Source organism: Bos grunniens, chromosome 29 (assembly GCF_055505025.1).
Source record: "Bos grunniens cultivar Pamir isolate PY7600 chromosome 29, Bosgru_T2T1.0, whole genome shotgun sequence".
Taxonomy (NCBI): domain Eukaryota; kingdom Metazoa; phylum Chordata; class Mammalia; order Artiodactyla; family Bovidae; genus Bos; species Bos grunniens.
Window position 1 is genome coordinate 50,624,359 of NC_141193.1, and position 144,179 is coordinate 50,768,537.

The 144,179-nt window shown below is 43.7% G+C and overlaps 2 protein-coding genes and 1 long non-coding RNA gene across 8 annotated transcripts; 1 reads left to right on the forward strand and 2 right to left on the reverse strand.

The window, feature by feature from the left end:
* Positions 1–3,910: 3,910 nt before the first annotated feature.
* MED17 (mediator complex subunit 17) lies at positions 3,911–37,311 on the forward strand. 5 transcript variants are annotated; one of them, XR_015157673.1, is made up of 12 exons: positions 3,911–4,320; positions 7,734–7,900; positions 8,613–8,832; positions 11,050–11,186; positions 11,277–11,361; positions 11,994–12,146; positions 13,640–13,770; positions 14,854–15,038; positions 26,065–26,202; positions 29,037–29,172; positions 30,820–30,979; positions 32,450–33,016. XR_015157673.1 is itself a non-coding variant. In XM_086384019.1 (12 exons), the coding sequence occupies exons 1-12, from the start codon at positions 4,071–4,073 to the stop codon at positions 32,659–32,661; spliced, it is 1,956 nt and encodes a 651-aa protein (XP_086240145.1). In that variant the 5' UTR covers positions 3,911–4,070; the 3' UTR covers positions 32,662–33,016. The 5 variants fall into 5 exon arrangements, 3 of the variants coding, with proteins under 3 accessions (XP_086240145.1, XP_086240146.1, XP_086240147.1); XM_086384019.1 differs by having other exon boundaries at positions 29,055–29,172; XR_015157672.1 differs by lacking the exon at positions 29,037–29,172.
* Positions 35,775–39,251, reverse strand: LOC147342658 (uncharacterized). Its single transcript, XR_015157674.1, has 3 exons — positions 39,118–39,251; positions 37,873–38,053; positions 35,775–36,545 (listed from the first exon to the last, which is right to left on the reverse strand). It is a non-coding gene; the product is annotated as an uncharacterized LOC147342658 (long non-coding RNA).
* Positions 39,252–41,621: 2,370 nt separating this feature from the next.
* VSTM5 (V-set and transmembrane domain containing 5) lies at positions 41,622–72,678 on the reverse strand. Of its 2 annotated transcripts, XM_086384022.1 has the most exons (4): positions 72,447–72,675; positions 44,325–44,651; positions 44,068–44,208; positions 41,622–43,958 (listed from the first exon to the last, which is right to left on the reverse strand). In XM_086384022.1, the coding sequence occupies exons 1-4, from the start codon at positions 72,535–72,537 to the stop codon at positions 43,915–43,917; spliced, it is 603 nt and encodes a 200-aa protein (XP_086240148.1). In that variant the 5' UTR covers positions 72,538–72,675; the 3' UTR covers positions 41,622–43,914. The 2 variants fall into 2 exon arrangements, with proteins under 2 accessions (XP_086240148.1, XP_086240149.1); XM_086384023.1 differs by lacking the exon at positions 44,068–44,208 and having other exon boundaries at positions 72,447–72,678.
* Positions 72,679–144,179: the final 71,501 nt, after the last annotated feature.

A 144,179-nucleotide genomic window follows, 5' to 3' on the forward strand; every position in this document is an offset into this window, starting at 1 on the left:
GCAAAACTAAGAAAAACTGGTATTTGTGGCAAGAAGCAGGAAAAGGGGTGCTATTCACAATATTCCCTTTATTAGCTTTTTTTTTTTTTACATTAGCCTTTTAATGTCTGTAAGAATTTTGAAAGTGTATCCCAAGTTATCTTACAATCCGTTCTGTTCTATGTTTTGGGTTTTTTCATTGACCAAACTATGAGTTCACTAATCTTGTTCTGTGCTATGTCAGATCTCCTAGTAAACTTATCTTGTGCTAAGTCACTTCAGTCGTGTCCAATTCTTTGCAACCCCATGGATGCATCACCAAGCTCTTCTGTCCATGGGATTCTCCAGGCAAGAATACTGGAGTGGGTTGCCATGCCCTCCTCCAGGGGATTTCATGACCCAGGGATCGAATTCAAGTCTTTTTGCTGCTGCTGCTGCTGCTGCTAAGTCGCTTCAGTCATGTTCGACTCTGTGTGACCCCATAGACGGCAGCCCACCAGGCTCCCCCGTCCCTGGGATTCTCCAGGCAAGAACACTGGAGTGGGTTGCCGTTTCCTTCTCCAGTGCAGTAAAGTGAAAAGTGAAAGTGAAGTCGCTCAGTCGTGTCTGACTCCCAGGGACCCCATGGACTGCAACGCACCAGGCTCCTCTGTCCATGGGATTTTCCAGGCAAGGGTACTGGAGTGGGGTGCCATTGCCCTCTCCCCAAGTCTTTTTAGGTCTCCGGTATTTGGCAGGTGGGTTCTTTACCAAAGTGCCACCTTATAAACCATTAATTTCGGTTACTTTGGGGATGTCCCTCGTGGTCCAATGGTTGAGTCTTCACCTTCCAGTGCAGAGGCGTGTGGGTTCAGCCCCAAGTTGGGGAGCTAAAATCTCACATGCCTCATGACCAAAAAACCAGAACGTAATCTTGGCCAAAAAATCAGAAGATAAAAACAGAAGCAATATTGTAACAAAATCAATAAAGACTTTTAAAATGATCCATAGCAAAAAAAAAAAAAAAATTAAAAAACAAAACATTACTTTTAGTCTAGAATGTATATTTTGATTCTCTTTTTAATAGACAAATTTTTCTATTGAAACCCCATCTTTTCATTCATTTTGTCCATTTTCCTCTATTTTCTTTAACATACTAATCTGTTAAAGTCCTTGCCTCCCATCTCCAATGTTTTGATCATCCATGAATATGTTCCTGACTATGGGTTTTTGTTTTTGGTTTCAGCCACTATTTCACGACTTAATACTACTACTACTAAATTAATCTTCCAGCAGTGAGGATTTCCACTTTTGTTAGGCAGAGGAAAGACTGATTGTAATCAGAGATCCAGCTGGGGTGGGGCCGGGTTTCCTTTTAAATAAAATTCAGGCCACATCTGAATGCAAGCTCTCCCTCTTAGGTCCTAAAAGATGGTAGGGGGTGCAGTTCTTCCCTTTGGGAGATCTGAGTTCCATGAACCCTCAAAATCTGACAAATATACTTCCCTCTAAGCAGATCTTAGTTTCATATGTATCCAAATGTGCAGAACACGTCACTGTTTTTGTGTGTGTGTGTTTAACTTAATTATAATTTTGTTTGCACTAGGTCTTCCTTGCTGCTATTGGGCTTCCCTGCTTCAGAGACTGGGGGCTACTCTCTAGCTGTGGTGTGTGGGCTTCTCATTGTTGTGGCTTCTCTTTTTGCAGAGCACAGGCTCTAGGGCGTGGGCTTCAGCAATTGCAATTTGGGGGTTCAGTAGTTGTGGCTCTCGGGCTCTAGAGCATAGGCTCAGTAGTTGTGAAGCATGGACTTAGTTGCTCCGTGGCATGTAGAATCTTCCTGAACCAGGGATCAAACTCATGACCCCTGCATTGGCAGGAGGATTCTTAAGCATTGCATCACCAGGGAAGTTCCAAGACTTCACCGTTTTTCACACTTAGCTCATTAATCCATTTGGAATTTATTTTTATTTAGGATTTGACATAAGGGTGCAACTGTATTATTTTCCATATGTGATAGGTTGTTGGCCCTGTTCCTCCCATTATCCACACCCTTTTCTTTGCAAGTCTTCAGCTTCTGCAACTAAAAAGGCTGAATATAAGTCCTCTTCCATCTTTGACTTTTGGGTTTGGCCATAGTACTTGTGGATTTTGGATATATAATGGAAGCAAGGCTTAGGTCTTGTATCTCTACTGTTTCCATGGAAAGAACATATCCTGACCAGCTTGCTAGTACAATGAGCGATATGGCACAAAGCCTTCCGAATAATCTGTAGATCTATAACTGGAATTAGAACTGTTGCAGGAATGGGGATCCCTTCCAGGGCCCGAAACTGGGCTCTTGTCTAACACTCAGAAATGAATTGTCCAAGGAGACACACTTGCTGACAAAGCAAGAGATTTTATTGGGAAAGGGCACCCAGGTGGAGAGCAGTAGGGTATGGGAACCTAGGAGAACAGCTCTGCCGCATGGCTTGCAGTCTCGGGTTTTATGGTGATGGGATTAATTTCTGGGTTGTCCTTAGCCAATCATTCTGACTCAGAGTCCTTCCTGGTGGTGCACGCCTTGTTCTGCCAAGATGGATGCCAGAGAGGATTCTGGGAGGTGGTTGGACATGTGGTATCTCCTTTTGAACTTTTCCAAACTTTTCCTGTGGGTGGTGGCTTATTAGTTCCCTGTTCCTTAGCAGGACCTCCTGTCCTAAAATAACATATGCAATTGTTACTATGGTGCCTGGCCAGGGTGGGCGGTTTCAATGAGTGTGTTTCCCCTAACAGAATCAACCAGCTGAGCCCAGCCTAGACCAAGGGACCCTCAGGTCCAGTCCAGCTGAGACAGCAGTTGCCCCAGCCAAACTGCAGAAGTATGAGCACCTTATAAAGATTAAATGAAAAATGTTTAACTCACTTAGCAGTTACTGGCACAAATAGACTCCATGATAAATATTAATCAAATTTTGAAACAAGGTATTAAAACCTTTTACAAACTTATGTATAAAGAGTAAGCACAGTAATTCTCAAACATGATTGTCCAGCAATATCAGTTGAGCTTGCAAAAATAGGTTCCTCCCTTGAAAATTCACAGAACCCCCCAACACACACATGTATTACTTAAGCAGACTGATACCATGGCAACCATATTTTCCTAAGTACCTTAGAAAAAGTTTAAAACTTAAACACTTAAACTTAGCACAAAACTTGGAAAGGCCCGTGATAAATGATATACATAATTCCTTCAGTTAAATAGTTTTGTAACGAAAGAATTCCTTGTCCCCCTTCATAATTCCCAGTGGAAATACTACTGATGAGACACTTTCTTAGGAAACTTAAGTTTCCTAAGAAACTTAAGTGATGTAAACTTAAGTTACATCACTGCTCTTTAACCGTACATATATTACTTTCAGTCAGGCATAAAATTAATATTATGCGCATATTACATGCCTGAGATTGTTGCCATCCTAGAGTTTACTACTACGGGAGTTTAGATAATAAACTAATTATGCAGTGTAATTTTATAAATTTTATAACTGTGCTTTAAACACAATTCAGTTTTCCTCAAACTACACCCTTATTTTATAACTCTTTAGACTTGTCTGATGAGATTTTACAAGTCTTCAGATCCGTCGTTTCTCCTCACATCTCCGCACTCTCGGAGGGCCTCTCGTTGCTAAGATGCAGGGACCCATTCATCTCCTTTTCCCTATTCGTTTTCGGCCGACTTCTTCCTGCCTTCCTCCATCACTTTCCAACAAGCAACAGTTAAAACGGAGGAAGACCGCAGGGATCCCGCCTTCCCGCGGCCGGCCACGCCTTTCACAGACCGAGAAGCTCTTCCGCGCGCCGCAGCGGGATTCAACCCAGGCGCGCGGCCGGAAGTCTGGGCCCCGCGGCGGCCGCTTTCCTCCCGCGAGACTGCGAGCCGGGACGGGGTGAGGGCTGGGGCCTGCGGTGCATTGTGGGAAAGCGTCCGGTGTGGGCTTTGTTTCCAGACCTGGAGCCGCGCTCGGTCTCCTCGCGCGCTTCCCCTGCGCCGCGGTCCTGGGTGCCCTGAGGCGCTCCAACTCCCTCCTTCGGTTGTCGCCTGGTGCGGGCGCCGAGCCGACGCCGCCAGCATGTCTGGGGTGCGCGCTGTGCGGATCAGCATCGAGTCGGCCTGCGAGAAGCAGGTCCAGGAGGTGGGCCTGGACGGCACCGAGACGTACCTGCAGCCTCTGTCCATGTCTCAGAACCTGGCGCGCCTGGCTCAGCGGATCGACTTCAGCCAGGGCTCCGGCTCCGAGGAGGAGGAGGCGGCCGGCGCCGAGGGCGACGCGCAGGATTGGGCGGGCGCGGGGTCCAGCGCTGACCAGGACGACGAGGAAGGTGAGGCCGCGGGCGCGCCCGGTGAGGTGCTGTGGACATGGCCGCGTGGGGCGGCGGCGTCCGGACACTTTGGGGCACTGCTCGCCTCTCAGTCCTCGTGTCTGTGCAGGTTTCCTTGAGAGACAGCGTTGAGACGCTGTCGCTGGGGGAGTGTTTGGGTTTTCCGTTCAGTTCATTTGCTCAGTCGTGTCCCATGAACCGCAGCACGCCAGGCCTCCCTGTCCATCACCAACTCCCGGAATCCACCCAAACCCATGTCCGTCGAGTCCGTGATGCCATCCAACCATCTCATCCTCTGTCGTCCCCTTCTCCTCCTGCCCTCAATCTTTCCCAGCATCAGGGTCTTTTCAAATGAGTCAGCTCTTCGCGTGAGGTGGCCAAAGTATTGGAGTTTCAGCTTTTAACATCAGTCCTTCCAATGAACACCCAGGACTGATATCCTTTAGGATGGACTGGTTGGATCTCCTTGCAGTCCAAGGGACTCTCAAGAGTCTTCTCCAGCACCACAGTTCAAAAGCATCAGTTCTTCAGCACTCAGCTTTCTTTATAGTCCAACTCTCACATCCATACATGACTACTGGAAAAACCATAGCCTTGACTAGACCGACCTTTGTTGGCAAAGTAATGTGATGTCTCTGCTTTTTAATATGCTGTCTAAGTTGGTCATAACTTTCCTTCCAAGGAGTAAGCGTCTTTTAATTTCATGGCTGTAGTCACCATCTGCAGTGATTTTGGAGCCCAGAAAAATTAAGTCAGCCATTGTTTCCACTGTTTTCCCATCTATTTGCCATGAAGTGATGGGCCTAGATGCCATGATCTTCGTTTTCTGAATGTTGAGCTTTAAGCCAACTTTTTCACTCCTCTTTCACTTTCATCAAGAGGAGCTTTAGTTCCTCTTCACTTTCTGCCATAAGGGTGGTGTCATCTGCATATCTGAGGTTATTGATATTTCTCCTGGCAATCTTGATTCCAGCTTGTGCTTCTTCCAGCCCAGCGTTTCTCTGCATATAAGTTAAATAAGCAGGGTGACAATATACAACCTTGACGTACTCCTTTTCCTATTTGGAACCAGTCTGTTGTTCCATGTCCAGTTCTAACTTTTGCTTCCTGACCTGCAAACAGGTAGCATCCCTAATGTGGCACCCTGGTTAGGAGCCCTCGAGTTCGCGTCTCTGTTCTGCCGTGTATTAGCTATGTGACTTTGAACTAATCACTGTGTTTCCATGTGCAATATGCATGATGTTACTAACTCTTACTGAGAGGAGATTATATTGACAGGAGTATGTGATAAGGTCTAGGAGGTAGGCAGAGGCCAAATCACGTAGATCCAGTCAGCCACTGTATGCGTTTGGCTTTTATTAGAAGGACAGCTGAAAGCTTTTGAAAGATTTCAAGTAGACAGATGATTTTGTTTACAGAAGATTACGCTGGATGCTATATATATAGTAAATGGATTATATAAATGGATTATAGTAAATGGGAAAATAAAACTAGTTATAGAAAAAGTATGAATGGTTTTGGATTCTTATTGTCAAAAATAAAAAAATCTAGCAGTTCTTGATTTAGTTATGTGAACAGACTCTGTGTAAATCAGAATTTAAAGATAGCATTTCAAGCCAGCTGTATTAGGACAATTAGGGATCCATTTGGTAAATAATGCCTCAAACCTCACACAGAAATATTTCCATAAGGATTGAAATAAAGATGAAGAAAATAAGGTAAATTATTGAAAAGAAGTTATAATCATGTAGCTTTGGCTCTAGGAAAGACCTTCCCGCCCCCCCCCCCCCCCCGCCCCCCGCCGTTTATTTACTTTTTTAGCTGGGCTGGATCTTAGTTGTATGTGGGATTTAGTTCCCTGACTAGGGATCAAACCCGAGCCCCCTGCATTGGAAATGCAGAGTCTTAGCTATTGGCCCATCAGGGAAATCCCAGGAGAGACCTTCTTAAGCAAGATAGGAAACAGATGCTATGAAAGAAAAGATAGGTGTATTAATTGCATAAAATTTAACAATAGTAATGGAAAAAGATGCCACAAAGTAAAAAGAAAAATAACAGGCTGGGGAAAGTATATACAACACATATGACACACAAACGGTTAATATCCCTGACATTCAGCGTCCCTTCAAACTGAAAGGAAGACAGTTCATTGAAAAAATAGGCCAAAACTGGCATTGTTGGAACCAGTCTATGTGCCCATCACACAGAAATGGTTAAATTCACTGTACATTGTTCAATTATTATTATTATTTTTGGCCACATTGCACAGCTTGCAGGGATCTTAGTTCCCCTGCTGCTGCTGCTGCTAAGTTACTTCAGTCGTGTCCAACTCTGCGACCCCATAGATGGCAGCCCACGAGGCTCCCCCATCCCTGGGATTTTCCAGGCAAGAACACTGGAATCGGTTGCCATTTCCTTCTTCAAGGCATGAAAGTGAAAAGTGAAAGTGAAGTCGCTCAGTTGTGTCTGACTTTTCGCAACCCCATGGACTGTAGCCTACCAGGCTCCTCCGTGCATGGGATTTTCCAGGCAAGACTACTGGAGTGGGGTCCATTGCCTTCTAGTTCCCCTACCAGGGATCAAAGCCAGGCCCCCTGCAGAGGAACAGCAGAGTCCTAACCACTGGACTGCCAGAGAATTCTTGAATTTACTGTATATCTATGCTTCAGACATGACTGAGTGACTGAGAACACAGTGCATGCTCCAGAATATTTTAGTGTTAAAAGAATGAAGTAGCTCTATATTCTGATGTGAAGGTGTCTTTAGGACATATTGAGGGGCAGGGGAAGCAAGTAATGGAAAATTGGGAGTATATGTATATAAATACATAAAAAAAATTTGGATGGGGATACCCCAACAGTTATTAGTGATTGCCTCTCAGGACGAGAGAGAATTAGGGGTGGGGAATAAAGGAAAACTTTCACTTTTTACTCTGTATTTCTGTTGTTTGAACTCTCTATGGTGAGAATCTATACATGAAATTTAATTCCTAAAAGTGATTAAGAGGTTGGAAGATAATAGTGTTTACTATCAGAATGCTGCCGTTATAGGTCATTTGTAGTTTTGTACTTTTCTATGTATTGAAAATTCAACAATTCTTCAGGTTTTAAAAGCTGGAAGAAAAAAAAGATTATTAAAAAGGCTTGCTTAGATTTTAAAAGATTTGAATGCCTACTACTATTAGATTTAACTTAGGAAATTAGAATTAGTTTTGCCATTGTAGGAATGCCAACTTAAATGTTAACAAAGATTATAGAAAGGGTGGAGTGAATGGGATAAAAGAGGGAACAATTTGAAATAGAATTCATTATTTCTTCTTTTAGTACTTTTTTTCTTGTTTTTTTAGTACTTTTGAATCTCTAAGTGAGTTTTCTATAACTAATATCTGGGTATTTTTTTCTTTCACTTTTTAGGATTGGTGAAATTTCAACCCTCCCTTTGGCCTTGGGATTCAGTGAGGAACAATTTGAGAAGTGCCCTGACAGAGATGTGTGTTCTCTATGATGTTCTTAGTATTGTTAGGGATAAAAAATTTATGACTCTTGATCCTGTCTCTCAGGATGCACTTCCTCCAAAACAGGTATTTGTGGGCTTTGATTGAATAATGGTGCCATTTTATTAAGTCTCAATACCATCTTTTAGGCTGTGTGTCTATTGTTTCCTTTTCCTTAGATGCAAAATTAAGTCCATATGAACTTTTAAAGACTGTTTTAAGCTCTCCAAAAACTCAAAATTAGGTTATGTAATGTGATAAAAAATTGTGACATTTTTTATGAACCTTTATTATTTTGATTCTTATGCAGCCAGAAAACTTCTACTAAACTTGGCTTTTTGGAATTGATAGTGCATGGATTGATAGTGACTATGGATATTTATGTATGTATATATAATACATAGGTTTTGATTTCTCATCAGTTTCCCAGTTACAGACTTTTCTCTGAAGTATAAATGAGTGCCTTGAAAGGGTGTTCTTGTGGGTGATGTGGAGAGTGCCGTACATAAAGAGAGGAATGGCAGTGCAGAGAGGGGAACCTAACCTAGGCTGGGCCAGGTTTATGCAGTGTTAAGTTCTGATGGTGTAGTGTTTTAGTTTAGCATAAGTCTCTTATCAAGTGACCAAAGAAGTGGGTTAAGGTTATTATTCTTTTAAACATTATGTGCTTTTCTCCCTTCTCCTTGCTTTTCTTTTTTAATTTTCCCTTGAGTAGGTATTTTATTTTTGAGGAAATGTATCATTTTAAAAAAGCGTTTAAAAATAATACAGCCCTACACTTCTGGATTGTTTCTGATAGAATCCTCAGACGTTGCAGTTAATATCTAAAAAGAAGTCACTTGCTGGAGCAGCACAGATCCTACTGAAGGGGGCAGAGAGACTGACAAAATCAGTCACTGAAAACCAGGAAAACAAGCTACAAAGAGACTTCAACTCTGAGCTTTTGAGATTGAGGCAACACTGGAAGCTTAGAAAAGTTGGAGATAAAATTCTTGGAGATCTGAGCTACAGAAGTGCAGGTATAGATAACTGTTAAAAACTCTGCTTTTTAACAATAGTTTGTTAAAAACTATAAATGTTGATTCTTTTATAATAATACTCTCAATTACATGTTATATTTTGAAGTTTTAATTTCTGTACACATAAGCCTGAAAAAACTCAAATTATTCTCATCATAGCCTTATATGTGTGTGTAGGTTCAGTCGTGTCTCTTTGCAACCCCAAGGACTATATAGCCCACCAGGCTCCTCTGTCCATGAAATTTTCCAGGGAAAAATATTGGAATGGGTTGCCATTTCTTACTCCAGGGGATCTTCCTGACCCAGGGATTGAATCTGCATTTCCTGCGTCTCCTGCATTGGCAGACAGGTTCTTTACCACTGGTGCCACCTGGGAAGTCAGCCATATATAAAGATATATAGTTAATTTGAAAAAATTTTAGGTTCAGTTAACAGAAAGTTCAGAGATAGAGTTTATGTGCTAACACACCCTGAACCATATTTGACGTTTTAGTCAGAAATAGGAGGCGGGACTGGACTCCTCAGCTGGGGAGTTTGATCAGTACCTTAAACACTGAGCATAAAAGAAAAAAAGAAACATTTCTTTTCTTTCTTATTCTGTTTTTCTTCCTTAAGTCTGGTAAGCTGTTTTTAACTCCTGGGTAAGAAAGCAGTGGCACCCCACTCCAGTACTCTTGCCTGGAAAATCCCATGGACGGAGGAGCCTGGTAGGCTGCAGTCCATGGGGTTGCAAAGAGTCAGACACGACTGAGCGACTTCACTCTCACTTTTCACTTTCATGCATTGGAGGAGGAAATGGCAACCCACTCCAGTGTTCTTGCCTGGAGAATCCCAGGGATGGGGGATCCTGGTGGGCTGCCGTCTATGGGGTCGCACAGAGTCGGACACGACTGAAGCGGCTTAGCAGCAGCGGCAGCAAAGAGATATAATGGTGAAAACACTTCACCTTTTTTTCCATTTAGCCAGGGCTGCAACCCTAACTTAAGGAATATATTTTGTTGGAGTGTATAACAAAGTTGGATGTCTTGACTTCACATCTTCTGGTATAAATTCTTTGCTGTTGAACTATAATATGTAATAGCAGGTTTCTCAAAGCAATTGTGGCAATGTCTTTAAGCTGCTGAAGTGTATTCAGAGGAGCTGTACAGTAAAAGTTTGTAAGATTCACAGCTCAATGGGGTAAAAGCTCTTGAGTGTCAAGGGATTAAAAAAAGCAAGGAGCACTGGCTGTAATCACTGAGATAACAGTAGTGGAGTGATATTTGAAAAGGATTCATTTTCCAGAGCAAGCCATGAGTATCTTCAGATTAAAGGAATATAATTTGAAGTGGTTAACTCAAGGACCTGTATGCCTTAGTATTGATGTGAATTGGGACATTTTGAGTTCTAATGGTAAAGTTCCATCAGAAGATGAATTAAGATGACAAAGACATTTTTACATTTTAATAGATGTTTATAGAAGCAGTACTTTTCTGGCTCTGGACATTGTAAGCTCTTCTCAACAAATAATTATGCATAAGAACTTTACCTGAAACGGTTACTTGTGTTGTAAGAGGATTTGATTAAATTCTGTTTTTAATTGCAAGAAAATCTTGAGCATCTTTTTGTATTATAATATAGCAGTTACATTTATCTACACCTTCCTTAGGTAATTCAGCAGCCCAGGGCAGCTATCTCAAACTTATGCACTACATACAAAGACATCACATAAAGTCTAGGAGTTGGTTGACAAAAAGTGGTGTATATGCTATCTTTTTGTCCTTCTCTTGTTGAATTCAGAACCCTTCAGTCGCAACCTTATTACAGAGGCTGAGCTCCAGAAGTGTTTAGTCTCCAAGGTTTAAATCTGTGTAAGTAGATTATATTACTTATATTACTGTGAATATATATATGTATATATAGTCTAGAATTATATTCATTTTATCAAAACTCCATTGGAATAAAACAGTTTGGATAGCCTGTGGAGTTCTTATAATGATACCATTAGACTAAGACATGTTATTTTTTTCTTAAGGTAAATAGCTGTTTTCTCCTGCTTCCTTTCTTCTTTTTGCTTACCATGCCTCTTCCTCCCCACCCCCCTGAAACACACATTTTTGGTGGGAACTTAATGTATACTTCACTGATATGTAGGTGAGATATTATTATATACTCAGTAATTTCTGTTGAATAAACATGTTAACTGTTTTGATTTTCCTGTTTTTAATATCCCATTAGGGTCTCTGTTTCCCCATCATGGTACATTTGAAGTAATAAAGAATACAGATATTGATCTAGACAAGAAGATACCTGAAGATTACTGTCCCCTTGATGTCCAGATTCCTAGTGATTTAGAAGGGTCTGCATATATCAGGGTATTTGTCTAAGTATTTTTCAAGTAATTTCCTATTAATAGCCCAGAAGCTAATTAGCTAACATATTTTTGTGTTATTATTTTCACATAGGTTTCAATTCAAAAACAGGCTCCAGACATAGGTGACCTTGGCACAGTTAACCTCTTCAAACGACCTTTGCCTAAATCCAAACCAGGTATAGTTCTGTTCTCTAACTTCTGGTCTTGTCTGCCCTGACTAAAAGTAAATATAGTTAGGAAAAATAGGTACTTTAAATAAGAGCAATTGGAAATATGACTTTATAATTTGTTAATCAATTATTAGTGAATAGCTGTGCAGTCCTTTTGTTTTTTCGCCACACCATGCACCTTGTAAAATTTTAGTTCTCTGACCAGGAATTGAACACAGGCCCTCAGCAGCGAGAGTGCAGAATCCTCATGACAGGATCATGAAGGAATTCCTGTGCAGTCTTTTTTGAAAGGTTGAACTTATTTACCATTTTTCTCTGTGTAGAAGAAGTAAAAAATTCTATATTTTGGAAAGGGTATGCTGTAATACATAGTTTTCTGAACTTTTGTTGTGCGTATTTAGATCATCATTTAAGCTAGTTAATGCCTTAGATAGTTAGGTAATTAAGGGACTTCCCTGCTGGTTCAGTGGTTGGGAGTAGGGGGTACACAGATTTGATCCCTGGTCAGGGAACTAGGATCCCACGTGCTGGAGGGTAGCTAGGCCCAAGACCTGCAATGAAGACCTACTTCAACACAAATCTTAAAAAAGTAATAACAATTGGGTAATGACTATGTACGCATGTTCCCTGTTTTTCAGGTTCCCCACATTGGCAGACAAAATTAGAAGCAGCACAAAATGTTCTCTTATGTAAAGAAATTTTTGCACAGCTCTCCCGGGAAGCTGTTCAAATTAAATCACAGATCCCTCACATTGTGGTGAAAAATCAGATTATCTCTCAGCCCTTCCCAAGTAAGTGCAGCCTACCCTTTTGAGTGATAATTAAAACTTTGTGATTTGGGGGCCAGGACAAAGAGGGTAGCAGTTTGGGTATGTTGAAGGAATAGTAACAGCTGACTGTTCTGTGTAGTGGTGTCACTCCTGGCTTTAAACAATATCTGTTAAAAGTTTGCCCTAGCAAACCTGTTATTAGGTAGCAGTTGCTTTGAGGTGTCTATGCCAACACTATTTGTAGAAGATTTCCTAAGGTCCTCATATTATCTAGATGAGATGTCAATTAGAAAATGCTTAATTTTAAAATATTTTTAAATTTTGTATTGAGGTATAGTTGATGTATAAGTTTCAGGTGTACAACATAGCAATTTACAATCTTTAAATGTTGTATTCCATTTATAGTTATAGAATATAGATCCTTGTAACTTATTTTATACATAGTTTTTACTTTTTTAAAAAAAGTTTTAAAAATAACATTCATTTCATAAAAGTTAAGATGTGCATAATAGGAAACAAAAAAAAAAACACAAGAAGCAAAAAACTCATTCATAATCACAAGTAGTTTTACCGTTTGATGTATTCTTCAAGGTCTTTTGTGTATTCTTGATCCTCTGCCCCTATGTTGCCCCTCCCTGCTTCCCTCTTCCCACTAGTAACCAGTAGTTTGTTCTCTGTGTGTCTGTTTCTTTTTTGTTATATTCACTAGTTTGTTTTATTTTTTAGAATCCATTTGTAAGTGATACCATGCAACATTTGTCTTCCTCTAATTTCATTTAGCAAAATACTCTCTAAGTCTATCCATGTTGCTGCATATGACAAAATGTCAATTTTTATGACTGAGTAGTACTCCATTGTATTTATATGTACCACATCTTTTTTATCCACTCATCTGTTGCTTCCATACCTTGGCAATTGTGTATAATACTTCTATGAACATTGGGGTGCATGTATCTTTTTCAGTTAGTGTTTCTATTTAGAAGATGCTTAATTAAATATCCATAATATCCTAAATTTATGGAAATTGGATTTAAAATATTTTTCAGAAACAGATTTAACAAGAGATCAATTTTTAATTAACTCCACTTGTTTTTTTACATAAATTCTGAGTATCTTCTTAGATCTTGTTAAGAGAATGGGTTTCTGGAGGGAAAAATTTCATCCTGATTCTCATGGGAACAGGGAAGGTCTTCTAGTCAGTAATACCAGATATTAACTCTGTTTTATTTTTTAATTTAAAATCTAGAAGTAACAAATTACAGTTTCTGTTCACCTGTCTTTAGCCATAACTGAAGGTCAGCAGCCACATTATAAGTCAGTAGAAATTGAATACATGGTAGTTTATGGTATTCATGGTTAGTCATTTTGGTGTAAAAATGTTAATCACAAAAGCCTCCTCTTTAAGTTCAGAATGTATCTTTTGAAAATGGGCTGTGATAATACTTTATGAAAATAGTTTGTGCTTTTCCATATTATAGGTTATTTATGTCTGTCCTACTTATTTTTATAAATAGGCTTGCAGTTATCTATTTCTTTGTGCCATTCTTCAAATGATAAGAAATCCCCAAAATCTGCTACTGAGAAGCAAAGTCCAGAGGACCATCTTTATGTTCTAGAGCATAATTTGCATCTACTGATTAGAGAGGTAATGAAGTAAATGTTTTCTTTGCATTGTGCTAAGTGTACGTACAGCAGTGAAAGTACACAACCTTCTCACTGCTGAGTCCTCGTTATTCATAAAGCAATGACATTCACTAGTTGTGCTGTGAAAGATCTTGTTATGGGCTCAGGGAACACAGAGAATATGAATATGGTCTCTGTGGCCAAGCATAGCTTCTATTCTACCACAGGTTTTATAGAGAGGTGTAAGAAATGCATGCTAAAGGTTGATTCAGATTGGGTAATCGGAAAATGTCTTGCCAGTGCCTATGAACAGGATTACTTGAATTATTTCAGGATACATTCTACTTACAGGTTATTTAGAACTGTCCTGAGAATCTTCTAATAAGAATATATATTCCATCCGCCCATGCCTCACCCCAAGATCTGGTCTAGTTAGTTGTGATGGTGCAAGGATCAGTACTTTTTTTATATTCCTAAGGTGGTTCTGTTGTACCTAGGTTTTACAACCTCTAATCCAGGATATAGTAGAATAACTATCTACTGATTGCATGTGTTCTGTCAATGGGACTTACTGAAGAATATTTATTTTTGTTTTTTATAAAAGTTTTAACATAAAAACTAACGACAGCTGGAGAGAGACCCTTTTCTTTAGCAACACATTTAGCATAGCCTAATAGATGTTGGGAGAAGGCAATGGCAGCCCACTCCAGTACTCTTGCCTGGAAAATCCCATGGGTGGAGGAGCCTGGTAGGCTGCAGTCCATGGGGTCGCTAAGAGTTGGACACGACTGAGCGACTTCACTTTCACTTTTCACTTTCATGCATTGGAGAAGGCAATGGCAACCCACTCCAGTGTTCTTGCCTGGAGAATCCCAGGGATGGGGGAGCCTGGTAGGCTGCAGTCTATGGCGTCGCACAGAGTCGGACATGACTGAAATGACTTAGCAGCAGTAGATGTTAACATGTTATCTGTGTGCCTAGACTACCTTTATATGTGCTTCCAATACATTGCTTTCGTGTTTCTAAACTTTGAGCCATGATTGATCGAACATTGTGTAGTTAATATGTGGGTATTGGCTGTTGAAAATGGCTGTTCTTGTTACAGTTTCATAAACAGACCTTGAGTTCCATTATGATGCCACATCCAGCAAGTGCACCTTTCGGCCACAAGAGAATGCGACTTTCTGGTCCTCAAGCTTTTGATAAAAATGAAATTAATTCAATCCAGTCAAGTGAAGGGCTTCTGGAAAAAATAATTAAACAAGCAAAGCATATATTTCTGAGGAGTAGGTAAGGACAAAGTTACTATCTTTCTTTGAAACTGCAGTCCTTTTTTCTTTATGTTACCTTATGTACATTATTTTTGGCATACTTTAATCTTTTTTCCCAGGGAGAGGGAGGTGACTGCAGTATAAGAGTTTATGGTTGTCGATGGCCCTGTCAAGTTTGGGGAAGCCTTAGATCTATTGCCCATGTAACTTTTTTGTTTCCAACACTTGGCATTAAAGTTTTGAAAGACAGCTGAGTAGGAACCTGCCTTGGAACACCAAACTTTCTATGATAACCCGTCCATGAGCTACTTTTCCTGAACTGGTTGAAACCTTTTTTGAAGCTTTCCGTATATTTTTCGGTTGTCCCGCATTTTAGGATTTTGGAAGGCACTCTCCTATATGTTTCCTATATGTTGACTTATTTGATGCTTAGCTGTGGGTCAGGTTGTGTTAGCACATTTTTTACGATGGTAAAACTGGGATTCAGAGAAGTTGTTCCACTTGCTCAAGGTTATACAACTAAAAGATAAGCAAAGTCAGGATTTAGGCCTAACTTCAAAGCTCATTTTTGTTCTTTTTTAAAAATTTTATTTATTTTAATTGGAGGCTAATTACTTTACAACATTGTAGTGGTTTTGCCATACATTGACATGAATCAGTCATGGGTGTACATGTGTCCCCCATGCTGAACCCCCCTCCCGCCTCCCTCCCCATCCTAACCCTCAGGGTTGTTCCCAGTGCACTGGCTTTGAGTGCCCTGTTTCATGCATCTCAATTGGACTGGTGATCTGTCTCACATACGGTAATAATACATGTTTCAGTGCTATTCTCTCAAATCATCCCACCCTCACTTTCTGCCACAGAGTCCAAAAGACTGTTCTATACATCTGTGTCTCTTTTGCTGTCTTGCATATAGGGTCATCATTACCATCTTTCTAAATTACATATATATGCATTAATATACTGTTTTGGTCTTCTTCTTTCTGACTGACTTCACTCTGTATAATAGGCTCCAGTTTCATCCACATCATTAGAACTGATACAAATACATTCTTTTTAATAGCTGACTAATATTCCATTGTGTATGTGTACCACGACTTTCTTTCCATTCATCTGCTGATGGACATCTAGGTTGCTTCCATGTCCTGGCTATTATAAACAATGCTGCGATGAACATTGGGGTACATGTGTCGCTTTCAATTCTGGTTTCCTCGGTATGTACACCCAGCAGTGGAATTGTTGGGTCGTATGGCAGTTCTATTTCCAGTTTTTTAAGGAATCTCCACACTGTTCTCTATAGTGGCTGTACTAGTTTGCATTCTCACCAACAGTGTAAGAGGGTTCCCTTTTCTCCACACCCTCTCCAGTATTTATTGTTTGTACACTTTTGGATAGCAGCCATTCTGACTGACTTGAAATGGTACCTCATTGTGGTTTTGATTTGCATTTCTCTGATGATGAGTGATATTGAGCATCTTTTCATGTGTTTGTTAGCCATCTGTATGTCATCTTTGGAGAAATATCTGTTTAGTTCTTTGGCCCAATTTTTGATTGGGTCATTTATTTTTCTAGTATTGAGCTGCATGATCAGCTTGTATATTTTTGACATTAATTCTCTGTCAGTTGCTTCATTTGCTATTATTTTCTCCCACTCTGAAGGCTGTCTTTTCACCTTGTTTAGAGTTTCCTTCATTGTGCAAAAGGTTTTAAGTCTAATTAGGTCCCATTTGTTTATTTTTGCTTTTATTCCCATTACTCTGGGAGGTGGGTCATAGAGGATCCTGCTGTGATTTATGTCAGAGTGTTTTGCCTATGTTTTCCTCTAAGAGTTTTATAGTTTACATTTAGATCTTTAATCCATTTTGAGTTTAATTTTGTGTATAGTGTTAGAAAGTGTTCTAGTTTCATTCTTTTACAAATGGTTAACCAGTTTTCCCAGTACCACTTGTTAAAGAGATTGTCTTTTCTCCATTGTATATTCTACCTTCTTTCTCAAAGATAAGGTGTCCATAGGTGCGTGGATTTATCTCTGGGCTTTCTATTTTGTTCCACTGATCTATAGTTCTGTCTTTGTGCCAGTACCATACTGTCTTGATAACTATAGCTTTATAGTATAGTCTGAAGTCAGGCAGGTTGATTCCTCCAGTTCCATTCTTCTTTCTCAAGATTGCTTTGATTATTTGAGGTTTTTTGTATTTCCATACAAATGTTGAAATTATTTGTTCTAGTTCTGTGAAAAATACCCTTGGTAGCTTGATAGGGATTGCATTGAATCTGTAGATTGCTTTGGGTAGTATACTCATTTACATTGATTCTTCTGATCCATGAACTTGGTATATTTCTCCATCTATTTGTGTCATCTTTTATTTTCTTTCATCAGTATTTTATAGTTTTCTGTATATAGGTCTTTTGTTTCTTTAAGTAGATTTAGTCCTAAGTATTTTATTCTTTTTGTTGCAATGGTGAATGGAATTGTTTCTTTAATTTCTCTGTTTTTCATTGTTAGTGTATAGGAATGCAGGGGATTTCTGTGTATTAATTTTATATCCTGCAGCTTTACTATAGTCATTGATTAGCTCTAGTAATTTTCTGGTGGAGTCTTTAGGGTTTTCTATGTGGAGAATCATGCCATCTGCAAACAGTGAGAGTTTTACTTCTTCTTTTCCAATCTGGATTCCTTTTCTTTTTTTCTCTGATTGTTGTGGCTAAAACTTCCAAAACTATGTTGAATAGTAGTGGTGAGAGTGGGCACTCTTGTCTTGTTCCTGACTTTAGGGAAAATGCTTTCAGTTTTTCACCATTGAGGATAATGTTCGCTGTGGGTTTATTATATATGGCATTTAATATGTTGACGTATGTCCTTTTATGCCTGCTTTTGGAGGGTTTTTATCACAAATGGATGTTGAATTTTGTCAAAGGCTTTCTCTGCACCTTTGAGATAATCATGTAGTTTTTATCTTTCAATTTGTTAATGTCAAGTATGTTGATTGATTTGTGAATATGTTGATTGATTTGTGAATACTGAAGAATCTTTGCATCCCTGGGATAAAGCCCACTTGATCATGATGTATGATCTTTTTAGTACGTTGTTGGATTCTGTTTGCTAGAATTTTGTTAAGGATTTTTGCATCTGTGTTCATCAGTGATATTGGCCTGTAGTTTTCTGTTTTTGTGGCATCTTTGTCTGGCTTTGGTATTAGGGTGATGGTGGCCTCGTAGAATGAGTTTGGCAGTTTACCTTCCTCTGCAATTTTCTGGAAGAGTTTGAGTAGGATAGGTGTTAGCTCTTCTCTAAATTTTTGGTAGAATTCAGCTGTGAAGCCATCTGGTCCTGGGCTTTTGTTTGTTGGAAGATGTTTGAGTACAGTTTCTATTTCTGTGCTTGTGATAGGTCTGTTAAGATTTTCTATTTCTTCCTGGTTCAGTTTTGGAAAGTTATACTTTTCTAAGAATTTGTCCATTTCTTCCAAGTTGTCCATTTTATTGTCATATAGTTGCTGATAGTAGTTTCTTATGATCCTTTGTATATCTGTGTTGTCTGTTGTGATTTCTCCATTTTCATTTCAAATTTGGTTGATTTGATTCTTGTTGCTTTTTTGTTTGATGAGTCTGGCTAATAGTTTGTCTATTTTATCTTCTCAAAAAACCAGCTTTTAGTTTTGTTGATTTTTGCTGTAGTCTCCTTTATTTCTTTTTCTTTTATTTCTGCCCTGATTTTTATGATTTCTTTCCTTCTACTAACCCTGGGGTTCTTCATTTCTTCTTTTTCAAGTTGCTTCAGGTGTGAAGTTAGGTTATTTATTTTTCTCTTGTTTCTTGAGGTAAGCTTGTGTTGCTATGAACCTCCTCAGAGCACTGCTTTTACTGAATCCCATAAGTTTTGGTTTGTCGTGTTTTCATTTGTTTCTATGCATATTTTGATTTCTTCTGTGATTTGTTGTTTATTCAGCAGCATGTTGTTCAGCCTCCATATGTTGGGGTTTTTAATAGTTTTTCTTCTGTAATTGACATCTGATCTTCCTGCATTGTGGTCAGAAAATATGCTTGGAATGATTTCAGTTTTTTTGAATTTACCAAGGCTAGATTTATGGCCAGGATGTGATCTAACCTGGAGAATGTTCGTGTGCCTTGAGAAAAAGGTGAAATTCATTGTTTTGAGGTGAAATGTCCTATAGATATCAATTATGTCTAACTGTATCCATTGTATCATTTAAAGTTTGTATTTCCTTGCTAATTTTCTGTTTGGTTGATCTATCCATAGGTGTGAGTGGGGTATTAGAATCTCCCACTATTATTGTTAATTTCCCCTTTCATACTTGTTAACATTTGCCTTACCTATTCTGGTGCTCCTATGTTGGGTGCATATATATTTATAATTGTTTTAAACCTCTTCTTGGATTGATCCTTTGATCACTATGTACTGTTCTTCTTTGTCTCTTTTCACGGCCTTTATTTCCAAGTCTATTTTATCTGATATGGGTATTGCTACTGCTTTCTTTTGGTCTCCATTTGCGTGAAATATCTTTTTCCAGTCCTTCACTTTCATTCTGTATGTGTCCCTTTGTTAGAGGTGGGTCTCTTGTAGACAGCATTATGGGGGTCTTGTTTTTGTATCCATTCAGCCAGTCTTTGTCTTTTGGTTGGGATATTCAACCCATTTACATTTAAGGTAAGTATTGAAAAGTGTGATCCTGCTCTCATTTACTTTGTTGTTTTGGGTTTGAGTTTATACACCTTTTCTGTGTTTCCTGTCTAGAGAAGATCCTTTAGCATTTGTTAAAGAGCTGGTTTGGTGGTGTTGAATTCTCTCAGCTTTTGCTTGTCTGTAAAGCTTTTGATTTCTTCTTCATATTTGAATGAGATCCTGGCTGGGTATAGTAATCTGGGTTGTAGGTTTTTCTGTTTCATCACTTTAAGTATGTCCTGCTAGTCCCTTCTGGCCTGAAGAGTTTCTATTGAAAGATGAGTTGTTACCCTTATGGGGATCTCCTTGTGTATTACTTGTTGCTTTTATCTTACTGCTTTTAGTATTTGTTCTTTGTGTTTGATCTTCGTTAATATGATTAATATGTGTCTTGCGGTGTTTCGCCTTGGGTTCATCCTGTTTGGGACTCTCTGGGTTTCTTGGACTTGGGTGGCTATTTCCTGCCCAATTTTAGGTAAGTTTTCAACTATTATGTCCTCAAGTATTTTCTCATAGCCTTTCTTTTGTCTTCTTGTTTTGGGACTCCTATGATTCGAATGTTGGGGCATTTAACATTGTCCCAGAGGTCTCTGAGCTTGTCCTCATTTCTTTTAATTCTTTTTTCCTTTTTTCCTCTCTGCTTCATTTTATTTCCACCATTCTATCTTCCATCTTACTTGTACTATCTTCTGCCTTAGTTATTCTACTGTTGGTTACCTCCAGATTGCTTTTGATCTCAGTTATTGTGTTATTCATTATTGACTGACTCTTTTTTATTTCTTCTAGGTCCTTGTTAAACATTCCCTGCATCTTCTCAATCCTTGCCTCTAGTTTGTTTATCTGTAACTCCATTTTGTTTTCAAGATTTTGGATCATCTTTACTATCATTATTCTGAATTCTTTTTCAGGTAGACTCCTATCTCCTCCTCTGGTTTGGTTTGGTGTGCATTTATCGTGTTCCTTTACCTGCTGAATATTTCTCTCCCTTTTCATTTTGTTTGGATTGCTGTGTTTGGGGTACCCTTTCTGGAAGTTTGTGGTTCCTCTTTATTGTGGAGGTTCCTCCCTGTGGGTGGGGTTGGACAAGTGGCTTGTCAAGGTTTCCTGGTTAGGGAAGCTTGCATCTGTGTTCTCGTGGGTGGAGCTGGATCTCTTCTCTCTGAAGTGCAATGAAGTGTCCAGTAGTGAGTTTTAGGGCATCGATGGGTTTGGCATGGCTTTGGGCAGCCTGTCTTTTAATGCTCAGGATTGTGTTCCTGCTTTGCTGGAGAATTAGCTTGGTGTGTCTTGCTCTGGTATTTGTTGGCTCTTGGGTGGAGCTTGGTTTCCGTGTCAGTATGGACGCTTTTGGAGGAGCTCTAGTCTATTAATATTCCCTGGGATCAGGAGTTCTCAAGTTTTGGATTTAAGCCTCCTGCCTCTGGCTTTCAGTCTTATTCTTACAGTAGCCTCAAGACTTATCCATCCATACAGTGCAGATGATAAAACATCTCGGTTAATGGTGAAAAAATTCTCCACAGTGAGGGACACCCAGAGAGGTTCACAGAATTACATGGAGAAGAGAAGAGGGAGGAGGGAGATAGAGGTGACCAGGAAGAGAAGAGGGGGAATCAAAAGGGGAGAGAGCAGTCTAGCCAGTAATCAATTCCCTATGTGTTCTCCACAGTCTGGAACACTCAGAGAAGTTCACGGAGTTACATGGAGAAGAGAGGGGGGAAGGAGGAGATAGAGGTGACCAGGAGAAAAGGGAGAATCAAAAGGAGAGAGAGTAATCAAGCTAGTAATCACATCCGTAAGTGAAAATGGATACTGGAGATTAGATTCTTAAAGGTAAAAAATTGATAACAAATACCAGAAAGCCAAGATTAAAAATCTAGAGTAGAGAATAGAGTCTCAAAAATACAATATTAAAAATAGAAAACAAAATCAATCACAAAAATTATAAAAAATATATGTATGAAATTTGCTTTAAAAATAGGGTCTTTTTTTTTGCAAGGTAATAATAGGTTATAAAAATGAAAATTAAAGGAGCAATAAAGAACTTAAAAATTTTTAAAGGGATAATAGTAAAAATATATCTAGGAATTTCTCTGAAGCTGTTGCGGGCAGTGTGGGGTCAGTTCAGTTTCGGATAGTTCCTTGTACAGAGGCCCCCTCCAGTTCTCAGTTAACTACAGGGTTTTAATCAGTTGCACCTGTCAGTTCCAGAGCGGTTCCCTCTTGTTTGCTTCATTTGGCTTCCTCTGTTTCTCATTTCTGCCCTGAAACAAGGGAGTGAAGGTGGTTACTTATTTAGGCTCACTTGTTCAATTGTGCTGTGGGGAGGGAGGAACACTGCAAACAAATATCACTGGCGTATGTGGGGAGTGCTCGCAGTATGTGGACCACACTGAGTCTGCCCCCACTCATGGCGTTTGCTTTACGGGTCTACACTGCTCAGGCTCCAGGGTGCTCTGCAGGGCACTGTCCAAAGCGGGCCCTGCATTTTGTGCACTTCCCAGCTCTAAGCTGCTCAGATTCTTAGGTACTCCACAAGGGCACAGACTTGGCTGGGCCTGCATTTTGTGCCCTTCCCAGGTCCGAGCAGCTCCGGCAACCAGGTGCTTGGCAAGCACACTGTACCCAGGTGGGCCGTGTGTCTTAATCACCTCCCCAGTCCTGGACGCTCAGTTTCCTGGGTGTACTGTGTGTGTCCTCTGGTGAGCTAATCTCAGGCTGCAACCCTCCTGGCAGGTGTCAGCCATCCAGGACACCAGGAGGACATGGTTAGCAACTAGGAGCCCGCTCACAATTTGGTTGAGGTTGCCCTGCCCTGGGGCCAAGATTGCCCCTTGCCTTCTGGCTCTGACTGTCGCTCACCTGCCTCTTTGCCTCTGGCAGGGGGAGGGGCCGGTCCGCAGCCGGCCAGCTCTCCTTTGGTGATCGCTCAGTCCTTTGTTCTGTGTGCGGGCCAGGCTGCACCTTAGGTTAGAGCCTGCGCCTCCCTGTCCATCCCCTGCTCGCTGGTGGCGGAGGCAAGCATCCGGGCTGCTTCTCCCCTGGGAGTTGCGGTTAGGCGTGTATTTTGTGGGTTTTTTTTTTTTTCTCTCTCTTGGTTATGTTGCCCTCTGACACTCAAAAACTACCCACAGACCCGCTGGTGAGAGGGTTTCCTGCTGTTTGGAAACTTCTCCTCCTTCATGACTCCCTCCCCAAGACAGGTCTCTGTCCCTAACTCTTTTGTCTCTTTGTCTTTTATATTTTGTCCTGCCTCCTTTTGAAGTGAGTAGGCTGCCTTTCTGGGTGCCTGGTGTCTTCTGCCAGTGTTCAGAAATTGTTTTGTGGAAGTTGCTCAGCATTCAGATGATTTTTTGATGAATTTATGGGGGAGAAAGTGGTTTCCCCATCCTATTCCTCGACCATCTTGGGACCGCCCTCTGATTTTCTTTCTTCCGTACATCATTTACTAAAGAACTTGGCATGATTGGCCCTAAACAAAGTCTTTTCCAAATGCCACAGGGTGCTCTTCTGTTTCCTTATTGGCACTTAGTGAAGAGGTCTGTTTTTACTTCTTTCAGTGATGGTGCCTTGATGGTACTCAGCAGGCGAGGGCACACTGTTTTTGTGGATGACATTTTACTTTGAATTTTATTTTTCCTGTTAATACAGTCATAGCTTTATTTGTCATGGTTTTATATTAGTCTCAGGATGGAAACTTTCAGTAAAATGAATTTGGAAGACATGTTGAGACAACAGCATGATGCATTGAAAGGAGTACGGAATTCAGGATGAAAGATACACTTCAGCCAGGGCTCAGCCACTTGCTGAGTAATTTGGGGCAAGTTAAGGCAGTGGCTTCCCTGGTGGCTTAGAGGTTAAAGCATCTGCCTGGAATGTGGGAAACCCGGATTCGATCCCTGGGTCAGGAAGGTCCCCTGGAGAAAGAAATGGCAACCCACTCCAGTAGTCTTGCCTGGAGAATCCCATGGAGGGAGGAGCCTGGTAGGGATCGCAAAGAGTCGGACACGACTGAGTGACTTCACTTCACTTCACTTCAAGGCAGTGGCAGCCCACTCCAGTACTCTTGCCTGGGAAATGCCATGGATGGAGGAGCCTGGTAGGCTACAGTCCATGGGGTCGCAAAGAGTCAGACACGACTGAGCAACTTCACTTTCACTTTTCACTTTCATGTACTGGAGAAGGAAATGGCAACCCACTCCACTATGCTTGCCTGGAGAATCCCAGGGACGGGAACCTGGTGGGCCGCCGTCTATGGGGTCGCACAGAGTTGGACATGACTGACGTGACTTAGCAGCAGCAGCACTTAATATCTAATCCTCTCTCAATTGGGGTTAAAGGACTCTGGTCAAATTGAATAGTGGATACACAGGTTCCTTATAAACAGTAGGAGTACTATGTTAGATGACTGTTACTTTCCATTTGTACATTTCAAGTATAAAAGCTATTGAGTATGTTAATGTTGAAAATTTCTGATTAACCATAAAGTTAAATATTCCCTGAAATAAATGAGGGGCATGGGAAAAGTTATCTTTAGAACCATTTTGTTTCAGAATTGGGCTTCCCTGGTGGCTCAGGCAATAAAGAATCTGCCTGCCTGCAATGCAGGAGACCTGGGTTAGATTCCTGGTCGGGAAAATCCCCTGGAGAAGGGAATGGCTACCTACTCCAGTATTCTTGCCTGGAGAATTTCATGGACAGAGGATCCTGGCGGGCTATAGTCCATGCAACCATGGGGTTACAGAGAGTCAGATACAAGTGAGCAGCTAATGCATTTCAGAATAGTAGTTGTAATCTTGGAAGCAGCAAAACTTTAAAAAATGTTCCCTTTTCTCCCCTTAGGTATAGAAATAATGTTCTAAATGTATTGCCCCATCTGTGTAATTCCATACAGTTAACATTCATATATTTTTACATACATTTGACCATTGAACAACACAAGAGTTAGGGGTACCGACCCTCTGTATTGAAAATCCAGATATAAGTTATGCTTGGGCACCAAACAGGCAGTTCCTCCGTTTCCCAGATCTGCCATTCCTGGATTTAAGCAACCATGAATTGTGCAGTGTTGTAGTAATTATTTTGTGAAAAAGATTCTCTTGTAAGTGTACAGGTGCAGTTCAGACCCATTGTTCATGGGTCAACAGTATATGTGTCAGGGCATTTTTTTTTTAAGTAAATATGGTATCATAAAATTTTATACCCTACCTTCAAAGATATTTTAATAGCTATGTGATAGCCCATTGTGTAAATATTCCACGATTTCTTTTACCAATTCTCAATTGTTATATATCTTTTTATTTCCAATTTGTTGATATATATTAACACTGAGATGAAAACTCTCACATATTTATCTGCTGTAAAAATTCTTGAAGCACTGCCAGGGAAACAAATCACAGAAGAAGAAGGGAAAGTTAAAAATGGACTGAAAGAAATTAGTACTAGAGCAGGAACAGGATACAAGAGCATATAAAAATTGATATAAAAATCACTTGTCCTCAGTAGCTAGTCTCATTTCTTCCATTTCCTCATTCCTTTTCCTTCTCTAGCTGATAAAGTGCTAATATCAGATTTGAGACACTGAGGATCTTGTAGTTTGGTTGATTTACGTAATTTATGCTTTGTTTCTAGACAGTGGCTATTCATTAGTGTGTATAAAATGTAAAGGAAAGATTATTGGCTCTGGAGTTAGACTTCCAGGTTTTCTGCCCCAAACAGCTTCAAACTTTGGGCAAGTCACTAAACTTCGCTAAACTGCTTTTGTTCCTTCTGAAAAATGGAGGTAATAGTAGTAGTGTCTACTTTTGTTGTTCATAAGGTTAAAATAATTCATGAAAGCACTTATTACAGTATTTGGTACATAATCACTTAATAAATCTTATTTCTCACTTATACATATCTTTCTTGGGGTATAGGTTTTAATTGTGCAGTAAATCTTTCTAGCTTTTCTTGAAAATACTAATTCCATGACAGTAATAGTTCTCAAGTGTGGATATATCCCAAGTTATTTGTTACCAGGGATCAAATACTGATATTTATGAATAATTTATATTCTTTTTAGAGATTAGATTAGTACCCTACAAGTATGCCTTTCACTTGTGTTCTGGTAAGATTTTCTGAGTGGCAGAAAACAAATGGAGTTAAAAGGAAATCAGTGTGGCCTGAGAATGTGTTGTGATGTGAAGTTGAAAACCAGTACATCAGAGCTACATCTGACTTTTCTGTTAAATCTTTGCTTTTCAAATAGTGGTATTTTCAGAAAGTCACCATCTGTTTTCAAATAGCCATAAAACTGATAAGCAGTTTATCACCTTATTATTTTATATGGTGACTATAAAAATTTTTAACTTCTTTTCTTTAAAAGGACTGCTGCAACCATTGACAGCTTAGCAAGTCGCATTGAAGATCCTCAGATACAGGCTCATTGGTCAAATATTAATGATGTTTATGAATCTAGTGTGAAAGTCTTAATCACATCGCAAGGCTATGAACAGATATGCAAGTAAGTATTGAAAAGAAGTTGTTTAATACATTAAGTTGCTTATTATGTATTGATGTTTGCAGAGTGATTACATCAAGATTTTGGGTTTTATTTGATAGGGAAGCATAACATTCCAGTAAATTATTTGAGCTGTAGAGTGTTTTTAAAAGTAAGAGATAAGGACTTCCGTGGCAGTCCAGGGGTTAAGACTCCATGCTTCCTCGGCACGGGTTGTGGGTTCTATCCTTGGTTGGAGAACTAAGATCCCACATGCCACGTGGTGAGGCCAAAATATACAGGGAAGAAAAAAAAAATGACAGGCAAGAATGTCCAAAATAGTCTCTATTTAATAGTCTCTGGAGAAGGCAATGGCACCCCACTCCAGTACTCTTGCCTGGAAAATCCCATGGATGGGGGAGCCTGGAAGGCTGCAGTCCATGGGGTCGCTGAGGGTCGGACATGACTGAGCGACTTCACTTTCACTTTAATGCATTGGAGAAGGAAATGGCAACCCACTCCAGTGTTCTTGCCTGGAGAATCCCAGGGACGGGGGAGCCTGGTGGGCTGCCATCTGTGGGGTCACACAGAGTTGGACACGACTGAAGTGACTTAGCAGTGACTTAGCAGTCACAGAGACTATTTACGTAGTCTCTATGTAAATGCCGCATGTTTGAGCTATGATCAGAAGTGAACCCCAGCACTGAGTGGAAAGCCCGCCATGCTTCCTCAGACTCTGATCCGCTTCAGTTCTTGCCTGGAGGCCATGGCCAGTCTCTGGTATTTGAAGTAAAGAGGGTCGTTTATGTTAGAGCCCATACTTTCCATAACGTTTAGCCTAAAACAACCCCTGTGTCTATTCCAGTTCATGATTGTGCCCTTAATGACTTCTGTCCCCAGCATTCCTGGAGAAGCTGTCTACTTGATGTATGTTCATAAATCACAAGTTAATACACAGATAGTAGATTGGTTGTTTTCAGTAGTGCGATGTTGGTGAAGGTGGTCAAAAGGTACAAACCTACAGCACTAAGGAAAGGAAAAGAAAAAATTGATCAACTTGGAATTGTTTGCATCTACAGCTAATATGAAACAACTGTGGGATTATGGGCATTGAATCCAGCATATACCTTTTAAACTTCTGTGAAGAGAAGTCAGTGTCAGGACAGGAGAGAAAGTGGAAGGCAGTATAGAATGTCCTTACCTACCTTCTGTAGCTGGTAGGGTCATCTTACACTTTAAAATTGAAAGTAGTTCTCTTTCTTAGAACCCCCTCCCCCCCAAATTCCTGTCATTGAACATTTTATTTTAGTTGGATGCCAGAACAGTGATTTGTACGTGTGCAACCATGTCTATAGGATAAAGTCCTCCAAGTGTAATTGCTGTGTCAAAAGATAAGGACATTTAAGATTTTCATTGTTGTTACCGATTTGCTTTTTTTTCTGCTTCCTTTTTAAAAATTCTTTCTTTCTTTGGCTGTATTGGGTCTTAGTGTGGCACTTAGGGCCTTTGTGCGGCATGTAGGATCCTTCTATGGTGGTGCTGGTGGTTTGCAAGGTTCTCTCCAGTCGTGGTGTGTGGGCTCAGTTGCCCCACAGCATGTGGGATTTTAGTTCCATGACCAAGGATTGAACCCTAGTTCCCTACATTGGAGGACGGATTCTTCACCACTGGACCACCAGGAAAGTCCCCTGATTTGCTTTCAGAGTGATTGCCATGTGTGCGCCCACCAGTAGTGATACAGCTTTCTTTTCCTTATACCTGGGTTAGAAAGAAGAGTCAGAAATGTGGTCAGATTTATAAGTCTTTTTCTTCTTTAAGCCTTGTAAATTTTGTTTTGTTTTTTCCCCCTTCAAAAGAAATGTATAAACTTTTATTCATCAAAATTACAGTTTTATATAGTTACCAAAATGTTTTTTATTCTTAAATATTGGTTGTAAAAGCAAAGTTAGGAAAAAAGAGGTACTATCAGATGTGGAAAGCTATAATGCTGTTTTTTCCTGCATTTGTTCACCTGTATTATTTGAGGAGTTTTGTGTTTCTTGTACATGTCATATGCTAAAAATTTGTGAACTGACTTGGAAGAGATTTGTGACCTGTATATATATATTCGTTGGCTATTTTATGAGTTTGTTTGACCTAAGCTGAGTTAGTAGAGCATACATATTTTGACTTGTTAGCTGATTATTTGAGAAGAGAGTGAAAAGTTAACCGTTTTTCCTTTCTGTATGAGAATTTGACCTTTGGCTAACTCTCTCACTCTAGTTACCTCGTAACTTGATAAGGAAAGATGCCATTTGTGTTACTAGGCAACAGTGCTTATGGCAAAAATGATCCCCAGTTGGTAAAATGGTTCTGGACTGGGAGAAATTACAAGCCCTTGCTGGGGGTGGCTTTGGATGTCCCAGGGTGGGGTGAGTGATATCAGTGGGCCGAGTCTCCTGTGGGGACCCTGGAATCCGGGCTTGTGAAGCTGTTGCAAGAGTGCATGGCTCCTGTGAGGACCCAGGTTTTTGGGTCAGGGCAGGCCCCACACGCTGTCAGTGCACATCTCTTCTTATTTAACACAGGTGTGTAGCTGCTGTGTTGACAGCCTCAGGGCCCTCAGGAGAAGAGGAGCAGGGGCTGTTGGCAGGGTGACAAGCTGTGCTTCCTGCCCCGCATCCTTCTGAGTAGACTGGTGGTCCGTGGCCTGTGGTGTCAGTAGTTTAGTGAGAGTCTGATAGTTTTCACTGAACCTGAGGAAACTCTTACCCACCATGGGTCTTGGTGTAGATTATCAAAGCTGTTGTATTGTTTTTCTTTGCTCTAAAGGTTCTTGACATTTGTATAAGGTAATTTTGGACATTTCTGATTTTTAGTGTGTGTTGTCTATAAAGGTCCATTCAGCTGCAGTTGAATATTGGAGTTGAGCAGATCCGGGTCGTGCACAGAGATGGGAGGGTGATCACACTGTCTCATGAGGGCCAGGAGCTTCAGGACTTCCTTCTGTCTCAGGTAACACAGCTCCTGAGCCCGTTCCATTCTACCCGTTGAAAGAACAAAGCCGATAAGAAGTAACATTATTTTTTAAAAGCTGTTTCTTCTTGCCAACTAATTTCTAGTGCAGAGCTTCCTGGGTAGCTCAGTGGTAACGAACCCATCTGCCAGTGCAGGAGACACAAAGAGATGCGGGTTTGATCCTGGATCAGGAAGATCTGCTGGAGCAGGGCATGGCAACTCTTCTTGCCTGGAGGGTCCCCATGGACAGAGGAGCTTAGAGGGCAACAGTCCAGGGGGTCACAGAGAGTCAGAAACAGCTGAGTGACTAAACAGCGATTTCTAGTGCACACTTTACCACCTTTTGGCTAATTGAAAATGTTGATAAACTGTCCTAGATTTGTTTCAACTGTTAGTTTGTATTTAAGATGCATGACCAGTTCTGAGACTACCAAACTTTTTTAATTTCTCCTGTTAGCTGAGATTTACAACACCTCCAGGACCACATGAAAGTGAAGTATTAATCCAAGAAAACCAGAGAAAGGACGATCAAATACAAAACTATAGTATCCATTCTCCATAATGATGAATGGAACATTTTATGTGTAAGCCCTAGGACAGCGTTCCTCATAGTAAGGGACAGTATGGAAAGTGTTGAGTTCTAGTACCAACTATACCACAGACTTGCTTTGTGACATTGGACAAATTTTTTGACCTTTTTTTCTTTCATCTATAAAGTAAGAACAGTATTTTTCCTACCTTCTTCATGGAGTTGTGATGATCCATTGAAATACTGAGTTATGGGATAAAGGGTCAGTTTTTGAACTGCTAATATATCTTTCACATGAAACACATATTTATATTTCACAGAAATTTTTACAAAAATACTGACCCTCTCCATAATAGAAGCAGTAATCTATTATACTGATTTGCCTCTATGGTGCCTTTACAGGGCATTTGTGACGTATGGCAGCTCTTGGTTGATTGTACCTAAAATAGCTTTGGATAGCTTAAGCACACATGCAGAAGTATAATGAAAGCCTTTTAAAGAACTTCAGAATTTCTAAGAAGTCTAGAGAATAAGGCTTGAGAATGGCTCAGGATCAAAGGAGGCTGTTTGTGAGAACCACGGGCAGGCGGGGCCCCTGCTGCTGCATCCCAGTACCACCACCTTCCTCACCGGTGGCAGATGCACTCTTAATTGCCCTGTGCATCAGTCAGGGTCTCTCAGGGTGGTTTCAGGGTTGTCTCTTTACTAAGGATCAATACAAAAGCTATTAGTGTGACAGCCTCCCAGAACAAAGTAGGTTGGAGAGTGGACTTGATGGGATCAGTGGAAGATACTCAGCTACACTGCTGTTTGAACATTCCTCCAAACTCAGTGATCCAGGTGGGAGGCTCCAGCTGGCCAAGTTCAGCTTGTGGGCTGTGTTCCTGCTGCCAGTGTACAGGAAAACAAGTATCAGGCTGTTTTAGCTTCTACAGTGGAAGGTGGGATCTTGTTCCCTTGCTCCACACAGAGGAGAATTCCTGAAACATAAGATAGGGTTCCTTTGCTAGGCAGTGAAAACCCCAATGAAAGTTCACTTTACAGCCATGATGTCAAGTCACTGCCAAGTAAATACCCATTCTGATTGTCAATGAAGTTTCCTTTTTCATTTACAGATGTCACAGCATCAGGTGCACGCAGTTCAGCAGCTAGCCAAGGTTATGGGCTGGCAGGTCCTGAGCTTCAGTAATCACGTGGGACTGGGGCCTGTAGAGAGCATTGGCAATGCCTCTGCTATAACTGTGGCCTCCCCGAACGGTGACTATGCTATCTCAGGTACTTTCTACTTCTCTGAATGTGAAGAGACCTTTGGGAGTTTGGCCTTTTCACTTAGCTTTAGTAGTTACCATACATAAGAGTAACTTACCTCTGTAGTAGGTGAGTTCCTTTATTAATTATGTTGAGTGTTTATCTCATCATAGCTATTATTCAGAGCAACAGGTTATTATGTCTTTTTATAGTAGTTATAAAAGATGTTTTGCTTGGCAGCACATTTTCCTAGGAGATTATCTGAAAAATGCCATCAGCATTATTACTCCTGCAGTAATTAGGACTCACTTTCATTGCTATGGACCCAGGTTCAGTCCCTGGTCAGGGAACTAAGATCCCACATGCTGCATGATGGGGCCAAAGAATTTTTTTTAAGTTTATAAATATACTGGTGCAAATGTGCAAGAAGAATAGTATCTGATCCTAAAGATGGTCAAGGGATAGAACAGAGAGGTGTTTTGTGAAGCACCTACCATGAATGGGGCACTTTGATAGGCATGTATACATTTTGTCTTGTTGAAAATTTATATCATTTCAGTGTGATCTTCTTTAATACTTGCTCTAAATATCTGAAAGAGTAGGTAGTTAGACATTCTTCCCCACAGGATCACAGCTTGTGAATCTGTAGGCTTGATCATTGCAAGACCATTATTGATAAGAATTTCTAAATACCCTTTCTTCTTGCCTGAGTTATAAAACCTCATTAAAACCTGAAGTTCATATTCAGAATAATCTTTCATCCATTCCTTCCAGTTCTGATTTTGAACGTTTGACTTTCATCACATTGTGGGTGTATATTAACCAAGTTGTTAAATGATTAGGTTATCAAGTATTTTAGGAAAAAAAAATGATGTTCTGAAAATATATAGAACATGTGATTTTCCTAAACCAACACTCATCTTTGCCACATTTTTTTTTACTTTTTTATTTTTTTTTCAATTTTATTTAAAATTTAAACTTTACATAATTGTATTAGTTTTGCCAAATATCAAAATGAATCCGCCACAGGTATATTGCCACATTTTTGTATTACAAATGTTAATTCATAAATATTTTTACCGGCCTGGTATCTATAAGGGGCTTTCCACGTGCACAGTGGTAAAGACCCCGCCTGCCAGTGCAGGAGATGCAGGAGACTTGAGTTTGATCCCTGGGTTGGGAGGAACCCCTGGAGTAGGAAATGGCAACCCACTCCAGTATTCTTGTCTGGAAAACTATACGTGGATAGAGGAGCCTGGTTGGCTACAGTCCATGGGATTGCAGAGTCAGACACTACTGAGCACACACACAAATACACACAATATCTATAAATTAGTAAATTTTATTTTAGCATATTGAACCTGAAAAGTACTTTTAAATAAGCACTTTCGAGTTGGTAGACAAGGCTTTTTATGCTCATGGAAAGTGAAGTTGTGTGATCTTTGTTGTTTCTAGCTTGGAAAATGAATATATTGATATTTTGGTTTTGCTCCACAGTTCGTAATGGCCCTGAAAGTGGCAGCAAGATTATGGTTCAGTTTCCCCGTAACCAGTGTAAAGACCTTCCCAAAAGTGATGTTTTACAAGATAGCAAGTGGAATCATCTTCGTGGGCCATTCAAAGAAGTTCAGTGGAATAAAATGGAAGGCCGAAACTTTGTTTATAAAATGGAGCTGCTTATGTCTGCACTTAGTCCTTGTCTACTGTGATTTTTTTTTTCTGGACCAGTTTCCAGATTTTTTTTCCCCAGAGAAGTTTCCAGAAACTTTCAGGAATGTTTGCAGATCAACAATAAGCACAAAGAAGAGGAATCTTCTAAAGGAATATTGTTTTTAAAAAGTAATAATTAGCAAATGTTTACTTAGCATTTTAAAACCTTTCACTTTATAAGTGACATGTGCTTTAAAATGCAAAAGTTTATGTACAGTTATAGGGTATACCAACATGGAGAGATGTACTTTTTTTATGCAGTTGACTTGAAATATTACTACATGGATTGACATTAGCTTTTTAAAATATCCCTTTGATGTTGACATCAAATAAAGATTATGGTTAAAAATTCCAGACACTCTGAACTCTTAACCTAAATGAATTATGTCATATCATTCCATTGTTTGTTATTGCTTAAGAATATTTAAACGCTCTTAAGACCCAGCTTTCATACAGAAATTCCCTCACAATGAGAGAAGCAGATCCTTTCTCCTAAGTGCAACAAAGTACTTTCCAACCAGTGGAGCCTGTCCTGCCCTCCCCACTAGACCTATTAAAACCAGCTCTTGTGTTAGTGGATAAAGTACTTTTCCCTCTGATTGTCTTTGTTACGCATGCCTGGGTCTCAGTCCGCTGAGAAATTCCTTAGAGCTCCACCTGAAGGCTTAGAAGGCAGATAGTACTGTATCTTTAGGGTTTCCTCCATTTCTCCTTGGTCTTTTTTCCCACTTGAATGACCTTATCTGCCTTGCTCCACTCCTGCCTTACCCTGACCTTGGCAGTCCCCAGCCTCAGCCGGCAACCCTGGATTGCTGCTTCTGGCTAAAGATTTGTTCCATCTTATTTCACTAGGTCTCTGCATTTTCCCAGGAAAAATACTAATGGATTAATGGAATACATTTTGCAAAGAATAGATAACATGAATTTAGAAATAGTGCCCCAGCCCTAAAATGTGTCTGAAGAACTTCCCTTAATAAGAAATTTGGGTTTATGGGCCTTTTGGTGCCACTAAAAATAATCTGTAAGTAATCTGTAGTTTCCTTATGAGGAAGGCTTTCAATTTTTAAAAGATGGGTATCTTAATAATTTATGACCGAAGTAACTAAAAATCCTTTGTATTTCTGTTTTAAAAGATAAGTGGAGCTTGTAAGCCATGAAATACAATAATACTTTTGTGTTTTTGTGTGTTTTTTGCCTCCTCTGATTAAGCTTCTGCATCTTTCTATCCAGGGAAATTAAAAGATTAATATAAATCTGCAAGTATTTTAAAAATTTCCAGTGCTTCCTAAGTTATGGTGTCCCAAAAGTTGCTTTGCACATTATAGTAAGCTAATCTGTACACATCTGCTCACATATGGAGTCTTTTATGAAGGCTCAAACTGCAGTACAATGAATCTCAAACTTTCAGCAAAGGACTAGTTTTTACTTATTTTTTTTCATTTCCATCCTTTGCTGATTGATACTTTTGGTAAAATACAGTAAAGTGAATTACTGGAGGGACTTCCCTGGTGGTCCAGTGGTTAAGAATCATTCAGGGGATGTGGGTTCAATCCCTGGTCAGGGAACTAAGATCCCACATCCTTAGGGGCAGCTAAGCTCACGAGTCTCAACTGCAGAGAAGCCTGTGTGCCACAGCTGAGCCCGTGTGCTCTAGAGCCCGTGGGTCACAACAAGAGAAACCCACATGCCACAACTGGGAGAGAAGCCCGTGAGCCCCAACTAGAACCTAGTGCAGCCAAATATATATATAATAAAATTTATTAAAAATAGAATTACTAGACAAATCTAAAAAGATACAAAATGAAAGCCCCCTCTTTATTATAATGGACATAAATTGAATGTCAAATATAAAAGTTTGAATGTTTTATTTTGTTTCTATGATTATCTTGTCACAAACCAGTAAAAGGACCAGTCTTGGAGTAGAACGGATGAGAATACGTGCATAATTACCACCCACTCACATATACTTCATCGGAATGGACAGGGGTGATCAAAGGCCTTCCTTGCCCCATTGTTTTAAGGCACGTTCAGAGCTCAGTCATTTCCTGTCTGAGAGGAATGGAAGCTAAGGTAGGCATGGGAAAGTGGCTGGCAGGTCAGTTGCTGTGGCAGCAGTGGTTCAACCTCAGTTACCCACAGTTGGAAGGATGTGCTGTGGCCTTTGGGAGAGAGGTTGGAGAAAACCAATTAGCCCCTCACCAAGTGTTTAACAGTTGGCAAAAGAGCTGTGTTGGAACGTTGGCTCTCCTGCTTAGCTGTGTGCTTGGCAGTGTTATCCTCTCTGAAACTGTTTCCATGCACATAAAATAGGAAGAAGGAATGCCTCTGCTAACCACAGGGCTGGTTCAAAGGCTTAGTTATGGTTGGTGATAGATACTAAATTCTAAGACGTGCAAATGTAAAACGAAGCAACTGTAAAAATCCAGCTAATTATGAGGCAGGGGGCAGATGGACCCCCTTCCCCAGCGGGTAAAGCAGTTGGAGATTCATTCCCTGTTGACTGAAACTCCCAAGATGAGAGCAGTTCGATGATTAAGGGAGGAGGCTGGGCCCTGCCCAGACCACATATTCTCGTTAAAGTCAGAAGACTTCCCCAGACCACACATGCACAGAAAGGCTCCTTGCAAGCCAAGGGGGTTACAATGTCAAGGGATGCTCTACCCAAATGCCTTTGTGGTAGGATCCATCTTGGCTAAGAGATGTGTACACACAAAAGGATCCTGAGATATACCAGATAGGGAATGTGAATGAGGCAAATCAAAATGATTGGCCAAGGGAAAATTGTAAGAAATACCTCTTATAAGTGATTTAAAGTGCCATGAGGGTGCAACTCGGGGACTCTCCCTTTGAGTCTGCCCATGTGTCTATCCACAGGTACTGTACTGTTTTTCCTCCTAATAAATACTTCATTTGCTTCACTACTTTCTATGTGGAAATTCCTTTCTGCAAAGCCTCAGGGCCAGAGCCCTTGTCACTGACCACTGATCTAGTGGCTAGGTTAGGTGCTTTCACTGCTGCGACCCAGCCTCGATCTCTGGCTGGGAACCCAAGCCCTGCTTCAAGCCATTGCAGGCCAAGGCCACCCAAAAGCAATTAGAAGTTGGAAAAATGGTACAGATAACCAGTTTAAATTTTATTCATCAGTAGGAGAAGGTGTTTTAGGTGTTTTAGCATGTCCTGTATAAAAAATTTCTAGATGGTAAAGACAGCACATTTGTGGGTGGAAGATTTATTTTTTCCATGTCCATTGTTAAAGCCGATCTCTCTGGTTGACCTTTCCTCATACCCTCTGCCTTGGTCTTTCATTGACTTTCACTTTCCTACTCTTGCTCTTTGTTGATGCCTTAAATACTTGGAGCTAAAGTCAGCTCTCTTTATATCTCATTTTAGGATGGGAATGAAAAGCAGTTCACCACAGAGAAAGCTTTCATGTTTTCAAAGCAGCAAGCACGGTAACACAGTTCAGTTCACTTCAGATGCATCCAACTCTTTGCGACCCCATGGGCTGCAGCACGCCAGGCATCCCTCTCCATCACCAACTCCCGGAGTCCACCCAAACGCGTGTCCATCGAGTCGGTGATGCCATCCAACCATCTCATCTTCTGTCTTCCCCTTCTCCTCCTGCCCTCAATCTTTCCCAGCATCAGGGTCTTTTCAAATGAGTCAGTTCTTTTCATCAGGTGGCCAAAGTATTGGAGTTTCAGCTTCAGCATCAGTCCTTCCAATGAACACCCAGGACTGATCTCCTTTAGAATGGACTGGTTGGATCTCCTTGCAGTCCAAGGGACTCTCAAGAGTCTTCTCCAACACCACAGTTCAAAAGCATCAGTTCTTCGGCACTCAGCTTGCTTTGTAGTCCAAATCTCACATCCATACGTGACCGCTGGAAAAACACAGTGATGCAAGTGGTACTCAAGTCAGTGACCAGAACTGGGTTTTGCCCTGAAGTTTGCTGTTAACTATCTGCAAGGTCACTTCCAGAAATTTGTTTATAGTCATACTTCACAAAGATCATTGTTTAGGGTTATTCAGGAAGTCTGTAAAAGTGAAAAACTGAGACCAATGTAAACATTGGAAAGAATGACTAAAACTATGGTACAGGGGTTGCAAACGCAGGCACTCGTTTGTACTCCTCTAAAAGTTGAGCCTGAATGACTGGGGAGTTTTTCTACTCCTGATGTTCTGACTTGCCTTGCTTATGCACCAGAGAAACTTCCATGTTATGCTATTTTCCTTTCCTTATTTAGTGATTGTGAACTATTGTTTCAGGCTATACTTGGCCTGAAATCTGGTAGATGAGGGAGAAGTTTGAGGTAGAAAAGTAACATACAATCTGGAAAACTTCCTGATGACTTAGTGATACACCAAGATGAGGCCAGTGGCAGAATCTCTTCTTCCACTCAATTCGATTCATGGCCTCTCTTTTAACCTCTACACATAGTCTCATCCGATCCCCTTGAGACCCAAAGAGAGAGCTTTGGTCTGTGGTAACCAGCCACAGAAATCATACATTTATCCTCTAACTTTACCATCAGATTTCTTTGCCAGAACACCATGAAATCAAAGTGAAGAGTCCTGATAATTTCATGCTGACCTGAAATTCTAATTGGCATTTGTATATCATTGTTGAATAAAAACAGAAAACTGAATTATTATTAAGTAAGTTCACTTTAGTGAGAAAAAGTCCTTTCAAACTGTGAGGTACCTTGGCATATTTATAGACAGAATTTCCTGAACAACCACTGGTCTGTTGAATCAAATGGACCTATGGGTGCACTTGATAAGGTCAAATCTGAAGCTAAAATCCTTTGATTTTACATTAGTAGTGCTCTTTCTCTCTCTCCCAACACTCAGTCTTTGCTAAATTTTATAGAAACCCCACCAATATTAGAAAACATTAAAAAAAGACAGACAACCCAATCAAAATATAGGCAGAAGACCTAAATAAATTTCTTAAAATGTACCAGTGGCCAACAGGCACATGAAAAGATGCTCACCATCACTATTAGAGAAATGCAAATCAAAAGTAGAATGAGGTATCACCTCACACCAGTCAGAGTGGCCATCATCAAAAAGTTTACAAGTAATGCTGGAGAGAGTGAGGAAAAGACAAGCCTCCTATGCTGTTGATGGGAATGTAAACTGGGGCAGCCAATGGAAATTATGAAGAACAGTATGGAGGTTTCTTAAAAAACTAAAAACAGAGTTACCATATGATTCAGCAGTTGTACTCCTGGACATATATCTGGAGAAAATCATAATTAGAAGACACTTGCACCTCAGTGTTCATTGCAGCACTTTGCAATAGCAACATGCAAGCAACCGGTGTCCATCAACAGGTGACCAGATCAAAAAGATGCAGTATACACGCACACACAGCACACTGGAATACTAGTCATAAAAAAGAATGAAATTATGCCATTTGCAGCAACATGGAAGGACCTAAAGATAATACTAAGTGAAATAAGGCAAAAGACAAATATCATAAATGTGGACTCTATGATACAAATGAACTTATTAAAAAGAAAGCAACAACAACAAACATATACACACCACTATATATAAAATAGGTAAATAACAAGGACTTACTGTGTAGCACAGGGAACTATATTTAATATCTTGTAATACCCTATTTATTATGGAAAAGAATCTGAAAAAGAATGTGTGTGTGTGTGTGTATAACTGACTCAATTTGATGCACACTTAAAACAAACACAGCATTGTAAATCATTATATTTCAAAAAAAATTTTTTAATCTTACAAAAAAATTGAATTTCCTAAGAGGAAGTGATTCATAGATGATAGTTGAACACCTTAGTTAACAAGAGGAAGCCATCTCGGCAGAAGGAACAAGTCTGATATAATTGATTGCCCAAGATATTTATTTTTGTATATACCACTTGAAATAAAAATTCTTAAGTGAATGAACAATTATAATGTATCCATGCTATGAATTACATTGTGGAGGCAGTAAGAATATTTAGCAATAGGTAGAGACATGAAATAATGCCCAAGAAACATTAAAGGAGAATAAGCAAGTTGTAAGGTAATGTGTATAATAGAATCCCACTTGGCCTAAAAAGAAAATAGTTAAAATATGCATATTGTAGTATGTGTATATATAGATATGTTCATATATAGCAGGTCTAGAAGGATACACGAGTTTATTGAGTAGGACTGAATTTTTCTTTATATATGGACATCAATATCATTTTAATTTTAAAGGATTTATCTCCTTTGTGAACACCTACCTAATGCGTAAAAGGTAGTGGAGATACCACACGTGAAATCTAATTTTAAAAATTACACAAATGCACTTACTTATTAAACAGAAACAGACTCACAGATCTCACACTTACGGTTACTAAAGGGGAAATGTAGAGGGAAGGGATAAGTTAGGAGATGGAGATTAACATATACACACTGCTATATATAAATTACGAATAAGAACCTACTGTACAGCACAGCTGCTGCTGCTGAATCGCTTCAGTCATGTCCAGCTCTGCGACCCAATAGACGGCAGCCCACCAGACTCCCCCGTCCCTGGGATTCTCCAGGCAAGAACACTGGAGTGGGTTGCCATTTCCTCCTCCAATGCATGAAAGGGAAAAGTGAAAGTGAATTAGCTCAGTTGTGTCCGGCTCTTCGTGACCCCATGGACTTCAGCCTACCAGGCTCCTCCGTCCATGGGATTTTCCGGGTAAGAATACTGGAGTGGGGTGCCATTGCCTTCTCCAGTACAGCACAGGGAACTTATCAATATTCTGTACTACCGTATATGGGAAAAGAATCTGAGAAAGAACGGATGTATATATATATATATATATATATATATTGGCTTCCCTGGTGGCTCAGATGGTAAAGAATCTGCCTGCAGTGCAGGAGACCTGGGTTGGGAAGATCCCCTGGAGGAGGGCATGGCACTCCAGTGTTCTTGCCTGGAGAATCCCATGGACAGAAGAACCTGGTGGGCTACAGTCCATGGGGTCAGAAAGAGTTGGACACGACTGAGGTGACTAAGCATGCACGTGTGCACGTGCACACACACACACTCACTGGTGAGACTGCCTGCCAACGCAGGAGACTAGAGTTCAATCCCTGGGTTAGAGAGATTCCCTGGAGAAGGAAATGGCAATCTGCTCCAGTATTCTTGCCTGGGAAATTCCATGGACAGAGGAGCCTGGCGGGCTACAGCCCATGGGGTCACAAAGAATCAGACAACTATATATGTATATGTATATATATATATAACTGATACATAACAGATTCACTTTGTTGTACACCTGAAACCAACTGAACATTGTAAATCAACTACTGAGAGAGTCAATTCCTAGGCAGGTTGACAAGAAGTCTGGGGTCCCTGAGGAGAGAGGGGTCTGGGGTTCTCGAGGAGGAGACAGGGATCTGGAATTCTCAAGGAGGAGGAAAGGACAAACATTTTTTCCCCTCTACATTCCTTAGTCTTAGTCACATAAAACGTTTTTATCTTTAAGCCCAGAACTGATAATTACACAACAAACAACTCGGTTTAAACTCTGTACTAAGGGTTACATAACAACAGTGTATCCTGCTTGAGGACAGTTTGTCCTTCCTGTAAACCTTCTGGCTAATCCTGTTCTCTCAAAATGTAAATTATGGGCGTGGGTCTAGTAAGATCTTTACAACCTTGAGACACTCTTGATTATTGTAATAACTAATTAAAAAGTATATAACTCCCTTGTGTAGATTAGCAAGAGGGCACTCTCCATCACCCTTCTGGTGTCTATGTCAGAAGCTTTCTCTGTGCCTTTTTATACTTTAATAAAACTCTGCTATACAAAAGCTCTTGAGTGATCAAGCCTGGTCCCTGGTCCCTGGTCCCAATGCTAAATCTTCGAAGATCACAAATCTGATATCGTTCACTGTAAGCTATCACTACACTACAATAAATAAAAAGTTTAATTAAAAGCAGTATAAATAGTGGGCCCAGTAACTGTGTTCTGAAGGGTTGGAAAAGCTTACAGTGGGGACGGGTGACGGATGTGCAGACAAGCGCATGTACTGGAGATTCACTATCAGAAGCTGAGCTGTGGATAGACACACTGCCCGTAATCACAAGGACATACTCTGCTTTCAGCAAACTGGAAGCATCTGAGTCTTCCTGGAAACTGGGCAGAAGAAACAAACTGGATATATAAAGGCTGATGATGGAGACAGGGTTTTCCTTCGCCCAACGGCCCTGCAGTTTCACTCCATCACATTCGGCTCCTCATGGTTCCATCTCCTAGCATTCTAGTCTGCCACCTCTTCTCTGCCTTCAGTACAGACACCTAGCCTTTCTGAACCCGATAACACTCTCAGGCCTTGTCTCTGCATCCCTGAACTGAGCCAGACATGCTGATAACCTCGCTATCTCTCACTGCCTGGGCTCCTCAGTTGTGTGTGGTTCAATTTCAAATCAGAGGGAGTATGAAGTCCCGCGGGGTGTTTAGCATCTCCCTCGACTCCAGAGGACCGAGGTTCTCGTGCAGCAATCCTCGCCCACCTGGACCACCATGAAATGAAAGAGAAGTGTACATGCTTCTGGGTTTTTGAGATCACAGTCTCAGACAGGACATTCTGTCCACAGGGTACGTACGTTCTGTCCCGCGTCCTACGCACCGTTGACTGGGTGATACACCCTCCACATCCTCGATTTGACCCCTTCCAGAAGCAGGAAGGGCTCTACTGAATTGTAAGTCACATTCTGGAAGCAAGAGCTTCAAATTAGTCTGGTTATAATGCAGGGGAGAATAATGGTGTTTTTCTGACTTGCTGAAGAATATTTATGGTTAGAATCAATGTGATTAATTCCAGTCAATTAAAACTTTGCCAGGCCCCTGGCTCTGGCTGAGGGTTTTGCTTGTCTGCAGCTGACAGAAACCTCTTCTAGGCCTCTGAGTTCTCTGCAGGGATAGGCTCACAAATAAAGGATCGGGGCTTTATTTTTAGGTTTTATTTCAGCCTTTAAAACAGTTCATTTTTTTTTCACAGCTTGAAACATAACTTGCAGTTTAACATGTGCAGTGGCTACACCTCTATGATTTAATGTTTTCTTTTTTGGAAAATAGAACTCCCAGGCTCAAGAATCAAGAACTTTCCACAGGAATATTCAAACTGGGGGGAGCTTTCAAAGTGCAAAATAGAGACATGGAAAGCTGAAGGAACAACCTTTGATGAAGATTTGGGGTGGGGGAGCAAATTTAATTTATATCTGGATTGGTACGTCTCGCTGGGTATTCTTTTCCACTTCTCCTTTTATACGAAGATTACCACCCTTGACTTCTGAGAAGCTGAGAGGCAGAGTTCTGGAAAGCAGGTAAGCTGTCAAGAGGACAGAGGTTCTGGCAGCTAACTAGATTTAATCCAATTTCCTGCTAATGGGCTTGCTGTGGGAAAAAGGGACAGTCAGGTTGATCCTTTCTGGCATGTCTCATCCTGCTTCCTCATGGTGCTGGAGACCAGTACAAGAAACCTGTCCTCCATGGCGGAGGTCTGGTTCCACTGGGTGCTGCGTGGGGAAAGGGCACAGGTGTGTCTGTGTACACCTCTGTGACCGAGGTGGCCCGTGTCTGTCATGCACTTGGGCTACAAATCAGTCATGCGGATTAGCTGCTCTCTGGCATTCTGAATCAAGTAATGCCTCTGGATCAATGATAGCTCCTGTAACCCCAAAAGATTCCTTCCTGCAACCCTGGAGACAGTATGTAGGCAAAAGCCTCATACTAATGTCTCCAGGCAACTTTCTTGAAGTGATATGGACACTTGGGACTTGGAGGGAGGGAGAAGAGAATGTTCTAGGTCTCCTTCATGTGTGCATGGGTGAATCTGCAGCTGAGGGCTGGGGACACAGCTAATAAGGTCAAATTCCACCAATAAACGGAGTGGTACCTTTGATTTGTAGCTAAGAATGTTGGAGAAAAAAAGGAGAATGGAAGATAAATTAGGCCTGCTTTAGAACTTGCCGAAAGGAGGCTGGCACGGAGAGATACAGGTACCCACGGTGGCCAGTGACTTCAGAAGCTAAGGACCAGGACCAGCTGTGGCCCATCCCCAGTGGACCTGAAGCCCCAGCACTCCAGAGTGCTTGACTTTCTCCAGGACCTGGCATAGCTATCATTGCGTCCTAGGCTCTGGAAGATTCTTCACAGCTTCCTTTAATTGCTCGGAGTGCTCTGTGCTACTGTGGGCTTCACTTGATACTCTAAGGGTGAGGTAGGTCAGGGCCAGGTGTTCCCCAGCCCACTGGGAGCCAGGGAGGCCCTGGCGTGCCAGGAAGCGTGAGTGACTGAAGGGGTAGGTTCGAAGCCCACGGTGACTATCCTGCCCATTCTGCGGTCTCAGCCTTCACACAGGTGGTGTCCCCAGCTTGTCAGGGGGCCGCCCGCATGGAGATGAGCTGCTTTCCTCACAGTGGCCTCCCCTGGGGCCTCAGGAGGGAAAGTCTAACGCTGGAGTGAGAGAGGAAAAGAGGCAATTCTCTCCCTGTCCCTTGTTCCCAATGGTGGTCCCCCCAGAACAAATTTAGCTCTTCTCCCTAAAGCTCCAAGCCACAGGGAGCAGGGGGTGCTCACAGCAGTCTCCATGGGAGAAGCTGGAGGCGGCCACAGGCAGAGAAGACTAGAGCACAGAGAGCATGTTAGAGTGCTGCATGCTTGGTCTGGAAATACTCCCGCCTCTGCTATGGGGCTTCCCGATGGCTCAGGAGGTAAAGAACCCACCTGCAAGGCAAGGAGCCACAAGAAACACGGGTTCGATCCCTGGGTCGGGAAGACCCCCTGGAGGAGGAAATGGCAACCCTCTGTAGTGTTCTTGCCTGGAGAATCCCATGGGCAGAGGAGCCTGGTGGGCTACAGTCCATGGGGTCAGAGAGTCAGAAACGACTGAGCAGAAGCACATGGGCATGGGGACCCCTCCAGTGACCCCCGCCCCGCCAGAGCAGAGTGCAGTGAGGAAGCAGACTGGGCACTGGGCTGCCGTGGCCCCAGGGCTGAACACAGCGTGGGCTCACAGCCCCGCCCTCCTCCTCGTTGACCTCCAGGCCACTGGGACTGACGTGGTCCAATCCAGAGTCCAGCTCCAGGCAGTCATCTTCGTCAACATGCAGCTATCCCAGCAGCAACGTGTGGCTACGGCAGAACAAGAGGCTCGGGCAGGACTGGCCGCGTGTGTTCCTTTCGTTGGAAAATCGCGTCTTCCTCTTGAGGTAGGAATGTCACTGGGTCTGGCCTTGGCTAACACTCTACATCCTGCAGCTCAATCTCCTCTGTTGTGCTTTCTGCAAAGCAAAAGACACACTGGCTGTGAGTTGCCACTCAGCTGGGGGTGCTTTCTTGGTGAGAAGAAGGTAACACGGGCATCGATTATCACAAGGCCCGGAGAATTACCTTTGAGCTTGTGTCTTCTCTTCCTTTGGAATTTATAGGCACACTTATTACAAACCCACATGAGGCTGATCAGCAGCGCGGCCACGGCAACGAGAAAAGCAAGGAAGACAGCGACAAAGTGGAGGTCTTCATAGAGGATCTCTACAGGGTGTGTGGGGGGCGGGGTGGGGGGGGGCAGATAACATCTCTTAATATCAAGTTGGCCTCCCACACACTCCAATTTTCTAGAGGCCCCTGGGGCCCCGGGAGCGTCTCACCTGAGACGTGCAGCACGATGGTGCCAAACCGGCTGCTCCCCAGGCGCTCGGTCACCGTGACGATGTAGGAGCCGGAGTCCCGCACGCCCACGCTGAAGAGCTGGATGGAGCCGTTGTCGAAGGTGCACACCCTGTCCTTGTGGCTCTGGGAGATGTTGGCCTGAGTCCCCGGCTTCCACTCCACGATCTTCTGCACTCCCCAGCTGGACGTGTACTTCCATTCGATGGTGGGGATCCCGTGGCAGGAGTAGTCAACCGAGAGCAGGATGTCCTCTTCCACCGTGGCGTTGATGGCTGGCTGGGGAATGTACAGTGATACGCCCTGACCTGTGGGATGGAGTGCTAGACGTGGGGCCACTTACATGGGCTCGCAGGGAAGTCAACTTCTATCCTGCATTCTTTTACTTAGCAAGTATTTATTGACTGCCTATTACATGTCAGGGGCTTCCCAGGTGGCGCTAGTGGTAAAGAATCCACCTGCCAATGCAGGAGACATAAGAGACATGGGTTCGATCCCTGGATTGGGAAGATCCCCTGGAGGAGGGCATGCCAACTCACTCCAATATTACTGCCTAGAGAGTCCCATGGACAGAGGAGCCTGGTGGGCTACATACGGTCCATAGGGTCGCAAAGAGTTGGACACAACTGAAGCGACTTAGCACACATTACATGTCAGGCTCTCTTCTGGGTTCTGATGGTGACACTACAGAGGTGAATATTATGGACTGAATGTTTATAGTCCCCTTCCCCCCAATTTCTAAGTTGAAGCCCTTCCCCATCCCACCCAGGTGGCTATATTTGGAAGTGGTGTCTCTAAGAAGGAATTAGGGTTAAATGAGGTCGTAAGTGTGGGGCCCTGCTCCAGTAGGATTAGTGGTTTGGCTTTTTTGGGTTTTTCTTGCCATGGCACATGATATATGGAATCTTAGTTCCTCAACTAGGGGTCAAACACACCCCCTATACTGAAAAGTGTGGAATCTTAACCATTGGGCCACCAGGAAAGTCCTTAGGGATTAGTGTCTATAAGAACAGTCTCTCTCTCTCTCATATGGAGAAAGGACCATTTGAGGTCACAGTGAGAAGGCAGATGTCTGCAAGTCAGGAAGAGAATTCTCCTTGGAAACCAAACCATGCCAGAACCTTGATCTGAGACTTCACAGCCTCCAAACTGTATGAAAATAAATCTGTGTTGCTTAAACTCCCCAATCTGCCATATTTTGTTATGGCATCCCAAGCTAGAACACTGAACAAAACACAAGGTTATCACTCGCTATTTCCTAGAGCTTCCATTGTATAAGGGAGTCATACAAGAGTTAAATAAACACACAAGATCACTTTATAAGTGCTTTAAAGATAGTGAAACAGGTAGGTGGCGATGGAGGTGGTACACAACATTAGGATGGTCAGGGAGAACCCCTCTGTGGAAATGAACTGGAGCCAAGGAACAGAGAGGAATAGGAGGCAACCATGTGAAGACAAGCATTTCAGGCAGAGAGGGCAACTGAAAGACTGAAGTGAGAGTGAACTGGCATGTCTGAGGGACAGGAGGAAGGCCAGAATGTAGAGTGCAGGGAGCCAGGGGGAGTTCAGGAGGCGAGGCTGGAGGGCTGGGCGGAACTCGGGTCGTGATGTGGGAGTCGGGGTGATGGGAAGCCGTAAGAAGGCTGAGAAGAAAGGTGACATTCTCCACCGAGCTTGAGAAAGCCCACCATGGAGAATGTCTGGAGGTGAGGGAGCCAGTGTGGAGGCAGGAAAAACAGTCAGGCGGCTGCTGCAGCGGCTACAAATGAAGACAGCCTTGAAAAGAGTGAGGGGGTCTGACTTAGGATGTGTGTGGGAGCAAAGGACAGAACCTGCTGATTACAGCTGTGGGGTGGGCAAGGCAAAGAGGCATCAAGCAGAGACGTCTGCGTGAGCTGGCTAGGATGGTAGATGTTATGATACATTTATTAAGTAGGTGCCAGGCACAGGCCCTGTGCTAACTGCTTCACACACCACTGTGTCTTTAAAGCATCACACAACCCCCTGCAATTCTATCCAGGCTGTAACAAACTCCAGCATCAACAGGTTTCACTAGCTGGTTTAAGTTCACCCTGCAAGGCTGAGATTCTCACAAAGGTGGCCAACTCCAAAGCTCAAATATTTAACCTCTATGCTCAAGTCAAAGGTCAGTGGTTGCCAGTGGAGGGCACAGAATGTAATAAACCTGTGCTAGCCCCCTCTCCCCGCCAACCACACACACACAGGATGGCCAGGGCTGGCTGGAGATGGGGTAGGGCAGGATTCGGGCTTGGAGCCCATGCCTGGGTTTCCACCTCCACTTCCTATTTAACCCCTTTACTTGTTGGGTGCCCAGTTGCCTCAGGGCTCCTGTTGTGCGGCTGCAGGTAACCACATCTGTTAATTTTCTCATTGTTGTCTCCTATCCCCAGAATATGGGCTTCCCCAATGGCTCAGGGGTAGAAGAATCTGCCTGGGTAAAGAATCTGCCTGCGATGCAGGAGACACAGGAGATTCAGGTTCTATCCGTGGGTCAGGAAGATCGCCTGGAGTAGGAAACGGCAACCCATTCCAGTATTCTTGCCTAGAGAATCCCATGGACAGAGGAGCCTGGTGGGCTCATGGGGTCCATGGGGTCGCAAAGAGTTGGACACGACTGAAGCAACTTAGTACATGCACACATATCCCCAGAATATCCTATTACCACTCCTCTCCTAAATCTTTGCCAAGTGGCTGGGGATAATCCAATAGGTTCTACGCTGAAAAACTGGGAGGTAATAATGGCTTTTAAGAATTACAGCTGCCAAGTAACAGAAAAATATTTTCTCCCCAACTTCATTTTTAAAAATGTTAAACTCACAGAAAGGTTGAAAGGCAAGTATAATTAATATCTATGCACCCTCTACTAAATTCACCAATTAATAACATTTTGCCACATTTGCTTTCTCTCTGGAAGGAAGGAAACAGAGGTTAAGTTTCAGGTCAGCCCTTAGAGGGTAGGAAGTAAGTGCTTTCTTCATCTCAGTACTCCCTGTACCCAGCATAACGCCTGACACCCAGCAATTGGCCAATAAGTGTTTGTTGAATGAGTAAGTGAACGACTAACAATTATGTGAACAAGGAGGTGAGCCTTGTTGAAATGTTCTCACAGAAATGTTGCTGCTTGGGTGGTTCGGCTTCCCTGGTGGTCAGTGGTTAAAAATCTGTCTGCAATGCAGGAAACACGTATTTGATCCCTGAGTCAGGAATATCCCCTGAAGAAGGAAATGGTAACCCACTCCAGTATTCTTGCCTGGAGAATCCCATGGACAGAGAAGCCTGGTGGGCTACAGTCCATGAAGTCACAGAGTCAGACACGACTTAGCAACTAAACAGCAACAGCAAACAAAAGTTTCTACACACATAGAAAAAAGTGAAGTGTGTTAGTCGCTCAGTTGTGTCCAACTCTTGTTGGCCCCATAGACTAGAGCCTGCCAGGCTCCTCTCTCCATGAGATTCTCCAGGCAAGAATACTGGAGAGGGTTGCCATTTCCTTCTCCAGGGGATATTCTGGACCCAGGGATCAAACTCAGATCTCCCGCGTTGCAGGCAGATTCTTTACCATCTGAGCCACCATGGAAGCGCTTTAATAGGGATCTCGGGAACCTCCATTTCGAGCCTTTCAGTTACTTTGGCTCAAGAAACAGCAAAACTGAAAAACAAAAATAGTAAGCCCAAGTTTTTCAGATGCTGACACAGCTGCAAACTGGCCAACAGGTCCTTGTTAGTTTCTGTATTTTCTTTTGATCAGAGAAACCTCCTCCTAATCTGACAAATGAATCAGGCATTTAATTAGGTTTTAGGAACAAAGAGTTCCTCCTCTTCCTGGTACACAGAATTAAGAATAAACTGTCTATGGTAAAGATTAATAGGAAAATTAATAATTCTAAGTGTTTAAAGGCAAACTGTTTGTCAATTGTTTAAAAAGTTGAATTAATGAGTAACCATCCCTGCACCATATGCCAAAAATCATTCCAGAACAAGTCCAGAGGAACTGAGTGGCCAGGCCAACATTCAGACCTGGCTCAAATGTTCTACTCAAGGAAGTTATGCAGTAAATCAGATTTCACTTGTAAAATGGATGCCAGGCAGCCATGAACAAGAATGAATTTTGTGTGGACCAAGGAAGATATCTATGACATGGTATTCAGTTAAAAAATAAATTTATAGGCCTTCCCTTTTGGTGCCTTGGTTAGGAACCCACCAGCCAACGCAGGGGACAGAGTTTCATCCCTGATCCGGAAGAGTCTGCATGCCTCAAGGCACCTAAGCCTGAGTACCACAACTACGGAAGCCCGTGTTCTCTCGAGTCTGGCCCCACACCAAAAGAAGCCGCAGCGACGAGAAGCTGGCGTACCACACCTCGAGAGAGCCCGTATGCATCAGTGAAGGCCCAGCACAGCCAAAAAAATGTTCTTTTATATTTGTAAAACAGTACGCTATGATCTGATTTACATATGAGTAAATATGTGCTAATTTGTATATATTCTGTATAGAAAAATGTTGGAGTAATGTATGCTCTATTAATAGGGATTATGCATTAGAGACTGGATGGCAACAGAAAATTTAAGTTATACATTTATATCATTTTGAATTTCCACACTAATTAAATTGATAATTTAAAAATGTTTAAGAAACCTTTTAAAGTTCTCCTGATTAGACCAATCTGGTGAGCAAAGTTTAAAAGTTTACCTTGCTCTTTGTATTTACTCGAATTCTTTATGGAGAGAAGAGAAGAACTAAATTTTACCAATTTCCAAGATAGGAAGAGGTCATGAACTGAAGACATCAGCAGGACAGAAGTCACTGGAACCTGAACCAAGGGGCTTCCTGAAAACCTGACTTCCTAGAGCTGCTGATGCCCACTGGAGACCAGTCAAAGAGAAAGTACCAGGCAAGTGCCACCAGCTACCGAGCAGCAGGCTGGAATATAACACTCAGGATGGGTCCTTATTCCTTTTCCTACAAGTAAATTACAGAGGTAGTGCTTCGCTGCCTTTAAAAATTGATTATTTAAGGAGGATATATTCCCTTAAATATATCCTCCTTGTGAGAAAGCCAAGCCAAATCACAATAAAGGATAATACTGTTTAGTATTTGGGCCACAGTTTCGGGAGATAAGAACATGAATTAATGGGGAGATACATATTACCCATTATGGAGGATGCGCCTTAATCAGCACAACTCATTTTCACCTCACTTATCTGGAAAGCCACCTATCCAGTCTGTGTGATCATCAGGAGAGGCCCAGGAAAAAGCATCATTGTCATGAGCCTCCTTATCAAGACTGTATGCGGCTAAGGGGCCTCCCCAGTGGCTCAGTGGTAAAGAATCCACCTGCCAATGCAGGACCCATGGGTTTGATCCCTGATCCAGGAAGATCCCACATGCCTTGGAGCAACCAAGTCTGTGTGTCACAACTATTGAGCCTCTGCTCTGGTGTCTGGAGCCACCGAGCCCTTGTGCCTGGAGCCTGCACTCCACAACGACAGAAGCCACTGCCATGAGAAGCCCGTGCAGCAGTGAAGACCCAGCACAACTAAAACTAACTGAATAAAAATAAATAAAATTACATTAAAAAAAAGACTGTATGCAGCTAAACTATGAGTCAGAAAGCCAAGTCTCGGAGTCCTAACTTGGAAGGACTGGAGCAGGGTGCTGGAGTGATGAGTCCCGTCACGGAAGGGTCATTCCAGGTGTGGTGAGGTGTGGTGGAGACACCTGCCGCGGGTGGGTCTACAGGGGCTCACCCTGGGGACCTCCTAGCTGTGAGACCTGCAGACAGAGCCTTCACTGCTGGAAGCCTCGCTTCCTCTGCTGTGGAATGACTGGAACACCTCCAGAGCAGGGCTGCAAGGATGAGGCAACACAGCACATGCAAGACCCAGCCAGACTCAGCATGCAGAGCCTGCCCAGGGCCTGCAGGCCCCCCATCCCCTCCCCATCAGTGGGTCACTGGCCTCGAGTGACCAAGACTCCTGGTTTGCCCAGGGCTGCAAGTTTTCCCAGGTTCAAGAGCTTCAGGGCTAAAATCAGGATAGTCATGGGCAAAACAGGACAGCCAGTCACCCTTTCTGAGATTCACAGAAACACTGAAGAATAAACCAGACAGACAGCAGCTGGTTCCTGAGGCGCTCAGGGGGCTTGACAGTGGGCACAGAGGCAGCTCTAGGTAGGCAGGACAGAGCTCTTCTGCCCTGTGCTCTCTCAGCCGTGCTGAGCTGCGGGATGTGGGCTCCAGATGCAACGGTTCAGTACCCGTGGTGCCGGGCTTCTCTAGCTGAAGCCATGCGCTTAGCTGCCCTGCAGCGTGTGGGCCCTCAGTTCATGACCAGGGGTCAAATCCTCATCCCTGGCATTGGGAGGCAGGTTCTCAACCACTGGACCACCGGGTAAGTCCCAAGTCATTCTTCCTTAACCCTCTGTCTTCCAAAGGCATCTCCACAGCTCAGCAATCTCATTGCATCTCCTTTTTAGTGATCGAGCACAGCCCTGCACTCCCCACACCCATCCACAGCAGGGCACTGGTTCGTGGGTGTTGACCGGAGGAAAGTATACCATCATCCCCATTTTAAAGAGGAGGAAAGTCACTGAGGCTAGGTAATTTGTGCAGTATCACAGTTTAAGTGTCAGAGCAGAGATGGAAATCTGGGGTACTCTTCAACTGTCCCGGTAATAAGCCAGGTATTTCCAGGAGCTGGGAAGAGGTAAGACATCATTAAAACTGAGGCTTGAAGACTAAGATTTTGAAAGGGAATAAGGGCAATCCCAGCTGAGAAAACAGCCCACCTAGAGGGGCACGATAGGTGCTTATGTTTGAGGCTTGGTGAATGGGAAGCACAGATGAGCTGTACCACGAGGAATCTGTCACAGGCTGGGATCAACTGCATGTGTTACTGCAGGCAGTGAGGCCCCAGGATGGTGTTCAAGAGGAAGTGTGTGCTCAGTTGCTCATTCATGCCTGACTCTTTGCAGCCCCCTGGACTGTAGCCCACCAGGCTCCTCTGTCCCTGGGATTCTCCAGGCAAGAACACTGGAGCAGGTTGCCACCTCCTCCTCCAGGGGATCTTTCCAACCCAGGAATTGAGTCTGCATCTCTTATTTCTCTTGCACTGGCAGGAAAATTCTTTACCAACTAGTGCCATCTGCATGACATATCTAAACTGGGCTTCAGAAAGGGCAATCTGGCTGCAGAATCCACAATCTTATCATCTATGCACCTCACCTGCACTGCCCTGGGCCCACCACATGTTCCTGTCCTATGCACCTTCAGGAGAACTCATGGCTGGAATCCAGTTGGGAGCACCCTGCAATGCTGAGTGTGGACAGACCTGGGCCCGCCTCTGACCAGGACTGGGGAGACAGCAGTGGGGGTGGGGCAGGAAGTGCATACACGCAGGGCAGAGCTGCCTTGAACAGGTATCTGCTGGGACAACTCATCTCCAGTTCATTTCAGAAATACTAGTGCCCAGTACAGGGCCCAGCGCTTCGTAGTTGCTCACAATATACTCGTAGGAAAGAACAAATAAAGGATAAATCAACACACATGCCCTGCCTCTTGAACTGCTGCCCATTGGGAAAGAACAGGAAAGTGTGGCATTGGACCTGTGCTGAGGAGGCAACAGTTCTGATTGAGGGAGGTCCTGACAAGACTCCTTTTCCTATTAGAGTCAAATAGCTAAGATGAGAAATAGCACAATTTTAAGTTGGAACTAAAATACGCATGTCCCCTTCATTCTTGAAACAAGCAAGCCTGGAGTTTAAGAAATATAGCTTCATGAGGAGCCAACACAGCAACCCCAAATACTGGCTTTCTGGTTTAGATGCCATGAATGGTGTTAATGATTGACATCTACACATAATTTATAGGGTACCTATCCCTCCTGTTAGCTCAGGTAGTAATTCCCCAGCTTGGTGCCTGATTACTCAGAGACCAAAGCTCAGCTCCTCCCTGAGGGAGCTCCTCCCATCCCCTTGACATTGCTATATAATGGCCTTGGGAAGTCACCCAGATGTCAGCCAAGCCCAAACAAAAGAGATGCAAGCTGAGATCAAGGCTGACAGGCTGCTTTCCTTCAGGTTTCTGTATTTGTACCCCAACTAGAAATATCACCGCAAAACAGCAAGGGCCACCATTTCTAGTTGCAACACTCGTTAAGTACTACCTGTCATATACATTTATCACAGTCCAGTGAAACCTAGGCTGCGAAAGCTGATTGACTTGGCTGCTATCAGACTAGGAACAGTGAGAAAGTTTGATAACATTATGTTGTCAGGAGTGTGTAGAAGTTATACTGAATCATTACTGTGGTGACTATAAGTGGACGTGACCTGCTTGAAGGGCAATATGGTGAAACCTATAGAAATATTAAATAGCACATACCTTTTGACCCAGAAATCCTATTTCTAGGAACTTATCCTACAAGTAGTAAGGGCAGAGAGATGCAAAGGTACAAGTGCAGATACTGTCACTGAGGCATAGTACAGTCAATTGCAGTAGCAGAAGACTGGTGACAACGTGTGTGTTAGCTGGTAAGAAACCAGTGGAGGAAACTGTTTCTTACTCCATAAAGAATGCTTCTAACATTTACTACCAGAACTTAGTGCAGATCCCACAGGTTAAGGGCTCAGTCTCACAGGACTGCTCCCCACTTCAGACACCAATCACAAGTCCAAGTTTCTGTACTTCTGACCAACTGCGTATAAATTGGGGGTTTCCATGGTTTCTCAAGTTTGATAATTTGCTAGAACATCTCACAGAACTCAGGAAGGCACATTACTTACTATGAGCACTTTATTATAAAGGATACAACTCAGGAACAGCCACATGGAAAAGATGCCACAGGGCAAGGTATGTAGGACGGACATGGACCTCTCATATATCCTCTCTGGCCACACCACTCTCCCAGCATCTACATCTGTTCACCAGCACAGAAGCTCTCCTCTTCTAACCTATTCAGTTAGTGTTTTAGGGGGAGCTCCCATGACATGCTTCTCTGGTGGCTCAGATGGTAAAGCGTCTGCCTACAATGCAGGAGAACTGGGTTAGATCCCTGGGTTGGGAAGATCCTCTGGAGAAGGAAATGGCAACCCACTCCAGTATTCTTGCCTGGAAAATCCCATGAACGAAGAGCATGATAGGCTACAGTCCCTGGGGTCACAGAGAGTCAGACATGACTCAGCGACTTTCACTTTCACTTTCACATGAGCATGATTAAATCATTGGCCATTAGTGATTAACTTAATCCCCAGCATTTCTTCCTTCAGGGGTAGGGGCTAAAAGTTCAGGTTTTCCTTTTTTTTTAAGTTATTATTTACAGCTGCGCTGGGTTTCTGTTGCTGCGTGGCTTTTCTCCAGCTGTGGCAGCGGGGGCTACTCTCTAGTTGTGGAAAGCAGGCTTCTCATCATGGTGGCTTCTCTTGCTGCGGAGCACAGGCTTCAGTAGCTGCAGCACATGGGCTTAGTAGTTGCAGCTTCCAGGCTCTAGAGCACAGGTTCAGTGGTGGTGGCACGTGGGTTTCCTTGCTCTGTAGCATGTGGGATCTTTCCAAATCATGGATTGAACCCGTGTCTCCTGCACTGGCAGATGGCTGCTTTACCATTGAGCTACCAGGGAAGCCTTGAAAGTTCCAACTTTCTAATCCCTGCCAACGAGCCCTCATCTTCCAAGAGTCACATCCTTAACAAACAAACAAACAAAAAAAGCATTCATGACTCTGGAGAATCCAAGGGTCTTAGAAGCTTATATGTCAGGAACCAGAGAACAGACCAAATATGGTAAAAAAAAAAAAAGGTCCTGGGACTTCCCTGTTGGTCCAGGGGTTAAGACCCTGCACATCCACTGCAGGGGCCATGGGTCTGATCCCTGGTCATGGAAGTAAGATCTTGCATGCCACAAGGTACAGCCAAAAAAAAAAAAGAGAAGTTTCTATCACTGATATCACCCAGGAAATTACTAGGTTTTAGGGAATAAGGAGCAGAAAACAAATACATATTTCTCATTATGTCACAACTGATTAAGTAAATCATCAATATTCATACTTTGGAATATTACACCAGAACTTTAAAAATGAGATATCCTGTAAGCATTGATATTAGATGATCTCAAAAATAATGAAAAAGCACAGAGCAGTACAGTGTGTACAAACTGTTCTATTTGAGTAAACTAATGTATATATGCACATGTGCACACACACAGATATGCACATTTATCCATAACATGCACAAAGTATCTCCCAAGGGTATTCTAAAAATCAGGTGTCTTTGGTTGTCTTCAGGGAAAGGACTGGGTGTCTGGGATGGGAGAAAACTTTACATTTCACTTTATATCCTTTTGAACAGTTAGAATATTTTAGTGAGTATGAGTATTATTTAAATAAAAATAATAAATAAACAAAATGCATGCCAAGATTGGGTCAGAGTCCCAGATTTTTCACATTTGAAAATGTTGGCAATTCACATTTATATTAATACAATTGACAAAGTACTTCACAAGCACTATCTCAACCTGTGAGGCAGGCAGGAGATTAGGGTAAAAGATCCATGCTTTTTGCTTCACAGGTACTTGCTTATTTGATCACTAACTATATGCACTCAACACAGGAGCACCTAAATATAAAGCAAATATGAACAGACATACATGGATAAATTGACAGTAAATATATATACTTACTTATATATACTTTTATACACACACACACACACATATATATATATATATATATATATGCTGCTAAGTCACTACAGTCGTGTCCAACTCTGTGCGACCCCATAGAGGGAAGCCCACCAGGCTCCCCCGTCCCTGGGATTCTCCAGGCAAGAACGCTGGAGTGGGTTGCCATTTCCTTCTCCAATGCATGAAAGTGAAAAGTGAAAGGGAAGTCGCTCAGTCGTGTCCGACTCTTAGCGACCCCACGGACTGCAGCCTACCAGGCTCCTCCATCCATGGGATTTTCCAGGCAAGAGTACTGGAGTAGGGTGCCATTGCCTTCTCCGATATATATATATAGACAGTAATACATATAGTAGGGTGCTTTAAAACCCTACTGCAGCAATAGACAGATCATCCAGACAGAAAATCAATAAGGAAACACTGGCTTTAAATGACACATTAGACCAGAGGGACTTAATAGATATATAAATAATATTCCACTTCAAGGCAGCAGAATACACATCTTTTCAAGTGCACACAGAACATTCTCCAGGATAGATCATATGCTAGGCCACAAAACAAGTCTCAGGTAATTTAAGAAAAGTGAAATCCTATCAAGTATCTTTTCTGGTACAACACTATGACACTAGAAATCAACAACATGTGAAAAACACTGCAAATATCACAAACACATGAAGGCTAAACAATACATACTAAACAACCAACGGTTCACTGAAGAAATCAAAGGAATCAAAGGAATACCTGGAAACCAAAAAAAAGAAAACATAACGATCCATCTTCTACGGGTTGCAGCAAGGCAGTTCTAAGAGGGAAGTTTATAGGGATACACACTTACCTCAGGAAACAGAAAAAAAAAAGTCTCAAATCAACAATGAAACAAAAGAAATCTCAAATCAACAACCTAACCTTGTACCAAAAGGAATTAGAAAAAGAATAACAATTCTCTCCCAAATTAGAAGGAAAAAATCATACAGAACAGAGCAGAAATAGACACTAAAAAAAATAGAAAAAAAAACCCATGAAACTAAGAGCTGGTTCTTTAAAAAGACAAACAAAATTGACAAACCATTAGATAGAGTCATCAAGAAAAAAAAGAGAGGGCCCAAATCAATAAAGTCAAAAATGAAAAAGAAATTACAACTGACACTATAGAAATATAAAGGCTCATAAGAGATTACTACTAACAACTATATACCAACAAAATGGATAATCTAGAAGAAATGGACAAATTCTTAGAAACATACAATCAAGACTGAGACAAGAAGAAATAGAAAATATAAACAGAGCAATTAGCAGTAATGAAGCTGAATTACTAATTTAAAAAGCTCTCAACAAACAGAAGTCCAGAACCAGATGACTTCATAGGTGAATTCTACCAAACATATAAAGAAGAATTAACATCTAGCCTTCTGAAACTATTCCAAAAAACTGCAGATGAACAAAGTCTTCTGAATTTATTCTACTAGGCAAGCACCATCATGATATCAAAGCCAGACAAAGATACCACAAAAAAAGAAAACAGTCCAATATCACTGATAAAGAACACAGATGCAAAATTCCTCAGAAAAAAAAAACTAGCAAACCAAATCCAACAATACATTAAAACAATCATACACCACGATCAAGTGTGATTTATCCCAGGGATATAAGAACAGTTCAACATTAGAAAATCAGTATGATATGCCACATTAATAAATTAAAGAATAAAATATGATCATCTTGATAGATGCAGAAAAAGCTTTTGACAAAATTCAACATTCATTTATTATAAAAACTCTCTAGAAAGTGGGCATAGAAGGAACATACCTGATCATAAAAAGGTCATACATACATAAAAAGGTCATACATGACAAACCCACAAATAAAATCATACTTGATGAAAAATTGAAAGCATTTCCTCTAAGATAAGGAATAAGACAAGGATGTCCACTCTTGCCACTTTTATTCAATATACTATTGTAAGTCCTAGTGACAGCAATCAGAGAAGAAAAAGAAGTAAAAGGAATCCAAATTGGAAAGGATGAAGTAGAACTGTGACTGTTTGCAAAAGATGTGATACTATACATAGAAAATCCTAAAGATTCCACCAAGAAAACTATAAAGCTCATTAATGAATCTGATAAGATTGCACATACAAAATTGATACACAGAAATCTGTTGCAATTCTATACACTAACAACAACCTATCAGAGAAAAGTTAAGGAAACAATCCTATCAAGTATCTTTTGATATATATCATGATAAGATGGTCTCAAAGAGCTAATATTATTAAAATGTCCATACTATACAAAGCAATCTACATATTCAATGCAATCCCTATCAAAACAATGGAAATTTTCCCAGAACTATAACAAATAATTTTAAAATTGGTTCAGTTCAGTCGCTCAGTCATGTCTGACTCTTTGTGACCTCATGGACTGCAGCACACCAGGCTTCCCTGTCCATCACCAACTCCTGGAGTTTACTCAAACTCATATCCATTGAGTCGGTGATGCCATCCAACCATCTCATCTTCTGTCATTCCCTTCTCCTCCTGCCTTCAATCTTTCCCAGCATCAGGGTCTCTTCAAATGAACCAGTTCTTCACATCAGGTGGCCAAAGTATTGGAGTTTCAGATTCAACATCAGTCCTTCCAATGAATATTCAGGAGTGATTTCCTTTAGGATAGACTGGTTGGATCTCCCTGCAGTCCAAGGGACTCCCAAGAGTCTTCTCCAACACCACAGCCCAAAATCATCAATTTGTATGAAAACTCAAAAGACCCCAAGAGTCAAAACAACCTTGAGAAAGAGGACCAAAACTGGAAGTATCATGCACCCTGATTTTAAACTACACTACAAAGCTACAGTAATCAAAACAAGTGTAGTACTGGCACAAAAATAGACACAAAGATTAACAAAACAGCATCAAGAGCTCAGAAATAAACCCATGCACCTATGGTCAATGAAGAAAAGGCAGTCTCTTAAGTAAACGGTGCTGGAAAAACTGGATAGATACATGTGAAAGAATGAAATTAGAACATTTTCTCACACCATGCACAAAAATAAGCTCAAAATGTATTAAAGACCTAAAGGTAAGACCTGAAACTATAAAACTCCTAAAAGAAAACATAGGCAGAACACTCTGACATAAATTGTAGCAACATTTTTTTAAATCTGTCTAAGGTGAAAATAAACAGATAAGATCTAATCAAACTTAAAAACTTTTGCAAAGCAAAGAAAACCATTGACAAAGTAAAAGGACAACCTACTGAAAGGGAGAAAATATTTGCAAATGATATAACCAATAAGGGGTTAATATTCAAAATGTATAAACAGTTCATACAACTCACTATAAAAAGAAAACCCAAAGAATACAATTAAAAAGTATACAGAAGACTTGAATAGACATTTTTCCAGAGAAGACAGGCAGATGGGTAACAGGCCCATGAAAATCAGATGCTCAACACGGCTAATCAGGGAAATGCAAATCAGAACCAAAATGAGCTACCACCTCACACCTGTCAAATGGCCCTCATCAAAAACTACAAATAAATATTGGTGAGATGTGGAGCAAAGGGAACCCTTGTACAGTGTTGGTGGGAATGTCAACTGGTAGAGCCATTATGGAAAACAGCATGGTGGTTCCTCAAAAAACTAAAAATAGAATCACTATATGAACCAGCAATTCCACTCCTGGGTATGCATCGAAAAAAACAATAACACTAATTTGAAAAGATATGTGTACCCCAATGTTCACTGAAGCATTATTTGCAATAGTCAAGATACGAAAGCAACCTAAGTGTCTATCAACAGATGAATGGATAAAGAAGATGTGGTATAAATACACAGTTTATACTGAAAATTACTCAGCCCTGAAAAAGAATGAAAATTTGCCATTTGGGACAACATGGATGAATTTGGAAAGTATTATGCTTAGTGAAATAAGTAAGACAAAGAAAGACAAATTCTGTATGTTATCACTTATATATGGACTCTAAAAAATTAAACCAACTAGTGAATATAACAAAACAGAAATAGACTCACAGATACAGAGAATAAACTAGAGGTTATTGTGGGAAGAAGAAAGTGGGGAGAGGCAAGATGGAGTAGGGGAGTATGAGATACAACTACTATTATGAAATAAATAAGCTACAAGGATATATTGTACGGCACAGGGAATACATCCAATATTTTAAACTATAATTGGAATATAATCTATAAAAGTTTTGAATCAAAATACCTGAAACTAATCAACTATATCTCAATTTAAAAGATAGTCTGTGATCAGAATGTTTTAGAGCAGAATCTTATTAAACCCACAGTACATTTATTCATTAAAAAAAAAAAAGATGAGGCATGATATGTGTTCAAATTCCTGCCGAGTAGAAGATCAGAGCTGGGACTGGAGCCCAGCCCTCCCTTCACCGCTCCACAGCTTACTCTAGTAAGATGAGGTGCTTGGGCTACAGAGGTGGAGGTTTTCACTCTCTCATTTCCCAACACAGCACATCACTCAGTGCTGGTACAGACTTGGGAGGCAGATGTGACAAGAAGCAGGAGTTTAGGCCTGGGCTTTCTGAGACAGGAGCTGCACCTCACAGTACCTACTGAGCACTTGAAATTAGCCAGTCTGAGATGAGATGTGCTCTAAATGTTAAATGCACACCAGATTTGGGAGACTTTGAAGATTCTGTTTAATGTATTAAGATATGTTAAACAAAATGTAAAATAGATCATTAATAATTTTTGTATTGATTACACGTTGAAATAATATTTTAGACATATTAGGTAAAACAAAATACATTGTTAAAATTAATCATGCCTGTTTCTTTTCTTATTTTTTCTTTCTTTTTTAAGGTAACCACTAGAAAATTTAGAATGATATATGTGGCGTGTGTGTGTGTGGCTCACATTATAGTTTTTTTGAATACCACTGGTTTAGACCATCATCCTCCACCCTCTCCAGAAAAATCCTATACCTTTGAGTTTGGTCCACCCTCGTCAACGTGAGCGCTCTATTCCTCCAGAATTTCCTTTTCATTCTTCCAACAAGCAGAAATCTGCTGTGAGGTCCCGGCATCAGCCCCCATGTCTCTAGCACCCTCATCTACAAGAACCTCCTCCCTCTCCTTGGCCAAGATTCTTCAAACTCTAGCAGCCTCTCCCTTTTCATCATCTGTCCCTGAAAACACTCACCCTGGATCAACTGTTCTTCACTTCCTCTCTACCCAGACCTGAGGCCTGAGCAGTCAACACGGCGGCACAAAGTCCACAGCAGACAGTCTCCAGAGCAACGGAGCACAGTGTACCCTCGAGATGGTCCTCCAGACTGCCTTACTGTACTTCTCAAGTAAATTCACTCCTCCTTTCTCTATGATTATTATGAGCAGTTTCCCCCAATCTCTCCAGACCTCCAAATTCCCCCTCATTCCCAGCAGATAAGCTTGTCCATCTGGAACACTGCAGAGCACCCTTTCCTGCTTGAAACGCCCTGTGGCTTCTGGGCCATTGTATTCATCTGGGGCTCTTCTCAGTTCCATCTCTGACTGCAGAGTGGAAATGCCGCCCTTCTCTCCAGATGCCCAGAAGGCACAACTGCCTGTGGGGGCAGAAGGTGGCAGAGGAGTACAAGATGCTGGCTGGGGAAGCCCCAGAATCTGAAGACCCCAGTCTTGTTTTGGCCGTGCCATGCCCTATCTGGGCGACTATGCAAATCCCCTCCCTCTCTGAGTCATCCTTTCCTCATTTGTAACTAAGGATCATCATGGCTTGGCTTCAGTGCTTCAGTCTTTTAAAAAGCCCACACGCATGTGAATGAGAGCACTTGAGCACCAGGAACAATCCCAAGGGCGCAGAGGAGCTCCCTTTTGTGATTTTTCATCCAGACTTAATCCAGTCTCCTCTCATTCAACAAATATTTGGGAAGGAAGTAAAAGGGTCTAACCCTGATGGAGCACCAACCCAGAGTCACACACACCACACGCAAGTCCACCATTCGCTACTTGGCTAATCAAGTACTCTGCATCCAAACAGTGCCACCCAACCTGTTCTCAGTGCCCTGCAGAGAAGGCCCTGCAAACCCACTTCCCCAGTCATAGGAGGCTGAACCAAGGTGAACCACCTGATCTAATCTAGTTATTATCAATCTGTGAATATCAGACCATTTGGGGAAGTTTTTAAAAAGCCTACCTTGGACTTATGAGTTCAGAATTTTTAGGGGTGAGACCAAAGCCTCTGTGCTTTTTAAAAGTCCCTATGTGATACCAGTGTGCAGCCAAAACTGAAAACCACTGAGCAAATCCACACTAAAGGCTTAGCAGCTGAAATGCAGATCCAGTTGGGCATTAACAATGCCTAAACCAAAAGAATGAAGGGCCATTGTGTGAAAAGGAATGCTTGAGACTCCGTGACAGCCTTTCAGCAAGATTTCTGGGGGAAATGGACTCTTTCTGGCATCAGTCAAATTTGATTGTATCCACTCCTATTTCTAGAGATGCTTGGGGTTAGGAAGAAAGAACAGGTGAGCCAAGCAACTTCCTTTGCCTCCTTCACCCCCTGCAACTCTGTAAAGCAAAGGTTCTCAACGTCTGTCTATGGGCTAAGTCTCTTCCGACTCTTCGACTCTTTGCCACTCTATGGTCTGTAGCCTGCTAGACTCCTCTGCCCATGGGATTCTCCAGGCAAGAATACTGGAATGGGCTGCCATTTCCTCCTCCAGGGGATCTTCTCAACTCACGGATCAAACCTGCATCCCCTGTGGCTCCTGCATTGGCAGGAGTATTCTTTACCACTGAGCCGCCTCCGCCTGGGACGTCTGAATGAAGTTTAAGGGAGGCAATACATATAAGGAGTTTATCAGAGTTTCTAACATTTGGTGACCATTCAATAATATTAAAGTGAATATTTTTTTCTTTACAGATAATTTCTCTTTTATTAAAGAGCTTTCTTTGAAGATGCACTGACTTGCTTATTGAGGTGGTGAGTTCCCCATCCTCAGGGGTATGTAAGCAGAAGTTGGAGTTGTACCAGGGACTGAAGCAGTAAAGCTGGCTGGGAGCTGAAGTGTTGAGTGAAGGAGGCTCATTCTTTCAGCTCAAATTGCATAACAGGTTTAGAACTTGAATCAGCATTTGTAAATCTGTGATTCACTTGCAGAAGTGTGGCAAGAGTTGGGTGACCTGAATTTCCTCCCTGTGGAATTCCTTCTGGAATCTTTTTAACTTAAGCAAGAGCCATCCTTGCTGGAAAGCTGAACGCTTTTTGGGACAGCCACAGGCTACAGTCATATCGCTGCTGTGTTTCTCCTTGGAGGTTAAGAAAGCCAGGTATGGCGGAGATGGTTGCCTGCCCCTGCCCAGTCTTAAGAGAGTGAGGTGCCCCTGGGTTTACCCTCTGCAGAGCTGGGCTGCAGGACTTACGGTGAGCCTGGGAAACTGGGAGGGAGGTGCCTCCTCGGACACTTCTGTGGAAACGTGTGTGCGACAGGAGCATGAAGGCAGAGATGAGGCTCTGACCTCTAACAGTTCTTCTGGGAGGACTTCCCAGGATGCCTGAAGGCACTTGGGAGACGGGTGCAGAGTGAGCAAAAGACAATTCAGACGCACGAGTGACTGGGGACCGCGGTGAGAGTGCACAGCTTCTCCTTCAGTGAGACTGAGGGCCAGCCCCTCTCCAGCCCAGTTCAGTTCAGTTCAGTTGTCACTCAGTCGTGTCCGACTCTTTGCGACCCCATGAATCGCAGCACGCCAGGCCTCCCTGTCCATCACCAACTCCTGGAGTTCACCCAGACTCACATCCATCAGGTCCTTAAACATCACTTCTTCCAGGGAACCTTCTAAAGTCCCTCAACACCAGGGTGCCCCAGCTCTGGATTCCCAGAGCTCCGTGTTCCTCTCTATCAATTTAACCCAGTCTGTTGTAATTTCTCTTTTTTTTTCTTTTGGCCATGTCACATGGCACGCAGACCTTCCCGGTTCAGGGATCCATCCCGCGCCCCCTGCAGTGGAAGTACAGTCTTAATCACTGGGCCTCAATCACAGGGAAATCCCCCTCTGTAATTCCTCTTGATTAATGGTCCATCCTCCTAGATCAATTGTCAGCTATGAACCCAGGGGGCTAGTCTACCTTGTTTTCCATGGGATCCCCAAGGCCAGGCACAGTACCTGGCACTGTGGGCTTCCCATAAACACATGATGAAAGAATGAAGGTCTTTAGGAAGTCCCTCAATCTCACTGAGCCTTAGTTTCCCCATCTATAAAATGGGGACTAATAGTCCCCATTGGCAAGATTACTATGAAGAGGGCTTCCCAGGTGGCATTAGTGGTAAAGAACTTGCCTGCCTATGCAGAAGACATAAGAGACATGGGTTCAATCCCTGGGTTGGGAAGATCCCCTGGAGGAGGGCACGGCAACCCACTCCAGTATTCTTGCCTGGAGAATCCCCATGGACAGAGGAGACTGGTGGGCTATACAGTCAATGGGGTCACAAAGAGTCAGACATGACTGAAGTGACTTAGCATGCATGCACGCATGCATGGAAGGCAGCAGTTAATGTGCTTGGCACAAAGCATTTGACCGATAAACAGTCACAGGTATCATTGTCTCATTGTCAAAAAACAATTGTAAACACTTGGGAGGTACTGGCTTTTCTTTTCTTTGTTGGCTGGAGGCTATTGTTAGTAATCTCTCTAAAGCCACCTGGCTGTGTCTCCTCTGAAAGACCCAAGAAACCTGGCCTCATCCTCCTTTTCCTGACCCATCGCCTAAGACTAGTCACCTCTCCCCACTTGCTGCTGCACAGACTGTGGCCCACTCCCCGCTGCGGCCTTTCCTCTGTAACCCGGCTCACATCACCCTCCCCATTCTCAGGTTTCTGCTCACTGGAAGGGTCCATCCTGAATGTCCCCTCCTCTGCCAGGCTCAATCAGCCCGCACAGTGCAGCTCCCAGGGGGCTTTCCACTCAGGCTGGGGGAGGGAGTGCCCATTTCCCGGCTGGAAGGAGCAGGCGAGCACACAGTCCAGTTCGGATTGCCGGCACCCCTGCAGGGTACGACGTGATGGATGGTTCACTCAGACTGAGGTGCTCGAGCTGAGCTGACAGTCTACCTGCATAAAGGAACCAGTTCTTGTTGAAGGACCCCTGGCCGCCCATCCCAGAGCATGTGGAGGGCTTGCTTGATGGTGAGAGGAGAGAGAGGGTCTGGTGCCCCGTTTCTGGGCACTGGCTTTCAAAAGGAATGTGCCCCAGCTCCACAGTGAGCCTGGGCTGGGAACCCTGCCACAGGGCTGACGGCATGCTGCGGAGAGCCCCATGGGGTCCCCGGCAGGGTCTGCTGTGGAGGACTCACATCTCCCTCCTGACCCCCGGTGCTGCTGTAAGTCTATCAGAGGAACTACTCTGGCACCTAAGATCCAAGACTTTCCCAATCCCATTTCTCTAGACAATTTATCAGATTGAATATGAAGAAACTGACCAGGGCTGAAAAACCTGATTTAACTAAGGCACTGCCACTGGCTACTGGCCCCAAGGGCAAGAAGACGGTGCTGCCGTGTCTGTGCTCATTATTCCTGTTGCTCAGAACCTGCTCCTCCCTCCTCTCCTGGCTTCCTCCTACTATGACTTCAAGGCTGCTGGTTCAAGAAGCCTCCTTCCAGCTCTCAGCCGAATGCCTCTCTCATACTCCCCGAGCATCTGACCACCAATCGTTCGGGTGGGACCCGACCCTCCCCGCCGGGTCACGTGATCCCCACTGCAGGGACCGTGCTGGGTGTCCCTGGCCCCTGGCACAGTGCCCCTTCCTCACTAGGTGCTCAGGAACCATTTACTAAACCAAACCAAACTTCAAAGAGAAACATTCTTGTCTCCTGACCTAAGCCTAGTGGCAGAATGTCCGTGGGTTTGTCAGGATTAAACTACCAGTAAGGGAGAAGCGTTCCAGAAAAACATCTATTTCTGCTTTATTGACTATGCCAAAGCCTTTGACTGTGTGGATCACAATAAACTGTGGAAAATTCTGAAAGAAATGGGAATACCAGACCACCTGATCTGCCTCTTGAGAAATTTGTATGCAGGTCAGGAAGCAACAGTTAGAACTGGACATGGACCAACAGACTGGTTCCAAATAGGAAAAGGAGTACGTCAAGGCTGTATATTGTCACCCTGCTTATTTAACTTCTATGCAGAGTACATCATGAGAAACGCTGGACTGGAAGAAGCACAAGCTGGAATCAAGATTGCCAGGAGAAATATCAATAACCTCAGATATGCAGATGACACCACCCTTATGGCAGAAAGTGAAGAGGAACTCAAAAGCCTCTTGATGAAAGTGAAAGTGGAGAGTGAAAAAGTTGGCTTAAAGCTCAACATTCAGAAAGCGAAGATCATGGCATCTGGTCCCATCACTTCATGGGAAATAGATGGGGAAACAGTGGAAACAGTGTCAGACTTTATTTTTCTGGGCTCCAAAATCACTGCAGATGGTGACTGCAGCCATGAAATTAAAAGACGTCGCTTACTCCTTGGAAGGAAAGTTATGACCAACCTAGATAGCATATTCAAAAGCAGAGACGTTACTTTGCCAACAAAGGTTTGTCTAGTCAAGGCTATGGTTTTTCCTGTGGTCATGTATGGATGTGAGAGTTGGACTGTGAAGAAGGCTGAGCACCAAAGAATTGATGCTTTTGAACTGTGGTGTTGGAGAAGACTCTTGAGAGTCCCTTGGACTGCAGGGAGATCCAACCAGTCCATTCTGAAGGAGATCAGCCCTGGGATTTCTTTGGAAGGAATGATGCTAAAGCTGAAACTCTAGTACTTTGGCCACCTCATGTGAAGAGTTGACTCATTGGAAAAGACTGTGATGCTGGGAGGGATTGGGGGCAGGAGGAGAAAGGGACGACAGAGGATGAGATGGCTGGGTGGTATCACTAACTCGATGGACGTGAGTCTGGGTGAACTCCAGGAGTTGGTGATGGACAGGGAGGCCTGGTATGCTGCAATTCATGGGGTTGCAAAGAGTCGGACACGACTGAGCGACTGAACTGAACTGAACTGAACTGAAGGGAGAAGCGAGACTCTCCTGCACACAGTGGTAGACGTTCTGAGAATGGACGATGGGAGAGAGGCGCACACTTCCTGCCAGCCTGTTTCTTTGAGACAAGAAGGAGGGGCGTAGCTGTCTGTAGGTCTTACAAGCCTTCCAAGAGGTTCTTATGTGCAGCCCCGATTGAGAACCACGAACCCAGCCCACCCTCCTGGCCCCGTGCGCTCAGAGAAGGAAGGTGACAGGGCTTGCCGCCAGCACTGGGACCAGACCTCGGGCCCTATCCTTCCCAGTGGGGGACTTACTGGATGCCCCAGAGCTGTGGGGTTCCTCTGGGGTCCAGATGGTATCAGCCTGAGCTGCCCCCAGGGATGTGCCTCTGCAGAGGCAGGCCATTGAGCTTCCTGGACCACGGTGAGCAGCAGGAATATTCTGTGCTCACTTGATGGTCTGGCGTGTCCCTTTAGGGCTGACTGGTGCCTTCCCAGCCTGGCAAACCAGTTACAGAAGAAAATCATTGCCCAACGTTGTACTTGCCAACTGTGCCTCTCTCCTATTCCCATTTCTGCCGGATAGATAAATACTTTCTTAACCCAAGCCTGTGTTCTAGGAAAAACCCAGGTGCAGGCAGAAGAGGGTCCTGAGAGCACAGGCTAAGGGGGTGCAGAGTCAGTAGGTGTCGGATGGGGGACCAGTTAAATCCCCAGTAAGTGCTTGCTGAGGCAACACCCTTACTGCTTCTGTCACTTAGCATGCCCAGACCATGTCAGGCTCCATGAGGATCTGTCCTCCTAGCTTCCTCCATACCTGCTGTATGCCTGGAGCTCTCTTCTCCACCCCGTCCTGCTGTATGCACTTGCTTATCCTTCAAGACTCAACCTCAGCTTCTCCATCCCACCCTCCACGGAGGAGGACGCTTCCTGCTGACCGTGACCGATAGAAGCAACACACGTTCTCTTGGGAAGAACTCAATTTCAGTCCAGGCCACAGAGATTACAGCAAAGCTACTGATTTATAATATGCACCATGAGTTTAGATACATCAGAATACTAAAAGGAAAAAAAGCCTGAGAGCAGATGGAAAAAATAAGTGGCCTGAAGCCCCGGGGACAATGGAAAAAGGAAGTCTCCTGACTGCAGCCCTTTCCCAGCCCAGCACAGTGTGGCCTCAGGACTCTCTTGGAAACCAGGGATGAAACCATTAGGGTGACTTTCTGGTGATGCTGCCCCTCCCTCAATAACTTCAGTGTAAGTCCCAGGCATTTCTGAGCACCACCCCCAGGGGAGGCGTGAGCAGAGGGCACCCGTCAGCCTGGCTTGCCCTCCACACGATGTCACATCAGCAGCGCCACATTCACCCCATATCAGGGCTCTGCTCTCCCCACGGAAAGGGCTGCCAGCCACAAGATATTATGTCTCTCAGGACGGGCTAGCTAAGAAGAAAGTAGATATGGATAGGACATACGTATAATATTAATAGTTGAGAGGCATGAGCAAGATCTTGGCTATCAATGTGGACAGAGCTAAAAAAAAGATTGCTATAAAAAGTAAGCTGCTGAGTAACAAGCACAGCATGATTCCATTTTTTACTGCGTTTTTTAAAAGCATACCCAAGCACCATTCTTGTGGGTGGGTATGTTTATATGTATGCAAGACCATTGTCTATAAATGAGAGAGAGCCCACACCTCATCTGTCGGTTTCGCCTGGCTCAGTGGAGTGCACCTTATGCGCTCAGTAACAATACTCGCGTGCTAACACGGATGGCCAAGCAGGTGCCAGCGGGGCTGTATCCTGTGGTGATGGATCCTGGGGTCTCCCCAGGGATTCTCCCTAGGCTGTCCTTCCCTTCCCGCCCGCCCCACGCCACCTCCAGCTAAGCTGGAACCTTGGTTCCACGCGGCTGTGGCCGCCCTGGCCTCCCTGCCGGTCCCCAGGCTGAGCCCCGGCCCCAGCTGCTCCTCCGTTCTCCTGGGCTCTGGCCAGGAGCGACTCAGCAGGGCCAGCTCCTCCACCCCGGCTCCACCCTGGTAAAGCGGGGATGCGGAATAGTTGTGTGTATGTTCACATGTGCACGTGTGTGAGCGGGTGTGGGTGCGTGCTAGGGGAGCAGGCTGCTTTTTAGAAGCTGGGGTTGAAATGCAGGCAGCAAGTTGGCTTGGCTCAGGCCACCAACTAAATTGTTCTACTTAACAACAGGTCCTACTATATAGGTTTATATCCTAGGATAAACCACAATGGAAAAGAATATTAAAAAAGAATGTATATATATGTATAACTGAATCACTCTGCTGTATGGCAGAAATTAATACAACATTGTAAATCAACTGTACTTCAATTAAAAACAACCAACCAACAAGAAAAAAACCCAAGGCGTTCCTACTTGAGTCTTGGATCATCTGCATCCAGATGAGCAGGGCACTGATACTCAGAGGCCTGATGGCTAACTTCTGGTGCTGAGAGCTGAGACAGGAGATGAACAAGGTCCTGGAAAAGCACTCCACCTGGCCAGGTGCAGGAGACCTGCCAGCTTGCAGGGCTTTTAAGGCTCTGTCTTAGTCAGCTTGTGCTGCTATAACAAAATACCATGAACCAGGGGCCCAAACAGCAGACATTTACTCCTCACAGTTGTGGAGACTGGAAAGTCCAAGGTCAAGGTGCCATAAGACTCAGTTCTCGCTGAGGGCCCTCTTCCTGCCTTGTCGACGGGCACCTTCCTGCTGCACCATCATATGCAGTGAGGGGGATTGGTGGTCTCTCTCTCTCCTTAGAGAGACACCAACCCCTCACAGAAGTCCTACCCTCATGATTTCAACTCTAAACTTAATTGCCCCATCAAGGCCCCACCTTCACATACCATTATATTGGGAGTTAGGGCTTCAACATAATGGCTTTCTAGGGGGACAGAAACATTTAGTCCATAACGTTCTGTCCCTGGTCCCCCAAAATTCATGCAGTGAATTCCTGCATGAATAATAATAATAAAAAAAAGACAGTAGAGCAGAATGCCCTCTCCAAAGTAGGTGGACCTCACCCAATCTGCTGAAAGCCTGAATAGTTAGTAAGAAAGAAAAAAAAAATTAATTCCATCCCAACAGTTCCCAAAGTCAACTCATTTCTCCTTCAACTCTAAAGTCTCATCTATAATAAATCAGACTGGGTAAGACTTGAGGTATGATTCTTCTTGGAAGAAAATTATTCTCCAGCTGAGAACCTGTGAAACGAGCTAAGTTAATGTGCTTCCAAAATGCAGTGGAACAAGCATAGGATATACACTCTCATTCCCAAAAAGGAGAGATCAGAAGGAAGAAAGGAGTGACTGGTCCCAGATGAGTCCAAAACCTAGCAAGGTAAATCCATTAGCCCTTAAGACTCACTCATAATCCTCTGTGGTGCCAGGCTCTGCCTTCAGGACCCACCGAGGCAGGGGTCACCTCACCCCTGCAGCTCCGCTGGACATCCCCAGGCCCCCCGGGGGGCTCAGCAAAGCCTCCGCCTTGCCTGTTGAAACCAATACCCTGCCCCCTTCCCCCCACATTTGAAACCAAGGAGATAACTCTGATGCTGGCTGAATTGCCTTCATTCTTTTCTTATCCTGAAAAATAGCATACACAGCTAGACAGCGATACATCCATCAAGTCCAACAGCCTCCCCTCACTTCCTTCTGTCTTCACCCTTGCAGCTACACTGGAGTTGTTCCTGGTGGGGGTGCTGATTAGGCCCATGGTTCACACCCAGGCTAATCTTATCAAACAGTGGTTTGTCACAATCTCTGTGCTCTCTTCTGAACATACTCTCTTTTTTATAACATAGGTTGACAATTTTCCACATCTTTAAGTTCCTGTTCCTTTTTGCTTAAGAATTCCTTCTTAAAGTCATTTTTCTCTTCTTGCATTTTACTCTAAGCAGACAGGAGGAACCAAGCTTCTCCTTCAACACTTCGCTTAAGAATCTCCTCAGTTAATTATCTAATTTCATCATTTCCAAGCTCCACATTCAACGCGAACTCTGGAACATGAACACAGCTCAGCTAAGTTCTTTGCCACTTTCTAACAAGGATCACCTTTTCCCTATTGTCCAACAATTTGTTCCTCATTTCCATCTGAAACCTCACCAGAACGGCCCTTAGAGTCCGTATTTCTAGCATGTACTTCCAAACTTGTCCAGCTTCTACCCATTACTCAGTTCCAAAGCTGCTTCTACATTTTGGGGGTATTTATGACATCAGCACTTTTTACTTCTGTCTTAGTCAGCTTGGACTGCTGTAACAGAATACTATTGACTGGGCGGCTTAAGGAGCATAGCTCTGGAGGCTGAGACAGCCAAGATCAAGGTTCTGGCAGATTTGGAGGACTCTTTTCCTTCCCTGCAGACAGCTGCCATCTCGCTGTGTCCTCCCGAGGCAGCAAGAGAGGAGGGGCTCTCCGGTGTCTCTTCCTCCCCATCAGGGGATCGCGACATCATGACCTCCTCTAAACCTAATGCCTCCCAAAGGCTCCACCTCCAGATACCATCACTTTGTGGGTTAGGGTTTCAACATGGAAACTTTGGGGACACAAGCATTCCATCCATAATGGTCTCATTCACAGAGAAAAGGCTGCACATGCAGGGTGTGTGTGTGTGTGTGAGGTTGTGGCACATGCTTTCACACAGGCTTCAGTGTCAGTGATGCGTATCTGGCTTTCTGGGTGGAGGCTTTGGGCAGAGGCTGCAGAAGAAGAGAATGGAGGGAGCTGGTGAGAGGGTGGAGCCCCCCTCCCCACGTCATTGGGGCTGGCCTGGAAACATAGCCCCCCTCAGGCAGGGGCACAGGGCAGATGCCGGCTGGCACTGGGCAAGTGCTAGGGACCTGCCTTCCTGCAGTTTACAGCTCTGCAGGAGTTGCTCCTCAACAGAGAACTGCAAAACGGTGACCCTTCCTCCCGGTTTTGCATGCGTTTCCTCTTCATCTAGGATGTCCTGTGTCCCACTGTCCCATTCCCGGGTGGCTCTGTCCATCTGTCACTGGGTAGGCACAGCTCCCTTTGGGAGTCTTGGTCTAATTCCTCACCTCTGGGTTCTGAGCCTCTAGAGCTTCCAGAACTTTGGCACTCCCTGCTTCTCAGGACTGGCCACTCCCAGCCAGCACTCTTGTTTGCTTGTCTGACGGCAACCCTGTGAACCACAGAATCCCCAGTACCTCTGTGGCCTGCTTCCTGGAAGCAGAGGGGGCCGTGAATGAGTGAACGAATAAATGAAATCTGCACTGTGGTGAACGGCTGACCCCTGAACCTCAGGGACAGCTGTACAGATGTTACGTCAGAATGTCTGGTTGGAAACACGTTGGAGGGGTGCAAAATGATAGTAAAGGTCACTACAACGCCAGACGCACCCACTCATCTGATGGACTAACCTACTTCCTGCTCCACAGACAGCCAGAGGCGCAGTCCCTACCAGTCTTTGTGGGTTCCTGAGATTCGCAGCCTTCGAAACTGGGCTGTAGATGGAGAGGTGTAAAGGTCAACCGTGCCACATTAACCCTGGTTTAAATACTAACTCTATCACTGCCTAGGTGGCGACAGCTGTGCCTGTTTCCTCACTTGTGAAATAGGCATGAGAGCGGCACTTTTTGATTCCCTTTGCTGTACAGCAGAAACTAACACAACACTGTAAAGCAACTACACTCCAATGAAAATTAAGGGGAAATAAGAAGAGTGGCACTTTGTACATAGAGTTGCTCTGAGGATTCAATGATAGACGTGCCGTCAAGCCCTGGGGACAGTAAGCGCAAAGGCGCTTAGTAAGCAGCGGCTCTTCCTAGAGGTCCTCCCGGCCCGCGGCCCCGCGCTGGTCATTCTGGAAACCTCGGATGACTAATCTGTAAAATGGGAGTGATCATAAGGGGAATGACTAAATGAGAAGGTGCAGCTGCGCTCTGATCTGTGGTCTGGGTCCCCGGGATCCAGACATCTGAATCCTTCCCCCGCGGCACAGCGGTGAGGGCCATCTCCAGCCTGAGGACTTGAGACCCCGACCCCGGCCCCTACCCCCTTTCCTCTTTGAGAGGGTCTGCTGGGGGTTCCTCTAAGAGGTGGGGGCCTAAAGCACCAGGGACCAGCGCTGGGGACACAAGAAGGCGCGAGGGAGAGGGGGTCCCCACAGCAGGGGCGGGGCGCGCGTGCGCCGGGGTCAAGGATGCCAGGGCCGCAGCCGGGTTATTCCAAGAAAAAGGAATACAGAACGCAGAGGCGGAGGGTCCAGGGGCAGCCGGCTCTCCCCCGGCGGCTTTCGGCTCCGATCGCACCGGGGGCCGCTTCCCGCTCCAGGCCGCGCCCCGCCCCGCCGGCCGGTGGCCGCGACCCCCACCCGGGACAGTCCGCCCCCCGCCCGGCCCGGCCCGGCCCGCGCTTACTCTGCAGACAGCGGGCGGCGGCGACGCAGAAGGCGAGGACTCCCAGCGAGAGGCCGCGTCTCCGCGTCCTCCCGCCCGGCGGCGGCCTCATGAGCGCGCCCGCCGCGCCGGCCGCCCCGCACCGGCGTCCGGGGCGCGAAGGCGCGGCCCGCGCGCGCCCCGCCTCCTCGGCTGCGTCCCGCGGGCCCCGGGGGCAGATGCCGGGCACTGGCGCTGCTCCGGTTGAACCAGTTCCCAGGGAGCGGGCAAAGAAAAGGAGCGAGGAGGGAGGGAGGAGAGGAATGCACCACTCGGGGGTAAATTATAGCAAATCATGTAGTCTCCTTCCGTTCACACCCACTTTACTGGTGTTGATTCAGGTTTCAGCTGGGCAGCAGAAGGGAGGGAAACTATTAGCTGTTGCCTGAGGACCGAGAGGGACCATCTAATGGCTCCATGTGAAACGAGAAGGCTTTCAGAAAAGTGAAATGACAGTCTGGAATGAAAGGGATGAGAAGAGGATGAGGGAGCCTCAGGCTGCTCTGGGTGGAGCCGTTGGGCAGTGGTGATAGTTGTCCACCAGGTACCATCCATGCATCTGAACACCATCCATCCATCCACCCATCATCCATCCATCCATCCATCCTCAGTCCATCCACCCATCTATCCATCTCCCATCCACCATTCTTCCATCCACTATTTATCCAGCCACCATCCATACCTCCATTCATCCATGCATCCGAGATTTGTTCACTGAGAGCCTATTTATTTGCACAGGCCTAACACATGGTAAATACTCATAAAACACTGATGGAATGAAGCTGGGCACTGTGCTAAAGGCTGGGAATACAACATGAACAAGATACAAGTCTTCAGAAATCCTAACAAGAGGTAGGGGCTAGAAAAACAAACAATTGCTGTACAGAGCATGTGTATCTTTGATGAGGGAGGCCCAGTAGGCTACACAGACTCAGAGCAAGAGTCATTACCTGCCGGCTCACTGGACGATTCTAAAGTGCAGCCAGAGTGGAAAACCACTGCTCTAGGTTAGTTAGAAGCTTCTTGTGTCATATTTAAAGACATTTTGATCTGAATTTATCAGATCCTTTACTTAGAGTAGGATTTCATAGAGGGGAGGAGCATGATAGCACGAGTCCATTTAAGCCATGATTATATCTGCTGTTTCATTTGTTCATTCTCTCTCTCCATCCCTCCTTCCTTCCCTTCCTTTCTTTTTACAATTATTAGTTTAGTGCCTACAAGGTCCCGGGTATGGCAATAAATCTGGTTGAGGCAGAGAAGAAGAATAGGGAAGAAAACTGGAAAAGCATGTTGGGACTAAGATTTGAGAGGTCTATATACTGATACTGGGGGATTCCTTGGTGGCTCAGTGGTAAAGAGTCTGCCTGCAATACAAGAGATGCAGGAGATGTGGGTTTGACCCCTGAGTCCGGAAGATCCCTTGGAGGAGGGCAAGGCAACCCACTGCAGTATTCTTGCCTGGAGAATCCTATGAACAGAGAAGCCTAGTGGGCTACAGTTGGTAGCCCGTCAGTCAGACATGGCTGAAGAGACTGGGCACACACACATACTAATACTGAGGATGCTTGTTTTTTTCTATAAGGATATAATTCAAGATTCATAATGAGTATGAAATGTAGTCTTCTCCTTTGCAATCTTTGACATATACTTTATCCCTCAGGTATTTGGTAATTCTTCTCACCAATCAACCACTTGGTTTAAAAAGAACACCCACCAGAGTTTATTTCCTCAAAACCTTAAGAGCCATTCTTCACTTCCAATAGAAGCAAATGATGTGTGTTTATAGTGACCTAGCTTTATGACAGCCATATATCCTCAAACAATTCTCATGTTCAGAGACAGTTCTGACTTTTATTTTATTTTTTAAAAATTAATTAATTTATTTATTTTACTTTACAATATTGTATTGGTTTTGCCATACATTGACTTGAATCCACCATGGGTGTACATGTGTTCCCCATCCTGAACCCTCCTCCTTCCTCCCTCCCAATCCCATCCCTCTGGGTCATCCCAGTGCACCATCCCCGAGCACCCTGTATCATGAATCAAACCTGGACTGGCACTCGTTTCACATATGATATTTTACATGTTTCAGTGCCATTCTCCCATATCATCCCACCCTCGCCCTCTCCCACAGAGTCCAAAAGATTGTTCAATACATCTGTGTCTCTTTTGCTGTCTCGCATACAGGGTTTTCGTTACCTTCTTTCTAAATTCCATATATATGTGTTGGTATACTGTATTGGTGTTTTTCTTTCTGGCTTACTTCACTCTGTATAATAGGCTCCAGTTTCATCCACCTCATTAGAACTGATTCAAATGTATTCTTTTTAATGGCTGAGTAATATCCCATTGTGTATATGTACCACAGCTTTCTTATCCATTCATCTGCTGATGGACATCTAGGTTGCTTCCATGTCCTGGCTATTATAAACAGTGCTGTGATGAACATTGGGGTACACGTGTCTCTTTCGATTCTGGTTTCCTCAGTGTGTATGCCCAGCAGTGGGATTGCTGGGTCATATGGCAGTTCTATTTCCAGTTTTTAAAGGAATCTCCACACTGTTCTCCATAGTGGCTGTACTAGTTTGCATTCCCACCGACAGTGTAAGAGGGTTCCCTTTTCTCCACACCCTCTCCAGCATTTATTGTTTGTAGACTTTTGGATCGCAGCCATTCTGACTGGCGTGAAATGGTACCTCATTGTGGTTTTGATTTGCATTTCTCTGATAATGAGTGATGTTGAGCATCTTTTCATGTGTTTGTTAGCCATCTGTATGTCTTCTTTGGAGAAATATCTGTTTAGTTCTCTGGCCCACTTTTTGATTGGGTCATTTATTTTCCTGAAATTGAGCTCCAGGAGTTGCTTGTATATTTTTGAGATTAGTTGTTTGTCAGTTACTTCATTTGCTATTATTTTCTCCCATTCTGAAGGCTGTCTTTTCACCTTATTTATAGTTTTCTTTGTTATGCAGAAGCTTTTAGTTTTAATTAGGTCCCATTTGTTTATTTTTGCTTTTATTTCCAATATTCTGGGAGGTGGGTTATAGAGGATCCTGCTGTGGTTTATGTTGGAGAGTGTTTTGCCTATGTTTTCCTCTAGGAGTTTAATAGTTTCTGGTCTTACATTTAGATCTTTAATCCATTTTGAGTTTATTTTTGTGTATGGTGTTAGAAAGTGTTCTAGTTTCATTCTTTTACAACTGGTTGACCAGTTTTCCCAGCACCACTTAAAGAGATTGTCTTTTCTCCATTGTTTATTCTTGCCTACTTTGTCAAAGGTAAGGTGTCCATATGTGCGTGGATTTATCTCTGGGTTTTCTATTTTGTTCCATTGATCTATATTTCTGTCTTTGTGCCAGTAGCATATTGTCTTGATGACTGTGGCTTTGTAGTAGAGCCTGAAGTCAGGCTGGTTGATTCCTCCAGTTCCATTCTTCTTTCTCAAGATTGCTTTGGTTATTCGAGGTTTTTTATATTTCCATACAAATTGTGAAATTATTTGTTCTAGCTCTGTGAAGAATACCGTTGGTAGCTTGATAGGAATTGCATTGAATCTATAGATTGCTTTGGGTAGTACACTCATTTTCACTATATTGATTCTTTCGATCCATAAACACGGTATACTTCTCCATCTATTAGTGTCCTGTTTGATTTCTTTCACCAGTGTTTTATAGTTTTCTATATGTAGGTCTTTTGTTTATTTAGGTAGATATATTCCTAAGTATTTTATTCTTTTTGTTGCAATGGTGAATGGAATTGTTTCTTTAATTTCTCTTTCTGTTTTCTCATTGTTAGTGTATAGGAATGCAAGGGATTTCTGTGTGTTAATTTTATATCCTGCAACTTTACTATATTCATTGATTAGCTCTAGTAATTTTCTGGTGGAGTCTTTAGGGTTTTCTATGTAGAGGATCATGTCACCTACAAACAGTGAGAGTTTTTCTTGTTCTTTTCCAATCTGGATTCCTTTTATTTCTTTTTCTGCTCTGATTGCTGTGGCCAAAACTTCCAAAACTATGTTGAATAGTAGTGGTGAGAGTGGGCACCCTTGTCTTGTTCCTGACTTTAGGGGAAATGCTTTCAATTTGTCACCATTGAGGATAATGTTTGCTGAGGGTTTGTCACATATAGCTTTTATTATGTTGAGGTATGATATGCAGATGACACCACCCTTATGGCAGAAAGTGAAGAGGAACTAAAAAGCCTCTTGATGAAAGTGAAAGTGGAGAGTGAAAAAGTTGGCTTAAAGCTCAACATTCAGAAAACGAAGATCATGGCATCCGGTCCCATCACTTCTTGGGAAATAGATGGGGAAACAGTGGAAACAGTGTCAGACTTTATTTTTCTGGGCTCCAAAATCACTGCAGATGGTTACTGCAGCCATGAAATTAAAAGACGTCGCTTACTCCTTGGAAGGAAAGTTATGACCAACCTAGATAGCATATTCAAAAGCAGAGACACTACTTTGCCAACAAAGGTCCGTCTAGTCAAGGTGAGAGTTGGACTGTGAAGAAAGCTGAGCACTGAAGAATTGATGCTTTTGAACTGTGGTGTTGGAGAAGACTCTTGAGAGTCCCTTGGACTGCAAGGAGATCCAACCAGTCCATTCTGAAAGAGATCAGCCCTGGGATTTCTTTGGAAGGAATGACGCTAAAGCTGAAACTCTAGTACTTTGGCCACCTCATGTGAAGAGTTGACTCATTGGAAAAACTCTGATGCTGGGAAGGATTGGGGGCAAGAGGAGAAGGGGAGGACAGAGGATGAGATGGCTGGATGGCATCACTGACTCGATGGATGTGAGTCTGAGTGAACTCCAGGAGTTGGTGATGGACAGGGAGACCTGGCATGCTGCAGTTCATGGGGTCGAAAGGAGTCGGACATGACTGAGCGACTGAACTGAACTGAACTGATGTTCCTTCTATTCCTGCTTTCTGGAGAGTCTTTTTTCTTTTTTATAATAAATGTATGTTGAATTTTGTCAAAGGCTTTCTCTGCATCTATTGAGATAATCATATGGCTTTTATTTTTCAATTTGTTAATGTGGTGTATTACATTGATTAATTTGCGGATATTGAAGAATCCTTGCATCCCTGGGATAAAGCCCACTTGGTCACGATGTATGATCTTTTTAATATGTTGTTAGATTCTGTTTGCTAGAATTTTGTTAAGGATCTTTGCATTTATGTTCATCAGTGATATTAGCCAGTAGTTTTTTTTTTTTTTTTTTTTGTGTGTGTGTGTGTGTGTGGCATCTTTGTCAGGTTTTGGTATTAGGGTGATGGTGGCCTCATAGAATGAGTTTAGAAGTTTACCTTCCTCTTCAATTTTCTGGAAGAGTTTGAGTTGCATAGATGTTAGTTCTTCTCTAAATTTTTGGTAGAATTCAGCTGTGAAGCCATCTGGTCCTGGGCTTTTGTTTGTTGGACAATTTCTGATTACAGTTTCAATTTCCGTGCTTGTGATAGATTTGTTAAGATTTTCTATTTATTACTGGTTCAATTTTGGAAAGTTGTACTTTTCTAAGAATTTGTCCATTTCTTCCAAGTTGTCAGTTTTATTTGCATTTAGTTGCTGATAATAGTCTCTTATGATCCTTAGTATTTCTGTGTTGTCTCTTGTGATCTCTCCATTTTCATTTCTAATTTTGTTGATTTGCTTTTTATCCCTTTCTTTCTTGATGAATCTGGCTAATGGTTTGTCAGTTTTATTTATGTTCTCTAAGAACCAGCTTTTGGTTGTGTTGATTTTTGCTATGGTCTCTTTTGTTTCTTTTGCATTTATTTCTGCCCTAATTTTAAAGATTTCTTTCCTTCTACTAACCCTGGGGTTAATAATTTCTTCCTTTTTAAGTTGCATTAGGTGTAGATTTAGGTTATTTATTTGACTTTTTTCTTGTTTCTTGAGGTAAGCCTGTATTGCTATGAACTTTCCTGTTAGTACTGGTTTTACAGTGCCCCATAGGTTTTGGGTTGTTGTGTTTTCATTTTCATTCATTTCTATGCATATTTTGATTTCTTCTGTGATTTGTTGTTTATTCAGCAGCATATCGTTCAGCCTCTATATGTTGGGATTTTTAATAGTTTTTCTCCTGTAATTGACATCTAATCTTACTGAATTGTGGTCAGAAAAGATGCTTGGAATGATTTCAATTTTTTTGAGTTTGCCAAGGCTAGATTTATGGCCCAGGATGTGATCTATCCTGGAGAAGGTTCTGTGTGCGCTTGAGAAAAAGGTGAAATTCATTGTTTTGGGGTAAAATGTCCTATAGATATCAATCAGGTCTAGCTGGTCTATTGTATCATTTAAAGTTTGTGTTTCCTTGTTAGTTTTCTGTGTAGTTGATCTATCCGTAGGTGTGAGTGGGGTATTAAAGTCTCCCACTATTACTGTGTTATTGTTAATTTCTCCTTTCATACTTGTTAGCATTTGTCTTACATATTGTGGTGCTCTTATGTAGGGTGCAGATATATTTATAATAGTTATATCTTCTTCTTGGATTGATCCTTTGATCATTATGTAGTGTCCATCTTTGGCTCTTTTCACAGCCTTTGTTTTAAAGTCTATTTTATCTGATATGAGTATTGCTACTCCTGCTTTCTCTTGGTCTCTACTTGCATGGAATATCTTTTTCCAGCCCTCAGTTTCAGTCTGTATGTGTTCCTTGTTTCGAGGTGGGTCTCTTGTAGACAACATATATAGGGGTCTTGTTTTTGCATCTATTCAGCCAGTCTTTGTCTTTTGGTTGGGGCATTCAACCCATTTACTTTTAAGGTAATTATTGATAAGTACAATCCCATTGCCATTTACTTTGTTGTTTTGGGTTAGAGTTTATACATCCTTTCTGTGTTTCCTGTCTAGAGAAGATTCTTTAGCATTTGTTGGAGAGCTGTTTTGGTGGTGCTGAATTCTCTGAGCTTTTGCTTGTCTGTAAAACTTTTGATTTCTCCTTCATATTTGAATGAGATCCTTGCTGGGTACAGTAATCTGGGCTGTAGGGTTTTTTCTTTCATCACTTTAATATGTCCTGCCATTCCCTTCTGGCCTGAAGAGTTTCTATTGAAAGATCAGCTGTTATCCTTATGGGAATCCCCTTGTGTGTTATTTGTTGTTTTTCCCTTGCTGCTTTTAATATTTGTTCTTTGTGTTTGATCTTTGTTAAATTGATTAATATGTGTCTTGGGGTGTTTTGCCTTGGATTTATCCTGTTTGGGACTCTCTGGGTTTCTTGGACTTGGGTAATTATTTCCTTCCCCATTTTAGGGAAGTTTTCAACTATTATCTTCTCAAGTATTTTCTCATGGTCTTTCTTTTTGTCTTCTTCTTCTGGGACTCCTATGATTCAAATGTTGGGGTGTTTCACATTGTCCCAGAGGTGTCTGAGGTTGTCCTTATTTCTTTTAATTCTTTTTTCTTTTTTCCTCTCTGTTTCATTTATTTCTACCGTTCTATCTTCTACCTCACTTATCCTATCTTCTGCCTCTGTTATTCTGGTTGGTTCCCTCCAAAGTGTTTTTGATCTCATTTATTGCATTATTCATTATATATTGACTCTTTTTTATTTCTTCTAGGTCCTTGTTAAACCTTTCTTGCATCTTCTTGATCCTTGTCTCCAGGCTATTTATCTGTAATTCCAATTTGTTTTCAAGATTTTGGATCATTTTCACTATTATTATTCGGAATTCTTTATCAGATAGATTCCCCATCTCTTCCTCTTTTGTTTGGTTTGGTGGGCATTTATCCTGTTCCTTTACCTGCTGGGTATTTCTCTGCCTTTTCATCTTGTTTATATTGCTGTGTTTGGGTTGGCCTTTCTTTATTCTTGAAGTTGGTGGTTCCTCTTTATTGTGGAGGTTCCTCCCTGTGGGTGGGATTGGACAGGTGGCTTGTCAAGGTTTTCTGGTTAGGGAAGCTTGTGTTGGTGTTCTGGTGGGTGGGGCTGGATTTCTTCTTTCTGAAGTGCAATGAAGTGTCCAGTAATAAGTTTTGAGATGTCTATGGGTTTGGTGTGACTTTGGGTAGCCTGTATGTTGAGGCTCAGGGTGATGTTCCTGTGTTGCTGGAGAATTTGCATGGTGTATTGCTCTGGAGCTTGTTGGTCCTTGGGTGGTGCTTGGTTTCAGTGTAGGTATGGAGGTGTTTGATGAGCTCCTATTGATTAATGTTCCCTGGATTCAGGAATTCTCTGGTGTTCTCAGGATTTGGACTTAAGCCTCCTGCTTCTGGTTTTCAGTGTTATTCTTACAATAAGCTCAAGACTTCTCCATCTATACAGCACCAATGATAAAACATCTAGGTTAATGATGAAAAGTTTCTCCACAGTGAGGGGCACCCAGAGAGGTACACAGAGTTACATGGAGAAGAGAAGAGGGAGGAGGGAGATAGAGGTGACCAGGAGGAGAAGAGGGGGAATCAAAAGGGGAGAGAGCGAGCTAGCCAGTAATCACTTCCCTATGTGTTCTCCACAGTCCGGATCCCTCAGAGATGTTCACAGAGTTACACAGAGAAGAGAAGAGGAAGGAAGGAGACAGAGGTGGCCAGGAAAATAAAAGGGGGAATCAAAAGGAGAGAGACAGATCCAGCCAGTAATCAGTTCCCTAAGTGTTCTCCACAGCCTGGAACAAACAAAGAGATTCACCTAGTTTGGTAGAGAAGAAAAGGGGGAGAGGGGAGATAGAGGCAACTTGGTGGAGAAAAAGTAGAGTCAAAAGGGGGAGACAGCAATCAGGCCAATGATCTCGCTCCCAAGTAAAAATGGGTACTGAAGATTGGGTTCTTAAAGGTAAAAAGTTGATAACAAATACCAAAAAGCAAAGATTAAAAATCTTGAGTAGAGGTTAAATTCTCAAGGATACAATATTAAAAACAAAACAAAACAAAACAAAAAAACCCCCAAAACAAAAAACAGACAAAACCCCCCCACAAAGTCACAGAAATTATTATTATATATATATATATATATTTATATATATGAAGTTTGCTTTAAAAATAGGGTCTTTCTTTCTTTTTTTTTTTTTGCAAGGTAATGGTTATAAAAATGAAAATTGAAGGAGTAATGGGGACTTAAAAATAACAAAAAAAATTTAATTTAAAAAATGATAATAGTAAAAATATATCTACGACTTTCTCTGGAGCTGTTGCGGACAGTGTGTGGTCAGTTCATTTGCAGATAGTTCCTTGGTCTGGCTTGTACTTCTCTCGGTCTATAGGCCCCTTCCTATGTTTGGTTCAGTTCAGTTCAGTCGCTCAGTCATGTCCGACTCTTTGCGACCCCATGAATTGTAGCACTCCAGGCCTCCCTGTCCATCACCAACTCCCAGAGTTCACTCAAACTCATGTCCATCGAGTCGGTGATGCCATCCAGCCATCTCATCCTCTGTCATCCCCTTCTCCTCCTGCCCCCAATCCCTCCCAGCATCAGAGTCTTTTCCAATGAGTCAACTCTTCACATGAGGTGGCCAAAGTACTGGAGTTTTAGCTTTAGCATCATTCTTTCCAAAGAACACCCAGGACTGATATCCTTTAGAATGGACTGGTTGGATCTCCTTGCAGTCCAAAGGACTCTCAAGAGTCTTCTCCAACACCACAGTTCAAAAACATCAATTCTTTGGCGCTCAGCTTTCTTCACAGTCCAACTCTCACATCCATATATGACTACTGGGAAAACCATAGCCTTGACGAGATGGACCTTTGTTGGCAAAGTAGTGTCTCTGCTTTTCAATATGCTATCTAGGTTGGACATAACTTTCCTTCCAAGGAGTAAGTGTCTTTTAATTTCATGGCTGCAATCACCATGTGCAGTGATTTTGGAGTCCCCAAAAATAAAGTCTGATACTGTTTCCACTGTTTCTCCATCTATTTCCCTTCCTATGTAGTCGGTGCTAACTACAGGGTTTTAATCTATTGCACCTGTCTCTTCCAAAGCGGTTCCCTCTGTTTATGTTAGCTTATTCTGTTTGCTGGTCTCTTCAGTGTGTAATTTCTGCCCTGACACAAGGGGCGTGGTGGTGGTCACTTTTTTTTAGGCTCGCTTGTTCAGTCGTGCTTTAGGGAGGGAGGAACACTGAAAACAAATATCACTGGCATGTGTTCACAGTGATTCAGCCACACTGGGTTTGCCCCCGCTCACGGTGTGTGTGCTTTCCCAGTCTACACTGCTCAGACTCTAGGTTGCTCTGCCAGGAACTGTCTGATGCAGGCCCTGGTTTGCATGCACTTCCCAGGTCTAAGCTGCTCAGGTTGAGGTTCTCGGGAACTCCACAAAGGCGCAGACTTGGTTGGGGCTGCGTTTTGTGCCCATCCCAGGTCTGAGCAGCTCAGGTGACCAGGTACTTGGTGCGCATAGTCGCCCCCAGTTGAAGGCTGCAACTTATCCCCTCCCCCGTCTGAGCCGCTCGGTTTTCTGGGTGTACAATGGGCGCACCTTCTCTCTTCTGGGAAGCTGATCTCTGGCTGCGACCCTCCCAGCGGATGTCGATCTTCCAGAATCCCAAGAAGTCTTGGTTAGCAACGAAGTTTGCTTGCAGTTTGGTATAGGATGCCTCTCTGGGGCCGCGATTGCCCCCTTCTGGCTCTGGCTGCCTTCGCCTGCCTGTCTCCAGCGGGGGATGGGCTGGTCCACAGACGGGTAGCTCTGCTCAGTCCTTTGTTCTGTGAGCGTGCCTGGCAGTGGTTAGGGCTTTTCGAGGTATCACAGGATAGCTATCCCACAGTCTGGGTTGCTAGCTCAAGCTAGTTCCCTCAGATTGCCCCCAGGGCATTCAGGCCCGGGCCTTATCCTAAGTAATGCCGCCTGCTCCTCCCTGTCCCTCCCCCACTTGCTAGTGGGTGATGCGAGCATCTGGGCTGTTGCACGTCTGGGAGTTGCTGTTGGGCACATAATCTGTGGGTTTTAATTATTTATACCCCCCCCCCCCCCCACACACACACACAGTTATTTTGCCCTCTGAGATTCCAAGGCTCACCACAGACCCGCCAGAGAGAGTGTTTCCTGGTGTTTGGAAAATTTTCTGTTTTTTAAGACTCCCTTCTCAGGATGGATCTCCATCCCTACCTCTTTTGCCTCTCTTTTTATCTTTTATATTTTGTCCTACCTCCTTTCGAAGACAATGGCTGCTTTTCTGGGTGTCTGATGTCCTCTGCCAGCATTCAGAAGTTTTTCTGTGGAATTTGCTTGGTGCTCAAATGTTCTTTCAATGAATTTGTGGGGGAGAAAGTGGTCTCCTCATCATATTCCTCCACCATCTTAGGACTGCTTCCAGTTCTGATTTTTAATTTGCTATCCTGTTGTTCCTGTAAGGACTTATGAATTTGTGAGACCACATAATCTTGGTGTTTGGCTCTGAAAAATTGGTCATCACATTCAGATAACCTGTAAGTTCTGGGGTTTGTTTGTTTTTTGGTCTCCTTTGAAAATATGCTTGTTGTTTATTGTGTACATGGTGTTAGGGTGCCAGGCAGGTGGTTGAACTGGGAGGGAATTGTGTTGAATGTTGCAGTATAAAAGACCTGTACAAATTTTTATTAAAACTGGTTGCTTTGAACTGAGCTTTTATGGTGTCTTAAGGTTCCTAAGCTGAGCTGATACATATTCCCCATGTCACCCTGCAGCCCCATGTAGGCCAAGACTTCTAAGATGGTAGATTCAAAATGAAATTATTTTCCTCCCTTGAACTTGGCTGGTGCAAATTGCCTGTACCACACAGCCTGTGTTAGCCTCCATGACAAGGAGTTGTGGAGTTGTGATGCAGACAAGCCTTGTTCCCTATTAGTTTATGGTCCCCCTTAGGGATGAATACCAAAACTTAATCGCTTAATATCCCTTCTGCATGATAGTAGTGCTTCTGGGGAGCACACTGGGTAAGAACTCTGGCTCTGGAGTCAGACAGATGCAGGGAAAGCCCAGCTTTTCCACTTCTAGCTGTGTGACCTCAGGCTATTTAGCATTTCTTTCCAGCAGTTTCCTTCTCTGTAAAATGGGATTTTGATATTCCTACTCAGTAATGCTGCTGGGAGAGTCAAATAAAATACAATTGCGAAGTGGGATGGTTGCAGGGGAACCCCTGATTCACGTCAGTTATTATCACAGTGTCTAGCGCCCAGTGCTGTGATAATAGGTGCTTGGCAACTGAACACATTTCTCTGGTGGGTTCATGCTTTTTAGTCTTGATCTCTAAGACTATACTTCTTGTCAATGGAGGGTGTAATTTTCTTGGTTCTGTCTTGCTGCAGCAAAATTTTGAAGTGACAGATGGACCAATGTTACAGCTCAGTTTTATTTGTCAAGCAAAGGAAAATACATTCTCAAGGTGCGAGGGCGGGCTGACCCAAAAGACGCGAAGAGAAGGGAGGCAAGAGGCTCAATTTTGGCTCTTCCTTTTATATGTTTTTTTTCTCCTCCCCCTGAGCCTGCCCTATGTAAACTGGGCTAGCCAGGAGAGGTGTTTGCTTCAACTGAGGTTCTCACTCTGGTCCTCAGACCCTTCTTTCTTCTATTTTCGTAGGCTTTTCCCTTCTTTGTCTTTTAGCCACCACCATTCTGGACTCCTTTTTCCTATTCTAACTACCTAAAACTTCTCAAAGGCAGAGATTGTTTCTTCCGCACCGTCTCTGGGCTGTCTCTTCCTGCACAGTGCCCAGTATAAAGGTGTTCAACAGATACGTGGTGGAAAGCAAAAGTCTAATCCTAATTTAGGTGTTCTATTACAAAAATGATTTCATATCTCTGGGTCTCAGTTTCTTCACTGGTAAAAATTGATGCCATGTGCTTGATTCCAGAATATGATCTGCAGGAGGTTTTCAGTCAAAAATAACAAAACAAACACATAGATTAGAAAAACAAACAAATAACAGTTTTCCTGAATTAGCTAGCATTTTTGAGCTAGTTGACTAGCAGGGTCTGACATCATTGTTAGGGACCAGGATGAGCTGGATATCTCATATACAGCATGGGATTTGAGCTAGTCAAGTCTGATTTCAATAAAAGTCTATGAAAAAGCCACAAAGGGCACAATGAAGGAAATTAAAGCAGACGTGATGAGGGACTTTCATGGTAGTCTATTGGTTAAGACTCTGTGCTCCTAATGCAGGGCTCTCAAGTTTGAGGCTCTGATTAGAGGAATAGATCCCACATACTGCAATTAAGAGTTCACATGCTGCAACTAAAAATCCTGTGAGTCACAACTGAAGGTTCCAAATGCCACAACTAAGATCCAGTATAGTCAAACAAAGTAAATAAATAAATTAATTAATAAAAAATAAAACTTAAAAAATATAATAGGTATGATGAAAACATGAAAACTTAGTAGTAATATTTTAAAAATCATGGTTTGCCATCATATTAAAAAAAATTAAGGTGACCTATATGCCACGTTGTATGGATCTACTGCCATTTGTGTCTTCATTAGCCATTTAGGTTATTTTCAGTCTTTGCCTATTGACATCAGTCTGTTTCATTATCTTCACTGCATTATCACTGCCTGAAATTACCTCCTTCATCTGTTGGGGGGTGTTTGCCTCCTCTCTTCTCCCCTAGCTGGAACCTCTTCCAGTTCTCCACTTTTTCTGTAGGGTTGCCATCCCCTGGGGAGAAGGCACTGGTGACCCACTCCAGTACTCTTGCCTGGAAAATCCCATGGACGGAGGAGCCTTGTAGGCTGCAGTCCATGGGTCGCTAAGAGTCAGACACATCTGAGTGACTACACTTTCACTTTTCACTTTCCTGCATTGGAGAAGGAAATGTCAACCCACTCCAGTAGTCTCACCTGAAGAATCCCAGGGACGGGGGAGCCTGGTGGGTTGCCTTCTCTGGGGTCGCACAGAGTGGGACATGACTGGTGCGACTTAGCAGCAGCAGCAGCAGTCATCCCCTGGAGTAGGAAATGGCAACCCACTCCAGTATTCTTGCCTGGAGAATTCCATAGACAGAGGAACCTGGCAGGCTACAGTCCACGGGGTCACAAAGACTTGGACACAACCTCATGTCCAAGGAGCGGTGGCTGCGCGGGTGCAGGAGGGCTGAGAGGAGCTACTCCATGTTCAAGGTCAGGAGGGGTGTCTGTGAGGAGATACCCCTTGTCGAAGGTAAGGAGCAGCGGCTGCGCTTTACTGGAACAGCCGTGAAGAGATACCCCACATCCAAGGTAAGAAAAACTCAAGTAAGCGGTAGGTGTTGTGAGAGGGCATCAGAAGTCAGACACACTGAAACCATAATCACAGAAAACTAGCCAATCTGATCACATGGACCACAGCCTTGTCTAACTCAATCAAACCAAGCCATGCCGTGTGGGGCCACCCAAGACGGATGGGTCATGGTGGAGAGGTCTGACAGAATGTGGTCCACTGGAGAAGGGAATGGCAAACCACTTTAGTATTCTTGCCTTGAGAACCCCATAAACAGTATGAAAAGGCAAAATGATAGGATACTGACAGGGGAACTCCCTGGGTCGGTAGGGGCCCAATATGCTACTGGAGATCAGTGGAGAAATAACTCCAGAAAGAATGAAGGGATGGAGCCAAAGCAAAAACAATATCCAGTTGTGGATGCGACTGGTGATAGAAGCAAAGTCTGATGCTGTAAAGAGCAATATTGCATAGGAACCTGGAATGCTAGGTCCATGAATCAAGGCAAATTGGAAGTGGTCAAACAGGGGATGGCAAGAGTGAACGTCGACATTCTAGGAGTCAGAGAACTAAAATGGACTCGAATGGGTGAATTTAACTCAGATGACCATTATATCTACTACTGCAGGCAGGATTCCTTAGAAGAAATGGAATAGCCATCATGGTCAACAAAAGAGTCTGAAATGCAGTACTTGGATGCAATCTCAAAAATGATGGAATGATCTCTGTTTGTTTCCAAGGCAAACCATTCAATATCACGGTAATCCAAGCTTATGCCCCAACCAGTAATGCTGAAGAAGCCGAAGTTGAATGGTTCTATGAAGACCTACAAGACCTTTTAAAACTAACACCCAAAAAAGATGTCTTTTCATTATAGGGGACTGGAATGCAAAAGTAGGAAGTCAAGAAACACCTGGAGTAACAGGCAAATTTGGCCTTGGAGTACAGAATGAAGCAGGGCAAAAGCTAATAGAGTTTTGCCAAGCGAACGCACTGGTCATAGCAAACACCCTCTTCCAACAACACAAGAGAAGACTCTACACATGGATGTCACCAGATGGTCAACACTGAAATCAGATTGATTATATTCTCTGCAGCCAAAGATGGAGAAGCTCCATACAGTCAGCAAAAACAAGACCGGGAGCTGACTGTAGCTAAGATCATGAACTCCTTATTGCCAAATTCAGACTGAAATTGAAGAAAGTAGGGAAAACCACTAGACCATTCAGGTATGACCTAAATCAAGTCCCTTATGACTATACAGTGGAAGTGAGAAATAGATTTAAGGGACTAGATCTGATAGAGTGCCTGATGAACTATGGACAGAGGTTCGTGACAGTGTACAGGACACAGGAATCAAGACCGTTCCCATGGAAAAAAATGCGAAAAAGCAAAATGACTGTCTGAGGAGGCCTTACAAATAGCTGTGAAAGGAAGATAAGTGAAAAGCAAAGGTGAAAAGGAAAGATATAAACATCTGAATGCAGAGTTCCAAAGAATAGCAAGAAGAGATAAGAAAGCCTTCCTCAGCGATCAATGCAAAGAAATAGAGGAAAACAACAGAATGGGAAAGACTAGAGATCTCTTCAAGAAAATTGGAGATACCAAAGGAACATTTCATGCAAAGATGGGCTCGATAAAGGACAGAAATGGTATGGACCTAACAGAAGCAGAAGAGATTAAGAAGAGGTGGCAAGAATACACAGAAGAAGTGTACAAAAAAGTTCTTCACGACCCAGATAATCACGATGGTGTGATCACTCACCTAGAGCCAGACATCCTGGAATGTGAAATCAAGTGGGCCTTAGAAAGCATCACTACGAACAAAGCTAATGGAGGTGATGGAATTCCAGTTGAGCTATTCCAAATCCTAAAAGATGATGCTGTGAAAGTGCTGCACTCAATATGCCAGCAAATTTGGAAAACTCAGCAGTGGCCACAGGACTGGAAAAGGTCAGTTTTCATTCTGATCCCAAAGAAAGGCAATGCCAAAGAATGCTCAGACTACCGCACAGTTGCACTCATCTCACACGCTAGTAAAGTAATGCTCGAAATTCTCCAAGCCAGGCTTCAGCAATATGTGAACCATGAACTTCCTGATGTTCAAGCTGGTTTTAGAAAAGGCAGAGGAACCAGAGATCAAATTGCCAACATCCTCTGGATGATGGAAAAAGCAAGAGAGTTCCAGAAAAACCTCTATTGCTGCTTTATTGACTATGCCAAAGCCTTTGACTGTGTGGATCATAATAAACTGTGGAAAATTCTGAAAGACATGGGAATACCAGACCACCTGACCTCCCTCGTGAGAAACCTATATTCAGGTCAGGAAGCAAGAGTTAGAACTGGACATGGAACAACAGACTGGTTCCAAATAGGAAAAGGAGTTCGTCAAGGCTGTATATTGTCACCCTGCTTATTTAACTTCTATGCAGAGTATATCATGAGAAACGCTGGGCTGGAAGAAGCACAAGCTGGAATCAAGATTGCCGGGAGAAATATCAATAACCTCAGATATGCAGATGACACCACGCTTATGGCAGAAAGTGAAGAGGAACTCAAAAGCCTCTTGATGAAAGTGAAAGTGGAGAGTGAAAAAGTTGGCTTAAAGCTCAACATTCAGAAAGCGAAGATCATGGCATCTGGTCCCATCACTTCATGGGAAATAGATGGGGAAACAGTGGAAACAGTGTCAGACTTTATTTTGGGGGGCTCCAAAATTACTGCAGATGGTGATTGCAGCCATGAAATTACAAGACGCTTACTCCTTGAAAGGAAAGTTATGACCAACCTAGATAGTATATTCAAAAACAGAGACATTACTTGGCCAATAACGGTATGTCTAGTCAAGGCTATGGTTTTTCCAGTGGTCATATATGGATGTGAGAGTTGGACTGTGAAGAAAGCTGAGTGCCGAAGAATTGATGCTTTTGAACTGTGGTGTTGGAGAAGACTCTTGAGAGTCCCTTGGACTGCAAGGAGATCCAACCAGTCCATCCTAAAGGAGATCAGTCCTGGATGTTCTTTGGAAGGAATGATGTTGAAGCTGAAACTCCCATAATTTGGCTACCTGATGTGATGAGCTGACTCATTGGAAAAGACCCTGATGCTGGGAGGGATTGGGGGCAAGAGGAGAAGGGAATGACAGAGGAAGAGATGGCTGGATGGCATCACCGACTCGATGGACATGAGTTTGAGTGAACTCCGGGAGTCTGTGATGGAGAGGGAGGCTTGGCATGCTGTGATTCATGGGATCGCAAAGAGTCGGACACGACTGAGCGACGAAATGAACTGAACCGAACTGAACTGAAGTAACTTAGCATAGCACACACAGCATAGTTCTCCACTTTATCTGCAGTGCTTGACACATGACTGGAGCTCAGGAAATGAATAATGCCAGGAATTTCAGTGTTGAGCTGTACTTGGAGCATTCTTGAGTTCAGTTATCAGCTCTGGCAATATTAGCTTTGTGACGTTGTGCAAATTGTTTTCATGTCTCTGATTTTCTGTTACTTCATCTATAAATTGAGCATTATCACACTACCTCAGAAGGTTGTGCAATATAAAGGTAGATTATTAACCATGGAAAGGCAGTGCTGACCTAAGTGCCTTATAAGTAATAATTCACTTATTTCTTTAATCAGTTCATCAGCCCCATGAGGAAAATACTATTGTTATCATTCACATCATTTCACAGATATGTGCTAAGTCTCTTCAGTTGTGTCCGACTCTTTGCTACCTATGGATTGTAGCCTGCCAGGTTCCTCTGCCCATGGGATTTTCCAGGCAAGAATACTGGAGTGGGTTGCCATGCCCTCCTCCAGGAGATCTTCTTGACCCAGGGATTGAACCTGCATCTCTTAAGTCTTCTGCATTGGCAGGCAGGTTCTTTACCAGTAGTGCCACCTGAGAAGCTCTGGTTCACAGATAAGAAACATTTGAAAATATATATTTATGTGTTTGGCTGTGCCTGGTCTTAGGTGTGGCATATGGGATCTAGTTCCCTGACCAAGGGGTCAAACCTGGCCCCCCTACATTGGGAGTTCAGAGTCTTAGCCACTGGGTCACCAGGAAAGTCCCCAGATGAGGAAATTGTGGCACAAGTTAGTATGAACAGAATTTCACTTGTATCCAGCTGTTGAGTTTATGAGATTGTTCTCCACATCAGTGTTATTCTGCTTCTCTAGGCTGTTAAGCCAGATATGTGTGAAATGTCCAGCACAGTATCTGACACATACTAGCTTCACAGTAAATATTCATTTCTTTCTTTCTTAAGTATAAAGTCACAGAGCAAGATGCCAAATATCTCACCATTTACTTATAATTTCAGGACCATACACACAAAGTTGCAACAGGTAAAATTCAATGGAATTTTGTAGACTGTGATTTGTTGTTGTTTAGTCGTGTCTGATTCTTTGCGACCCCATGGACTGCAGCCTCCCAGGTTCTTCTGTCCGTAGAATTTCCCAGGCAAGAATACTGGAGTGGGTTGCCATTTCTTTCTCTGGGGGATCTTCCCAGCCAAGGGATCAAAACTGCATCTCCTGCATTGGCAGGTGGATTTTTTTTTTTTTTTAAACTATCTGAGCCACCAAGGAAGATCATAGACTGCTACACTGCATTATTTTCATCCTCTAGACATTTCAATTTCTTGCATCTCATGAGACCTGATTTAAGCACTTGCAGGATAATAAGTTTGCCAAGTAGATGAGTTTGATTACATACTTTTCCAGTAAATTATGAATTTTTATTCATACTTTGGCCCAAAAGGAGAGTTCCTAGTCCCTTTTAAGGCAAATCTAGGGGCTGGCCTGAGAGTGGTATCTGATCATGAGGGTGTCCAGGTTAACATTGTAAGCAATTCTCAGGCAACCAGAGGAAACCAAATGATGTTAAATAATCAGCCAGGAGCCTCAGGGAGGGAAAAGCTATTTTCTTTTCTTTCTTCCAGCTTTATTGAGATATAATTGACATACAGCACAGTATAAGGTGTACAGCATAATGATTTGACTTCATACATCATGAAATGATTACCACAGTAAGTGTAGTGAACATCCACCATTTCATACAGTTATAAAATTAAGGAGAAAATATTTTTTCCTTGTGATGAGAACTCAGGATTTCCTCTCAGTAATTTTTATATATAACATACAGCAGTGTTAATTATATTAGTGATGCTGTATTGGCGCTGGTAGTAAAGAACTTGCCTGCCAATGCAGGAGACATAAGAGATGCAGGTTTGATCCCTGGGTTGGGAAGATCTCCTGGAGGAGGAAATGGCAATCTACTCCAGTGTTCTCGCCTGGAGAATCCACATGGAAAGAGGAGCCTGGTGGGCTACAGTCCATAGCGTCGCAAAGAGTCAGACATGACTGAAGTGACTTAGCACAACACAGCACGTTGATAATAATACATTACATCCTAACACTTATTTCATAACTGGAAGTTTGTACTTTTTGACTGCCTCATCCAATTCTCCAACCCCCTACCCCTGGAAACAGCCTTTTCTGATATAAACCATAAGCAGTCTGCTGAAAATAACTATTGAGGAACATCCTTGGAGTTACAGGCTGTGAACTCTGTTCATAGCCTATTACTGGGGCGACCGATCTAGGGGAGGCCCACAGATCCAGGGAGGGCGTGGAGGGAGAGAAAGCAGACTGCTGTAGCTCAAGGCAGCACAGATCTGCCTTGGCACAGGGGAGGCAGGTGCAGGAAAGGGACCCAGGCCAGGCCAGCACCCTGGCGGGACTGAACAAGCCACTCCCAGTCTGCTATGAGACCTGGTTGGGGGGTGGGGGGGTGCAGATAGCAAAGCAGTGTCTGCCCTCCATCAACTTCCAGTCTCACTGAGGAGCAGCCACAGGAGCCAGCAAGACCAGTGCCTTGTGGGAGGAGAAGGTGGGAGGGAGCCCCGAGCACAGAGCAAGGCAGAGGGGCTGGAACAGGGGGTGTCAGGGTCACCAAAGAGGAGGTAAGTCTTGCTTTTGACAAATCTGTCCCAGGGTGTATGACCCATGCTCAGAGGGCCTCCCATCATTGAATTAATGCTCTGGTCTCACCATCTTGGAATTCTATTTTTTTTTTTAATTTTTATTTATTTGGCTGTACTGTGTCTTAGCTGCAGCATACGGGGTCTAGTTCCCCAACCATGGTCAAACTCAGGGCCCCTACTTTGGGAGCACAGAGTCTTAGCCACTGGACCACCAGGGAAATCCCTTGAAATTCTTAATAATTAAAAAATAATTATTTCATTGAAGTGCAGTTGATTTACAATGCCGTGTTAGTTTCTGGTGTACAACAAGGTGATTCAGTTATATATATAACTGAATATATACATGTTATAACTGAATATATATATATATAACTGAGTATATATGTATATTCTTTTTCATATTATTTTCCATTATGATTACAGTATATTGAATATAGTTCTGCATGCTATACAGTAGAACCTTGTCTATCTTTTCCATATATAATGTCATAGTTTGCATCCGCTAATCCTAAACTCCCAATTCATCCTTCCTCCCCCACCCCAAAGGTCCATCACGTCAAGGCTATGGTTTTTCCTGTGGTCATGTATGGCTGTGAGAGTTGGACTGTGAAGAAAGCTGAGCACCAAAGTATTGATGCTTTTGAACTGCGGTGTTGGAGAAGACTCTTGAGAGTCCCATGGACTGCAAGGAGATCCAACCAGTCCATCCTAAAGGAAATCAGTCCTGGGTGTTCACTGGAAGGACTGATGTTGAAGCCGAAACTCCAATACTTTGGCACCTGATGCCAAGAGCTGACTCATTTGAAATGACCCTGATGCTGGGAAAGATTGAAGGTGGGAGGAGAAGGGGACAACAGAGGATGAGATTGTTGGATGGCATCACTGACTTAATGGACATGGGTTTGGGGTGGACTCCGGGAGTTGATGATGGACAGGGAGGCCTGGTGTGGTATGCTTCATGGGGTCACAAAGAGTCGGACACAACTGAGTGACTGAACTGAACTGAACCCCCCACCCCACCCCCACACCAGGCAACCAAACATCTGTTCTCTATGTCTCTGAGTCTGCTTCTGTTTTGAAGATAAGTTTGATTGTGTCATATTTTAGATTCTGCAGAAGTACTTAATAATTTTGAACAAGGGGCTCCACATCTTCATTTTATACTGGGTCCCATAAATTATGTCTTGATCATCTCTAACAGGTTGCTTCCATCATCGGTTATTTTTTTCTCCCAATCAGACTTCTTTTAAAATTCCTCATTTTACCTAAAAATACCAGCTTCTTCCCAGCCCTCTGGACTTCAAACCTTAAGATAGCTGGCCCCCTTGCCTCCACCCTCCATGCCCAGTTGATTGCCAAGACCTAAGGAACATCTCTTCATGCACTTCACACCCTCCTGCTCCACACTATTTCCAGACCCATACACTGAGCCCAGGCCTATCTTGCCCTGTGTCTAGATTCTCTAGAGCCTTGCTGCTTTGTGTAGTCTTGGGGACCATCAGTATTAGCATAACATGGGAGCTTGTTGGAAATGCAAAACCTTAGGCTCCACCCTATGTGTACATTTTGACAAAATACTTAGATGACTCCTCTGCACTTTACTGTATGAGAAGCCTAGTCAGTGGAGTCTGGCTATATATTAGAATCACATGCTGCTGCGGCTGCTAAGTCGCTTTGTTGTGTCCGACTCTGTGCGACCCCATAGACAGCAGCCCACCAGGCTCCCCTGTCCCTGGGATTCTCCAGGCAAGAACACTGGAGTGGGTTGCCATTTCCTTCTCCAATGCATGAAAGGGAAAAGTGAAGTCGCTCAGTCATGTCTGACTCTAGCGACCCCATGGACTGCAGCCTACCAGGCTCCTCCACCCATGGGATTTTCCAGGCGAGAGTACTGGAGTGGTGTGCCATTGCCTTCTCCTAGAATCACATGGGGAGATGTAAAAACTACCAATGATTGGGTCCTAACCTTAGAAATCCTATTTAATTTTAATTTTATTGGAATATAGTTGATTTACAATTTCATGTTAATTTCATGGGTACCACAAAGTATTTCAGTTTCACATATGCATATATTCATTCTTTTTCAGATTTTTTCTCATATAAATTATTATAGAATATTGAGTTCCCTGTGCTATACAGTAAGTCCTTGTTGATTATCTAACTTATAGAGAGTAGTGTGTAAGCGCCTAATTTATCCCTCCCCCAACCCATGTTTAGGAACTAAAAAGCCTCTTGATGAAAGTGGAAGTGGAGAGTGAAAAAGTTGGCTTAAAGCTCAACATTCAGAAAACGAAGATCATGGCATCTGGTCCCATCACTTCATGGGAAATAGATGGGGAAACAGTGGAAACAGTGTCAGACTTTATTTTTTTGGGCTCCAAAATCACTACAGATGGTGACTGCAGCCATGAAATTAAAAGATGCTTACTCCTTGGAAGGAAAGTTATGTCCAACCTACATAGCATATTGAAAAGCAGAGACATTACTTGGCCAACAAAGGTCCGTCTAGTCAAGGCTATGGTTTTTCCAGCGGTCATATATGGATGTGAAAGTTGGACTGTGAAGAAAGCTGAGTGCCGAAGAATTGATGCTTTTGAACTGTGGTGTTGGAGAAGACTCTTGAGAGTCCCTTGGACTGCAAGGAGATCCAACCAGTCCATTCTGAAGGAGATCAGCCCTGGGATTTCTTTGGAAGGAATGATGCTAAAGCTGAAACTCCAGTACTTTGGCCACCTCATGCGAAGAGTTGACTCATTGGAAAAGACTCTGATGCTGGGAGGGGTTGGGAGTAGGAGGAGAAGGGGACCACAGAGGATGAGATGGCTGGATGGCATCACTGACTCGATGGACGTGAGTCTGAGTGAACTCCGGGAGTTGGTGATGGACAGGGAGGCCTGGCGTGCTGCGATTCATGGGGTCGCAAAGAGTCGGACACAACTGAGCGACTGAACTGAACTGAACCGAACTGAACCATAAGTTTGTTTTTGATATCTAGAAGCCTGTTCGGAGAAGGCAATGGCACCCCACTCCAGTACTCTTGCCTGGAAAATCCCATGGACTGAGGAGCCTGGTAGGCTGCAGTCCATGGGGTCGCTACAGTCGGACACGACTGAGTGACTTCACTTTCACTTTTCACTTCCATGCATTGGAGAAGGAAATGGCAACCCACTCCAGTGTTCTTGCCTGGAGAATCCCAGGGACAGAGAAGCCTAGTGGGCTGCTGTCTATGGGGTCGCACAGAGTTGGATACGACTGAAGCGACTTGGCGGCAGCAGCAGTAGCAGAAGCCTGTTTCTATTTTACAAATAAGTTCATTTATTTCATACTTTAAAATTAGATATTTGTTTTTCTTTGTCTGACTTCACTTAATATGATAATCTCTGGGTCCATCCATGTTGCTGCAAATGGCATTATTTCATTCTTTTTGTGGCTGAGTGATATTCTGTTGTATATATGTACCACATCTTATTTATCCATTCCTCTATTAGTGGACATTCAGGTTGCTTCCAAGTCCTGGCTAATGTAAGTAGTCCCGCAATGAACATTGGGGTGCATGTATTTTTTTGAATTATGGTTTCCTCTGGATATATGCTCAGCAGAAGGATTCCTGGATCACATGTTAACTCTATTTTCAGTTTTTAAAGGAACCTCCATACTGTTCTCCATAGTGGCTGTACCAATTTACATTTCCACCGACGGTGTAGGAGGGTTCTCTTTTCTCCATACCCTCTCTAGCATTTATTGTTTGTGGACTTTTTGATGATGGCCATTCTGACTGCTGTGAGGTGGTACCCCTTTGTAGTTTTGATTTGCATTTCTCTGATAATTAGTGATGTAGAGCATCTTTTCATATGCTTTTTGGCCATATGTCTTCTTTGGGGAAATTTCTATGAAGTCTTGATTTAATTAGTTAGAGGTACTATGCAGCATTCTTGCCTGGAGAATCCTAAGGATGGAGGAGCCTGGTAGGCTGCTGTCTATGGGGTCGCACAGAGTCAGACACGACTGAAGCCACTTAGCAGCAGCAGTAGCAGTATGTATTTTTTTAAAAAAAACTTTCCCACTTGTTTTCGCTATCTATTGCTTAGTGGTTTCAAAGAACATGCATTTATTATCTCACAGTGTCTGTATTCATGAGTCCAGACACAGCTCAGCTGGAGCCTCTGCTTCAGGGTCTCTCACAAAGTTGCAATCAAGATGTTGGCCCAAAGTCTCTCAGAAGGCTTCAGTCAAGGTCAACTGAGCAAGGTCCACTTCCAAGACGAAAGTCACACTCCTTTCTAACCCATTTGCAAATGACACTCCATTATTTTTGCATATTCTATTCACTAGAAACAAGTTACCCAGTCCAGCCCACAGTAGAAGGGAGAGGATTACAGAGGGACATGACCACCAGGAAGTGGGACTCATTGAGGGCTGTCTTTGAAATCTGCCTACCCCTCCTCCCAGGTGATTTCAGCATGTACCAGGGTTAAGAACCATTGCTCTAGAACAAGGATGCGAAGAAGTTCATCCCTTATCTCAACTTAAAAAAAATAATTTTCCTTATTTATTTTTGGCTGTGTTGGATCTTCATCACTGCTCAGGCTTTTCTCTAGTTGCGGCGGGAAGGGGCTCCTTTTCATTGTGGTGCGCAGGTTTCTCATTGCTGTGGCTTCTCTTGTTGTGGAGCACAGCCTCCAGAGCCCTGGGGCTTCAGGAGTTGCGGTCCCCAGGTTCTGGAGCTCAGGCTCAATAGTTGTGGCACACAGGCTTAGTTCAGTTCACAGCATGTGGGACCTTCCTGGATCAGGTATTGAACTCATGACTCTTGGGTTGGCAGGTGGATTCTTTACCACTGAGCCACCACGGAAACCCCATTATCGCAACTTGATTGAAGATTAATGAATCTAGAGTGATGAAAGGGATTTTGAGGCTATATTTGGGCTCTAAGGGAGCAGGGTGGTAGTTGAGCAGTAACATCTGCCAAGGTCAAGGCATGTGGCAAATGTGGGCAATGCCATCCTTAGTCTATACTCTACCAAGCCAAATACAGACTCTGGGGGTAGTCTGAAAACTCCAGTCTCCCCTCATCCAACAGCAATAATTTTTAAAACTTGTTTGCAATATCAATTACTCTAAGCCCAGTTGTATTTGTTTCCTCATAATACTATGTACATGCTAACTCACTTCAGTCGTGTCCGACTCTTTGCGACCCTATGGACTATAGTCCACCAGGCTCCTCTGTCTATGGAAGTCCTCAAGTAAGAATCCTGGGGTGGGTTGCCATTTCCTCCTCCATGGGATCTTCCCGACCCAGAGATTGAAACTTGGTCTCTTGCATTGCAGGCATGTTCTTTACTGCTGAGCCACCAGGGAAGTCCTGGGAGTTAACATATTGGATTTTATTTGGCTTCCCCTCAGCCCCAGAGATAGAAAGTCCTCATTAGCTGGTGCAGCTGGGCTTCCAGGCAAATTTAGGGACAAACCAACCAATCAAGTTTAAGTGGGAAAGAGTGGGGAGGGGTTTGAGGGGAAAGAACATTACCCATAATTCTCTGAGGTGGTTTTCTACCTCTTGCTTGCAACCCACTTGGGGAACTTCAGTGTCTGTGAGCGTGGCCTAGCCTCAAAGCTCAACTTTCTCCCCTTCGCTCCATCTGCTTCAGACCCCACTCCCAGGGCCCATCTCTGACTCTGCTGTAACCAAGATCAACCCTACCTCTGATATTTTAAATAACTTTCTTACCTCCGGAGCCTGTAGTCTGGGCCCTGATCTCTCAGTTACACTTTGTTTGTCAGTGTTTATTAATAGGGCTTGTCCAGTGTAAGAACCCATTTTATGCTTGCTTAGAGAGGAAGTTTTGATTTTTTTTTTTAACTGGAAATGGCAGAGATACAATAGGGTCAGAGGAACTTGTCAGACTTGGGGTTCCTGTGTACAGTTGTTCAGGTTGTGGACTGCACAAGGGCACCACATCTTAAGGAAGCACCATCTCCATGGCATTGTATGTGAAATATATGTCATTTACATACTCACCTACATGAGATCTGCAGGTAGGTAAGATAGTTTCAGCTAAGTCCTGGAGCAGTGAGCAAGAATCCCCTCTTTAATAAAGCCACTTTGGCCCTGAACAAGCTCAGGAGAATATGTGCACACAAGTGCAATCTGTGCCCTGACCCAACCACTCCCTGCCTCCTTAATGGCTGCTTCTCTCACCTATGACTCTCAGAGACATGTTCCTGTCCCCCTACTCTCCAATTCCAGCCTTTCTAAGATGGCAGGATGACCACTTGGGCTGGAACACTCCTTCAGAGTGGCCACGACCAGGGTTACTGAGCACGGCAGAGGGCATTCACCTTTGTTCCTATTTCCAGGGCCTATGACTTAGGGTTGTTCAGGTTGTACTCTGATATCTGTATCTACGTATCTACATCTATAGATACTTACTTATTTGCTTATTTTTCTTGAGTTCTGCAAAGCTTGAAGGATCTTAGTTCCCCAGCCAGGAAATGAACTCAGGCCTGTGGCAGTGAAAGTGCTGACCCCCAACTGCTAGACCACCAGGGAATTCCCTAATTCACACGAAGGTGCTGTGTAGTCTCGGATGTCCCTGGACAGTATTTCACTCAGCTCTCAGCTCTGCTTGTTATCCGCACTGCTGTTGAGGGGGTTTATCTGTGTGGTGGGGAAGATGGCTGTGGGGAGCCCAAGTCTCTCATTCTCCCGGCATAACTCTACAGGCCTAAGGCCAGCCTCCAGCTACCCCACTTCAGCCCGGGAAGAGCACAGATGGGCCTGCTGTGGTCACGGGACTGCCTCAGGCCTATCCCTGTGTGAGGGAGCTGGGGAGCACTGATTGGCCAGCCTGAGATCACGTGGCCACGTTTGTGGTCAGGAGAGTGGGTGTGTCTTACTGGAAGAAGAGGCACCCTTGCTGGGATTTAAACCCCTGTACCTCTCAGCTCACCATTCCACAGAAATGTACTGAGCCCCAGTATGTGCCAGGCACTGTGCTAAGCTCCCTCTTCCCCAACCTGCAGCTTATGGTGAGTCCTCAAATTTACTGGCTCACAGGGGCTTTCCTGGTGGCTGGGTAGTGAAGAATCCGCCTGCTAGTGCAGGAGATACAAGTTCGATCTCTGGTCTGGGAAGATCCCACATGGCAGAGAAATTAAGCCCGAGTACTGCGACCACTGGGTCTGTGCTCTGGAGCCGGGGCTCCACAACTACTGAAGCCTGAGCACTCTAGAGCCCTGCGCAGCAACAGGAGAAGCCAGTGCAAACAGAAGCCTGCACGTGGCAGCTAGAGCCTCCGCTCTCTGTGACTAGAGAAAAGTCCATGAAGCAATGAAGACCCAGCACCATCAACAATAAATAAAATAAATCAATAAAACTTTTTTTTTTTTTTTTAAAGTTACTATGTCATCAACACCCTTCACTCTCAGGTCTGACATGACAAAATTCCAACTTCGTATCCATCTCACAGACGTGACTTTTTTGCTTCTTACTGGAGAGAATGATACAGCGGTGGAGGTTGACGTCATTGCAAATTCGTGATTTCTAATCTCAGCTGGATCCTCAGTGCAGCTTGACAACTTTTCTCTTTGTTCTAGAATAACTCTTCTGATTCATTCACTCATGCATACTATGTCATTGGATTTGTACATTAGAAAGACCACTCTGGAACCTAATAGTTTGAGGGTGGGCATATAGAAATTGATGATACCTGTTGCAATTTGGGACTCTATAAATGGGCCATCAGATCAGATGAGGTCAGATCAGTCGCTCAGTCATGTCCAACTCTTTTCGACCCCATGAATCGCAGCACACCAGGCCTCCCTGTCCATCACCAACTCCCGGAGTTCACTCAGACTCAAGTCCATCGAATCAGTGATGCCATCCAGCCATCTCATCCTCTGTCGTCCCCTTCTCCTCCTGCCCCCAATCCCTCCCATAATCAGAGACTTTTCCAATGAGTCAACTCTTTGCATGAGGTGGCCAAAGTACTGGAGTTTGGCATCATTCCTCCCAGAGAAATCCCAGGGCTGATCTCCTTCAGAATGGACTGGTTGGATCTCCTTGCAGTCCAAGGGACTCTCAAGAGTCTTCTGCAACACCACAGTTCAAAAGCATCAATTCTTCAGTGTTCAGCCTTCTTCACAGTCCAACTCTCACATCCATACATCACCACAGGAAAAACCATAGCCTTGACTAGATGAACCTTTGTTGGCAAAGTAATGTCTCTGCTTTTGAATATGCTATCTAGGTTGGTCATATCTTTCCTTCCAAGGAGTAAGCGTCTTTTAATTTCATGGCTGCAGTCACCATCTGCAGTGATTTTGGAGCCCAGAAAAATGAAGTCTGACACTGTTTCCACTGTTTCCCCATCTATTTGCCATGAAGTGGTGGGACCGGATGCCATGATCTTCATTTTCTGAAGGTTGAGCTTTAAGCCAACTTTTTCACTCTCCACTTTCATCTTCATCAAGAGGCTTTTTAGTTCCTTTTCACTTTCTGCCATAAGCATGGTGTCATCTGCATATCTGAGGTTATTGATATTTCTCCCAGCAATCTTGATTCCCGCTTGTGTTTCTTCCAGTCCAGCGTTTCTCATGATGTACTCTGCATAGAAGTTAAATAAGCATGGTGACAATATACAGCCTTGACGTACTCCTTTTCCTATTTGGAACCAGTCCGTTGTTCGATGTCCAGTTCTAACTGTTGCTTCCTGACCTGCATACAAATTTCTCAAGAGGCAGATCAGGTGGTCTGGTATTCCCATTCTCTTTCAGAATTTTCCACAGTTTATTGTGATCCACACAGTCAAAGGCTTTGGCATAGTCAATAAAGCAGCAATAGAGGTTTTTCTGGAACTCTCTTGCTTTTTCCATGATCCAGCGGATGTTGGCAATTTGATCTCTGGTTCCTCTGCCTTTTCTAAAACCAGCTTCAACATCAGGAAGTTCACGGTTCATGTATTGCTGGAGCCTGGCTTGGAGAATTTTGAGCATTACTTTCCTAGCGTGTGAGATGAGTGTAATTGTGTGGTAGTTTGAGCATTCTTTGGCATTGCCTTTCTTTGGGATCAGAATGAAAACTGACCTTTTCCAGTCCTGTGGCCACTGCTGAGTTTTCCAAATTTGCTGGCATATTGAGTGCAGCACTTTCACAGCATCATCTTTCAGGATTTGGAATAGCTCAACTGGAATTCTATCACCTCCACTAGCTTTGTTTGTAGTGATGCTTTCTAAGGCCCACTTGATTTCACATTCCAGGATGTCTGGCTCTAGGTGAGTGATCACACCATCGTGATTATCTGGATCGTGAAGATCTTTTTTGTACACTTCTTCTGTGTATTCTTGCCATCTCTTCTTAATATCTTCTGCTTCTGTTAGGTCCATACCATTTCTGTCCTTTATCGAGCCCATCTTTGCATGAAATGTTCCTTTGGTATCTCTTATTTTCTTGAAGAGATCTCTAGTCTTTCCCATTCTGTTGTTTTCCTCTATTTCTTTGCATTGATCGCTGAGGAAGGCTTTCTTATCTCTTCTTGCTGTTCTTTGGAACTCTGCATTCAGATGTTTATATCTTTCCTTTTCTCCTTTGCTTTTCACTTCTCTTCTTTTCACAGCTCTTTGTAAGGCCTCCTCAGACAGCCATTTTGCTTTTTTGCATTTCTTTTCCATGGGGATGGTCTTGATCCCTGTCTCCTGTACAATGTCATGAACCTCATTCCATAGCTCATCAGGCACTCTATCTATCAGATCTAGGCCCTTAAATCTATTTCTCACTTCCCCTGTATCATCATAAGGGATTTGATTTAGGTCATACCTGAATGGTCTAGTGGTTTTCCCTACTTTCTTCAATTTAAGTCTGAATTTGGCAATAAGGAGCTCATGGTCTGAGCCACAGTCAGCTCCTGGTCTTGTTTTTGCTGACTGTATAGAGCTTCTCCATCTTTGGCTGCAAAGAATATAATCAATCTGATTTCAGTGTTGACCATCTGGTGACGTCCATGTATAGAGTCTTCTCTTGTGTTGTTGTTAGAGGGTGTTTGCTATGACCAGTGCATTTTCTTGGCAAAACTCTATTAGTCTTTGCCCTGCTTCATTCTGTATTCCAAGGCCAAATTTGCCTGTTACTTCAGGTGTTTCTTGACTTCCTACTTTTGCATTCCAGTCCCCTATAATGAAAAGGACATCTTTTTTTGGGTATTAGTTCTAAAAGGTCTTGTAGGTCTTCATAGAACCGTTCAACTTCAGCTTCTTCAGCGTTACTGGTTGGGGCATAGACTTGGATTACTGTGATACTGAATGGTTTGCCTTGGAAACGAACAGAGATCATTCTGTCATTTTTGAGATTGCATCCAAGTACTGCATTTCGGACTCTTTTGTTGACCATGATGGCCACTCCATTTCTTCTGAGGGATTCCTGCCCGCAGTAGTAGATATAATGGTCATCTGAGTTAAATTCACCCATTCCAGTCCATTTCAGTTCGCTGATTCCTAGAATGTCAACGTTCACTCTTGCCATCTCTTGTTTGACCACTTCCAATCTGCCTTGATTCATGGACCTAGCATTCCAGGTTCCTATGCAATATTGCTGTTTACAGCATCGGACCTTGCTTCTATCACCAGTCACATCCACAGCTGGGTATTCTTCTTGCTTTGGTTCCATCCCTTCATTCTTTCTGGAGTTATTTCCCCACTGATCTCCAGTAGCATATTGGGCCCCTACCGACCCAGGGAGTTCCCCTGTCAGTATCCTATCATTTTGCCTTTTCATACTGTTTATGGGGTTCTCAAGGCAAGAATACTAAAGTGGTTTGCCATTCCCTTCTCCAGTGGACTCATACTCCTACTTAAAGTCTGTTGGGCCTCTTTATAGCTTATAGAATAAAGTCTAACCTGTTTACTAGTTTGATCACAGAGCGTGGCCCCTCCCTCTCACTACTGGCCTTAGCTCCTTGGCCTTCTATCTTCCTATTTTCTGACCTATGAACTCTCAGCTTGTTTCCTTAACTCACCCCTGCTGTTAATGCTTCTGGGTCTTCATTTACACCGTTGTTTCTGCCTGAGTGTTTATCTCACTTTCTTCCATGAGTAAATTCTTTTTAAAAATTTTATTTATTTATTTTTGGCTGCACTGGGTCTTCACTGCTGCGCGGGCTTTTCTCTAGTTGTGAAGAACGGGGCCTACTCTTTGCTGCAGGGCACGGGCTTCTCCGTGCTGAGGCTTCTCTTGCTGCAGGGCACGGGCTTCTCCGTGCTGAGGCTTCTCTTGTGCAGGGCATGGGCTTCTCCGTGCTGAGGCTTCTCTTGCTTCAGGGCACAGGCTTCTCCGTGCTGAGGCTTCTCTTGCTGCAGGGCACAGGCTTCTCCGTGCTGAGGCTTCTCTTGTTGCAGGACATGGGCTTCTCCGTGCGGAGGCTTCCCTGCTGCAGGGCATCGGCTCTAGGGTGCATAGGCTTCAGTAGTTGCGGCATGTGGACTCAGTAGTTGCGTTTCCCGGGCTCTAGAGTGCAGGGTCAGTAGTTGTGGTGCACAGGTTTAGTTGCTCCACGACATGTGGAATCTTCCTGGATCAGGGCTCAAAGCCATGTCTCCTGCATTGGCAGGTAGATTCTTTACCACTGAGCTACCACGGAAGCTCTGCAAGAGTAAATTCTTGCTCATACTTGATCAGCTCAAGTGTCAATTCCTTCTGGTAGCCAGACCCCTTTGTGGGATGGGGTGCCCCGCCACCAGGCTCCTATGGCACCCTGAGCATGTTTCTCTCACAGCACTTACTCTTATTGATATTGTCTATTTCCCCTGCCAGTCCTTCCGTTCTGAGAAGACAAGGGCTGTGTGTTGTTCATCTGTGCGCCTCCCGGGCTGGTACATAGAAGGGAATTGATCTGATCTGAACTGACCTAGGATTCACTAAGCTTTTCTAGCCATCTCTCTCTGGAAGAGACCATCGCTCACCTTTTCTCCTTCATGTCTCTAAGAGCTGTAGCCCTTACTCCAAGAGGACAAGCACATCTCACTCCCATGGGCGCTACATGCCCTCACCAGCCACAGAGCCGCTGTCCTATGGAGGTATTAGACACCCACTCATTGGCTTCTTGGTCCACACTCCTCATCACACCTCCCAATGTACGATCTGAGAGGTAGGCATCACCCGACATTGAGATTCATGTCTCTCTCCATCGTTGCTGAAACACCTGCCCCCAAATATGAGGGGTTCTTCTATTAGGATGAATAGTTTCCCAAGATGCAGTTTGTTCCTAATATGAAACTGGTCCCTAGCCAACAGTGGCCCAAACATGCTTGCTAGGTTTGAACCCACAAGTGGGTGTGGCTTAGCTTTTCTAAGCAGGGGACTGTCCTTCACAGGTTGTTGTTCAGTTGCTCAGTTGTGTCTGACTCTTTGTGACCCCCATCAACTGCAGCACACCAGGCTTCCCTGTCCTTCACCAGGCCACGAGAAAAGTGGGAGAGAGAAGACTTCTCTCTGCAGACCTTCGAGCCAAAGGATGACTGGTGGTTTTTTTGTGCCCACAGAGAAGGGAGGCCATTTTTGGTACAGGACATTGCCTGTTTTAGCATTAAACATCCCCAGTATAGTTCTGCTGAACACTCTAGCAAAAAGAAATTAATTTCCAATACAGTTCAGTGTTCTCATTAGGAGGGTGAAACAGGCCAGGACTGCAAGGCCCAACCAAGCGTGGCAAGCTTGGGCTTAGTGCCTGGGCCACCCTGGAGCAGAGGGAAAGTGAGGAGCAGCTACAGAGAATGGTGTGGCCAGAAGAAAAGAGCCAGGCATTGGAATCTGGAGACAGGGGCAGACCCAGCCTTGATGCTAATTACCAGGACAGGTCAGTCAATACGGCCTTGCCTCATTCTCCTGGCTGTATGGTGGGAACACTAATGTGGCCATGCTTCCTACCTGGGACATCTGCCTAAGTTAACTCAATCACCATATGTTAGGCCAGTCTGTCAATGGGGGGTTCTCATGTCCAGCTGTGATGGTTAATTTTATATGACTACGCTACAGGGACTTCCCTGGCAGCCCAGTGGTTAGAACTCAGGGCTTTCAATCCCTAGTTGGGAAACTAAGATCCCACAAGCCGTATAGTGTGCTTCCCCAACCGAAAACCCACAGAAAACTTCACCAAAGTATGATGCCAACTTGTTCAAATACTAATCTAGATGTTACTGTAAAGGTGTCTGTGAAAGTGATTAGCACTTATAATCTGCTGACTTTAAGTAAAGGTGATTGCCCTTCACAATGTGGGTGGGCCTCACACAATCAGTCAAAGGTCTTAAGAGCAAATACTGAGATTTTCTGAAGAAGCAGTTCTGCTTCAATACTGAATCATAGAAATCCTGCTTGAGCATACAGCCCCAGGGTCTGTTCTGCTGAATTTAGACCTGCCACTGGCATGAGTCAACTCCTTAAAATCAATCTCTGTCCCTTTGTGTCTCTCTGTCCTTGTCTGTCTCTCACCCTCCCCTATTTGTTCTGTTTTGGCTTTTGGCAGTGTGGGGGAGGGAGGCTGACTACAGCATTGATAAGATGGGGTCCTAGCCCCCAATCTCATCTGTACCATTTACTAATCTGTCACCTAGACACATCTCTTAACTTCCTTGATTCTCAGTTTCTTGACCTGTATGACAAACTTAAAAAGTAGGTATTTTTAAAAAGTCGCAAAGAGTCGGACATGACTGAGCAACCAACTCGCACTTTCACATGTATTTTATGGACTTCCTGGCAGTCTAGTGTTAAGACTTTGTGCTTGTACTGCAAGGGGCATGGGGTTGATCCCTGGTCAGGGAACTAAGAGCCACATGCCACACAGTGCATCCAAAAGCAGGGAAAAAAAGAGTTTGCATGTTAAAATGTTTGTCCCTCTGCACAAGCTCTCCTGCATGGTTCCCTGTGCCCAGGAGGGAGTGTGGAGAGTGAGGCACAGAGAGGGTATAAACTGCTCACCGTTTCCACTGTTCAGGCTGCTCCAAGCTGCCTTGTCCCACCTCGTCAGTCCTGTTCTTTTCTTCCAGTGGCCCTTCCAGCCTGTCTGGTGTCTGTGCTCTGGTGGAATCTGTAGAGTGACTTTCCAGTCCCAGTTCCCATCAGAACCAGAAAAATTAGGCAGCCCTCTTGCCACTGCCCAGTGCTGCTTCTAACCAGGGCTTCTCTGGCCCAGTGGCTACCCCACCTTTGAATTCCATATGTTTGAACACGGCCAGCCTCCTCTTTCCTCAGGGACATCTTCCTCTCAGTTCCTCTTCCTTGTTGCTTGAGCAGTAGGTCATCTGACTGTAGGTTTCTCTTCTATTCTTTCCTGCACTGTTGTCTTTGTCAACCTCAACTTCAAGCTCAATTGATACTGTCCAAACACAATATCCACAGGAAAATGCATAAAACATAAACACACAGTTTGAGAATTAACAAACACAAACACATGAGTTAACAAATAATGATAAGGCCAATACCTCTGTTACCATTATCCAGGCTGAGAAATAAAATATTGGCAGAGCCCAGAGGTCCCTTTCAGGTCACAGTCCCCTCCCTCACATGTAAGTGTCCATGATCCTGATATGTATGGTAAATACTTTCCTGCATTTCTTTGTGGTTTTAAGGCCTGTTTGTACATGTCTAAATCCTATAGTGTCATTGTGCTTATTTTATGTGAACAGAAGTATATTTTTGTAGGTTTTGTTTATGATTTTCTATATATGATTTGTATATATGTGCATATTTGTGTTTTTCTTTAGCTCAGTGTCATGTTTGTAAGAATCATTTACAGGGTTGCAAATAGCTGTAGTTCATTTGTTTTCAATGCTCTGTAGTTTTCCTCTACATCAGGGGTTGGCAACCCACAGTCCATGGGCCATGTTTTTATATAGTCCATGAGTTAAGAATGCTTTTTTATATTTATAAAGTTGGGGAGAAAAAGACTAAGATTTTGAGACACAGACCTACAAAGCCTAGAATGTTTATTCTCTGGCCCTTCACAGGAAATGCTTTTCTGAACCCAGCTGTATATGAACACCATCATTTACTTTTCTTTTACATTCTTGATGGGTATTTGGGTGGTCTGCGGTGTTTTGACTCCTGAGGAATGCTTCTGTGAATATTCGTATACATGTATTCTGCTGCAGTTGTACGTATGTTTCTCTAAGAAATGTATCTAAGAGTGAAAATATACATGTTGTTGTTCAGTCGCCCAGTCATGTCTGACTCTGCGACCCCATGGACTATAGCATGCCAGGCCTCCCTGTCCCTCACCATCTCCCAAAGTTTGCCCAAGTTCATGTCCATTGCATTGGTGATGCCATCCAGTCTTCTCATTCTCTGATGCCTTCTTCTGCCCTCAATCTTTCCCAGCATTAGGGACTTTTCCAATGAATCAGCTGTTTGCATCAGACGGCCAAAGTACTGGAGTTTCAGATTCAGCATGAGTCCTTCTAATGAGTATTCAGAGTTTATTTTCCTTAAGATTAACTGGTTTGATCGTCTTGCTGTCCAAGGGACTCTCAGGAGTCTTACCCAGCACCACAGTTCGAAGGCATCGATTCTTCAGCACCCTGCCTTCTTTATGGTCCAGCTCTCACAACTGTACGTGACCACTGGGAAGACCATAGCCTTGACTATATGGACCTTTGTTGGCAGATTAATGTCTCTGCTTTTAAACACTGTCTACGTTTGTCATAACTTTCCTGCCAAGACAATATACATACATTCAAATTTAGATATACAACAAAATACACATGCATTCAAATTTAGTAGATAACTCATTTTTCCAAAGCATTTGTGCCAATTTAATCCCCAACAGCAATGTATGAAAATTCTGGTTGCTATACATCCCCCAAAACACTTAATAATACCAACTTTAGAAATGTTCGCCTATTTGATGAGTCTGTAGCATTGTATTATTGTCATTGGAATCTAGGGTTTCCCTGTAAAGGTTATTAAATATATATATATATTTAAAAATACTGATTCCACACCAATACCTTTACTATTTTTCTATGGGATTTTTTTTTTCTCACTGATTTGAAAGAGTACTTTATTTTGAATATGAATCCTTTCATTAGTTATGTATGTCTTAAATTTGTAGTTTGCCTTTTCATTCTCTTAAGGTATATTTTGATGAATAGAGCTTCTTAACTCTGATATAGTCAAAATGTATCAGTGCTTTCTTTAACAGTTAGGGCTTCCCTGGTGGCTCAGATGGTAAAGAATCTGCCTGCAATGTAGAAGACTCAGGTTAAATCCCTGGGTCAGGAAGGTTCCCTGGAGAAGGGAATGGTCACCCACTCCTGTATTCTTGCCTGGAGAATTCCATGGACAGAGGAGCCTGGGAGGCTACAGTCCGTGGGTCCACAAACAGTAAGTCAGATGCAAGTGAGTGACTAACACACACACACTCACCTATTTTATACTTATTTTAATAAAGCTTCCTACTCCAGAGTCATGGAGATATCCTCCTATTTTTATCTTCTTTAAGCGTTATAATTTTGCCTTTTAACTTAAGGACTTGGATACACCAGGAGTTGATCTCTGTTTATCCTATGAAATGAAAGTTGCTCAGTCATGTCTGACTCTTTGTGACCCCATGGACTGTAGCCTGCCAGGCTCCTCTGTCTATGGAATGCTCCAGGTAAGAATACTGGAGTGAGTTGCCATTCCTTTCTCCAGGGGAATCTTCCTGACCCAGGGATTGAACCTGGGTCTCCTGCATTGCAGGCAGATTCTTTACAGTCTGAGCTACCAAAGAACCCAGTCATTAATTTAAAAAAGTCGCTCAGTCGTGTCCGACTCTTTGTGACCTCATGGACTATTCAGTCCATGGAATTCTCGAGCCCAGAGTACTAGAGTGGGTATTTGTTTCCTTCTCCAGGGGATCTTCCCAACCCAGGGATTGGACCCAGGTCTCCCACATTGCAAGCAGATTCTTTACCAGCTGAGCCAACAGGGAAGTGCAATCTATACAGGGAGTTAATTGTCTTAGCAGCACTCACTGAAAAACTGTCTTTTGCCAGCCTTTATCATGTATCAAGTGCTCATATAATATAAAGTCCTTTTTCTGGACTTTGTTGTATAGGTCTGTCTGTTGACTCTGTACCAAGCCATACTGTTTTAAACATTATAGCTTCACAGCAAGCCTTGATACCTGGTAGTCCGAGTCCTCCGTGTTCCCCTCTTCTGGTTCTTCTTGCATCTTGCCTGTCCCTTTCCCTTTGCATCTCCACAAAAATTTGAGGATTAACTTGTCAAATGTTATTTAAAAAACTGTTGTAATTTTGACTGGAACTGCATCAACTCGATAGTTGATTTGAAAGAATTGACATTTTTACAATATTGCATCTTACAATCCATGAACATGATCTATCTTAATTTAATTCAATTATCTTTAATGTGTCTCAATAAGTTTGGTAATTTTCTTTGTTAAAACCTTGCACAACTTTTATTTATTCCCAGGTGCTTCATATTTTTGATGTGATTATAAAAGGTAGAATCTGTCCGCCATACATACAATTTTTCTATGTAGTTTTTTTTTTGAAATGCAAACATTCTTAGGACTTCCGTGGTGGTCTAGTGGTTAAGAATTTGCCTTTTAATGCAAGGGCCATGGGTTCGTCCTTGGTCCAGGAAGATCCCACATGCCACGAGGCATGTGCTGCAATTACTAAGCCTGTGTGCCCTAGAACCCGGGCTCCACCACAAGAAAAGCCACAGCAATGAGAAGCCCATGCGCTCCAATGAAGAGTAGCTCCTGCTCACTGCAGCTAGAGAAAGCCCTTGAGCAGAAACACAGACCCAGTGCAGTCAAAATTAATTAATTAATTAAACTAAATAAATTAGCAAGAGATCTTTGATAAGTTCACAGCATTGACCTCAACTTTCCCTCATTTATCTGGGTCAGTGATAGCTCATCAGTGAGAAAGGGATGCATTTTTCCTTTCTCATTTTTCCTATTACTGACTCATATCAGTAATAACCAAATTTTAAGTACTTTAAAGTATGTTTCCTGCTTTATTGCCTTATTTAATCCTTGTGCTGCTAAGTCACTTCAGTCGTGTCCGACTCTGTGTGACCCCATAGACGGTAGCCCACCAGGCTCCCCCGTCCCTGGGATTCTCCAGGCAAGAACACTGGAGTGGATTGCCATTTCCTTCTCCAATGCATGAAAGTGAAAAGTGAAAGTGAAGTCGCTCAGTCGTGTCTGACTCTTAGCGACCCCATGGACTGCAGCCTACCAGGTTCCTCTGTCCATGGGATTTTCCAGGCAAGAGTACTGGAGTGGGGTGCCATTGCCTTCTCCATTTAATCCTTGTAACCATCCCAAAAGGTAAATATTTTAAATTACATTTCACTAATAAGGATCCAAGCTCAGAAACATAAAAGACTTTCTCAGGACTTCTCTAGTAATCTAGCAGTTAAAAATCTGCCTTCCAATGCAGGAGACGTGTTAAATCCCCGGTCAGGGAACTAAGATCCCAAATTCAGGGGACAACTAAGCCCGAATGCCACAATTACTGAGCCCACGTGCACAATAAGACTCAGTGCAGCCAAAAAGAGACTTGCTCAAGCTCACTTTTCTTTGTTTAGCTCAAGTCAGGACTTTTGACTTCAGTTGATTCTCCCTCTTCTGCCTAGAGTTGCCTTGCCTGTTAGCACCTTTGAAGATGTGGGGTTTTGTCGTACCTGGCTGGAGTAAAATTTGGGAAGCCAGAGAAGATTAGAGTAGGCTCAGAAACCAAAACAGTTTTCATGGATGGACTAGACTTTTTATTTTCTGTTTAATAGTGGACACTATGTTCTCTTCTATGCTGCTAAGTCGCTTCAGTCGTGTCCGACTCTGTGAGACCCCATAGACAGCAGCCCACCAGGCTCCCCTGTCCCTGGGATTCTCCAGGCAAGAACACTGGAGTGGATTGCCATTTCCTTCTCCAATGCATGCAAGTGAAAAGTGAAAGTGAAGTCGCTCAGTCGTGTCCGACTCTTAGCTACCCCATGAACTGCAGCCTACCAGGCTCCTCCATCCATGGGATTTTCCAGGCAAGAGTACTGGAGTGGGGTGCCATTGCCTTCTCTGGTTCTCTTCTATAAGGAATCATAATTCAGCTATCAGGTCTTCAGATCTTAGTTCTTATTAAATTTGAATTCATATGCACTTTCAATTTATAAATTAATATAAGTCCTAATAAACTACTACATTTTTTTCTTATTAAGTTGGAAGAAACTTGAAGATACCTGTTTGTATTTCCTGTGACTGTTACAGAGTTTTAGGGCATAAATATTGCTGAATGAATGCACTTTGTTCTCCTGGTCTTATAATCTATGAATAGAATCTTTTCCTCTGGAAGCTAAATATGTAATACCTTGAAATCCCACCTGGAGAAGGAAATGGTAATCCACTCCACTATTCTTGCCTGGAGAGCTCCATGGACAGAGTAGCCTGGTGGGCTACAGTCTGCGGGATCTCAAAGAGTTGGACACGACTGAGCGACTAACACTGTACACTGAAATCCCACCAGGTGGCGATACAGGACTACTGAGTGTCGGTCATATTTGCTGAAGAGAATTCTGGACATGAAGACAAGGACGTGAATTTTGGTTTAAAAGGAGAAGGAAAAGGGAGAAGAGAAAACACCTTTGGTCTTTGCATCCTTTGTATTCACATTCACAATTGAGTTGCTGTCTGAGACTTCTTGTGGTTTTACTTAGGCATTTATGACTCCCCCATACTTGATGCATTTTCTAGTTCCTCCAAATCTCAGTTCAGTTCAGTTCAGTTCAGTCACTCAGTCGTGTCTGACTCTTTGCGACCCCATGAATCGCAGCACGCCAGGCTTCCCAGTCCATCACCAACACCCGGAGTCCACCCAAACTCACGTGCATCGAGTTGGTGATGCCATCCAGCCATCTCATCCTCTGTCGTCCCCTTCTCCTCCTGCCCTCAATCCCTCCCAGTATCAGGGTCTTTTCCAATGAGTCAACTCTTCACATGAGGTGTCCAAAGTATTGGAGTTTCAGCCTCAGCATCAGTCCTTCCAGTGAACACCCAGGACTGATCTCCTTTAGGATGGACTGGTTGGATCTCCTTGCGGTCAAGCTCTCCAATTTTTCTTTGTACTCAGTGAGCAGGTTTAGGACACAGTAGGAGCCTCACAAATTCTTGATCTGAGTTGACTAGCTCTATCTGCAAGTCTTACCCCTCATAACTCTTCCCGGAATTAGGCTTTGTCTTGTCTGTTCCCTTTCGGGGCTGATGGCACCTGCTGCCCTGGCATCATGGTTGGCCAGGCCACTCTGCTGCCCAGGACCCCTCCATGAGGCTCTAGTGGACACTAGTCCACCCCCCACAGCAACTGTCTCAAACCTTCACTTCTGCCCTCAATCCTATTTCCTGTTCCTTGCCACCCCTCCCTTTCAGGAGATAATCCCCCACCCCCAACTCAAGATAAAGAAAGAGACACCTTGTGGAGACTAACTCTGCCTCCTAACTCTGTCCCTTTGAATTTGCCCAGATTCCCACCTATCGCCCTCAGCTCTCCTCTCATGATGCTGTTGATAGAAGAGATGTCTTTTCTTTCACCCCCACTTTCATTCTTTCATTTTTGTTCACTTATCCATTCTTCAAAAAATTCTTTAATTATTATTATGTGCTAGTCTCTGGGAATGCAATAGTGAGGAAAACTGACAAGGTCCTGTATCTTTAATTATTATTATGTGCTAGTCTCTGGGAATGCAATAGTGAGGAAAACTGACAAGGTCCTGTAGGAGAGACATTGGTAAGTGGATAACCCACCCTCTCTTTGAGGTGGGGTCAACGTTTTCATACTACACGGAGATGTGCTAAGAGGAAATGGTTTTTTAGTTCCTAAAACTGATATATCTTTCTCACTAGCTAGTTGTAATAGCTCAAGTTTAGACTGAGGAATCAGACCAGACTCATTTGGGCAGGCAATACTGTCTGACAGAGTCAGCTTTACCTGGGGACAGACCCTGTGCTGTGCTCTTTGAGGTGGGGGTCAATGTTTGGACACATTTCAGTCATGCCCAATTGTTGTGACCTTATAGACCATAGCCTACCAGGCTCCTCTGTCCATGGGGTTCTCCAGGCAAAAATACTGGAGTAGGTTGCCATGCCCTCTGCCAGGGGATCTTCTGAATCCAGGGATTGAACCTGAGTCTCGTAAGTCTCCTGCATTAGCAGAAGGGTTCTTTACCACTACTGCCACCTGGAAAGCCTAGGGAGAGGCCCCGCTGCTGCTGCTGCTAAGTCACTTCAGTCACGTCCGACTCTGTGCGACCCCATAGACAGCAGCCCACCAGGCTCCCCCGTCCCTGGGATTCTCCAGGCAGGAACACTGGAGTGGGTTGCCATTTCCTTCTCCAATGCATGAAAGTGAAAAGTGAGAGGGAAGTCACTCAGTCGTGTCCATCTCTTAGCAACTCCATGGATTGCAGCCTACAAGGCTCCTCTGTCCATGGGATTTTTCCAGGCAAGAGTACAGGAGTGGGGTGCCATTGCCTTCTCTGAGGGATAGGCCCTACTTGACCCCAAAAGAAGGGCTTTGCTGGGTATGGAGGCAGGAAGACCGACCAAATGTCTGGTGACTTGGGTTTCTCATGTGTTTGTGGTTCAATTGTTCTCATAGGTTGTGGATGGGGAGCAGGGGGAAGACTGGGTGGGTCAGAGTAGACTTGTGGTACCCAGGGATTCTGAGAACAACAGAGGCAGGGCCCAGTGGGTTTTCAAGCAGCTCCATGATCCAGTCATTAAATCCCAGGTGTTACAACATAAGGATGAGTGTTAAAGGGACTTTCCTGGCAGGCCAGTGGCTAAGACTCCACTTTCCTAACTCAGGGGGCTGGGTTTGATTTCCACATGCCACAACTGAGAGTTTGTATGCCACAACTAAAGATCTTGTACACTGCAATTAAAAAACAAATCCCACAGGCAACAACAACTAAAGACTCCACATGCCACACTGAAGATCGAAGATCCTATGTGTCACAAGTAAGTCCTGTGCAGTCAAATACATTAACACACACACACACACGCACACATATTTTAAACAAGGAATGAAACTTAAGAGGGAAGCCAAGTGAGCCAGTGACTGAGGGATTCAGGGTGAGGAGGTTGTGAGCAGAGAGTGGGAACACTAGTCCTGGATGAGGGACATGAGCTGAGGAATCATGATCTGCTTCATAGCTGCCTACTTAACCTATAATCCACATTTGCAACTCCACCAGTGGCTACTTCTTCTGCCTCAATATTCCCTCTTACTGGAATCGGAGTTTGGGGGGAAAACTGCTCTCAGCTCTTATTTTCTTATCATCAGATTCAAATAACATTTGTTGAGCACTGTTGAGATGCTAGAGACCATGCTTGCTTTTCCATCCTGCTATAGACTGAGTATATGTGTCCCCTCCCAATTCATGTGCTTAATCATGAGCCCCACTGTGATGGTGTTAGGAGGTGGATGATAAGGTAATGAGGTTGGAGGCCTCCTGAATGGGAGTAGTGACCTTATAAAAGAGACCCAGGAGATTTCCCTTGCCCCTTCCACCATGTGAGGACACACAGAAAGAAGGCAACGATGGCTCAGTAGTAAAGGATTCAACTGCAATGCAGGAGATGCGGGAAATGCAGTTTCGATCCCTGGATTGGGAAGATCCCCTGGAGAAGAAAATGGCAACCCACTCCAGTATTATTTGTCTGGAAAATCCCATGGACTGAGGAGCCTGGTGTTCTACAGTCCACAGGGTCACAAAGAATTGGACATGACTTAGTGACTGAGCACACACATGCATGAACCAAGAAGGAGGCTCTCACCAGACACAGAATCTGCTAATACCTTTATCTCGGGCTTAACCAGCTTCCAGAACTGTGAGAAATAAATGGTTGTTGTTCAAGCCAATCTATGGTACTTTTGCAATAGCCCCCCAAATGGACTAAAACCTATGTTAAAATAATTAATTCCTGCAACAAGTCCATGAAGGTGGCATCATTATGTTAATTTTGCAGATGAGGAAACTGAGGTCAGAGAGGTTGCCCCCGTCGCATGGCTGGAAAGTGGTGTCCTGTTTCTGGCTCTGAGTCCAGAGTTCCTTCTCCGGTATCACATTGCCTTTATAGCCAGAATATGTCAAGTTGTCATATGTAGAAAAGAAGTCCCAGAATGTTGAACCAAGATGAGGCAAAAACACCCCCGTGAGAGACCAGGTAATAAAACCTGACACACAGTGATGAGTGGCCCCCCCAGTCTCTTTCCCGGAACACCCCTCAACACGCCACAGCATTCATAGGAGACAGGCAGTTCTCAGTTTGGACAGTGTGGTGTGTAGGCATTTAGAGCTGGTGTGACCTCAGAGAGGGTAATGGGAATGGAGAAGAAGAATGGGCAGCTGTGGGAAGATTTCAAACCACAGCTTGCTGACACCACTGTTTCACCCACTGCTGGCCCCATTCATGCCCCTCCATGGCTCCAAAAGTTCTTTCCACTGAGAACTCCTATTGTACCCACAGCTCCCAGGCTCAAGAATTTCATGGAAATGTGAAAATTTTAACAATTAGCTAACAGAAGGTCAACAATGTTTTATTTTGCTGAGAAACAAAAATCAGTAAAACAATAAACTCTAAAATCTACACTTTCCAGCATGGCATTAAAATAATTTAACATTAAAGTGGGAAGGATTAACAACAAAGTAGCCTTATACATTGAATGTATTTCACTGAATGGACATTAATACAACAGTCCCATTTTTCTCCTTTTGTTGTGAATTGGTGGAAACACTTGTGGATGGGTGTTTGAGAATCTCTGCATTAGACAACTCCCCATAGAAAGACAACTGAGTCCCACTCTTTACTGCTCATCCAATCCATTCATTTGATTGATAAGTAATGTGATTAAACATGGATATGACAGATACTTTGCCTAAAAAGATTTCCCCAAAGTTTGGGCCATTAGAGGCAAATCCTTTTTGGGGAAACACCTGAAATCCTCATGGAAAGCGGTGGAGACAGGTGATTCATTTCTCAGATGATGAACACCATCCATTCTGCTCCCAAACCCAGGTCTAGAGTATGAAAGACTCCTGGACAAGTTTAAGGAAATGTACATGGTAAAAAGTCTGCCTGCAATGCAGGAGACTCGGATTCAATCCGTGGGTCAGGAAGATCCCCTGGAAAAGGAAATGGCTATCCCTTCCAGTATTCTTACCTGGAAAATTTCATGGACAGAGGCGGCTTGCGGACTGCAGTCCATGGGGTCACAAAGAGTTGGACATGACTGAGTGACTAACACTTTCACTTCACTCTCATGCTCAACCAAAAGTGATAAAGTGATTGAAGTTTATTTAAAATGGGGAGCCAAACCCAAGGCCTGGACTTCTGATTGAAGGAGGCAGGTTGAACATACCCATTCAGATCTGTTCCCTCTTGAAACCCCTCTAAATTAACAATGATAAGAGGATTTTTTTTTTTTTTAAAGCACACACTCTTAAGGATTAATAGAGGAGAAAAGATATGATAGAAACAAAATTTTGGAAGATGGAATGGAATAGGGCTAATTCTGGGTGAGCAGAAAAAAAATTCTGGGGAAAAGTCAGGGGCCTATTTACACCATGGGACCCTTTACAGACTCAGACAGGGTGGCACCAAGTCCTTCTGGAAAGATGGGATAAATATGAGGCTAAGCATTGGAGAATTGGCTACAAGTTTGTTTAAGCAGGAGTTAGATTCCAGGTGCATCCACAAAGTGAGGAAGATCGTAGATTCATTCTCTGAAGAGTTCAAAGAAGAGAGTCTGCCCAAAAGAGTAGTGGTAGGATTACCATGTAGAAATTGGAGGTGTAAAAATACTATTAAAACAACTAGGACACAACGTCTGTCAAGAGTATGTGTAATACGTTGACTATGGGAGAGAATATTTGAAACTGGGAAGAATTGAGAAAATTCTAGTTTTACTGTTTTTTTTTCCCCTATAAATGGGCCACCCTTCATATGAGTATAAAGAGTCCTTAATTCTTTTTCTGTTTTAAACTGTTGCCTTCTTCCAGTTTTCTATCACCCTCTGTTTTTCATTCCAGGGTCTCTTGACTTCGTGGTTCCAAGGTGTTCTATTTGGAGTATTCAAAGTTTCAGACACCCACAGTCACAGGAGAATGTGCCTGCTGACGTCTCTCATCATCCTGTCCCTCTTCAGACATAGATTCTCAGTGTAGCAGCAGTGACTCTGCTAATAATAATTTACAGACTTCTCTGTAGTTAGGATTCTGCCTGTGACCTAGACATGCCTTCTGAGACCTGGATGACAAAATGCAGGTAGTGGATGAGGGACGAAGGCGGAGGGTGAAGGACGTGGGAGAGGGTGAGGGACGCGGGCGGAGGGTGACGGTCACGGGCAGAGGGTGAGGGCCGCGGGCCGAGGGTGAGGGACTCGGGCGGTGGGTGAGGGACACGGGTGGAGGGTGAGGGATGCGGGCAGAGGGTGAGGGATGCTGAGGCAGGTAAGGGACATGAGCTGTGGTTGAGGGACGCGGGCAGAGGGTGATGGGTGAAGGTGGAGGGTGAGGGACGCTGAGGTGGGTGAGGGACGCGGGTCATGGGTGAAGGACGCGGGCAGAGGGTGAGGGACGCGGGTGGAGGGTGAGGGCCGCAGGCAGAGGGTGAGGGGTGAAGGCGGCGAGTGAGGGACGCTGAGGCAGGTGAGGGATGTGGGTCATGGGGTGAAGGACGCGGGCAGCAGGTGAGGGACAAAGGTGGAGGGTGAGGGCTGCAGGCAGAGGGTGAGGGGTGAAGGCAGTAGGTGAGGGACACGGGCAGAGGGTGAGGGACACTGGCGGAGGTGAGGGGTGAAGGCGGCGGGTGAGGGACGCAGGCAGAGGGTGAGGGGTGAAGGCGGCGAGTGAGGGACGCTGAGGCAGGTGAGGGACGTGGGTCATGGGGTGAGGGACGCGGGCGGCAGGTGAGGGATGAAGGCGGAGGGTGAGGGCCGCAGGCAGAGGGTGAGGGGTGAAGGCAGTGGGTGAGGGATGCGGGCAGAGGGTAGGGGACGCTGGTGGAGGGTGGGGGTGAAGGTGGAAGGTGAGGGACGCTGAGGCGGGTGAGGGACACGTGGGGAGGGTGAGGGCCACAGGCAGAGGGTGAGGGGTAAAGGTGGCGGGTGAGGGATGCGGGCGGAGGGTGAGGGGTGAAGGCGGCGGGTGAGGGACGCCGGTGGCGGGTGAGGGATGTGGGTGGAGGGTGAAGGACGTGGGCGGAAGGTGAGGGACGCTGAGGCAGGTGAGGGACGCTGAGGCGGTTGAGGGACATGGGCTGTGGATAAGGGACGTGGGCAGAGGGTGATAGGTGAAGGTGGAGGGTGAGGGACGCTGAGGCGGGTGAGGGACGTGGGTCATGGGTGAAGGACGCGGGTGGAGGGTGAGGGCCACAGGCAGAGGGTGAGGGGTGAAGGCAGAGGGTGAGGGACGCGGGTGGAGGGTGAGGGACATGGGCAGAGGGTGAGGGACGCGGGTGGTGGGTGAGGGACACGGGTCGTGGGTGAGGGACGTGGGCGGCGGGTGAGGGACACATGTTGGGTAAGGGACGTGGGTGTTGGATGAGGGATGCTGTGTGGAGAGGCTGATCTTCCTGGACGCTGTGGTGGAGCATCTATTCTCTGGGCCCTGCTCCATAGATGCAAAGGGCAGGCAGAAGCAGCAGTGGGGTTTCTACAAGAACAGTCTCATGGTGTGGTTGTGTGTATCTCTTGGATGACTTGACCTGAATTTGTAGCAGTCAGGCTTAATTCTATGTCTCCCAGAAATAACTCTGTAACAGTCATTCTGTAACAAACATTTCATATCTGCTTAAACTAGCTGGATGGAGGAAATCTGAGGACTCTCTTTTCCTCCACCTCACCTCATGTTCTTGAATCTCTTGCTCTGAGAAAAGCCAGCTGCCATGCTGTGAGCTACCTTCTAGAGTGACCCACATGCCACGGAACTGAAGCTTCCAGCCAGTATCCAGTGAGGACCTGAGGTCTACCAACAACCATAAGAATGAACCTAGGGACAAAATCTTCAGTCTCAGCCAGTCCTAGAGTAGCCCAGGCTTTCAGTGTAACTAGCATCTTGCGAGAGACCCTAAGTTGCTTTCAGATTCCTGACAGCTTGAAACTCTGTGAGATAATAAATGTTAATTTTTTAATATGCTGAGATTTGGAGTAATTTGTTCTAAAGCAGTAGATAATGACAGAGAAGGAGATGGCACCCCATTCCAGTACTCTTGCCTGGAAAATTCCATGGACGGAGGAGCCTGGTAGGCTGTAGTCCATGAGGTCGCGAAAAGTCAGACACAACTGAGCGACTTCACTTTACTTTTCACTTTCATGCACTGGAGAAGGAAATGGCAACCCACTCCAGTGTTCTTGCCTGGAGAATCCCAGGGATGGGGGAGCCTGGTGGGCTGCTGTCTATGGGGTTGCACAGAGTCGGACACGACTGAAGCGACTTAGCAGCAGCAGCAGCAGTAGATAATGAATACAGATTTTAGTTCCTGGGAATGGGGTGTTGCCATAAAAAACCCTAAAATGGATGTGCCTTTGAAAGCAAGCTATGGGTTTTGAAGAGAATGTTAGTGAAACATTAGGTGCACCCGACTTGTAGAATTTAGGGCTTCAGTTCAGTTCAGTTCAGTTCAGTTGCTCAGTCGTGTCCAACTCTTTGCAACCCCATGAATCACAGCACGCCAGGCCTCCCTGTCCATCACCAACTCCCGGAGTTCACTCAGACTCACATCCATCGAGTCAGTGATGCCATCCAGCCATCTCATCCTCTGTCATCCCCTTCTCCTCCTGCCCCCAATCCCTCCCAGCATTAGAGTCTTTTCCAATGAGTCAACTCTTTGCATGAGGTGGCCAAAGTACTGGAGTTTCAGCTTTAGCATCATTCCTTCCAAAGAAATCCCAGGGCTGATCTCCTTCAGAATGGACTGGTTGGATCTCCTTGCAGTCCAAGGGACTCTCAAGAGTCTTCTCCAACATCACAGTTCAAAAGCATCAATTCTTCAGTGTTCAGCCTTCTTCACAGTCCAACTCTCACATCCATACATGACCACAGGAAAAACCATAGGCTTGACTAGACGAACCTTTGTTGGCAAAGTAATGTCTCTGCTTTTGAATATGCTATCTAGGTTGGTCATATCTTTCCTTCCAAGGAGTAAGCACCTTTTAATTTCATGGCTGCAGTCACCATCTGCAGTGATTTTGGAGCCCCAAAAGATAAAGTCTGACACTGTTTTCACTGTTTCCCCATCTATTTCCCATGAAGTGATGGGACCAGATGCCATAAGTAAGGAAAATCTTTTTCTTTTTTTTAAGAATTCTTCAAGCATAGAGATTTTTAAATTTTATTTGGAAATAATTTTTGACTTACAAAAAAATTGCAAAATATTTCCCAAATAGTCTTCACTCAGCTTCCCTCAATGTAACACCTTATAGAATCATAATACAATGATCAAAAGCAGGAAATAGATTAACATTGCTATAATACCAGTAATTACACTCTAAGCCCTTGCCACTTATGTTCTTCTAGTCCCAAGATCCAGTCCAGATGCCGCATTGCGTTTATTTACTTATTATTTCTCTTCAGTTCCTCAGTCTTTTCTTGTTTTTCACGACTTAGACACTTTTGAACAATACTGACTGTCATTTTGTAGAATATCCTTCCATCTAGGTTTGATTCAGTGGGTTATGCATTAATATTACAGAAGTGATGCACCTGCAGTGCATTTATCAGTGGGCACATGAAGAAAAATCTTATGGAAACTTAAAGAGAAAAGGAGATTTTCATTATGTTGTAGCAGAAATCATTAGCAACGCTGTTTTCAGCAGCAAGGTGGAAACTAGAAAATATACTTAATGAAGTAGGTGATCTACTAAAGGATTTCTAGATAAAGAGTGGAATGTGTCTCCTGATTTTTCCTGGCTGCTTATTGTGAAATTTGAGGAGAGGGGAAAATCAGGGGAGGGACTATTAAGCACAAAGAAGCTGGGATGTGATAGGTTGGAGGATTCTCAGCCTCTCCAGATGGCATATGGTTCTAAAGCTAAGAAATTGCTTCTAAGCAGAGATCAGATCCAGGACACTGCCAGGAAAACCTGAAGGTGAAGCCAAGGGTGTGACCATAAAACTTTGGTTATGGCAGTAGAAATAGCAAAGGTGGTGCCTCACAGTACCTTTTTGTCAAGCCAAAGGCCCTCTAGAAAGACTGAGTGTGCCTTTCAGATCCTCTCAACCAAACAATAGAAAGTTTAAGAGTACGATTTAGCCAAAGATAAACAATTCATCTCAAAGAGATTTGTGAATGTGGCTTTTTACGCTAATGGAGTAAGCCCTACTCCTGATACCAAGTTCAGAATGTGTGTGTGTGTGTGTGTGTGTGTGTGTGTGTGTGTGTGTAAAGGAATCTGTTATATGAACATGATCGTATGCAGTTGGGGGAGCTAGTTAAGCCATCTCTGTAAGGATGTCTGTGAGGATTCTTTGCCTTGGATGGTCTTACTTGAAGTCTTCAGGGCAGGCAGTGAGGACAGGAAGATGGATTTAACAGGGGAAAAGGCTGGCACTCACAGAATGCTGGACTGCTCAATGGAGTACCTGTTGCCTTTGATCTCAATGGAATGGGTGTCCTGAAGAAGCTGGGGCTCTACTTCATGGACCCAAAACACACACCTGGCCCAGGAGTCAGAGAATCTTAAGGGAGCCTAGGGTTGGCAGAGCAGCTGACACTGCTGCCTCACACTTGGCCCGATGGACAAGTGACCAAGTGGGCAAGCTGACGCCGCCTGCTGCTCCACTGCCATCCTCCACACCGTGCACTGGAGTCTCCTGTGGCCCATCCTACTGGGGTCGTATGGGAAACACTGGAGTCTCCCTGGGGCCCATCCTACTGGGATCGTATGGGAAAGGATTTCTGGGAAATGTAGTTCAGCTGAGCCAAGTTGGCACATGACAAACTAAACACATCAACACCTTATTTTGAAGAATTTCAAAGTGAAGATGATTTTTAAAATACATTACAATGAACACAGTATGCCCTTCATCTAGACTTGCTAATTGTTTTGATCTACTCACATCTCAGTATTTATACGTTATTGAAACATTGGAATGTAAGTTGTGGATATCATGACACCTGCCCCCTAAATGCATCAGCTTCTGTCTCCTAAGCACAAGGTCATTCTCCTATATAACTTACATAATTACATTCAAGAAATTGCATACTGGCACAGTAATATTATATAACATAGAACACATATTCAAGATTTTCCACTTGCTCAATAATGATATTTATATCTTTTTTGTAGATCAGTTTTAATTAGCTAAAGCTGAATACTTTCCCTGCACAAGGCACTGTTAAAAGATTTAGTCAATAAATATTCGTTGATCACCAGTATGTACTAGGCCCTGTTCCACTGTAGAGAACACAGCTAACTGGTAAGAGTCCTGCTCTCATTAAGCTTATATTTTAGAGCTCTCCAGGGAGTACCAAATGATCTATGGGACTAAAGCCATCAAGAGCTATGAAGGGGGGGTTTGGAGAGAGAATGGGGGTAAGAAGGTGGGGTGGATGATGCTCAGGTGGGTTGGCAGTGTAGGCAGGAGAGGAGGCTGCAGAATTAAGTAGGTGATTGGGAATGTCTTGACTCGAAGATGACTGTAAGCAAAGACTTGGTGAGGGAGCAGGCCACAAGACGGGAGCAGGGCATGCTTGAGAAAAGAATAGCCTGAAGACTGAGTAGGGGAGAGGGTGGGAGAGGAGGGCAGAGAGGAGGCGGGGAACGCAGCCTTCTTTATGGTCCAGTAATTCAGGTTTTTTATACTATATTTTGTTATATGTTTTTAAAGCTATTTAGTATAGTTCCCTGTGCTATACAGTAAATCTTTGTTGCTTATCTGTTTTATGCACGGTAGTGTGTATTCTATTAATCCCATACTCATTTGTCCCTCACTTTCTGCTTTGGTGACCATAAGTTTGTTTTCAGTGTCTGTGAATCTGTTTCTGTCGGGGACCTAGATCCCACATGCCCCCACGGCAGCACCTGCATGCTGCCACTAAACCTGGTGCAGTCAACAAAGAAAAAGCTCCTTGTATTCCTCATGCTCATGCTCTCGCACGTCTAGAGCGCCCCGCCACCTCTGCTGACGTGCTCATGCTCTTCTTTTGGGCTCTCCTTGAGTCTCCAACAGTAGATCAGACATCCCTGCTATGTGCTCCTATGGTGTGGGGTTGGGGACCCAAAGCTGAGGTGCACAGAGGGAGACACTGGGAGAAAAGAGAACCCTGGACATAAGGAGCTGCTACAGAACATCTGTTTGTTCAGATCAACTTGGACACCCCATTCTGTGACTCCATTGAAAGGAGCATCTTTGTCATGGCCCAGGACGACTGAGTCATAGTCAGATGTGTCTCACACATTCTGACAGTCACTGGCCACCTTTAGCCTGAGGGACAATGTCCAAAGCATGATAATATACTGCTTTTATGCATTCCATAAACAGGGTACTTTTCTTTTTTAAGAGTGATCAATTTCATTGGCCCTTAGAAGTGGTACCACAATAGCATCTTTGATTCTCTCCCAGAGCCCAGTCCTTCAGAGGGAAGCGCCAATGAAAACAGGGTAGCCTAGGTCCTGACCTGTGGCTGAAATTGCTTACTCTGCCACTGGCTTATGTGTGGCCCCAGATAATTTACTCCTCCTCCCCAGATAGTCCTTTATTCACTTGTAAAATGGGTATATTAGTTTTCACCTGCCTTAGGGTATACTGGGAGGTATAATTAATGGTGATTAAGATACTTTGAGAGGCACAGATTAAAGGCCCCATGTAAGTACCCATCATGATTAATGGTATTTTTTCCTTGGAACACACTGGGAGATGCCCCTCTTAACTTATTTAACTGCAAATTAGCTCCCCATGCAGACAAGAGACATTATAACCACCAGGCTGGACCCACAAGAGACCTTTAATGCCTTGGGAATCTGAAGACCTCCTAAAAGTGATTTGAATCTCTCTTATCCACCTTCTTGGAACATACCCTCAGAATGACCTGACTTGAAAAGTGGCAGTTTTGGGTATCGTGAATAATCTGCTTAATCCCAGGCATTTCACTAAGTGCAAAGGGGTGGGTAGGGGGAGAGAAAAAGGCTCATTGTTGTTAATTAACATGCACTGATTAACTTCGTAGTGGTGCAAGCTCTTCCCAGGCCACAGAGAAAACCCAGACATCTGTGAGCCAGCCGAGGACCCATTTCCCAAGGTGGGGAGAAGTGACTTATTAGAGGGCAGGGACCTCTGAGACCCTGTTGGGTCCTGGGATTCCTGGGCCTCGGGGCCTCTGCTCCTGAGAAGGGGCCTGTTTGGTGGTTCCCACTAAACGCCCCAGCCTCATCTCACAGAGCACGAGGTTCAGTGCAGGCTGCCATGGGGAGTGCTGACCACCTGGTCTCCCTGGTGGGCCTGTCGTAGGAATACGTGACCTTGGGCAGCAGGGTTCTCATCCCACCTGCTTCCAACCAGCTGCAGGGCCTTGGCCTTACCTGCCAATTTAAGCCCTTTGAGGACAACATGCACCCCTCAGAGGTGAGGGGGGATCTAGGAGACAGAAGGCACAGAAGCCCCACAGAGCCTGCCGTACACTAGAGCTCAGCACATGCTCCTTCCCTTCACCTCTTCCCTGGAGGAGAGCGGACTCTGCCTTTACAAAGTGGCTGAGCAAGTGCCCAGGAGGTCTGCGCTCAGGGCCTGCTCCTGGAGGCTGAGTCCTGTGGCTGCTTCATCTACACAAAGTCATTACTGTGTGTCACAGAGTGAGGCAGATCCTGCCTCCCAGCCCAGTACCCCAGTGGGGAGGGACATCCCTGGGTTCAGGCAGGAGGACTTGGGGCAGCTCCTGTCATGGCCCTGAGGGCCTCTGAAATCCAAGAATCTTTCAACTAGCTGCTGCCACGCTCATGATGCTAACTGAAATGGAAGACAGAGAGGAGTATGGGAGGAGTGAGGAAAAGCCATGTGTTTTTAAATTGTTAAAAAAAGTTTTTTTGAGTATTTAAAAATGTTTTTTATCATTTAATAGACTCCTGGTATTTAGAGTTTATTTATATGTGTGTATTCAGAAATGAACTCTGGGGACTTCCCTGGTCGTCCAGTTGTTAAGGCTCCATGCCTTTATTGCAGGGGGCACAGGTTTGAACCCTGATTGGGGAACCAGGATCTTGCCTGTCACGCTGTATGGCCAAAAAAATAGTTAAAAAAAATGAACTCTGTTTCTGTGCCTATAAAGACACATCATGATGGCATTAACTGTATTTGTATCCCAGTCCATCAGATGGGAGGGGATTGCTTTGTTCTTCTTCTTGATCAGACCTGTCCTGGAATATGGGCTCAGTTTTGGTTGCCACACATTAAGAGGGACACAGACAAAACTGGGCTGAGCTTGGAGATGATGCTCGGCTGGTGGAAGGAATGGCAGAGATGAAAGCTGGAAGGAAGGCTTGGGGATGGCGCGCTCACTGTTTGCAGGCACCTGAGGATAAAGTGAAGGACAGATTAAACCTAGGGGTCAAAGGATGAGGCTTCAGAGAGATAGCCCTTGGCCCATAAGAATGAAGACCTTTCTAGTATCTGACATGGAATGGATAACTGTGGGGATGGATTCCCATCAGTTAATGTCTGAATGAATGACTGACCAAGACCATGATCCAGGGAAGATGACCCAGGGAAGGTGTGTTGACTTAAATCAGAAGGTCTCTTTCAAATCTCCAGAATATATGCTTTATGATTCTGGAATTTTTCTCAATTAACTATCCATGGATAAGACATATGGTAATTTTCCATGAACCAGACCTCTTGGTTAGTGGGAACAGTCCTTGGTGATTGCTTATGCTTTGTACTAAATACTACTAAATTTTAGCTTAATAGTTAGTATTTTGTACCATGCTCTACAAAGTTGGAAAGTGGGGCCAATGCAAACTCTAAAAGCAATCCACAATTCCCTTGACCTCTTAGGTCAGTGTAGGTGGGAGCTGCTAAAATAGTTTGACTGAATTACTTGGTTTAGTGATGCTGGCAGCACACCTCTGAGGGCTTGCAGGCCCTGGGGGAATTACTCTGGAAGCAAACGCACCCATCGAGCCACAGCCAGTGGGCGCCAGTGAAGCTAGATGGTCCCTGGAGGACACCTCAGTCCACCGTGGGTCCAGTCAGCCTTCAGGACTGAGGCCCAAGCAGCTCGTAAGTTAAGAGAAGGCCTCACCGGTGGTGGGGGTTTGACTCTGGTGCCAGGTTCCCTGAAAATGTCATTTCTTTGCGTCTCAGTTTTCTGATCTTTGAAATAGTGACAATAATAATCATGGGATTTATAAGGATTTATAAGGATGAAAGGAGCTGATAGGGGGTGTTCCAAATGTCTTAGTGCAGTTTTAAGCCATATTGTCTTCAGAAAGATAAATACTACAAACTTAGGGGAGAAAATCACTTTAAATGAAATTGAACACATGTCATTAAAGCACTTTAGAAGAGTACCTGGTATATAGCAAGTGGGATTCACATTTTGAAAAACTCTGGTTTGCTGAGAAACCAACCCTGAAATCTCATAGGTGGAATCTCATAGGCATTCACTAGGTGGTTCAGAGTGTATCTGGAAAATGAGCAGAATGCTGGGGACCTAGGAGCTTGCTTCCTAAGGCACCTTTTGGACTTGTTTCTGCTTTTAGGCCAGTGGTCTTGAGCGTGTGTCAGAATCCTCTGAAAGGCTTTTCAAAAGCAGATTGCTGGGCCTCACCCTGGAGAATCTGAAGAGCTTTTTCAGGTGATGACAACATTTAAATCAGTGAACTTTAAGTAGAGCAGAGTACCCTCCATAATGTGGGTGCGTGCATGCTTAGTCGCTCAGTGATGTCTGACTCTGCGACCCCATGGACTGTAGCCCGCCAGGTTCCTCTGTCCATGGGATTCTCCAGGCAAGAATACTGGAGTGGGTTGCTGTGCCCTCCTCCAGAGGATTTGCCTGACTCAAGGATTGAACCCATGTCTCTTAAGTCTCCTGAAATGGCAGGTGGGTTCTTTACCCTCTTCCAATTAGTTGAAAGTCTTTCTGAGAGAAGGGGGAATTCTGTCAGCAGATGGCCTCCAGGCTTGAACTGTAACTCTTTGGATCTCCAGCCTGCCAGCCCTCCCTTTAGATTTGGGGTTTTGGAGAAGGCGATGGCACCCCACTCCAGTACTCTTGCCTGGAAAATCCCATGGATGGAGGAGCCTGGTAGGCTGCAGTCCATGGGGTTGCGACAAGTCGGACACGACTGAGCGACTTCACTTTCACTTTTCACTTTCATGCATTGGAAAAGGAAGTGGCAACCCACTCCAGTGTTCTTGCCTGGAGAATCCCAGGGATGGGGGAGCCTGGTGGGCTGCCGTCTATGGGGTCGCAGAGTTGGACACGACTGAAGCGACTTAGCAGCAGCAGCAGCAAGCCTCCATAATCATGTGAGCAAATTCTCTCTTTTTAGGCATCCCTGTTTGTCTTGTTTCTCTGGAGAAACTTGACTGAATAGAGCACTTACTGCAATATGGCCTTGGGTATATTACGATGCATGTGTACTCTATTTTTGCCAAAAAATTGAAAGCACATTGAAAAAAGTTTTGTTTGAAACACTCATTGCCCACCTGAGCTGGAAGTGAGTGATGGATGGCAGTGTGTCATATGTTGTTAGTCGCTTAGTCATATCTGACTCTTTGCAAACCCATGGACTCTAACCTGCCAGGCTCCTCAGTCCATAGGATTCTCCAGATAAGAATTCTGAAGTGGATTGCCATTCCCTTCTCCAGGGGTTCTTCCAGAGCCAAGGATCAAACCTGCGTCTCCTTACTGCGGCAGATTCTTTACAATCTGAGCCACCAGGGAAGATTGTGGTGTTATTTGAATTGATCTCACTTAGCATTAGTCAAAGAGGGATGTTGCTGCAGGGGCTATATCCCTGGTGACAAGGTTCAGGTACCAGTTTGATGTTTTGCCTAGAGATGTTTGCCTAAAAATGTTTTGGTAGAAATTACATACTTTCTTTTTTTTTTTTTTAAAGGCACTGCTCATTCCAGAAAGATTCCTTTTTATTATTAAACTTTTATTTTGTATCGGGGTCTTCCCAGGTGGCGCTAGTGATAAAGAACCTGCCTTCCAGGAGGCATAAGAGACACAGGTTCAGTCTCTGGGTTGGGAAGACCCCCCTGGAGGAGAGCATAGCAACCCTCTCCAGTGTTCTTGCCTGGAGAATCCCACGGACAGAGGAGCCTGGTGGGCTACAGTCCACATCCACAAAGAGTTGGACGTGACTGAAGTGATTTAGCGCAGCATTTTGTATTGGAGGATAGCTGATTAACAATGTTGTGATCATTTTAGGTGGACAGCAAAGGGACTCAGCCATACATATACAAGTATCCGTTTTCCTCTAAACTCCCCTCCCATCCAGGCTGCCACATAACTTTGGGTGCTAAGTAGGTCTTTGTTGGTTACCCATTTAAAATATAGCAGTGTATACATGTCCATCCCAAACTCCCTAACTATCTCTTCCCCCCATCCTTCCCCTGGCAGCCGTAAGTTCATTCTCTAAATCTGTGAGTCTGTTTCTGTTTTGTAAACAAGTTCATTTGTATCATGTCTTTTTAGATTCCTCATATGAGGGATGTCAAGTGATGCTTCTCCGTCTGACTTATTTCACTAGTATGACAATCTCTAGGTCGGTCCATGTTGCTGCAATGGCATTGTTTCATTCTTTTTAATGTAATATTCCATTGTATATATGTACCACATCTTCTTTATTTATTACAAATGTTATACTTTTCAATTTTCTATCTTGAAATATTTAGTCAGCACTTTCAGCTTCAAGGGGTCTTGCAAAAAAAAATTAATATATCCTGACAAGAGCTCTAGGAGGCAGCAAGTGTTGTTCCTATTCTGCATCTGGTGAGACTGAGGTCGTAAGATTGACACGCATCTGAAGATGCAGCTGGAGACTATACTTGGGACTCCCTGACACCTAGGTCTGTGTCTTCCAGTGGGCCTTACTTCTTTCCAAAGAGATTCACAGTTAGGGGATCAAAATCATTCTTATTAGCAATAACAGCTACCATTTATTGACAGCAGGCATGTGGTGTGCATGCTCAGTCCCTCAGTCGTGTCCGACTCCTTGCAGCCCCATAGACTGCAACCCCCAGGTTCTTCTGTCCATGGAATTTTCCGGGCAAGAATACTGGAGTGGGTTGCCATTTCCTACTCCAATCAGTGGCAAATGGCATATAAAATACTCTACATGACCTCATTCAGTTCTCCCAGCAACCACATGTAGCTAATGAGATTGCCATCAACACCTTGCAGATGAGAAGGACTCAGGGAGGTTAAGACATTTGTTCAAGGTAGCTTAATTGGGAAGTGATGGAGTTTGAACTCAGGTCTCATTTGGTCTAAGTCTCAGCCTACACCACCAAACCCAAATGCCTTTACAGGTCCTGAGGATCCATCTGAGAACAAGAGCTTTGAGGCCAGAGACTCTGAGCATTAGAGCTTTTGAGTATCAATGGACTGTAAACAACACGAGGGCAAGGCTAGTTCATAATGCAGCCCAGGGATTAGCACAGACTCTGACTAGCTCTAGGAATGCTCACCCAGTCTGTTTCAAAGGGGAAAGGGCAAAGGGAAAATTATATAAATGTCATCAATAGACCAGCTTCTGTTGGCCCAACCTAGTCCTTAGAGGGAAGGCCCTGATGGGTTTTATCATGCTTCCCTTTGGGCTGGATTTGGTTTATGGTGTTATCTTCCAGGCAAGAATCCTGGAGTGGGTTGTCATTTCCTTCTCCAGGGGATCTTCCCGACCCAGGGATTGAACTCACATCTCTTGTTCCTCCTGCATTGGCAGGTGGATTCTTTACCACTGTGCCACCTAGGAAGTCTAAGTGGTCTCAGATACTTGTTTCATGGTGTTGTGGTGAACTTTAATATTGGTTAATATTTATCGAGCATTTAAATGGTGCTGGGCATATGCTAACTGCTTCACATGAGTTTACTCATCTAATTCTCACAACAACTCTTTGTGATTGATAGGATTATTATTTCCATTTTACAGATGAAGAAACTGAGGCTCCAAGGGCAATTAATCTTGTTTAAAGTCAAATACCTATTTTAGCTATAGCTATTTTGTGAGGAAAATGCATGCACCCACATCTTTCTGATTCCAGAGGTAATCTCTTAACCAGAAAATGGAATGAAGTGTGCAAAGCACTGTGCAAAACACAGTAGGCACTCAAAACAAGCTACTTACTATGAGAAATAGAATATATGGAGTGTGGTGAGATTGATGCTTCTTTAGCCTTGGGGGGTGAACAAATGCTCTGAAGATAAAAGCCAGAGACTCACCTCAGTCTGTGCTACTCTGTTTAAAAGTTTTTTTTCTTTTTTAATCAAAGCTGTGATCACTCACCTAAAGCCAGATATCCTGGAGTGCGAAGTCAAGTGGGCCTTAGGAAGCATCATTACGAATAAAGCTAGTGGAGGTGATGGAATTCCAGTTGAGCTATTCCAAATCCTAAAAGATGATGCTGTGAAAGTGCACTCAATATGCCAACATATTTGGAAAACTGAACAGTGGCCACAGGACTGGAAAAGGTCAGTTTCGTTCCAATTCCAAAGAAAGGCAATGCCAAAGAATGTTCAAACTGCTGCACAATTGCACTCATTTCACATGCTAGCAAGGTAATACTCAAAATCCTTCAATCTAGGCTTCAACAGTACATGAACCGAGAACTTCCAGATGTTCAAGCTGGATTTAGAAAAGGCAGAGGAATCAGAAATCAAATTGCCAACATTTGTTGAATCATCGAAAAAGCAAGAGAATTCCAGATAAACATCTACTTCTGCTTCATTGACTATGCTAAAGCCTTTGACTGTGTGGATCAGAACAAACTGGGAAATTCTTAGAGATGGACATATCAGACCACCTGACCTGCCTCTTGAGAAATCTGTGTACAGGTCAAGAAGCAACAGATAGAACTGAACATGGAACAATGGACTGGTTCAAAACTGGGAAAGGATTACGTCAAGGCTGTATATTGTCACTCTGCTTATTTAACTTATCTGCAGAGTATATCATGCAAAATGACAGGCTGGATAAAGCACAGGCTGGAATCAAGATTGCTGGGAGAAACATCAATAACCTCAGATATGCAGATGACACCACCCTTATGGTAGAAAGTGAAATGGAACTGAAGAACTTCTTGATGAAGGTGAAAGAGGAAAGTGAAAAAGCTGGTTTAAACCTCAACGTTCAAAAAATGAAGATCAAGGCGTACAGTCCTATCATTTCATGGCAAACAGATGGGGAAACAACAGAAACAGACTTTATTTTCTTGGGCTCCAAAATCACTGTGGACGATGACTGCAGCCATGAAATTAAAAGACACTTGCTTCTTGGAAGAAAAGCTATGACCAACCTAGACAGCATATTAAAAATCAGAGATGTTACTTTACCAACAAAGTCTGTATAGTCAAGGCTTTGGTTTTTCCAGTAATCATGTATGGACCATAAAGAAGGCTGAGTGCCCAAAAATTGATGCTTTCAAACTGTAGCATTGGAGAAGACTCTTGAGAGTCCCTTGGACTGCAAGGAAATCCAAGCAATCAATCCTCAAGGAAATCAATCCTCCATATTCATTGGAAGGACTGATGCTAAAGCTGAAACTCCAAAACTTTGGCTATGTGCTGGGAAGAACTGACTCACTGGAAAAGGCCTTGATGCTGGGAAAGACTGAGGGCAGGAGGAGAAGGGGATGACAGAAGACAAGATGGTTGGGTGGCATCACTGACTCAATCAACATGAGTTTGGGTAAACTCTGGGAGTTGGTGATGGACAGGGTAGCCTGGCATGCTGTAGTCCATGGGGTTGCAGAGTCAGACACAAGTGAGTGACTAAACAACAAGAACATAATTGATTTATAATGTTGTATGTATATACATGTACACACACACATATATATACTTTTTCATATTCTTTTCCATATCATTTATTACAGGATATTGACTATATTTCCCTGTGCTGTGCTGTAGGACCTTGTTGTTTGCCTATTTTATACATAGTCGTTGGTGTCTGCTACTTTTTCTCGTTGTGTCTACTCTCCCGCAGATCATTGTACACTCCTTAGAAAAGAAGGCCACTCTGTAGGAACACAGCTGTTTCCTTGTAAAGATGGCACCTGGCTAGCTCCCCTGAGGGCTGAAAAGAAGAAATAGTAAATGAGTAGACCAAAATACTTATTCTGATCCTGCTGGAAGGAGGTGATTGTGTGACTGGGCTGGAAGAGATACAGAGTTCAGTTTATGGTTTGTGTTGGGTTTTCCACCCACTGCCTATGGAATGGGGTTGGGCCTAATGAATGTTTGCAAAGGGTCTTTGAAATTTCTGAGATGAAAGGCCATGGCCCATTTTTCAAGGAGTTTTGCCAGTTCTCATTGATCTGTTTGTCTGCTATTGGGGATGCAGGGCAATTAAATAATCTGTGAACATCAAAGATGTGTTACACCACACAGAGGTGTGTTATCCTCACTGCCTAACCCAGTGTCCCGCGTGTATAATGGGAGGGATCTCTATAGTCATTTCCTTCATTAATGTAGATGGGGGTCTAACCCAGTGTCCCGCGTGTATAATGGGAGGGATCTCTATAGTCATTTCCTTCATTAATGTAGATGGGGGTCATCTGGGTTTTCTCACTGGCTCTGGCTTTCTTCATTGAGCCAATCCTCTCTTCTGTTAGTTGGGTATGCAACTGTGAGGTGCCGTGGAGGGATAGGGGGTGAGGAGAGGACTAGAGTGTTCTTTCTATTTGCATGGCAATCAGAGCTTGTAATAGTCAATGCATGGGAGTTCCTAGCACTAGGGGCAAGTGTGTGTATGTGCTGGTGTTCGGGTGTGTGATAAAAACCAAACACAGAGCAAAAATGAAGTTGCCAACTCTAAAGAGGTCAAAATTCAGTGCTATAGTGAACAGTCTTCTGGGGAGTCTGCGAATCTGAGAAAGGCATTTGGACCAAAGTTAAACTCTCAAGAAACCAGTCTGGAAACAGATCTGCACCTCTGAGGCAATGCTTGGGAGAATCCCATGCATCTCTCAGAAGCCATCGCACTTACTTGGCCAAGGTTAGATAGATTATATATATATACATTATATAATATGTATTATATATAATGTATATATATAATCTATACAATATATATACATATGTATTTGTATATATATTTACTGTTTCTATTGGCTGAGCAATGTCATTGTTGATACAAAGAAGCCTGGGTGTTCTTTCAGAGAGTTCTCAGATTTTCTTCATCGTGAACATGGTGAGGCTCTCTGTTGTCCTTAGTTTGCTAGGAGGCTGCCCAGCATTGCCTTCTTGCAGGATTTCAGGTGAGATGCCATCTGTCTTCAGCCAAGAGAGGCGGCCTGGCTGGCTGTGTGCACTGATGTGGGGCTACAGATGCCCTATGCCTGCTTGGGGACTGTATAGAATAATTTCTGACTTTCCTCCAGGAAGTCTACACCATCAGTCAATCTGATAAAGTCATTTGTGCAAAGGGCATCCTGGTGTGGTGGGCAGAGTTCTGAATATTAAATCAGAGCACCTGGGTATAAATACTAATGGCTCAGCTTCTTACAAAGCTGCATTAGCCTTGCTTTCTTCACTTAGTGACACAGGTATATTCGGATCTCATTCTGATAAGCTGTTTTGTGGGTGGATTAATGTGAATGTAAGGGACCATATGGAGGAAGGGGTTGTGGATAGTGTTGGGAGAGGGGTAGAGGATGAACCAACATGCCAGCTCAAATCAACATTTTAATTATATCTTCTGAAGAAACTACCCTTTCCTTCAACATCCAACCAGAGGAACTCCATTTCAGATGACTTCCTCCTTGGAAGAAAAGCTATGACCAACCTAGACAGCATATTAAAAAGCAGAGACATTACTTTGCCAACAAAGGTCGATATGGGGTTTCCAGTAGTCATGTATGGATGTGAGAGTTGAACCATAAAGGAGGCTGAGCACCAAAGAGCTGATGCTTTCAAATTGTGGTGCTGGAGAAGACTCTTGGACAGCAAAGAGATCCAACTAGTCAACCCTAAAGGAAATCAACCGTGAATATTTATTGAAAGGACTGATGCTGAAGCTGAAGCTCCAATACTTTGGCCACCTGATGTGAAAAGCTGACTCATTAGAAAAGACCCTGATGCTGGGAAAGATTAAGGGCTGGAGGAAAAGAGGGCTACAGGGGATGAGATGATTGGATGGCATCATGGACTCAGTGGACATGAGTTTGAGCAAGCTCTAGGAGATGGTGAAAGACAGGGAAGCCTGGCATGCTGCAGTTCATGGGATTGCAAAGAGTTGGACATGACTGAGTGATTGAATAACAACAACCCAAAATCACATAACTAAGAACCCAGGAACCAGAATAACAGATGATACTGGATAAGCACTCATGGGTGACAGAATAATTGGGCATGTAATGAAATGTGATTATAAAGAGCCTCTTATGAAAGTGAAAGAAGAGAGTGAAAAAATTGGCTTAAACCTCAACATTCAAAGAAACAAGATCTTGGAATCTGGTCCCATTACTTCATGGCCAATATATAGGGAAACAGTGGAAACAGTAACAGACTTTATTTTCTTGGGCTCCAAAATCACTGCAGATGGTGACTACAGCCATGAAATTAAGATGCTTTCTCCTTGGGAGAAAAGCTGTGACAAACCTAGACAGCATATTAAAAAGCAGAGACATTATTTTGCCAAATAAGGTCCATCTAGTCAAAGCTATGGTTTTTCCAGTAGTTATGTATGGATGTGAGAGTTGGACTATAAAGAAAGCTGAGCACTGAAGAGTTGATGCTTTTGAACTGTGATGTTGGAGAAGACTCTTGAGAGTCCCTTGGACCGCAAGGAGATCCAACCAGTCTATCCTAAAGGAAATCAGTCCTGAATATTCATTGGAAGGACTAATGCTGAATCTGAAACTGCAATACTTTGGCCAACTGATGTGAAGAACTGGCTCATTGGAAAAGACCCTGATGCTGGGAAAGATTGAAGGCAGGAGGAGAAGGGGACGACAGAGGACGAGATGGTTGGATGGCATCACTGACTCGATGGACATGAGTTTGAGTAAACTCCGGGAGTTGGTGATGGACAGTGAAGCCTGGTGTGCTGCAGTCCATGGGGTCGCAAAGAGTCGGACACGACTGAGTGACTGAACTGAACTGAATGAAATGTGATAAGTAGACACCTTCCGGGTATTATGGGAGCATTTATTTACTGGTCTTAAAAGCATAACTTTAAGTGTAAGAACTCAGATCCATCAACGATAAATAAAAGATGCGCTAGTTGCTCAATAGTTTTTTTTTTTTTTTAAAGTTCATTATGTATAATAGATTACAAACCTAGTATCGTTTTTTAGTTTCAAAATACTGTGTCACTTATTAAGCTATTGTCTCCGAGCTTCAAGTACACTTTTCTGTACTTGGTTCTGACACTGTGAAAGTCACTAAGTCGTATCCGACTCTTTGTGACTCCATGGAATCCATGGACTTCTCCAGGCCAGAATATTGGAGTGGGTTGCCTTTCCCTTCTCGAAGTGATCTTCCCAACCCAGGGATCGAACCCAGGTCTCCTGAATGGCAGGCACTGGGGCTCTGTAAATCACCTTTTGCAAAGCCGCTTCGCCAGCGGCTCCGGGTAGCGCCGGTAGGGGGCGCTGGAGGCAGGCTGGAAGAGGTGGAAGGGAAGCGGACACGGCCCTTCTGCTTGGGTCTGGCTGCCTCTCAGAATTTCCGCAGGTGCTGCTGCTTCTCCACCCGCCACTGCCGGTTTATTCCGACAGCGGCAAGCGACTCCAGCTCGCAGCGCTCCTGATGCCCGCGCCGTCAGCCTCTCGGCCGCCCGCCCCTCTGCAGAGGCCTGGCCCCGCCTCCTCCTCCGCCTCTGCGTCTCAGCCGTTCCACCTTCTCCTCGCTTCCCCACCGCAGGGGCTGACTACATCTGCGCTTTTTATCTCTGTGATACCTTAGCTTGCTCTTTTGGCATTTTCAGGCTTTCAAAAGGCTAAACATTTTTTTTTTTTTTTTGCATCTAGATTCTTATACTTAGCATAATGCTTTAAAAAAATATATATACACATATGTTTTATTGAAGTATAGTAAATTTACAATATTTCAGGCACAAATCAAAGTGATTCAGAATATGTATATTCTTTTTCAGATTCTTTCCGTTATAGGTTATTACAAGGTATTGAATTTAGTTCTCTGCGCTATACAGTAGATCCTTGTCTGTTTTATGGATAGTACTGTGTGTCTGTTAACCCTAGACTCCTAATTCATCCTCCACCCCTGTTTTCCCTTTGGGTAACCATAAATTTGTTTTCTATGTCTATGAGTCTTTTCCCGTTTTATAAGTTCATTTGTATCATTTTTTCTAGAATCCGTGTTTTAAGTGGTATCATATGATATTTGTCTTTGTCTGACTTCACTTAGTATAATAGTCTCTACGTCTATCCATGTTGCTGCAAATGGCATTATTTTATTCTTTTTTACGGCTGAGTAACAGTTAATTTCCCTGGTGGCTCAGGCGGTAAAGAATCTGTCTATAATGCAGGAGACCCAAGTTTGATCCCTGGGTTAGGAAGATCCCCTGGAGAAGGGAATGGCTGCCCATCCTAGTATTCTTGCCTGGAGAATCCCATGGACAGAGGAGCCTGGTGGGCTACAGCCCATGGGGTCACAAAGGGTTGGATGGGACTGAGTGACTAACACTTTCACTTCCAACAGTTCGTTTAGTTAACCATTCATATTAAATCATCTTTGTTCAAATATTTTTCCAGGTGGTGCTTGTGGTAAAGAACCTATTTGCCAATGCAGGAGACATAAATGATGCAGGTTTGATCTCTGTGTTGGGAAGATCCCCTGGAGCAGGGTATGGTAACCCACTCCAGTATTCCTGCCTGGAGAATCCCATGGACAGAGGAGCCTGGCCGCCTACAGTCCATGGGGTTGTAAAGAGTTGGACGTGACTGAGCAACTAAGCGTAGCTCTTTTGGTCTTTAGAATTTTTTCTCTAGGACTTTTAAAATGAAAAGCTGGAAGAGATATTAAGGACCTCTTTGTTCAACCTCTTCATTTTATAGATGAAGAAACTAAGGCCCAGAGAGCTTGATACTTGCTTGAGTCCAATTAATTAGAGCCACTGTCTGGACAGGAACTCACATCTTTTTCCCCTGGACGCACTGCTGGTATGGGGGATCTTAGTTCCCTGACCGGGCGTTGAACGCTTGCTCCCTGCAATGGTAGAGTCTTAACTACTGGGAAGTCCCAGGAGGTCACAACGCTTGATGCCTCTTCCTATCCATTTGTCACCACAACACGCTGTACTTTAGTTATACACGCACCTTGGCCCTGCCTGGGCTGATTAGACGGGTGTCCGGCACACGTGGGCTGTGGAGGGTGGTTGTGCTTTCTGGCATTGTTGGCATAAGATATGACTCTTCGGGGCTGCACTGTGACATGTACCTGGATTCTGGAGCTTTGTAGGATATTAAGTAATTAAAGGACAAGCTCCCAGTTTCCTCCCCAAACAGTCCAGCTCAGAGAGCTTGGTTTGGCTTGTAAGAGGTTTGTGAGAGGCCAACCCAACTTCCTCTGGGCATGAAGGATGTGCGTCAGGTCATCTGGGCTGGCAGCTGGGCTGGTTTAGTTTTTCCTCTGAGCTTTGCTTGTTTTGCTGCTGCCTCGTCACACAAGGCCACTGGATTTGAGTTATGAGAGTTACTACAGCAGGCTGGTGTCAGCATCATAACATGAGAGCATGATAAAGACACTCTCCAGATTGGAAGGAGTGCTCCCTATGGGCTATGTTTAGGGTACATCTGGCTCATGGGAAGCTCCAGAAAACACCAACATTTGAGGTTTATCAGCAGCCCATGTAATGCAAAGCAGATGCCTCTGTTTTCTGCAAACTAAATGAGAAAGAAAGAAATTATCACCATTTACCATTCTCAGTGATGAAGGTTTTGGAGACCCAAGTGACAAAAGGGGTTTCTGTTTGTATTTCCCAGATGGTTTGCACGTGATAGAAATGTGCATTCATTTTAAGCTTTAAAATCAGATACACTTGTCATCTCAGTGATGGTTGTATCTTTGTGCTTATTTTCTCCAGACCAGCCTGATTCTGCTCATTATTGGCAGTGGGACTGAGCAGAAGCAAAGCAAGTCAGACTGCTTGCTCCCTGAGAATCTCTGTGAATGTGAGAAAGCTCTGGCAGCTGTTGTGTCCATACCACTGCTTACAGGTCATTTTTACTTTTTTACTGAAGTATAGTTGACCTACAATATTGTATGAGTTTCATATGTACAGCAAACAATGATTCACTATTTTCATGGATTATACTTCAGTTAAAGTTATTACAAGTCAGTGGATATAATTCTCTGTGCTGTACAATGTATCCTTGTTGCTCATCTGTTTTATGCATCGTGATTTATATCTTTTAATACCCTCCCCCTTCCCCTCTCCCCACTGGTCATCACTAGTTTGTTCTCTTTGTCTGTGAGTCTGCTTCTTTTTTGCTATATTCACTATTTTGTTGTATTTTTTAGATTCCACATGTAAGTGACATCACACAGTATTTGTCTTTTTCTGTCTGACATCTCACTAAGCATAATATTCTCTAGGTCCATCCATGTTGTGGTTTATATAGGTCTTTTTGATATGACAACATTCCTGGGGCTTTGAACCTACTGGACTTCTGTGTCTTGCAGCCTAAGTCCACTACTCATCACCCCAACTAAATTAATGAAGACTTCACAAAAGTTAAAGAAAACTTAAAAAGCTTTAACTTTTAAATTCCAACTTTTATTGGCAGTATTTTCATTGTGTTTAAACTTGTAGATCTCAAAGAATCACTTCTTTCCTTTAGGTCTGTGATCAAAGCCACCGTGTCTGAGAGGTCTTCCCGCCCTCTGATTATGATGACCCATGTGTCTTTGCTTTGCCCAGACCATTACCGCCTGCTTCAGCTGCTCTGTTGTTTTTCTCCATAATACTTAACAGCATCCAATATGTATGTTTGTCATTGATCTCGCCTTACTAACTAAAAGCTCCAGAACAAAGCTTAACTTTGTTCACTGCTCTATCCCCAGTATGTAGAAGAGCTCTTGGTACATAGTAGATGCTCAACAAATATTTGTGGAGTGACTGAATAAGTAACCACTAGCTTATGTTTTAAAAAATTTTGGATCATCCCTGCTGTTCGCAGGCTTTCTCAGTTTCAGTGAGCAGGGCTGCTCTTCGTTGTGGTGCGTGGGCTTCTCCTCTAGGTGGCTTCTCTTGCTGCAGAGCACAGGCTCCCAGTGCACGGGCGTCAGCAGTTGCAGCCCATGGGCTCAATAGTTGTGGCTCATGGGATTAGTCACGGCACAGCATGTGGGATCTTCCTGGACCAGGGATCTAATGGTGGATTCTTATCCATTGGACCACCACGGAAGACCTAGTCTACTAAGGTATATTCAGTTCAGTCTCTCAGTCGTGTCCGACTCTTTGTGACCCTATGGATTACAGCACGCCAAGCTCACCTGTCCATCACCAACTCCTAGAGCTTGCTCAAACTCACATCCATTGCTTGTGCTCAAACTCACATCCACCATCTGCATTGATTTTGGAGCCCAAGAAAATAAATTCTGTCGCTGTTTCCATTGTTTCCCCATACTTGCCATGAAGTGATGGGACCGGATGCCATGATCTTCATATTTTGAATGTTGAGTTTTAAGCCAACTTTTTCACTCTCCTCTTTCACCTTCATCAAGAAGGCCTTCAGTTCCTCTTCACTTTCTGCCATTAGGGTGATGTCATCTGCATATCTGTGGTTATTGATATTTCTCCTGGCAATCTTGATTCCAGCTTGTGCTTCATCCAGTCTGGCATTTTGCATGATATACTCTGCAGATAAGTTAAATAAGCAGAGTGACAATATACAGCCTTGATGTACTCCTTTGCCAACTTGGAACCAGTCCGTTGTTCCATATCCAGTTCTAACTGTTGCTTCTTGACCTGCATACGGATTTCTCAGGAGTCAGGTCAGGTGGTCTGGTATTCTCATATCTTTAAGAATTTCCCACAGTTTGGTGTGATCCACACAGTCAAAGGCTGTGGCATAGTCAGTAAAGCAGAAGTATATGTTTTTCTGGAACTCTCTTGCTTTTTTGATGATCCAACGGATGTTGGCAACTTGATCTCTGGTTCCTCTGCCTTTTCTAAATTCAGCTTGAACATCTGGAAGTTCACGGTTCACGTATTGTTGAAGCCTGCCTTGGAGAATTTTGAGCATTACTTTGCTAGTGTATGAGATGAGTGCAATTGTGCAGTAGTTTGAGCATTCTTTGGCCTTGCCTTTCTTTAGGATTGGAATAAAAACTGACTTTTTCCAGTCCCGTGGCTACTGCTGAGTTTTCTAAATTTGTTGGCATATTGAGTGCAGCATTTTAACAGCATCATCTTTTAGGATTTGAAATAACTCATCTGGAATTCCATCACCTCCACTAGCTTTGTTCATAGTGATGCTTCCTAAGGCCCACTTGACTTCGCATTCCAAGATGTCTGGCTCCAGGTGAGTGATCACACCATCACAGTTATCTGGGTCATGGGAGATCTTTTTTGTATAGTTCTTCTATGTATTGTCTTTTTTTTTTTTTAATTTAATTTTATTTTTAAACTTTACATAATTGTATTAGTTTTGCCAAATATCAAAATGAATCCGCCACAGGTATACATGTGTTCCCCATCCTGAACCCTCCTCCCTCCTCCCTCCCCACACCATCCCTCCGGGTCGTCCCAGTGCACTAGCCCCAAGCATCCAGTATCGTGCATCGAACCTGGACTGGCAACTCGTTTCTTACATGATATTTTACATGTTTCAATGTCATTCTCCCAAATCTTCCCACCCTCTCCCTCTCCCACAGAGTCCATAAGACTGTTCTATACATCAGTGTCTCTTTTGCTGTCTCGTACACAGGGTTATTGTTACCATCTTTCTAAATTCCATATATATGCGTTAGTATATGTTTTTCCTTCTGGCTTATGTATTGTCTTAAAAAACCAACAAATGAGTCCATTTTTAAACAACTGCCTCCTTTAAAAAATAAAGAATTATAGGGCATTGTAGTATGGAGTCTGGACTTCCCTCGTGGCTCAGATGATAAAGTGTCTGTCTACAATGCAGGAGACCTGGGTTTGATCCCTGGGTCAGGAAGATTTCCTGGAGAAGGAAATGGCAACCCACTCCAGTACTCTTGCCTGGAAAATCCCATGGATGGAGGATCTTGGTGCAGGCTTGGTGTAGTATGGTAGTTCAGAGAAAGAATTGTGGTGATCAGCATCAACAAAATGCCATCGGTAAACTCATAAGGAATTTAAACCTAACTTAAGCTGATCATCTTTGGAGCAGGAAATGGCAACCCACTCCAGTATTCTTGCCTGGAGAATCCCATGGACAGAGGAACCTTGTGGGCTGCAGTCCATGGGGTCATAAGAGTCGGACTTGACTGAGTGACTTTGACTACTTTGACTCTGGTTATTCTTGTCACCTCTTCTTAATATCTTCTGCTTCTGTTAGGTCGATACCATTTCTGTCCTTAATTGAGCTCATCTTTGTATGAAATGTTCCCTTGGTATCTCTAATTTTCTCGATGAGATATCTAGCTTTCCCCGATCTATTGTTTTCCTCTATTTCTTGACATTGATTATGTAGGAAAGCTTTCTTATCTCTCCTTGCTATTCTTTGGAACTCTGTATTCAGATGGGTAAATCTTTCCTTTTCTCCTTTGCCGTTTGCTTCTCTTCTTTTCTCAGCTATTTGTAAGGCCTCCTCAGATAACCACTTTGCCTTTTTGCATTTCTTTTTCTTGGTGATGGTTTTGATCACCACTTCCTGTACAATGTAATGAACCTCTGTCCATAGTTCTTCAGGCACTCTGTCTATCAGATCTAACCCCTTGAATCTGTCACTTCCACTGTATAATCGTAAGGGATTTGATTTAGGTCATACCTGAATGGTCTAGTGGTTTTCCCTACTTTCTTCAGTTTAAGTCTGAATTTTGCAAATAAGGAGTTCATAATCAGAGCCATAGTTAGCTCCCAGTCTTGTTTTTGCTGACTCTATAGAGTCACTGATTCCTAAAATGTCAGTGTTCATGCTTGCCATCTCCTGTTTGACTGCTTCCAATTTACCTTGACTCATGGACCTAACATTCCCGGTTCCTATGCAATATTGTTCTTTATAGCATTAGACTTTCCATCACCAGTCACATCAACAACTGGGTGCTGTTTTCATTTTGGCTCAGCCTCTTCATTCTTTTGGAGCTATTTTTCCACTCTTCTTCGGTAGCATATTGGGCACGTACTGACCTGGGGAATTCATGTTTCAGTGTCATATCTTTTTACCTTTTCCCACTCCAGTATTTTTGCCTAGAGAGTCCCATGGACAGAGGAGCCTGGCAGGCTACAGTCCATGGGGTCACAAAAAGTCAAACATGACTGAGCGACTAATACTTAATACTTATACTGTTCATTTATTAAGGTGTATTAAGTTCATGCTAATCTTCAAGCTGTGTTCAAAAGCTGTCCATTTTATTCATCTCCTTTCAGGTCCTGCTGGTTGCCAGACATTTGCAATGTTTCCACACCTCACACATGGTGGAATTTTCTTTGAGTTGGGGAATAATTTCTATTGTCAAAGGACTCAGCCATTAGAATGTGCAACATTATCCATTTCTTATCATTTTAACCTTCTTTTCAATCTTACTTTTTTCCATTTATAATGTAGGACGTTCTTAATAATCTTAGTAAATTCTTGAAATGATCTGAGCCCAGCAATATGTCAGAGGGTACTTCATGCTGGTCAAAGGCACTTTGGCTGTGGAGTTCAGCTTTGCTTTTGTGGGATTTGTACATCCCAAGGTGACAAGTAGACGAGCCTCTTCACCCCAAGGAATGTGCAGGGTCATGCCACTCTCTCTGTTGCCTGCCTTCCTTCTGGTGCCTCCAGGAGGCCCTGGGACATCCTGTTTCCTTCCTCTGCTGCTGCTGTTCCCTCTGCCTGGAAAGGCCTCTTCTCTGCCCAGCTCCGGCTCCTCTCCTCCTGCAGCCTCCCCTTACTAGTCCAGTCCGTAGCACTGTGCCCTCTGGGTCTTTCTTGTGTCTACTTAAGCAGATTCGTGGAAGGAACCATGGACTTGGAGACAAAAGTTCAGGTTGGGGTCAGAAGATGAGCCTCATGTCTGCTTCATCTTGGGCAACCACTCTGAGCCGCGGTTGGTAAAATGCTGATAACCGTTTGTCCTTGGACTATGTAATGTGCCTGTTTTAGTGTCAAGCATGACCAAACAGGAAAAGGGCTTTGGAAATGATTCAGCTTCTGTAAAGATCCCAGACACCATTAGAAGGTTTTTGTGTGTTATGCTTATAAAGAAAAAAACCACTCACTGATTTCCTTTACTCTATCT

Bases quoted from the DNA above. Each gene is read 5' to 3' on its own strand.
- MED17 (XM_086384019.1), top strand. From the start codon at position 4,071: ATGTCTGGGGTGCGCGCTGTGCGGATCAGCATCGAGTCGGCCTGCGAG. The intron at 4,321-7,733 runs GTGAGGCCGCGG...TTCACTTTTTAG, and splicing joins TGACCAGGACGACGAGGAAG to GATTGGTGAAATTTCAACCC. The intron at 29,173-30,819 runs GTAACACAGCTC...TTTCATTTACAG, and splicing joins AGGACTTCCTTCTGTCTCAG to ATGTCACAGCATCAGGTGCA.
- VSTM5 (XM_086384022.1), bottom strand. From the start codon at position 72,537: ATGAGGCCGCCGCCGGGCGGGAGGACGCGGAGACGCGGCCTCTCGCTG. The intron at 44,209-44,324 runs GTGAGACGCTCC...CACACCCTGTAG, and splicing joins CATCGTGCTGCACGTCTCAG to AGATCCTCTATGAAGACCTC. The intron at 43,959-44,067 runs GTAATTCTCCGG...TTTGCTTTGCAG, and splicing joins GAGAAGACACAAGCTCAAAG to AAAGCACAACAGAGGAGATT.